We start from the raw sequence: 121,896 nt of genomic DNA, 5'->3' as shown, positions 1-121,896 counted from the left end.
AACGAGATGGATGTAAATCGATCGTATTTACTGAGCGCTGTGTGCAGAGCACTGTACTGAGTGCTTGGGAGAGTACAATATAGCAGATTTGCCTGTGGGCTTACCATCTAGAAGGGAGCTCAAATGTTACACAGGGGCAGACTGAGGATGCTTAAGAGACAAAGAAGTGCCAGAAAGGCAGTGGGGGGGAAATGAGTGGGGGAAATGAACGATTAATCAGGGACTGCCTCCTGAACCCCCCCCCCCCGCCCGCCCAGACTCTAAGCTCACTGAGGGCAGGGAATGGGACTGCCAACTCTTCTATACTGCACTCTCTCAAGTACTTCTCTTGAGTACTCCTACCTCACCATGCTTCTCTACTTCTCATACATTCAATAGTATTTATTGAGTTCTTACTATGTGCAGAGCACTGTACTAAGCACTTATCCCAGCCCGCACACTCTGCTCCTCTGGTGCCGTTAACCTTCTCACTGGGCCTCGTACTTGCCTATCCCGCTGTCGACTCCTGGCCCATGCCCTTCCTCCCCAAATCCGCCAAACCACCTCATTTCCCCCACTCAAACCCCTACTGAAGGCTCACTTCCTCTAAGAGGCCTTCCCAGACTAAGCCCCCCTTTTCCTCAGCTGCCCCTCCTCTCCCCATCACCCTGACTCACTCCCTTTGCTCTATCCCTTACCTGCCCCATAGCACTTGTATATATATGTACATACCTATAATTCTATTTATATTAATGCCTGCTTACTTGTTTTGATGTCTCATCTCCCCGCTTCTAGACTGTAAGCCCATTGTGGGCGGGGATTCTCTCTGCTGAATTGTACCTTCCAAGTGCTTAGTACAGTGCTCTGCCCACCGTAAGTGCTCAATAAATATGATTGAACGAATGAATGCTTAGTACAGTGCTCTGCACAAAGTAAGTGCTCAGTACCATTGATGATGATGAATCCCAAACCTTCAGGGCCAGCCCTGACAATCCAGAGTCATCTTGGCACAGTGCTCTGCACATAGTAAGTGCTTGGTAAGTACCATCAGTTGATTGATTGATCTTTAGGGTCCCAAGTGGTGTCAGGTTATTATTGAAGGCACGGCTCCTCCAAGAAGCCTTCCCAGACTAAGCCTCATTTTTCCTCATCTCCCACTCCCTTCTGTGTCGTCTTGACTTGCTCTCTTTGCTCTTCCCCTTTCCCAGCCCCACAGCACTTATGTACGTTTCTGTTATTTTATTTATTTGTATTGATGACTGTCTCCCCACTCCTAGGCTTAAATTCATTGTGGGTAGGAAATGTCACTTTATTGTTGTATTGCACTTTCCCAAGTGCTTACTACAGTGCTCAGCACACAGTAAGCACTCAATAAATACAACTGAATGAATGAATAATAGTAGAGAGGAACACAGAGAAGGGCTTGCTACTTTGAAACCAGCAATGTGGACACGGGATTGGCATGTCCCCACATTCCCAGAGTTTCAGGTTTTCACCCCAGAACCGTGCATATGATTTGAAAGAAGCCAAGCTCTGACTTTTGTTTATTGCAAATTTTCTGTGGCTGTTTTGCAGAGGAAGGGTGGGGGAGGCAAAAACGGTGTGGGCTTGGTCGGGGTCTCTATTTCTCTCACGGCGGTCGGGTAAGATAGGCATCAGTCGAGTGGTGGGTTTGATGGACGTCAGGTGGTCCTGGAATACCGTGGCCGACTTAGAAGACGTCTGGCCGTGGTCTTGATCGGCTGTATTGCTGAATTGTACTTTCCAAGCGCTTAGTACAGTGCTCTGCACACAGTAAGCACTCAATAAATATGATTGAATGAAGGAAGGAATGCATGAAATACAACAGACGGCGGGCATATGAAAGACGTTAGGCCCAGAGACATCGAGCAGTGATCTTAAAGCCTCCGCCCAGGGCTTTCTCCCTAAGCCTTTGTCGGTTCCAGAGACTGTCGGGCTGGGGTTAGATCTGGGGGGATGTTGGTTTGGGCAGAGGGAGAAGGACAGCAGTAACGGGCAGGTTGGGCGTCCCTTGTGAGCAACTCCAGTCTGCCCTTTCGGGTGGCTGACCCCTTGAATCCCCGAGCATTTGGGGGGGGGGGCACCCCTGACCCACCCTTTTGTTTGCATCAGAGCCCCTCCTGGGACTCTGGTTCACTTGGGTTCCAGGCTTTCCTTTTCCAACTCGGGCTAGGTGCTTTTCAATTTTGAGCTGCCCTCTGCCCCCTGAAAAATACACCAAGAAAGGGAGAAGTTGGGGCCGCAGGGGGCAGTGATCTGTGTGTGTGGGAGGTGAGGGAAGTCACTCACAGAGAAAAATCCCCCAACCAGGAGGGAAGGGGTTATTAGAGTCATCCTTGGGTGGAGGGGAGGGTACTAAGGTCAGAGAAAAGTGGGATGTAGGAAGAAGGGAAAGCTGAGGGCCACAGGATGGGGTCCAAGTAAGACCCGGGAAGAGAAAGAGTGAGGAAATGGGCCGGGGGAAGGCGGGGGTCGGGGGGGGGGGGAGCGGGGGAGGAGAAGGGGTGGCCGAGCCCAAGAGAAAGGGAGAAAAATAGGAAGATGAGAGACAGAAAGATCAACACAGACACACACGCAGCGGGAAGACTGGGGGTAGCAAAGGAAATGAAAAAAGGTGTAGGAGGAGGAGGATTCAATGGGTAGAAGGGAACAAAAATAAATGGGAGAGAGTGAGGAGGGAGAGAGGGAGGAATTGAGCTTGGCCCCTGGCCCCTTTGTGGACCCCCCTCAGCACGTCTGGCTGAAAACTGTGAGGGTGTTTTTTTTAAGGTTGTCGACCCCTGCTCTGGTCCCGTCCCCTCCTCTCCTCCCATTTATCCCAGCCCCATCCCAAACCCTCCCAAACTCTACCCCCAGGCTGGGTGGTTGCTTTTCCAAACCAGCTAGAGAGGGTTTCCTCCCAGACGGCGGGATCGTGGACCTTTTGTACACGCACTTCCCTCCACATTGCCCCCCCCCCCCCCCCAGTCCCTCACTGGGGTCCCTGGCCTCCCTCTGCTGTCCTTGTGGTCCAATCCTCTAGGGAGCCTCTTCGGGTCCCCTTCCCCCGCATCCCTCCCTCCATCTGATGTCCGGTAGGAGAGCAGTATCCTAACCAGATCCCTCCCTCACCTCCCACCCGGCCCGACCTCTTGACCCGGAGGGTGAGGATGCGGTCAAACGCCCGCCCCAAGCCGCAGGTCACTTTGGCAAAAGTCCGGCTGAAGGGAAATGCCAGCCCAGCTCCCCGGCTGTGAGGAGGGAAAACGAATTAGGGGGCAATGAGGGGTGGCAGCAGGGCTGCCGAGAGGCGTGGGGGGAAGCCATGGCTAGAACTTAGGCCGCCGATCCACTTTCCCTGGTTTCGAGTCACCCTATCTCTCGCCCCGTGCCTCAGTTTCTCCCACTTTGGCAGTCACTTTTTGGGAAGGGTCGGGTAAGAAGTGGGCCTAAAACAGGGAATACATTTTTTTACAATGACGACTGCATTTCTGCTCCTCTCCAGTCGACCCCGCGTGCCCCATCCTTCTTATCCACACCCCCACCTCACGATTCCCCTGAATCCAAATCCATTTTCCCCCCTTATCGATAAAAACCAGACCAGCCTTACAATCAAGTTTCCCAGAAGAGTTTTTCTCAGCAAAGATAAAATAAAAATTTATCTTAAACCTGAGATTTTGGAGGGAGGATCTCGGTGGGGGGGGTTCAATTTTTTTTTCCCATCTGACCCACCTCCGTTTTCATCTCTCACTAAAAGTCACCAAAGGTTTCTCCCAAATCTATCAGTGATTGAAAAGAAAAAAAAAAGGAACAAAAAAAAAAGGAACGCTCGGGAAATATGCAAACGGTTAAATGAATTTCAACTTCAACGAGGTGTGTGTGGATATATATTTTGTCTTTTTCCTTTTCAGTGCCTGAAGGAAAAGAAAAAGAAAAGAAAAAAAACCCCTTCACATCAAACCACTCCCTTCTCAAGTATTCAGAAAAAAAAAAACTGCTTTTTCTTTTGAGGAGGGGGGGTGGAGAAGAGACTAGTAGGAAAAAAAAATTTTAAAATCTAGTTGGACTAGTATCTAACTAGTTAACCTTTAACAATTTATGCTGATGTCAGACTGAGCATGAGTACTGATTAATGTCCCCCCCCGAAATATTTTTTATAGGTTGGGGAGGGGAGTGTGTGTGTGGGGGGGAGATAATTCACAGCAGCCATTTTTGTTTTATGCAGAAATCCTTCATGTGTCCCCCCCCCCACTTCAACATACACACACAAGGAAAATCTCTCTATTAATCTGTGCACTAATCAGCTATGAAAAAAGAGAATTTGTGGATTTCTGGGTAGAAGGTTTTGAGCTGGGAGGGGGAGCTGTGGGGGGAATTTTGGCGAGGGGGGGTTGAAAAATGAAATATTAAGCCAGCCATTTTGTTTTAAAAGGGGATTTTTTTCCCTCTCCCTCGCTCTCTCTCTTTCTTCATGGAGGGGGTGGCGGTGCTGTGTGTGGGGGGGTTGGTTTTAAAAATAATTTCAGGGCGGCCATCTTAGTGCCTCAGCTCTGGGAAATATTTCTCAGCGCCCCCCTCAGAATTTAAATATATTTAAAACAACAAGAGGGGGGAGAAGAGGGAAAAGAGGAGAAGAAGTCGAAAACTTTTATATATAGAGTATAGGGATCGTTTTTTGGCCCCGTTTTCGCTCTCTTGCCTCCTGCTGGGGGGGGGGCCCAGGGGAAGCTTTCTCCATAGACACACCCCCCCCCCCCCCCGATTTTTCTCCTCAGGAAATTTTTTTGGGGTTTTTTTTCCCACCCCCTCCCCCTCCCCTCCGACGGAGGGGTTGAAGGTGGGGGGGTGGGGGTGGCCCGGGTTTTTTGGGGGCTGGGGGAGGAGGTGAGGAGGACGAGAAGGAGGAGGACGACGAGGAGGAGGAGGAGGAGGAGGAGGTGGTGGTGGTGGTGGGGGAGGCGGGCGGTGGGTGGGGGGGCGGTGGGGGGGCCAGAGCCGCAGGATGGCTTCCCCTCTGAGGGACGAAGAGGAGGAGGAGGAGATGGTGGTGTCTGAGGAGGAAGAAGAGGAGGAAGAGGGCGAAGAGGAGGAGGAGGACGAAGACGAGGAGGACGACGACGAGGAGGGAGCCCGGCACGGGCACGACCGGGGCCGCCACAGCCCCCCCGGCTGCCACCTCTTCCCGCCGCCCCCTCCGCCCCCGCCGCCCCTGCCGCCGCCGCCGCCGCCGCCCCCGCCAGGTAAAGAAGCCGCCTCAGACAAACGACCGCCGCGCGCCCCCCCCCCCCCCGGCCTCCCCTTCCCGCCTTCCCAACGTTCGGAGACCGTTGGGCGCGCGAGGCCGGCGTTGGCGGGGGGGGGAGGGGAGGACGAGGCGCGAGAGCGGGGGGGGGGGGAGCGCGAGGCACCCACCGCGCCGACGGAGACGAGCCGAGTCCGGGGGCGCGCGGCCGGAGCAGCCCCCCAGCGGCCGGGCAGCGCCGGCCGACCCTCCCCCCCCCCCCCCCGCCGCCGCCGCCGCCCCCACCCCTCCCTCCCCGGCCGTCCGCCGCCGCCAGCCCCACCGGCTTCGGCCCTCTGGGCGCCAGCCGCGCGCGCGGACGGAGGCGACTCGGTCGCAGCCGTTGGGAGGGGGAAGGGTTGGTCTGGGTGGGTTCTTTTTTTTTTTTTTTTTTTCTCCCTCTCTCCTCCTCTGTCGCCGGGGAAGGAGGGAGGGAAGAGAGAAGCCTCCGCTCGGGAGGTGGGGAGAGGTGGCGGCCGGGGGGACGTGATGAGGGACCGACCGCCGCGGGGGCTTTGCGCGGGACCGCAGGGACCCCGGCGGCCGCAGAGCATCCGCCGGGGGGGGCGACGGGGAGTTCCAGCCGTTGGGTGCGAGAGGAGCGGGCGGGCCCTTTTTTTTTCTCTTTTATTTGCCCCCCCCCCCCCCCCGAGACATCCCGTCCCCGCTCGGGGGTTCCTTCCTCGCCCCCCCCCCTTCCCTTAGCCGGAGCGCTCGGACCCCTTCAGCCGGGGGAGGCACGTGGGGGGCTGTATGTGTTTTGGGGAGGGAGGGTGGCGGCCCGAGCTTTGTACACAAACCACTCCCTGGCGCGAGACACTTCCTCCCCACCCCGCGCGCCACCGGTTTGGGAGCCCCAGAAGAGGGGGGAGGGGCGCGGGCCCGAAGGGAGAGCAGACGGCCCCCCCCCCCCCCCGGCCCCCCTGCGGCGACAGGGCGCATTTCCAGGCTCCCCGTGTGGGTGACCCCGTGGCCCTCACACCCCACCGGGCGGCCGGCGGTGACACGCTGACCCCCATGTCCCCGCGTGACCCCGCTCCTCGGGGCCCCCGCGCGGCCCCGGAGTCAAGTCCCGCCTCGGCTCTCGCCGGCCACTCGCTCCTGCCCTTCTCACCGCCCCCAGCACCGGTGGGGGACGACGACAAGGGACGACGACACACCATCGGCTTCTCTCCCCCCCCCCCCCCCAGTAGCCCCTTCCCTCCCCCCGTGGTCGTTCACGACCACCAGCCGGGGAGGTGACACCCTCCCCCGGGGGGCACCGTGTAAATGAAGCATGAGGGAGAGCCATTCCACGGGTCATCTCCTCCATCCCCCTGCCTCCGGGCCGCTCTGCCCCCAGTCCTTCCCAGGGCGGATCGCCGGTCCTTTGACTCCGCTCCCCGACCCTGCCCTAAAAGCATCCGATATTCGTCCCCGTGCGCTTATCGAGAACTGCTTTTCCAACGTCGTCGTCCGCGTAGGTTGGTGTGATCAAAAGCGGACCGTCTAAATGTAATGGGGGGGGGGGGGAGAGGTGATAGAGAATTAGGGTACGCGGCGACGGAAATTTTATTTCTCTGTTGCCAGCGAACAAGGACACAGTGTAATTAGAAGAAGCCGTTCCTTTCCCCCGGGTGGGTGGGTGGGTGGAGGGGAGGAACAAAAGGGAGAAACTTCAGGAATGTCAGAGAGAAGAAAGAGGGAAACAGAGGAAGGAGGAAGGGTGAGATACGGATGAAGGGGGAGGTGGAGATTGTGACTAAATGCTCTCCTCCCCCGACCCGGAGAGTGAAAATCGATCCTTTAAAAAGCATCAGAATTTTTTAAATTTCCATTCTGGAGAAACCACCCCTCCCCCGAGAAGAGGTTTCTTAAAGACTTTTGACTTTCACAGCCTCTTCTCGAAAGAGAACAGGGACAGGGAGGGGCGGCGGGGGGGGGGGTGGTGGTAAGGGGGCAGGGACGAGAGTCCCAAAATTCCCCTTTGTTCCCCATTTTAGATAGGGTCCCAGCACTTGTTTGGCCAAGAATGAGCAGAGAAGGCTGAGGAAGTGGTACTTTTGCTTCCCAGACAGCCCATTCTACCTCTCTTTGGAGGGGTCGGTTAGTCAACTCATCTGCAACTGCCCCCTTCCCTCACCCCCATGACCTCCCCACCGGCCTCCCGCAATTTTTATTTCCCCATCTGGGCCAGCCAGATGACCCAGATACACCTCCTCAGATGACTTTCTGTGGCAAAAAAGCTCTTCAGAAAATGTATTTTTAGCACCACATGTTCCTAGGTGCGGTGCCTAGTTCGAACAGAGCCTCCCCCCCACCCCCACCCCCCAACTCGCATCGCCCCTCTGGACTCCTTGTCTGGAAGGAAAAATGGTCGGCTTTTTTCAAAAATGGCTTTTTCACTCATGATTCAAACCACCACGTTTGTCTCTGGCCCAACTTCTCGGCCCTCCCCCTCCCAACATCCGTTGTTCGGGAATTAAGACGCGTCCAGATCCCCTCCCCCTCCCCCCCCCAAAATCTGTAAGGATTGAGGGGTCGGGGGGCCTCTTAGGGAAAGAGGAAGACTTCAAAACTCTCCCTTTCTTTTCTTTTCCTTTTTTCCCCCCCTTTGGCCCCTTTCCTTCCTGTTGCAAAGAATATAGAAATATATATGGTGATTTCTGGGGAGGGAGGCGGGGGGGGGGGGGGAGGGCCGCATGGAAAATTCTAGTAGTTTCTTAGCAAAAGGAAGAAAAATACAAACCCACCCTCTCCTCCCAGCACGCATGTGCGTGTTCCTATTATGGTGGTTGGCGGTTTGGTGGGGGGGAAGGGGGGGGAAATTCGGGAAAAAAAAATATATGTGTGTGTGTGTGTCTGTATGTGTGTGTGATTGATGACAAGCTTATAAAGGGCGGGGGGGGAGGCGGGGCCAAAGGCTCCTCCCTCCACCCCCGCCCGCGGGCCAACTCCCTCCCCGCCTCAGACCCCTCCCCTCGGCTCCCCTCCCCCAAAATGAGGGGAAGGAGGCCGGGCCCCGGGCCAACAGAGTGGAGGAGTCGAAACTGGGCCCCGGCGGCGCTCATGGCCGCCTCCCGCTCCGGTGCTGAGGAAGGGCGGGGAGCCTCAGTGGGGGCGCATCCCGTCCTCTCCCCGCACCCCCAGCTCCTCACACCCTCCCCCGCCGCCGTGGAGCGGCCGTGGTGTGGTCCCGGCCCGCCGGTCTCTCTCCTCGCTCCTTCCCCCGCCTGCCCTCGGCTTCCCCCGGGCCCCCGGCCAACCGCCCTGCCCACCGGCCGCCGGAAGCGGCCGGGGTCAGGGAGCAGCGGCCGGCGAGGCCCGGCCCCAGCCTCCCTCAGCGGGGCCTCCTCCTCCTCAGCCGGGCGGCCCCGGCCAGAGGTCCCCCCTCTGGAAGCCAGTTGGGGGGCGCTGCCGACCCCGGGGGCAACTGTGGGGAACCCCGGAGTCCTGAGGGCAGGACGGAGGGGTGGCTGTACCTGTAGGGGGGAGGTCCTGGGTCCCCGAAGGGAAAGCACCATAGCCTCGGCGGTGGGTTTTGAAGAGAAAGCCAGAGGTTGGAGAGCCCGTCGAAGGGGAGCAAGGACCCCGGGTCCCTGAGAGGAACGGGGGGGTGGTGGTGGTGGCTAAGGGGGGGCCTGGGTCCTAGAGAGGGAAACCACGGCCTTGGGGCCTCTTCATTCCTTCCTAATTTCCCTTTTGTTCGGAGCAGGGTGCAGGGAGGGAGGGGAGAAAGCATGGCCCCGAGCTTTTGGGGATGGGATGGGGGGGGTGCCTCAAGGCCCGGTTGGCCTCTCCCGCCGCCTTTCTCGCTCGTGCTTCCGCTGCGGGTGGGACAGGTCCAGCTGGTTGGGGCAGTGCTGGAGGCCGGGAAGGGGAGCCCAGAGCTGGCTGTGCCTCCCACGAGCTTGGGCGTCAGCCGCGTCTGAGCCCTCGGGTGTCTGTCTGGCCCACCCTGCAGAGGACCAGACCAGACGGCAGCCTCAGGCCCAAGGAGGGGAGGCAGGGAGGAGGCTGGGGATGAGGCTTTGGGGCGGGCAACCTTCGTCATGGGCACCCAAGGAGCGAGCCGGGGCTCGGGCCCTGCCAAAGGCAGGTACAGCCCTTCTGCGTGTGTGCGCGCGTATCTTGGGTGAGGATCTTTATTGCCGTATTGCACTTTCCCAAGCACTCAGTACAGCTCTGCACACAGTAAGTGCTAAATAAATATGACTGAAGGAGTGAACGGATGAATCTCGACCTGGATGAATCTCGACCTGGACGGGAAACACGTCTTTATGTATGCCTGACCCCGGGGGCGGAGCGGGGGCTATGTGTGTGGGTGAGCGGACAGTCATGTGGACGTCTGCATTTATCCGCAAGCCATGTGTGCGTCCTTGTGTCTGGGAGCCAGGCGTTGGGAGCCCCATCATTGCGTATGTGTGGCTGTGCGTTTGCGTGGATGGCGTGTGTTGGTGTGTATTTCCGCATGTGTTGTGGGATGGGTGAGCGCGTGAGAATGTCGGGGGTGTGTGTTTGTCGGGGGTGTGTTTGTAAATGTTTCCCCCTGGATATTTGTGCTTTTGTGTCAGCACCTGGGCCTGAGACCGGCCCCGGACATCTCTGAGGGTGTCTCTGGGTCCCCCGTTGCATTTCTGGGTCTCTCTCTGTGAACGCGGATGTGGATGTCCCGCCTCTCAGCCAGTCAGGAAGGGTCATTGCCCCCGAGACCCCCTCCCCAGCCCCAGCCGACGGGCCTCTCCCCTCCTAGCTCGTCCTCTCCCTGTAGAGGCGCCCAGCAGCTACCAGGACCCTGGGTCACGGGCCATGCGGGGTCAGAGCCTGGCGTGGGGGGGCGGGGGGGCCGGACGCTGGGGTCTCTGAGAGGAACCGGGGGTGGAAAGGAGATCTGGGGTCCTGGGGACTCCCACCCTGATGGCTCTGGCTGGAGAGGAGGGGCCAGGTACGTGTAGCCGACACCCGCAACGGAAACAAGAGTTTCTCCTGTGGTGAAGGGGAGCGAGGGGCCCAGACGCTGGGGTCCCGTGGGCAGGAAGTGAAAGTGACCAGCTGAGGGCTTCCCTTCTTCTCCCACAGGGGCCAGGGCAGTTGGAGGTGCTGGGGCACGGCAGGGTCAGGGGGAGGGGAGAGGGAGGGAACCACTGGGGAAACAGAAATGGAGGCCAAGGGGCTTCCCCAGCTCCCTTCACCTCCCTCCCCTCCCCCTGCTCCGCCACCTGGCCCTCCAGCCCTCATCTGCACCTTCCCGCCATCTCCCACTCACTTCAGGAAACCAGGTGTCTGGGTCTGCCCTGCCGTGCCCTCTCTTCCCTGTCCCTCCACCCAGGGTGTGCGCCCCCCAGCCCCCGCCAGACGAACTCAGACGTCCTGCCCCTGGGGTCCCGTGTCCCCCCCCCCCCGGCACACCCACATGCACACCCCTGACGTCAGCGAGAGGCCCCACAGAGCTGTCAAGTGTGTTTTCCCTCCTTCCCCTCCCCCGCAGCCTTGGGGTCAGGCCGGGCCGGCAGCTGGGCACGGCTCTCGTGCTCGCTCTCTCTTTCTTGTCTCTCTCTCTCTCTCTCACTCCCGCAGGCCGGGCAGGGCGCCAGCTGGCTGGAGGGAGGCCGGCCTCCCCTGGCAGGGACCCCGGGGACCCGCTCCAGCCGGAGCCCGTGGCCCAAAGCCGGCTCCCCGAGCGGGAGGGGAGGCGGGATTTCCCGGTGGTGCTCCCTCGCTGACCCTTTCCAACGTGGCTTCTTCCAGGCGCGAGGCCACCTCCATCCTCACCCAGGGCAGAGGGCCCAGATCCCCGGGTCCCTGAGGGGAACTGGAGGCCCAGGAGGGGAGACGAGGGGCAGGGAGGCCTGGATCCCAAGCCATAGACGTCCTCTGTCTTCCCCACCTCCCCCGCAGATGAAGAGGACATCAGGCTCACCGCTGGTGCTCTGGGCATAAAGAAGAGGAAACGGGGGCCAAGGAAGCAGAAAGAAAACAAGCCAGGGAAACCCCGGAAGCGCAAGAAACTTGTGAGTGCAGGGCTGGGGTCGGGGAGGGCCTTGTGGGAGGGCAGGGCAGAGTTTAGTGCAGGAGGCCCCCTCTGCTACACTATACCGTCCAGTTTCCCCAGTTCAAACTCGGAAAGCGCCTCCCCTGCCCCCCCACATTCGTTGATCCGGGTGGCTTCCTACCAACCCCCTAGCTCCCCGAGGCCAGCCAGGGTGATACTTGGGGATGCAGGTATGAGGACCCATTGTCCCCACCCCAGGACAGCGAAGAGGAGTTGGGCTCAGAGCGGGATGACTACCGGGAGAAGTCAGAGAGCGGGGGCAGCGAGTATGGCACCGGGCCGGGAAGGAAGCGGCGGCGGAAACACCGTGAGAAGAAGGAGAAGAAGACCAAGCGGCGGAGAAAGGGGGAAGGGGATGGAGGCCAGAAGGTGAGCAGACCCGGAGAGGTGGGGGTGGGGCGTCCAAGGGGGTTTATGTCTGACCTTATGTCTGAGGAGACGGTGGCTGTGCCCCTTGCTGAGGGCACATGCTGGAGTGATTGATCTGGCTGAGTCGGGCCCGCTGGGGCCTTTGGCTGGGGGACTGAGAGGACTGGGGGGGTCTCTGATACCTCAGTTCCCAGAGATGGGGATTGGTTCAGCAGGATTGGGGTGTCTGGGAAAGGCCTGTTGTGGGAGGTGGAGGTTAAAGGGACCAGGAGGATAGCGAGAGTGGGTGCATTTCGGGATGGGTAGGATAATCGAGCAAATCAGGAATCAAGTTGAAGGAATTGGGGGACAGAGGTGATGGGAGGGAGGAGGTTTGGGAGATGCCAGGGTAGACGGGGACCTTGGGAGAGGCTGGGGCACCCAGACAGATACCTTCCCCGTCCCCCTCCAGGTGGAGCAGAAGTCATCGGCAACATTGTTGCTGACCTGGGGGCTGGAAGATGTGGAGCATGTGTTTTCAGAGGAAGATTACCATACACTCACCAACTACAAGGCCTTCAGTCAATTCATGAGGTAAGCCAGCCGCGGAGCCCTTACCCCCGCCGCCAGTTAACACTGGGTCCTGTCCATCTGTCCGTTCATCCATGAGAGTGGCACTCCCCAGTCGAGGGGCTGGGGAAACCAGGGCTCCCCTTGGCTCTGCAGGCCCACAGTGCGGGGGCCCACAACGTCCCGTCTCTCCTGGGGTGTGATATGTTCTATTAGAGTCAAGTTCGCCAGACCACCCAGGTCATGGCCCAGTGACTCCCATCAGCTCCACGGCTGGTACAGTAAACTGTCTTCTCCCAAGCGCTTAGTCTAGTGTTCTTAGTCCAATCAGCGCTTGATAAATATGATTGATTAAGAAGGAGCACCAAGGAACGGAAGAGCACGAGCTGAATCCCGTGAACTTGTGTACCCCCAAAGGAGGCTCCAGCTTCCATGTTTCCTGAGTTGGGTTTCCCCAACTCTGTCTCCCGCTACCCCGACACAACAGAGTTGCCCTCTGCCCCGCCGCCAGGCCCACCAGAGTCCCCATCTCCATCTGGAGCTCCCAAGACACCCTAAATCGGCTCAGGGGCTGACTGCAGGGGGAAGGCCCAGTCTTGGGACAGTTGAGGAAGCAGTAGTGGATAGAGCCTGGGCCTGGGAGACAGAGGACCTGGGTTCTAATCCCAGATCCACCCCTTGCCTGAGGTGTGACCTCTGGCAAGTCACTTCACTTCTCCTTACCTCAGTTCCCTCATCTGTAAAATTGGGATTAAGGCCATGAGCCCCACTTGGGATGTGAACTGTGTCCAACCTGATTAAGTTGGATCATCCCCAGCACTTGGAACAGTGCTTGTCTCATAAGTGTCGGTGGGAGGGGATGAGGGGATGTCCATCCATCTCTGAGGTAGTGTGGCTCAGTGGAAAGAGGCCGGGTTTGGGAGTCAGAGGTCATGGGTTTGAATTCCGACTCTGCCACTTGGCAGCTTTGTGACTGTGGGCAAGTCACTTCACTGTGCCTCAGTTACCTCATCTGTAAAATGGGGATTAACTGTGAGCCTCACGTGGGACAACCTGATTACCCTATATCTACCCCAGTGCTTAGAACAGTGCTCTGCGCATAGTAAGCGCTTAACAAATACTGACATTATTATTAAGTGTCGGTGGGAGGGGATGAGGGGATGTCCATATCTGAGGCAGTGTGGCTCAGTGGAAAGAGGCCGGGCTTGGGAGTCAGAGGTCATGGGTTCGAATTCCGGCTCTGCCACTTGGCAGCTGTGTGACTGTGGGCAAGTCACTTCACTTCTCTGTGCCTCAGTTCCCTCATCTGTAAAATGGGGATGAAGACTGTGAGCCTCACGTGGAACCACCTGATTACCCTGTATCTACCCCAGCGCTTAGAACAGTGCTCTGCACAGAGTAAGCGCTTAACAAATACCACATTATTATTATTATTATTATTAATAAGATGACCCCACAGTGCCTCCTGGTGGCTGGATTCAGGGGCACAGGGCAAGCGAGGGAGAGCCCAGATTCTGAGCTTCTGACCTGTGCCTCACCCCCACCCTGCCAGGCCCCTGATCGCCAAGAAGAACCCCAAGATCCCCATGTCGAAGATGATGACCATTCTGGGAGCCAAATGGCGGGAGTTCAGTGCCAACAACCCTTTCAAGGGCTCTGCTGCGGCCGTGGCTGCGGCTGCAGCGGCCGCGGCGGCCGCAGTGGCCGAACAGGTGTCGGCCGCCGTCTCTTCGGTCACGACCTCCGCGGCGGTGACGGCGACTTCCCCCGGGCCCCTGGCGCCCCCGCCCCCTCCCGCCCCTGACGCCCAGCCCCCACCCATCCGCAGAGCCAAAACCAAAGAGGGCAAAGGTGAGTGACTCGGCTTTCGGATTGGTCCGCCCACTTCGCACCTCCAGAGGCTGTGCCCCTCTAGGGTTCCCCAGGGCCTGAGACACCTCCTCACCCATGCCAGCTCTTTGCTCCCCTAGGGAGCATCCCTCCTCCCTCCCTGTCCCCAACGCCTCCCCCTCCCTTTGTCTCTCAGGGCCCGGCCACAAGAGACGCAGTAAGAGCCCACGGGTGCCCGATGGGCGGAAGAAGCTGCGGGGGAAGAAGATGGCGCCACTCAAGATCAAACTGGGACTGCTGGGTGGGAAGCGGAAGAAGGGCACCTCGGTGGGTGTGGTCCCCGCTCCCAGGCATGGCTTTGAGGGAGAGTTGGGAGGGGGCTGGGAGTCCAGACATCCGGGACCCATGGAGGAGTGAGGTCAGATGTGGGGAGAGAACTCTGGGGGGCTGGGAGTCCAGGCGTCTGGGTTTCATGAAGAAGTGAGGTCAGGTTTGGGAGGACTCTGAGTGTGTTGGGAGTTCAGGGGCCTGGGACTGAAGTGGGGACCCAGGACCGATGAGCGAGTAGGGGCACGGATGCCTGCATTCCTTCTTAGTTCAGTGCTTGGTACATAGTGAGCACTTAACAAGTGTCACATTTTGTGATCGCTAGATGGGGCCGAGGCATGGGGCTGGAGAGCACCAGAGCATCTCCGGAGGGTGACGGGGATCCCAGCTGGGGGAGTCGGGGTCCAAAGGAAGGGGGCTGGGCCAGGCCTGGCTGATGGTCTGGGTCCGGGGCCAGTTTGGCTTCCAGGGGGAGGAGGCCCCCGAGCCTGAGGCGGAGGAATCAGACCTGGACAGCGGCAGCGTGCACAGCGCCTCCGGTCGGCCTGACGGTCCCGGCCGCGCCAAGAAGGCCAAGCGTGGGCGGCCAGGGAGGAAGAAGAAGAAGGGTGAGGGGCGCCTGGGTTGGGATGGGGGGCGGGCAGGTGGCTGGGGGATGAGTTGGGGGGTTCGGCCACCCAGTCCACCCTCCGGCCCTTGGTGACCTCTCTGGTCTCACGCAGCGGCTGGGGAGGAGGAGGTGGATGGCTACGAGACGGATCACCAGGACTACTGCGAGGTCTGCCAGCAGGGCGGTGAGATCATCCTGTGTGACACTTGCCCCCGCGCCTACCATCTGGTCTGCCTGGACCCCGAGCTTGACCGTGCCCCCGAGGGCAAATGGAGCTGCCCTCACTGTGTGAGTAAAGGGGCCACTGCCCTCACTCCACCCCCACCCCTGCATGGATCCTGGTCCTCCCCCGCTCCCCTCTCCTTGGTCCCCTTGATCTCCTTCTCCCCCACCCCCTCTCCCTGGTCTCTCCTCCTCTCCTTTCCTTTTCCCAGACCCCCCTTTCCCCTGCACACCCCTTCTGGTTTTACTTCTTCTTCCTCTGTCCTTACTCTTTTCTCCCCACACCCTTTCCTTGGCCTCCCCATCCCATCTTCTCTTTCATTCATTCAATAGTATTTATTAAGTGCTTACTGTGGGCAGAGCACTGTACTAAGCGCTTGGGAGAGTACAACAATAAACAGACACATTTTCTGCCCACAAAGAGCTGATAGACTAGAGGGGGAGACAGATATTAACATAATTAAATAAATTAGAGATATATATGCAGTTGCTCTGGGGCTGGGAGTGGGGATGAAACAAAGGGAGCATGTTAGGGCGACACAGAAGGAGGTGGGAGAAGAGGGGATCTCCTCTCCCTGATTCTCTTTCCTCTTCCCCCATTTTCCCCATCTCCCCCCCCTTCCCCCTTCCTCCTCTTCCTGGTTCCCCTTCTCCCCCACGATCCCCCCTTCCTCCTCCTGGTTTTTCCCTGGTCCCCCTTCCTCCTCACCACCCTCTTCCTGGTCGCTCTCCTGAGGGGTCCAGCTGAGTTGGGAGGGGTCCAGGGCGGGAGGTGGTGTGGGGGGGGGGCAGTGGGATGACTTCCCCTTGCCCTTTGCCATTGGGGTCCACAGGAGAAGGAGGGTGTACAGTGGGAGGCCAAGGAGGAGGAGGACGAGGATGAGGAGGAGCTTGAGGAGGAGGGGGAGAAGGAGGAGGAGGATGACCACATGGAGTACTGCCGCGTGTGCAAGGACGGCGGGGAGCTGCTGTGCTGCGACGCCTGCATCTCCTCTTACCACATCCACTGCCTCAACCCGCCGCTGCCCGACATCCCCAACGGGGAGTGGCTCTGCCCCCGCTGCACGGTGAGACCCCCACCGACCCCCCCCCCCTTCCCCCAACCCCGCACTTCTCTCCAGCTTCCCCAGCCCAGCTTCCCTTCCCCTCCTGGGACCAGGCATCCTCTGTCCCAGCTGCCTCACTGGGACCCGGGTACCCTATTGTTTAGGCTGCCATCCTAGGACCTGGGCACCCTTTCTCCGGGTTGTCTCCCCAGGACCTAGACACCTTGTGTCCCGGCTGCCTTCCTGGGACCCGGGCACCCTCTGTCCTGGTTGCCTTCTTGGGACCCGGGCATCCTCTGTCTCAGCTGCCTTCCTGGGACCCTGACCCCCAGTGACCTTGATTCAGCTCATGTCAACCCCTCCTCTAGCCCCCCCAAGCCCCTCAGCTATTCAAGCATCGTGACCTGATGATCTTCTTTCTTTCTCTCTGATGTGCTCAATCTCTCACTATCTCCCTCTTGTCTCCGTGTCTCACAACCACAACGTGGCTGTCGGTGTGTGCCTCTTTCCCTTTTGCTACCTTTCTCAAACCCCTCTCTCTGCCTTTCTCTGCTTTTCTCTCTGTTGCTGTCTCTCTCTTTCGCTGTGCCCGGCTCTTTTGCCATCTCTCCATGCACCTGCCTCTCTGTCCCCATCTCTGCTTCACACAGTGTCCAGTGCTGAAGGGCCGGGTTCAGAAGATCCTGTACTGGCGGTGGGGGGAGCCCCCCCCGGCAGTGGCGGCCCCCCGGCTGGCCGAGGGGGACCCCGAGGCCCCGTCCCCCCGCCCGCTGCAAGGCCGCTCGGAGCGCGAGTTCTTCGTTAAGTGGGTCGGGCTGTCTTACTGGCACTGCTCGTGGGCCAAGGAGCTGCAGGTACCCGATGCTCCCCCGGTGCCCCCCGCCTCCCTTCCGCCCAGTCTCCCAACTCTAGCTCCACTCCCTTCACTGACCCCCCCCCCCCCGACTCTTCCCAGTGGTATGTCAGCCAATAACAAAAATAATTGTGGCATTTGTTAAGCACTTACTGTGTGCCAGGCACTGTACTAAGCACTGTGGAGGACACAAGCAAATCGAGTTGGACACAGTCCTTGTCTCATGTGGGGCTCAATCCCCTTTACCAGATGAGGGAACTGAAGTGTAAAAAGGGAAGTGACTTCCCCACGGACATATAAACAAGTAACAGATCCAGGATTAGAACCCATGACCTCTTGACTCCCAGGCCCATGCTCTGTCCACTATCTGTGGTATTGATTGAGCACTTACTGTGTGCAGAACATTAGACTAAGCACTTGGGAGAGGACTATAGAGTTGGTGGAAACAATCCCTATTCTCAAGGATGGTGCATTCTGTCTACAGCTGGTGCTCCTGATCCTTACCTCTCCCACCAGGGCAGGAAATTTGTCTATTTATTGTGCTACTGGACTCTCTCAGGTGCTTAGTACAGTGCTGTGCACATCGTAAGCACTCAGTAAATACTATTGCGTGAGTATTGTACTCTCCCATGGCTTAATCCAGTGCTCTGCACACAGTAAGCACTCAATATATCCCATTGATTGATTGATTGACTTCATCCCGCCTTCTGTTCCCCATCCTTGCCCCCCTCCCCGGACCCAGAAATTTCCCCCCACCCTCAAAGGCTCCTCCTGCCTCTGCCCGTCACCCCTGGCGGCCCTCCTTACTCCCTCCATCCCTCAGCCACTCCCGCTCCCCACCCCGGCCCGACAGCCCCTCTCCCACCTCTCTCACCCCCTGTCCCCCTCCCCCGGCCCCCCCAGTTGGAGATCTTCCACCTGGTGATGTACAGGAACTACCAGCGGAAGAACGATATGGATGAGCCGCCGCCGTTGGACTACGGCTCCGGGGAGGACGACGGGAAGAGCGACAAGCGCAAGAGCAAAGACCCGCAGTACGCGGACATGGAGGAGAAGTTCTACCGCTACGGCATCAAGCCCGAGTGGATGACTGTACACCGCATCATTAACCACAGGTCCAGGCCCTGGGGGCCCCGCAGGAGGGGAGCAGAGGGGGAGCCGGGGGGGGCAGGGTAGGAGGAGGGACGCACGGACCCAGACCTCTCCCAATAGTCCGTTGGCTCAAACCCCCTGCCCCCAGTAGGCAGAGGGAAGTCATGAGGTCTGAGGCAGGGAGGGGGACTTCAGAGAGGGGGCTCAGCCCCTTCCTGGAGGAGTGGCAATTTCAAGTTTCCCCCTTCCCCTCAGGATTGGTAGTGTCAAGCCTCCCCCATCCCTCCTCTGCAGGCCCAGGCCGGTCCCTTGCCTTCCCTCCTCCAGTCTGCATTCAGCCCTCTCCAGCCCTCTGTCTCCAGAGGGCTCTCCTTCACCCCTGCCCCTTGCTTCTCTCCCATAGACCCAGTGGAAAGAGCCGGGGCTTGAGAGTCAGAGGTCCTGGGTTCTAATCCCAGTTCTTCCACAAGTCTGCTGGGTGACCCTGGGCAAGTCACTTCGCATCTCTGTGCCTTAGTTTCCTCATCTGGAAGGTGGAGATTAAATACTGCATGCTCCTGCTTAAACTGCGAACTCTGTGTAGGACAGGGGCTGTGTCCAATCTGATTAACTTGTATTTACCACAGCCCTTAGTGTAGCGCCTGGCACATAGTAAACACTGAACAGGTACCGTATTTCATAACCAATCTGTGGTGTTTGTCTAGCGCTTACTGTTTGCAGAGCACTGTGCTAAGCGCTTGGGAGAGGATGGTACTACAGAGTTGGTCAACCATGATTCCTGCCCTCAAGGAGCTTACAGTCTAGACGGAGACAGACGTTAATATAAATAACTTGTCAGTTGGTACATAAGTGCTGTGGGGCTAAGGGTGGGGTGAATATCAGGTTTATTAATTGGGTTTCTGTCTTGGTGGAGACAAGACATCAAGGGAGAGATGTGAGAGAGACTCACTTTTTCTCTCCCTCTCCCTTGCTCTCTCCCTTTCCCTCATTCTCCTTTTCTCTCTCCTCCCTCTTTCTCTCCTCTTTCTCTCTTCCTCTCCCTCTCCCCCTCCCCTTTCCTCTCTACCCCGCCATCCTGCAGCATGGACAAGAAGGGCAATTACCACTACCTGGTTAAATGGCGGGACCTTCCCTACGATCAGTCGACCTGGGAGGAGGACGAGATGAGTATCCCCGACTACGACTGTCACAAGCACAGCTACTGGAGGCACCGGTCAGTTTGGGGCTGCGGGTGGGACCCGGGGGCTGAGGGTGGGCTGGTCTGGTCAGTGCAGGAGGGCAGGGCTGGATCGTGATGGCCTGTGAGGGAAGACAGGCAAGGGCCAAGGGGTGGAAGGGGCGGGCGGAGGGTAAAGGGACCAGCCAACAGAAAAGTGGGGGTGAAATGGCAGGGTGAGGGGCTCTCCCATCCCTTCCCCCTCCCCAATCAATCATTTATTGAGCGCTCACTTCCCCCCAGGGAGCTGATCATGGGAGAGGATCCAGCCCAACCACGCAAATACAAGAAGAAGAAGAAGGAGCTACAGGGGGACGGGCCGCCCACCTCCCCAACCAATGATGTGAGTTTCCCAGGAAGGGAGGCACCGCTGGGCTGCCTTCCCGGCTCCTGCACGGGGTAGGAACAGAGCAGAGTTGACTCCCAAACTGGCTTGGACCCCATTCCCACATCTTTTTTTTAATGGTATTTAAGTGTTTACTATGTGCCCGGCACTTTACAGAGCTCTGGGGTAGATAAGGTAATCACTTGGACTCAGTCCATGTCCCACTCGGGGCTCACGGTCTTAATCCCCAAGAGGTAACTGAAGCACAGAGAAGCGAGGTGACTTGCCAAAAGTCACACAGCAGTCGAGGGGCAGAGCCGGAATTAGAACCGAGATCCTTCTGACTTCCAAGCCCTTGCCCTATCCACTAGGCAATGCTGCTTCTGATCACAGGACTTGGCAGCTGGGGCCTTGTTTGAACCTGGTCCTCACATGGCCTAGCAGCCGGGGCCTTGTTTGAACCTGGTCCAAATCTATGTCAACCATTCCAGGCCAGAATCCTGACAAGGACAACTCCCACAAGCCTTTGGGGCGGCACGCTCTCCGTATCCATCTCCACCTCTTCCCTCCACACCCCCTCTTCACCATACCACTCCTCTGCCAGTTGGGAACCCATCCCAGAGGGCTGCAGAGAAATTTAATCCAGAAAAGGGGGCAATGAAACTCTAATTCTTATTGACTTGTGGGGGCGTCCACCTCTCCTGAACGATGATTGCTTCTGGTGCTGCTGGAAGCCATAGTTTTAAGAGGCTATGGAGAAGTAAGGGACAATAAAACTAAATTTCTCATATACCCCAGGTCTTCTACAAGTAAGGTCTTTGCCTCAGGAGTGATGGTGGGGCAGGAGAGATGATTAAACTACATTTTCCGTAAGCCCTGGAGCAACCACAATCCTTCTCGATGGGTTGGGGTGAGGAGAGGGGAGCTTTTCCTGGGGGCTTCTGGGAATTAGAAGACAGTAATATAATAATAGTAACTGTGGTATTTGCTAAGCGCTTAGCATGTGCCAGGTACTGTACTAAGCACTGGGGTGGATACAAGCAAATCAGGTTTGGACATAGTCCCTGTCCCACTTGGGGCTCACAGTCTCAATCCCCATTGTCCAGATGAGGTAACTGAGGTTCAGGGAAGTGAAGTGACTTGCCCAAGGTCTCACAGCAGACAAGGGGCGGAGCCAGGATTAGAACCCACGACCTGACTCATAGGCCCGGGCTCTATCCACTACGCCATTCTGCTCAGTGGCATTCACTGAGGCCATGCTGTATGCAGAGCACTGTACTAAGCTGGAGAGTACAGTAGACAGTAATATAGAGAGGTGGGGAATGGCAGCGGTTTCCCTAGACACACACCACCCCCCTCCCCCCGTCCACATACCCTGATCTTTGACCCTCTCGCCCCTCTGCCCCACAGCCCACAGTAAAGTACGAGAACCAACCGCGGTTCATCACGGCAACAGGCGGGACGCTGCACTTGTACCAGCTGGAGGGGCTCAACTGGCTGCGCTTCTCCTGGGCGCAGGGCACTGACACCATCTTGGCCGATGAGATGGGCCTGGGCAAGACCATCCAGACCATCGTCTTCCTCTACTCCCTCTACAAGGAGGTGCCCGACTCCTGGGTCCTGTTGGGGGTCGGGGTGGAGGGGAGCGCAGGGAGCTAGGCTTCCCGGAGGAAGAGTCGGGGGGCGCCCGGAGGACTGGTTACCGACTCCCGCCTCCTCCCCAACCTCCAGGGCCACACGAAAGGCCCCTTCCTGGTGAGCGCCCCGCTTTCCACCATCATCAACTGGGAGAGGGAGTTCCAGATGTGGGCGCCCAAGTTCTACGTGGTGACGTACACGGGGGACAAGGACAGCCGCTCCATCATCCGCGAGAATGAGTTCTCCTTTGAGGATAACGCCATGAAGGGGGGCAAGAAGGCGTTTAAAATGAAGGTAAATCCCTGCTCCTCTACCCAAATCCTCCACCCCCACCCCCAACTCCATCATCCCTCCCCTCCCACCTCTAATCAGGCGGTCAGCCGATGGTATTTATCGAGCGCTTATTGTGTGCAGACCACTGGGAGATTACAATACCACGGAGTCGGTAGACACGCTGTCCGCCCACAAGGACCTTCCGTTCTAGCGGGGAGAGGGACATCAAATTAAATGGCGGCTAGGGACGGATGGGTTGTGGGGCTGAGGGAGGGGTGAATAAAGGGCACAGATGCAAATGCAAGGGTGACACAGAAGGGAGAGGGAGAAGGGGAAATGAGGACTTAGTCGGGAAGGCCTCTTGGAGGAGATGGATGGGATCTGAATAAAACTTGACGCCCTAATAGTCTAGCTCCACATTCCCTCCTAATTATGTAATTGTGGTGTTTATTATTATTTTTGTTACTACTACCACTGCTAATAATAATGGTGGTATTCGTTAAGCGCTTACTATGTGTCAAGCACTGGTCTAAGCGCTGGGTAGATACAAGCTAATTAGGACACGCTAACTGTGTGCCGGAGTTCTGGGGGAAGGATGCAGGATTACAAACCCCAGCCTGAGGTGATTATCTAGGAGATATGGAGAAGGAGATATCTTATTCCCAGTGGGTACATAAATCGATCAATCAGTCAGTCCATCAGTGGTATTAATGAACTCTTGAGCAGAGTATTTAGCGCTTGGAAGAGCCCAGTACAACAGTTGGTAGATACATTCCTTGCCCACGACGAGCTCACAGTCTACAGTGGGAGATGAGGAAACTGGGGCAGTGACTTGACCAAGGTCATACGGTGGGTCAGTGGTAGCAGCTGGGCCTAGGATCCAGGTCCCATGCTCGTTCTACTAGGCCACCTTGCCTCTCTTGACACCCCCATCCTCTACAAGCTCCCATCCCTCCCCTGCCCCTAGCTCTGAGTCAGTCTATCAATCAATGGTATGTATTGAGCGCTTACTGGGTGCAGAGCTCTGTACTAAATGCTTGGGAGAGTCCAGTAGAACATAAAGACACATTCCCTGCCCACAAGAAGCTCACAGTATAGAGGGGGAGACAGACCTTCAGCTCCTCATCAGGCTTCCGACCATCCTGCTCCCAAAGCCCTGCAACATGGCTCCTTATTTCCCATTCATTCAGTCAGTCATATTTATTAAATGCTTACTGTGTGCAGGACACTGTACTAAGTGCTTGGGAAAGTACAGTATAACAATAAAGAGTGACAATCCCTGCCCACAAGGAGCTCACAGTCCGTCCCCCATCCCCCCCCGCATCATCCCTCTTCCAGCTCACCCTCTCATCCCTCCCCAGCCCCCCAGGGACCCAGCAGAAAATGTACTGATTCTCATTCTCAGGCTTGAGGCAGTGAGTTCTCATCCAGGGTCTGCCACTTTTCTGCTGTGTGACCTTGGGCAAGTCACTTCACTTCCCTGGGCTTATGGTCCCTCATCTGTAAAATGGGGATGCAGGCTCTGAGCCCTGTGAGGTACAGGGACTGTGTCCAACCTGATTTGCTTGGGTTCCCCCCAGTGCTTAGTACGGTGCCTGGTACTTAGTAAGTGCTTAACAAATACCATTATTGTTATTATTATTATGTCACTTGGAGGGAGGAAGGGATGGGGGTTGGGACAGGAAGTCCCGGGCTGACTTTTGCGCATCATCTTCAGCGGGAGGCCCAGGTGAAATTCCACGTGCTGCTGACGTCCTATGAGCTCATCACCATCGACCAGGCAGCCCTTGGCTCCATCCGCTGGGCCTGCCTTGTGGTGGACGAGGCCCACCGGCTCAAGAACAACCAGTCCAAGGTGAGAGGGGCACCTGGACCCGTGGGGACCCGCCCCCCTGGCCTGTTCACGGGCAGGTCTGTCTAGGCTCTGAGCCCCAAGAGGATGGTGGGAGCTGGGGGGAGAGGGGCTTTGGGAGCCAGGACACCGGGGTCTTGGCAGGAGAGTAGGCCCCCAGACCATTGAGTTTGGGGTTAGGTGAGGCCGGATGTGGACACCGGGTTCCTGACTCTGCCCCTGCTCTCTCCCTCCCCAGTTCTTCAGGGTCCTGAATGGCTACAAGATTGACCACAAGCTGCTGCTGACGGGGACGCCGCTTCAGAACAACCTGGAGGAGCTGTTTCATCTGCTCAACTTCCTCACCCCAGAGCGGTTCCAGTAGGTCACCTTACCCCTTCTCTCCCCACCACCCCGTCCCCTTGCCCCGTTGGGGGTGGGAATAGGGCCGCGGGAATGGGTAGGACTGGGGCCGGGGCAGATGGGAACCAGGGACTTGTCCGAGGAGGGCGAGGAACGGATTTGTGGGTGGGTACCCAGAGAACCGGGCCCTTTTCTGACTCCCGTTTCCCCCTCCCTCCCCCCAGTAACTTGGAGGGCTTCCTGGAGGAGTTTGCCGACATCTCCAAGGAGGACCAGATCAAGAAGCTGCACGATCTCCTGGGGCCCCACATGCTGCGGAGGCTGAAGGCCGACGTCTTCAAGAACATGCCGGCCAAGACCGAGCTGATCGTCCGTGTGGAGCTCAGCCCCATGCAGAAGTAAGGGTTTGCGGGAACTCCTGGGTCTCCTGAGGAGGAACGGGGTGGGCGCTGGAGCCAGGGCCTCAGCCCTCTCCCAGCCCCTGCCTCATCTATCTGCCCTCTCCCCAGGAAATACTACAAGTACATCCTGACGCGGAACTTTGAGGCGTTGAATTCGCGGGGCGGTGGCAACCAGGTGTCTCTGCTCAACATCATGATGGACCTGAAGAAGTGCTGCAACCACCCCTACCTCTTCCCCGTGGCCGCCATGGTGCGGGGGCTGGGCGGCTGAACCCTCGGGGGACAGGGTGGGGGAAGAGCGGGGCCTGGGGAGGGGGCCACCCACCTGGGATTCTGGAGGAGTGGGTGGGGATGGGGGTTCTCTCCTGTCATCCTGGTCTCACTAACTCCCCCCACCTCCCTCCATCCCGCTCTCTCCCACAATCCCCTCCTTCAGGAGTCTCCCAAGCTGCCCAGTGGGGCCTACGAGGGCGGGGCTCTCATCAAGTCATCAGGGAAGCTGATGCTGCTGCAGAAGATGCTCCGGAAGCTAAAGGAGCAGGGTCACCGAGTTCTCATCTTCTCCCAGGTGAGCATCCGCCTCCCTCCCCTCGCCTCACTGTCCTGCCCCACCCTATTCCTCAGGGCTGAGGACCACAAATCCCAGCAGCCTCCGGGACTACTGGCCCTCCTCTGGATTGTGGAGCCTCCCTCCCCACCGGCTCCTAGGGCCGCCGGGAATTGAAGTCCAATTAACAGTCTAACCCGGGAGAAGTAAAACGTGAGGGGTGACCGTATCCCGTCAGGGAGCCCAGTTTGTCTTCCCCTCTTTCCTGCCAGGCCCCAGGCACCTTCTGCCCAACCTGAGCCCCGGGTGGTCAAAGGAGGGGAGAATGGCAGATGGGGAGACATTTGGTGGGAGCTGAAAACAAGAGGGGAAGGGAGGGAATTGGGTGTTGGGGAACTGGAGAGGGGAAGGGAACCTGAGCTCCTTGGAGAAATCAGGATGGATAAGGATACGGGGTGCCAGGGAGAAGAGGCGAGCCAGGCTGGGATAAAGCCATTGGAGGGAGCTTGGGGGGGAAACAGCAATGTGAGGGGAAGAGATATGAGCCAAGGGGTTCCCTCTCTCCTCCATCCTTACCTCCTTCTCTTCCTCCCCCAACTTAGATGACCAAGATGCTGGACCTGTTAGAAGACTTCCTGGACTATGAAGGCTACAAGTATGAGAGGATCGATGGGGGCATCACAGGGGCCTTGAGGCAGGAGGCGATTGACCGCTTCAATGGTGAGAAGGAACTGGGGGTCCCTGGGAAGAGGGGTTGGTGGGTGGGGAGGACGTCATGCTTGGGTCCTGGCAGGCCTGACATCTTCCTCTGCCTCCCCCAAGCGCCCGGGGCCCAGCAGTTCTGCTTCCTCCTGTCCACTCGGGCCGGAGGCCTGGGCATTAACCTCGCCACCGCCGACACGGTCATCATCTTTGACTCGGACTGGAATCCCCACAACGATATCCAGGTGACCGATATCCTCTCCCCGCCCTTCGCCTACCACCTCGGGACCCTTCCCTCCCCACCTTCTACATGGGCCCTGGTGGCGGTGGGGTGGGATGCCTCTCCTGACATGCTCCCTCCACCTGCCCCCAGGCCTTCAGCCGGGCCCACCGGATCGGCCAGGCCAACAAGGTGATGATCTACCGGTTCGTGACGCGGGCCTCGGTGGAGGAACGGATCACCCAGGTGGCCAAGCGGAAGATGATGCTGACCCACCTGGTCGTGCGGCCCGGCCTGGGCTCCAAGGCCGGCTCCATGTCCAAGCAGGAGCTCGACGACATCCTCAAGTTCGGCACCGAGGAGCTATTCAAGGACGAGAATGAGGGTGAGCAGCCTTCCCTCGGGTCTGGGGTCTCCCCGTGCCCCCTTGGCCCTTCCTGCTGACACCCCTAATCCCCACCCCTCACAGGGGAGAACAAGGAGGAGGACAGTAGCGTGATCCACTACGACAACGAGGCCATCGCCCGGCTGCTGGACAGGAACCAGGACGCCACAGACGACACTGACGTCCAGAACATGAACGAGTACCTCAGCTCCTTCAAGGTGGCGCAGTACGTGGTCCGCGAGGAGGACAAGGTGAGGGGCCTCGCCGGTGGCCGGGCGAGGGAGTGGGGATCCGGGATCTGGGTCGGGCCTGACTTCCCCCTGCCCTCGGTCCCCCGCCAGATTGAAGAGATCGAGCGGGAGATCATCAAGCAGGAGGAGAATGTGGACCCCGACTACTGGGAGAAGCTCCTGCGCCACCACTACGAGCAGCAGCAGGAGGACCTGGCCCGCAACCTGGGCAAGGGCAAGCGTGTCCGCAAGCAGGTCAACTACAACGACGCCGCGCAGGAGGACCAAGGTGGGTGGCCCAGGGGCAGGGGGCGAGGGGTGATGGGTGATGGATGGGATGGCCGGGCGGCAGGGGAGGAAGACAAGGTGGCAAGGTGTTGGGGGTGACTGGGCGGCGCCGAGGGAAAGATGACCAGGTGGCAGCGACAGCCAGGTGGCAGGGGTGGGGGGCACCCGGGCAGTGGCAGCAGGGTGTGGGTGGTAACTAGATGTTAGCCACAGCCAGGCATGGGGCACCCAGGCTGCAGGGACGGTGTGTGGGGAGTGACGGGGGTAACTGAGAAGCAGCATGGTCTAGTGGATTGAGCCCGGGCCTGGGAGTCAGAAGGACCTGTGTTCTAATCCCGGCTCTGCCACGTGTCTACGGTGTGACCTTGGGCAAGTCACTTCACTTCTCTGGGCTTCAGTTCCCTCACCTGTAAAATGGGGTTTAAGACTGTGAGCCCCATGTGGGATGTGGACTGTGTCCAACCTGATTATGTTGTGCCTATCCCAGCGCTTAGTACAGTGTCTGTTACCTAGTAAGTGCTTAACAAATACCATAAAAGAAAAAAGGACTGAGAAGGGGCAGCTGGGCAGAGGCAGCAGGGGCTACAGGGGGGACTAGAGGAGGATGCAGGGGGACCAGGGTTGGGGGGAGCAGGGAGCGTTCAAGGGGGCTACCTCACAGGGAGGGGAGGGTAGCCTGGGGCACAGGTGGGGAGCTGGGGGAGGGGAGACGGGTCGAGGAGGAGGAGGAAGCGAGGGACTAGGGAGGCCTGGAAAGGCAACAGGAGACTTTGGAAAAGAGGTATCCAGGGGGGTGCTGGGGGAGCCACAGAGAAGCGAGGGGTCCCAGAGAGGTCGGGGGGCAGCAGAAAGGTGAGTCTGTCAAAGGTCTGGGGTATCGAGACCTAGAGGAAAGAACCTGGGCCTAGGAGTCAGAGGACCTGGGTTCTAATGCCGGCCCTACCACGTTTCTGCTGTGTGACCTTGGGAAAGTCACTTCCCTTCTCTGGGCCTGTTATCTCATCTGGAAAATGGGGATTCAATACCCATTTACCCTCCTAATTAGACTGTGAGCCCCACGTGGGGCAGGGACTGTGTCCAACCTCATATCTAGTCTAGTGTTTAGAACAGTGCTTGGCATATCGTAAATGCTTAACAAGTACAGGCCAGCCAGGCAGCTGCAGCCAAGTTGGGGGGTCTGAAAGGAGAAGGACTGGGCGAACCACCAGGATGGGAGACCAGCAGTGACCACCCCCCAACTTGTGATCTTGTGATGCCTCCACAGACAACCAGTCAGAGTACTCGGTGGGGTCGGAAGAGGAAGATGAGGACTTCGACGAAAGGCCAGAAGGTGGGGTGGGAGCCATCCTCGGCAACCCCTCTGAATTCTCTTGGGTTTTTTCCGGCTCGCTCCCTGCTTTCTTTGGGACCCTCTGAATTTTGGAGGGGAATTCGGTTCCCATAAGGAGTCAGCTTTTTCCCAGCCCACTGCCTGGTTTCTTTTAGACTTCGGGTCTGGGCCAGTGTGCTGAGGTGTGCCAGTGATGTCCAACACCCACAGTTCCTCCCCTCTCTTCCTTGTCTTGGTCCTAGGGTCTCCTCCCCTCCACCCCACCCTGCCCCTGTCCTCCTAACCCGAGCTCTCTGACCCCTCTTCCCATCCCTCCTTACAGTCCCCCGAAAATATGCCCCACTCAGCCCTCTCAGAACTAGTGGTTGTGACTGAGGTGGGAGGAGAAGGCCTGGGGACTCTCAGTCCCGCAAGGGGGATCGGGCAGGGGGTGAGGGTCAGAGGGTCCCCTGACTGTGCCTCCTCCCCCCCTTCCCCCGGCAGGGAGGCGCCAGTCCAAGCGACAGCTGAGAAACGAGAAGGACAAACCCCTCCCTCCACTGCTGGCCCGGGTTGGGGGCAACATCGAGGTGAGGCGGGGGCTGCCTGAGGGGGCAGGGAGGCGAGCCGGGGGTGGGGCAAGGCACCTGGGTCCTGACTGCCTCCCGCCCCAGGTGCTGGGCTTTAATACGCGCCAACGCAAGGCTTTCCTGAACGCCGTGATGCGCTGGGGGATGCCGCCCCAGGACGCCTTCACCTCCCAGTGGCTTGTACGGGACCTACGGGGCAAGACTGAGAAGGAGTTCAAGTAAGCGAGGACGGGTGGGCCGCGGGGGCGGGGGGGGGACAACGGGGGATGGGCCGCGGGAGCCAGGTTAGGTCCAGGGTTCAGGCCGCCCAGAATTCAGCACCAGGGCTCGCCACGGGTTCTAACTTAGGTGTATAGGGGGTACTTTTGAGCCTGCTCAGCTGGGGTTGAGGTCAGGAGGGGGCTTTGGGAGTCGGGGGGGGCCCCCAGGCGCCATATGATGTCACTCACCTTACTCATCTGACGGCCCCTCCCCTGGTCTGGTATCCTGGGGGGCCAGCCCAGCCTTCGGAGCCCCCCCTCACCCAGACCCAGAGAAGGCAGTGGGGCCCAGGCCTCGCCTCAGGGTCGTGGGGGCGGGACTTGAGGAGTGGTCCCTCCCTCACTCCGACCCCGGCACACACACATACACGCATCCTGATGGCAGGGTGGGGACAGGATGAAGAGGCTAGGCTGATGGCACCTGGGGGCCAGGGTGGGGGTTAGGCCGGGGTGGGGGTGGGGGACCCCCACTCTGCCCTAAGCCCACCTTCCCGGCTCCGCCCCAGGGCCTACGTGTCCCTGTTCATGCGCCACCTGTGTGAGCCGGGGGCTGACGGCTCCGAGACCTTCGCCGACGGCGTCCCCCGCGAGGGGCTGAGTCGCCAGCAGGTGCTCACTCGCATCGGGGTCATGTCTCTCGTCAAGAAGAAGGTACCAACCGCCCCCTGCCCCAGCTCCCCTGCTCCCCTCCCATCATCCCCTCTGTTCCTGCCCTCCCTCTCCCGCCTTCGTCAAAGTCCCATCTCCCACAAGACGTCTTCCCCGATTGAAACATCCCCCCCCCACCCCGCTCCTTCTCAGTCAGTCATTCATATTTATTGAGCACTTTGTGCAGAATGCTGTACTAAGCACCTGGGAGAGTACAATAGAACAAAAAACAGACACGTTTCCTGCCCACAGTGAGCCCTTCTGAGTCTATGCACTTGGATTTTTGGACATTTATTTGATATTCGCCCCTCCCACACTCCCAACCTCACAGCACTTAATGTCCATACCTTTAAATTGTTTATTGTAAATTATTTATTCGTATTGATGTCTTGTCTCCCCTTCTAGACTGTAAGTTCATTATGGGCAGGGAGTGTATCTTAATTCTGCTGTGTCGTCCTCTCAAGTGCTACGTTACAGTGCACTGCACATAGTAAGCGCTCGATGGTTTGATGTCCAGGGGCGGGACACCTGATCCTAAGAGGGGAATGAGGCAGAGGGCACTGCTCAGCCCGGGAGGTGGGTCTGTCGGGGGGTGGGGCCTGACCCTCCCTCCTCCCTGCTGAATCCCCCCAGGTGCAGGAGTTTGAGCACATCAATGGGCGATGGTCCATGCCCGAGCTGATGCCCGATCCCAGCGCAGAGTCCAAGCGTTCCTCCCGTGCCTCCTCACCCACCAAGACGTCCACGACCACCCCCGAGGCTTCCGCCGCCAACAGCCCCTGCACCTCTAAGCCCGGTAACGGATGGGCCCGGGGAAGGGACGCCCAAAGGAACAGAGGGACAGAGAGGGTTGCGAAAGGCCAGAGGGCAGGGAAGGGGAAGAGCAAAAGACAGAGGGAGGGAGAGGAGTGGGCCTACCCCAGCCCCAGCGCCAGACACAGTGAGATGGCAGCCAAGGGAGGGAAGAGGAAAGGACTGAAGGGAGTTGGGAGCTGGGGCCTCTGTTTCCTCACTCCCTCGCCCCCCTCCCCCGGCAGCCACCCCTGCCCCGAGCGAGAAGGACGGGACGGGGACGCCACCCGAGAAGGACGAAGCCGAGAGCCGGGAAGAGAGGTCCGAGAAAGAGGCCAAGGTGGGAGAGAAGATGGAGACGGAGGTAAGTGGCTGCTGGAGATAGCTGGTGGGGAAACCGTGCCCGGGGGTTTCCGCTTCGGGGAGGTGCCGGAGGCCTGGAGTCCCTGATGGGGATGGGGGTTGAGAACTAGAGGGGCGGGTCCCCCGAGTCTCTCCTTGTGCCCCTCACACCCTTGAAGAATACCTCACCACCTCTCCCTTCCCCCACAGGCCGATGGGTCCAGCCCCGCCCCATCCCCGAGCGACCGGCCGGACCCGAGGAAGACGCCGCTGGAGGATGAGGACCTGGGGCCCCCGGGAAGCAGGGAGGACAAGGACAGGCCAGGTGGGGGCAGGGGCAGACTGCCCTTCTGCCCAGAGCGCCCCCTGAGTCAGGTGGGGGGCACCCCTGTCCCGCCCCCTTCTCCCCACCCACCGGCCTGACCCTCCCACCCCATCTCTATTCCTCTAGGCGCCGAGGTGATGCCGGGGGACAGGGCGGAGGAGAAACTGCAGGATGGGGATGAGCGACAGCGGCCGGAGGGAGAAACAGGGGAGGCGATCAAGAGAGGTGACGGGCTGGAAGTGGAGTGCCTGGGTCCCCTGGGGGAGGGGTGGGGAGAGATGAACTGAGGCCTGGGTCCTGGGAGGGAAACGGGATTTGCGGGATTTGAGGGAAGAGACACTTGGGGTGGTGGAGGTCCTTTCTGCCCCTTCCCATCTCAAAAAGTCCCTGTTGTTCCCACAGAGGAGATCAAGGGGGAGCGGGATGGCCGGCTCGGGCCCCCCCGGGAAGATCCCCGGCCCAATGGGCGGCGGGAGGAGAAGGCGGAGAAGCCACGGTTCATGTTCAACATCGCAGATGGTGGCTTCACGGGTACGATTGGGTCGGTGGCTCCTCCCCCACCTTCCCTCAATCCCCGCACTGCTTCTCCTCAGTCCCAGACCGGTCGTGTCCCCCTCCGCCCTAAACCCTACCCAGACCTGGAGGGACCCGTCGGACACCGGTCCCAGCCCCTCCCCCCCCGACCTGACCGCAGCCCTCTGGCCCGCAGAGCTGCACACCCTGTGGCAGAACGAGGAGCGGGCGGCCATCTCCTCAGGGAAGCTCAATGACATCTGGCACCGGCGGCATGACTACTGGCTCCTGGCGGGCATCGTTCTGTATCCTCCCTCAGGCTCATTTTGCAGGGAGGGTCGGGGATCCCCGGGACTCCGGGAGGGGCTCCCGCGTCCGGTGCGATGGTCCCCTCGCCTCCCTCAGGCTCCTTGACCCCGAGCCCTCAGCCACGGCTACGCCCGGTGGCAGGACATCCAGAATGACGCCCAGTTTGCCATCATCAACGAGCCGTTCAAGACGGAGGCCAACAAGGGGAACTTCCTGGAGATGAAAAACAAGTTCCTGGCCAGGAGGTTCAAGGTAACGGGGGCGGCCCGGGGGGCGGGGGCGACGGGAAGCCCGGGACCGGGCCCCTGACGCCCCCTGTCTCCCTCCTGGCTCCCCCCCCCCCGCCAGCTCCTGGAGCAGGCGCTGGTGATCGAGGAGCAGCTGCGGCGGGCGGCCTACCTGAACCTGTCCCAGGAGCCGGCGCACCCCGCCATGGCCCTCCACGCCCGCTTCGCCGAGGCCGAGTGCCTGGCCGAGAGCCACCAGCACCTCTCCAAGGAGTCGCTGGCGGGGAACAAGCCGGCCAACGCCGTCCTGCACAAGGGTAAGGGCCGCGCCGGCCCCGCGCGGGGGAGGGCCCAGGACGCCGCGTAAGTCTGCGCCCCGCACCCCGCGGCCCCCAACCCCCACCCCTCGACTCTCCCCTTTCTCTCCCCTTAGCCCTTCCCTCCCTGACCCTCCCCTGACCACCCCGCTCACACACCTCCCCTCCCTGCCCCTCCCCAGCCCCCCCACTTCTCCCCAGTCCCCTTCCTTTCCCTCCCCGGCACCTCCCCTCACCATTCCTCCCTCACCCTGCTCTGACCCTTGGAACCAGGCCGGATCCCTTCACTCTCCAGACCCTGTTGCCCTCTGACCTTCAGAGCCCCAACCCGCTTACCTCTGACCCACTGACCGCCTGACTCCGATTTCCTGATCCTCTACCCATCCATGTCCCCACGCTGTTCCCCACCCATCTGTCCCCCCAACCTCACTCCCTGCCCCCACATTCAGGATCCCGTCCCCTCTCATCCCCCGTCAGCCCCTTATATCCACCCTCCCCTCCTTTCCTCCTCCCTCCCTCTCTCTCTGTCTCTGTCTGTCTTTTCTCTTTGTACAGTCGGTTTGGTCTGTCTCTATCTTTCCACACGTCATCTCTTCTTCCTTTTCTGCCTGTCCGTCAATCTCCCTCACTTTGCGACTCATCTCCCTCCCTTAATCTCTCTTGTGACAACCTCATTCTGTCTCTGATCTTTGTCCTCCGCCTCTATCTGACGGTCTCTGCCCCTCCATCTTTCCTTGTGCTTACCTAGTGTCAGTCTCTCTCCATCTCTGCCTCCCTGCCTCCTCCCCTCGACTGTCTCCATCTTTCTCCGTGTGATGGCTCAATGTCTCTCCTTGTCTCTGTCTCCATCTCTCCTTGTGCTGACCTGATGTCTCTCCTTGTCTCTGCCTCTCTCTCTCTCTCTCTCTCTGTCTCTCTCCCATGTCTCCGTCTCTCCCCGTGACAGCCCGGTCTCTCTCTCTCTCCCTCCCTCTCTCCCTCTCTCTCTCTCTCTCTCCGTGTCCATCTCTCTCTCTCGCCCCCGGCCCGGGTCCCAGTTCTGAACCAGCTGGAGGAGCTGCTGAGCGACATGAAGGCGGACGTGACGCGCCTGCCGGCCACGCTGTCCCGCATCCCCCCCATCGCCGCCCGGCTCCACATGTCCGAACGCAGCATCCTCAGCCGGCTGGCCAGCAAGGGCACGGAGCCCCACCCCACGCCGGTATCCCCCCACCCTCTGCGACCTCCCCGCTCTGCCGCCTGTCCTCGACCCCGCTCCATCAGTGATCCGGCCCTCGGTCCTCGGCCCTTCCCCTTAGTAGTCCCTGTGGTCTTCCCAAACCCACTCCTCCCTCAGGGTCACCCTGCATCCCATCCCCGATGCCTCTCGCTCATCCTCCCCACCCCCTCTTGGCCCCCACCGGTTCCTCCGATCCCTGTCCCTAATCTGCCTGTCTGTGTGTCTCTCCCAGGCCTTCCCCCCGGGGCCCTACGCAACGCCCCCGGGGTACGGGGCCTTCAGCGCCGCCCCGCTCGCCGGGGGCCTGCCCGCCGGCGGCGCCAACTACAGCCAGATGCCCACAGGCTCCTTCATCACAGGTGAGTTCCCCGGGTGGCATCCCGTGATCCCACCATCACCCCCGTACACACCCCCCCTCATCTCTCAGACTCTGATAATAATCGTATTTGTTAAGCGCTTACTATATGCAGAGCACTGTTCTAAGCGCTGGGGTAGATCCAGGGTAATCAGGTTGTCCCACGTGAGGCTCACAGTCTTAATCCCCATTTTACAGATGAGTGAGGCACAGAGAAGTTAAGTGACTTGCCCACAGTCACCCAGCTGACAAGTGGCAGAGCCGTGATTCGAACCCATGATCTGATTCCCAAACCCGTGCCCTTTCCACAGCCACGCTGCTTCTCATCTCAGCCATCCCCCGCTTCCCCCTCTCCCGTCCCCAGTCCCACCTGCCTTGGCCTGGAGCCTCCCCCGCCAATCAATCAATCAGTGGTATTTATCGAGTGCTTACTATGTGCAGAATACTCTTCTAAGCACTTGGGAGAGTACAGTACAAGAGAATAAGGAGATATGTTCCCTGAAGTGAAAAGAGCTAGTTGGAGGGTGTTTTTTTAAAAAGTGAAAGATGGCTGTAAGGTGAACCGTCGATAAAGGACTTAATAGAATGACAAGAAGTGAACTTCCCTTCCCCACCATCTCAGGGGTGGGAGGTGGGACACTTGGGTTCCAGGGTGGGAGGCGGCAGAGGTGATTCTGGCGTGTGTCCAGGGAGTGGAGGTGGGGATACCAGAAGTCCCCTCAGAGGGGGCAGGAGGGGGATAGAGCCTGGGCCTAGGAGTCAGAAAGACCTGGGTTCTACTCCCAGCTCCTCCACATGTCTGCTGTGTGGCCTCGGGCAAGTCACTTCTCGTCTCTGGGCCCCAGTCACCTCATCCTGAAAAATAAGAGTGAGAGCCCCTTGTGGGACAGGGACGGTGTCCAACCTGATTAGCTTGGATCTACCCCAGTGCTTAGGACAGCGATTGACCCATAGTACGTGCTTAATGATAGTAAGTACCATTATTACCATGATTAATATTAGGGAGCAGGGGGTGATGGGGAGGGAGGATGCGCGCACCCCTTCCATGTCTAACCCTCCCTCCCCCATACAGCCGCCGCCAACGGGCCTCCCGTGCTGGTGAAGAAGGAGAAGGAGGCGGCGGTGGGGGCGGCGGTGGTGGACGGGCCGGAGCGGAAGGAGCCGCGGGCCGGGGAGGTGATCTGTATAGACGACTGAGCGGGCCTCGGGCCCGCCCCTCGTCCAGGCCCCGCTCTCGGGGCCGCCCCCCGGCCCCGGGACCCGCCGTCCCCCCTTCCCCTTCCCCCGGGCCGCCCTCGAGCTAGGAGCCTCCTTCCTCCCGCCCCCCCCTTCCTTCCCCCTTCCTCCTCCCGTCCCCCTCCCCTCCCCAGCCCCCCCGCTCCTCGCCCACCCTCCGTGGTTCCTCTAGGGCTTGTGCCTTGGGGGCGGGACCCTCCTGTCCCCGCCACCCCCAGCCCCGGACTGCGGCCTCGCCCCGTCCCGCTCCTCCCAGCGGGGGGCGGCCCGGGGGAAGCTGGGGGACGAGCTCGCCGGGGGGCGGCCGCATGTCACCCCATCACCGTGGAGGGGGGCGGGGGGCGCTTCCTCTTCGGCCGCGGAATAAAGGCGCCGTTCGCCGGCTCAGTCACCCCCGACCCCCGCGCCGTGTGGCAGCTCCTTACGTCAGGGGTCAGGGCTCCCGGCCCGTCCTCCTTCCCTCCCGAGGCCCACACTCCCCCTCGGCCACCGCTGGGAGCCCCGGAGGGGCAGGGAGCTGGACGGCCTGACAAGGCGGGGAGGGGGCGTCCTGGCCCGGGGACACCCGTGGGGCAGGGCGGGGAGCCGGCCATAAAGCAGTTCTGGTGAGGGGGGATCTAGGGGATGGGTGGCTTGGGCAGTTTGCATGGCGGACCACCCTCCCCACCCCCTAGCCCCTCTGCTGTCCTGCCGTATTCTTCCTCACTCCCCCTCTGCTCCCCGCCCCCGCCTATCCTGCTCCAGGCCTGACCCTCTCCCCGTCTCTGTACCGGGCCTTTTGGTTGTACATATAAATTATACTTTCCTTTCCGTGTGCTCTGTTATTCGGGGGTGGGGGCGGGGAGGGGGCCCCTCGGGTCCGTGTGTGAATGAGCCGACTCTGCCTTACATCACTTCTCTCCCGTTCTTTTGCCCCCTGTCTCCCAGCACGAAGGGATACTGCCTCCTGCTAACCCTCTCCCCTTCCCCCTCTTACCCTGGGCCGCATGAAGTGGAGGAGGGTGGGGAAGCGGTGGGCAGGACGAGGCTCCCTGGGGAATCGAAAGAGTGGGTGAGGGTGAAGGGAAGTCAGAATTGGAGGCTGAGGGCCAGGGAAGCAGAGGGTCAGAGAATGGGGTTGGGGCAGGAGGGAGCGCCCGGATTCCGTGGAGAGGACAGCCCAGAGTATCAGGTGGGGTTGAAGAGGGATGGCGGGGGGGACGGACCCCATCGTGCCGGGATACCGGAGGCCAGAGGGGGAGGCGGGGAACTAGCATCCGAAGACCCAATGTGATCTTATTTGAGGGGGAAGAGGGTCAGGGAGTAATAATAATAATGGTGTTATTTCTTAAGCGCTTACTATGTGCAAGGCACTGTACTAAGCGCTGGGGGATACAAGATGATCAACTTGTCCCATGTGGGGCTTACAGTTTTGATCCCCATTTTATAGATGAGGTAACTGAGGCCCAGAGAAGTTAAGTGACTTGCCCAAAGTCACACAGCTGACAGACACACACACACACAGCGGAGCCAGAATTAGAACCCATGACCTCTGACTCCCAAGCCCAGGCTCTTTCCACTGAGCCACACTGTTTCATGAGTACATGTCGGGGGGTGCCGGACGACCCCCTAAAATCAGCCCTCAACCCGTAGGTCCTCACATCTTCGGTCCCTCAGTGGCCTCCGGGTCATTCCTCCCCTGCAGGGAGCAGGCCGAGGCCCGCGCCGAAGAGTGGGAAGCAGGTGGCGGCGGGCGCGGCCCCGGCCACCCCCGCGCCCGGCCTGTTTATCGTCCTTGACTCACCCCCGGCCCCTCCCAGGCGCCCTCCCCCCCACCCCGCTTCCCTCGGAGGAGCTGGCAGGACTGCGGCGGGGTGGGGGAAGAGGTCAGACGCACCGCAGGGCCAGTGGGATGCGTGAGAAACGAGACAGCTGTTTCCACTCACGTCTCGCCCGCGCTGCGGGTTTATTCGCCGGGATCTGAGCCGGCAGCTCGCAGACACGGGCATCACCCGGCATTAAAAATAGAAGGCGCTTCCCCTCCCTCCCGCTTTTTATAGTTCAAGCCATTTCACAGAAATGCTAAGGCGGGGGCGGCGAAGCCCCCGGGAGCCGGGATCCGAGCCCAAGAAGTCTGTCTCCGCTCGGGGGGGGGGGGGCCCGGCGAGCGGAAGCGGGTGAAGCCCTCCGGCTCTGCCCCGGGAAATCCGTGACGACGACCCCCACACCGTCGCTTCGCTGGTTGCACGCGGGGGAGCAGAAGAGGCTTTCACCCTGGGGTCGCACCAGGCGTCCTGTCGGGGGCTACGGCGACGGTCACGTCATATAGCAGGCCATGAGGGCGACGTTCTTCACCTCCGGGCTGTACAGTACTGCGGGGAGAGGGGACGGAGGGGAGGTGGAGCGGGTTAGAGTCGGGATGGAGAGAAGACCCGACTCCTTTCCCGAGTCCATCCTTTTGATCCCCCTAACCGCCATCCTTCGCCCAACTCGGAGCTCTGCGATTCACCGCCTCACCTTCCAGCCCAGCTACGGACCCTCAAATTTCTCCCGCCCGGGAAGGCAGCGCGTGCCGCCGTTGCCCTGGAAACCCGGGAGCGCGCGCGCGCCCCCACTCACCGTTGGTAGGCAACGGGCGGCGCGCGGGCGCCGTCGCCTTGTCCCAGAGGCGCAGGAGCGCGCGCCACAAGGCGCTCCAAGGCCCCGCCTCGGCCTCGTCTTCGTCCTCTTCGTCCCCGTCGTCTTCCCCCGCCCCTTCCCGCTCCCTCTCCTTCGCCTTCTCCTCCAGCCGCGACCACAGCTCCGGGTCCAGAGGGGCCTGCGCGGCCCCGCGGCGCGGGAGCGGCGACGGCGCGCGGCAGAAGGGGCAGGAGACGGTGCGGCGCAGGCGCACCACGCGGGGGGCCGCGCCGTCGCGCGCCGCCAGCCGGCGCAGGCAGGCCGTGCAGAGCGCGTGCCCGCAGCGGGCGCGGGCCGACCCCGGCAGGCGGCGCGGCGCGCGGCCCCGGAGGTTGTAGGGCCGGTAGCAGATGCCGCAGTCCAGCTCGCCGCGCTCCGGGAGGCTGGGGACGCGTTGCAGCGGCATCCCGAGCCCCCTCAGGGCCAGCTCCGCCTCACCGCCTGCCTTGGCAGGGAGGGCGGCGCCCCGGCCCTTCGCGCCCCTTTTATAGGTCGGCGGGTGACGTCACTTCCGGGGCCCTCCGCCTTAGCGCGCGTGGGGGCGGACGGGGTGCGAGGCCGCCTGAGGGGCGACGGCCTCGCTCGCCACCCCGCCATTTTGTGGCAATTAGAGGGGCGCACGAAGGAGCCCTTCTGCGCACAAGGTAAGGGGAGCTAGGGCCTCAGTTTACCCACAGAGTTTAAGCTGTCCCCCACATGTAGCTGGGGGGTCCCTCCCCCCCACCCCCTGAGACTTCACAGACTTTCCCACCCACCCCCTGCGCCCCCCCCATGTCCTCCTAATTCCCCGTAACAGAAACCCTTCCCGGCCGAGCCCCTCGGCCTGTCTCAGCTCCCCTGACCCTCCACCGTCGGGGCCCCGAAGGGAATTATTATTATGTTGGTATTTGTTAAGCGCTTACTATGTGTAGAGCACTGTTCTGAGCACTGTTTGTTAAGCGCTGGGGTAGATACAGGATAATCAGGTTGTCCCATGTGAGGCTCACAGTTAATCCTCATTTTACAGATGAGGTAACTGAGGCACAGAGAAGTGAGGTGACTTGCCCACAGTCACACAGCTGCCAGGTGGCAGAGCCGGGATTCGAACCCATGACCTCTGACACCCAAGCCCGGGCTCTTTCCACTGAGCCACGCTGCTATGTTGGTATTTGTTAAGCGGTTACTATGTGCAGAGCACCGTTCTTTGTGCTGGGGCAGATACAGGGTCATCAGGTTGTCCCACGTGAGGCTCCCACTTAATCCCCATTTGAAGATGAGGTCACTGAGGCACGGAGAAGTGAAGTGACTTGCCCACAGTCACACAGCTGACAAGTGGCGGAGTCGGGATTTGAACCCATGGCCAGGGAAGGACGAGTGGATTGTGGTCCCGTGGCCCCTGGCACTCGGGGAATCTCCCCGCCGAGGTGACGAGGCCCCGTCGCCCACACGCTGTCGACCGCCCGGGGCCCACGGGGCCCGTGGTGAGTCAGGAGGGCCACTCCCCCCCCAGAGATAAACAGCGCTCCTGACCTACATTCCCCTGGCAAGGCCCTGCTAGTAGGCGTAGGAGGTGCTCAGAGAGCTCCCCGCCTCTCCAGCTCCTCCACCTTGCCTCAGTCCCCATCCTTATCGGGGGTTCAGTTCCCCTGGACACCCCCTGGGCTGCAGGCCCCAGAATGGGCCCGGGAAAGGAAAGGCAGCCAAGTGGGGGCCGTCCAAACCTGGCCCGACTGAAGCGGATGGCACCCTGAGCCCCCCACCCCGCCAAACCAGACCCCTGACTGGGGCCCTAGGCTTAGCTCAGAAAGGGCGCCATCGGCCCACCTGTCGTCAGGTGAGATGGGGAGAGTAGCTCCAACCCCCACGACCCCTGGGTTGACCCAGGGTGTGACTGGTAGGGAGACAAGAGACAGACACGGTGGGGATGTGGGAAAAGGGGCCCACAAGATCAGAGTCAGAAAAGCGGAGGACACAAGGGAAAGACAGTAGGAAGCAGGGTGGTCTAGTGGAAAGAGCGGAGGACCTGGGTTTTAATCCCAGCTCCACCATTTGTCTGCAGCGTGACCTTGGACAGATCACTTCCCTGGGCCTCAGCTACCTCACCTGCAAAGATTGTAAGCCCCGTGTGGGACGTGGGCTGTATCCAAAGTGATTAACTTCTATCTACCCCAGTCCTTAGTACGGGGCCTGGTACATAGAAAGTGTTGGGCGGATACCATTTTAAATAATGTGGTTATTTGTGAAGCGCTTACATGTGTCACTGCACTAAACGCTGGGGTGGAGATGAGGTAATCAGGTCCCACCATAGGGCTCACAGTCTAAGTAGGAGGGAGAAGAGGTATTGAATCCCCATTTTGCAGACGAGGGAGCTGAGGTCTAGAACAGTGAAGCGACTTGACCAAGGTCACGCAGCAGACGAGTGGCAGAGCTGGGGTTAGAAACCAGGTCCTCTGAATCCCAAGCCTGAGCTCTTTCCTCTAGACCACGTTGCTTCGAGAGCAAGACAGACCAAGGCGGGAGGTGGCATACCATGACCCAGGGGCGAGACCCTACCAGGTAGGATGGAGTTGCCAATCCCCCACACGCCTTTCCCGTAGGTAACGGCCGTATTGCCTCTTCTAGAGAAATAAGGGATTGGTGAACATAGGCGGTAAGAACCCTGCTGAAGCACAAGGGGTAAGAGGAGAAGGAAGCCTGTGTTCCCCAACCCAAGGGCTGGATGACAGTGTCCTCTCTCCCAGCCATTCCTCCATTTAAGGCCATAAGTCAGTTTCTCCCAAGTCCCCTACCCCCATTTCTTTGCAGGATACCTGCCCCCCATCACCTCCAAAGAGGGAACAAAAGTCAGAGAGAGGAGAGGTGAGATGCCCGGGTGTTGAGTCTTCCCCGTTCCTGTACAGAGCCCACAGCCTGAGTGAGGGGGAAGCTGGGACTTTATTTACAGTTCCCTGGGATGCCCCGCGGGGGAGGGGCCATCGTTATTGCTTTAGGGTTATTGCCATGAGGAAAATGTCTGCCCTCCCCCACCGCCAGGCCGGGCAGCGTCCGGTATCCCAAGTAATACCTCCATCCACTTCCCGTGAGGTCCTGCCATGCTTCCTTGAGCCACGCTGGCTTCACCGAGCCACTTCCCGCCAGGTCCCTGAGTCCCGAACACGTCAGGATTCACTTCCTGTTAGGCAGAGGGCCATTTTCTAGGCCCCCCGACAGATTCCCATCCACTTCCTGTTTGGCCACACCACACGTAGCGTCACAAAAATAAATCCCCCAGCTAATTCTTACGTATCTGCCTCACTCTCGGTGTCCCACGCCACTGAGTGGTCACCATCTCGTAGGGTTAGGATCACTTCCTGAGTTCCCCAGTGATGTCCAAATCCCCTTCCAGGTACTCCGAGCCCCGCTCGCGGGATTCCAGCCATCCGTTTCCCATCAGGCCCATCCTTATTTCCTGCGGCGACTCCAGTTGGCGCCTTCTTGGATCTTAGTTGACAGCACTGGGCCACTTCTCACCTGTCCCATTTTCTTGTCGCCGGAGGCAGGGATGGGCAGCGAGTCAGGAGGGGTAGGGAGGGGGGTATCGGTCCCGTAGCTCATGCCCGGGAGAAGCGATGGGGCCGAGGAGGAAGGGGTGGGCATGGTAGACGGGGACTGCTTTCTCTCCCCTCAACCCCGCTGCGGCGCAATATGGCTGTTTGGTCATGCGTTAGGCAGCCGCGGAGGCCGAGGCTCCTTTGTGGGTGGGGCCAGCCCAGAGCACAGAGGGATTTGGGGGACCAGGGCAGGCGCAAGGGGGCCAGAGCAGGGGAAAGGGCCAAGTGTGACAAGGCCCCGGCTGTGGTCTTCTTACGCTGAGGACTATTTCTTGGAGTGCGGTTTGTTCCCCAGGAGCCCGTCGATTTCCAGCACCGTCTGAGGGGTCAGCTGACCCAGAACCTGGTGGGAGAAGGGATTGGAGATCGGAAGACCCCGGGCTTGAGGGAGAGGGGAGAGCTCGGGGCTCGGAGTGGAAAGAACCCAGGGCCTGGGAGTGAGAGGACCCGAGGCTTAAATCCCAGCTCTGCCTCTTGACTGCTGTGTGACCTGTGGAAAGTCACTTCATTTCTCGGGGGCCTGTAAAATGGGGATCCGATGTCTGTTCTCCCTCCACCTTAGACTGTGAGCCCCATGGAGGACAGAGATCGTGTCTGATCTGATGATCTTGTATCTACCACAGTGCATGGCACATAGTAAGCACTGAACAAATACCACAGTTATTATTAGAGTTATTATTATTATCCTTAATAATAATAAAAACACCTGGGGTCCCAAGGGGAGAAAGGCCTAGGGAACAGAGGTCCTGGGATCCAAAAGGGGATGGGGCAGAGTCTCTCGTTCCCACCTTACCTGCAAGGCTCCCAAATTCTCCAACAGTTGCTCCTCACTGGAGACCCCCAGGAGGACAGAACTCACCCCCTCACTGCGGAGACACCAGGCTAGTAAAGAGCAGAGAGGGAGAAATGAAGGGAGGGTCAGCGAGTGTTCAGACACCCCTTCCCCTCCCCAAGATCTTGCCATCTCAACCCCGCCCGGGACAGAGTGAAATTTCCTTCTGGGAAATTTCTACGTGGTGCCCTGTGGCTTTGGGGAGGGCAGCGCTAGGGTAACGGGACAACAGGGGGCAAAGGCCGAGGAGGCCTTGAGGAGGGAGCAAGTTACGCGTGGGGAGGCGATTGGAGTTAGGAAACTGTAGGGGGGCGAGCAGGGATCCTCGGAGAATAGATGAGGCGGAGAGTGGTGGTTTATAGAGATGGGAAGGTGTTGGGGGCGGGGGTGGGTGGACTGCGGGAGGGAGCGAGAGCCTCACCAATTGCCAGCTGGGCCACGGTGCAGCGGAGCCGCTGAGCGATGGGTAGCAGGTCCATGACCTTGGCCTGCTGCTTCTTCCCATCCTCACTCTGCACCTTGTCCTTCAGCCACTGGTAACCCTGAGGAGGGCGGGGGAGAGGGGAGCCCAGGGACCCCGCCGTCTGTCTCCTCAAAAATACCCAAGCACCCCACCACCCCCATCTCTCTCCCGCGGCCTCCCAGCTCCCCTCAGGAATTAGAATCCATCCTTTCCACCAGCCCTATCACCTTAATGGCGGCTCGGCAGGTTTCTGGGACTCTCCCGTCGTACTTGCTGGTGATGAGGCCACAGGCCAGAGGGGACCAGGTGACGGAGCCCACACCTGAAGGCGGGGGAGAGGACGGGGGGGGTGGGGGGATGGAAGATGGGGGTGGGGTTTGGAGAGGGGACATGAGGCGGGGCGAGAGGGAGAGAGAGGGCTGGGAGATGGAGCTGAAGGGAGGGTACGGGCTGGAGGAGAAAGAGCAGGGGGAGAGGGGTGGGGGGTAGGGGAGGGGTCAGAGCAAAAAGACAAGGACAGAAGGGTGAGGTGGGAGGGGATGTGACTTGCCTGAAGGGGGAGGGCCAAGGTGATATCAGCTAAGCGCTTCCTATGTACCAGGCACTGTACTAAGCGCTGGGGAAGATACAAGGTCATCAGATTGGACCCAGTCCCTGCCCTATACGGGACTCTCAGTCTAAGCGGGAGAGACGGAGGAGAAGAGAAAAGGAGGAGAAGAGAAGGAGAGAGAAAGAGAGAGGAAGAAGAGAAGGAGGAGGAGGGCTGAGGCTGGAGGGAAGCTCAGGAGGGACCTAAGAGATGGGTGAGGGACGGAGTGTGAGGACAGAACTGGAGGGAGGAACCTGGGGAAGGTTGGAGAGGGGTACCCAGCGGGAAAGGATTGGTGTGAGGTATGGGGAGATGGGGATCAGCGGGGTGTGTGCACAGAGCAGGATCGATGGGCACGAGGGATAGAACCGGGGAGAGATGGGGCGGGCTGCGGGGACGAGGTGTGGGGGGATGGAGCTGAAGATGGAGGTGGGGGCTGGGCCACAGTCTCACCAATCTTGTGGTAAAGTTCAGGCAGCTGGGTTTCCACCTTGTCCCTCTGGAAGAGGTGATATTCGGCCTGCTCACACACCGGTGGGATCAAGTTGAATTGCCGGGCGACAGAATAGGCTTCCTGGGGGCGAGGAAGCAGTTGTCGTAATCACGGTGGGATTTGTTAAGCGCTCACTATGGGCCAAGCACCATACGAAGCGTTCAAGGGACTGCGAGATAATCAGGTCGGATGGTCCCTGTCCCCTCCCAGGGCTCACGGTCGAAGGGGAGGCGGGAACACGGGGATTGAATCCCCATTTTACGGGGGGGAGCTGAGGCTCAGAGAAGTGAAGTGACGTGCCTGAGGACACGCAGCAGGCAGGCGGCAGAGCCGGGATTAGGACCCAGGTCCTCTGATGCCCAGGTCCAGGCTCTTTCTACTAGGCCGTACTGCTTCTCTTTGTTTCTCTTGACTCTCTGAGGGTGCTGATTCCCTCATCCTTCCCATTGCAACCCAGGGGTCCCCTAACTTTCCTGCCGCGGCCCCTCAGCCTGGTGGCACCATTATGACCAACATCCCCTGCCCCGGCTCCCAAATCTGCCCTCTCCCCAGGTTTTGACTCTTCCCACTTCCTTCAACTCAGATTTCCCTGTGACTCCCGTTCTTGCTCCTGCTTAAGACTGTGAGCCCCATGCAGGACAGGCACTGTGTCTGATCTAATTGACTCTTACCCACCCCAGCGCTTAGAGCAGTGTTTGACCCACAGTAAGAGCTTAACAATACCCTAGTTATTACTACAGGGATTCAATGCCCGTTTTCCCCCACTTAAGACCGAGAGCCTCACGATGGACAGGGAGCATATCCTACCTAATTGACTTGTACCTACCCCAGCGCTTAAAACAGTGTTTGACATATAGTAAGTGTTTAACAAGTACCACAAGACAAAAGAAACCCCAGTCGGCCCCTCCCCTGCCTCCTCTGCCCTCACCGAGCCTGCTGCTCCAACCCCCAGGTCCCGGCTCTCATCAAGGACTCGGGTGTTGGCTCCCCCGACCCCCATTCCGGCCCCAAGTCTCCCCTTACCATGATTTCCGCGGCCCCCCAACGGGACGTCCCCCAGTAGAGCGCCAGGCCCTGGTTGATGACGTAGGTCATGGCTCGGACGATCTCTGGAGAGGAGAGAGAAGGGAAAGGGTGAAGGGGCTGGTGGTCTCTAGCTGGGATCTGGAGCCAGGGGGAGATCGGGACCCCTCCCTGAGCTCCTTTTGTTTATAAGTTATTTGTTAAGCACTTATTAAGTGCCAGGCACTGCACTAAGCACTGGCGTAGAACACAGGTTGAACACAGGCCCTCCCACGTAGTGCTCACAGTCTTAATCCCCATTTTACAGATGAGGTAACCAAAGCACAGAGAAGTTAGGTGACTTGCCCAAGGCCACACAGCAGACACGTGGTAGAGCCGGGTTTAGGATCCTGGTCCTTCTGATTCCCAGGCCCAGTCTGTGTTTTTTTTTTAAATGGTTTTTTTTTGATAGGCGCTGTGTGCCAGACTCTGTACTAAGCACTGGGGTAGAGCCAACCTAATCAGGCTGAACACACTCCAAGGCTTACATGGGACTCACAGTCTTAATCCCCATTTTAAAGATGAGGAAATGGAGGCGTGGAGAAATGAAACGACTTGCCCAAAGTCACCCAGTAAACAAGTGGTAAAGTCGGGATTAGAACGCAGGTCCTTGTGACTCCCTGGGCTCTATCTATTAGGATATGGGCTCCTCTCATCAGGACCATGGGATTGGGAAGGGGTGGGCATCTCCTTGCTGATCGACTGGTGGAGTGGCCATGGCTGAGGGTTGGCAGCGTTCCTGGGGGTCTTACCCTCCATTGGGCTGTTGGGGTCAGAGCGATTGGCAAAGACAATGTCCACATAGCTGAGCTGGAGTCTCTCCAAGGAACCCCGGAGTCCTGGAGGAGAAGGGCGGTTCGGTTAATGGGGAGGGACCCAGACACCCTCCCCATACAATCAATCAGTTGTATTTATTGAGCGCTTACTGTGTACAGAAAACTGGACTAAGCACTTGGGAGGATACAGTATAACAGAGTTGGTAGATAGGTTCCCTGCCCATGACGAGCTTACAGTCTAGGGGGAGAGACATTAATATCAATAAATTAATTAGGGGTGTAAGAGCTGTTTCTCAGTCAATCAATCGATCGTATTTATGGAGAGCTTACGGTGTACTGAGCACTGGACTGAGGCCTTGGGAGAGGACATTACAGAAGAGTTGACAGACATATTTCCTGCCCACAACAAACTTACAGTCCAGAGTGAATATAAATAAATGGCGATGGACATAAGTGCTTTGGGGCTGATAGAGGGGTGAATAAAGGGAGCAAATCAGGGTGAGTCTCAAGCAGGGTCCCCCCCGCCAGCCCTCAGCCCTCGCCTCCCTCAATTCCCCCCTGGTTCCCAGACCCCTTCCCTTCTGTGGCCTCCTTCTACCCTCCCCCGCAATGTCCTCTCACCCTCGATGATGTGCTTCCGACTCAGGCCCCGCTCCGTCTCTGCCCTGCAGAGAACAGAAAACCATCAGCCTGGTCATTCCCGGGTCGGACAGCCGGGCGTTCAGTTTCTGACTGCGGCAGCAGGGCTCAGGGAGGGAAAGGGTCCTAGTTTTGGCCCTCCTTGACCTCCCTTTCCCAGTTCGGGAAGTACCCGTTCCTAACAGCCCTAACATCTCTCTGCTTCCCTGACTGTCCCTCTAGAACCCCTCTCTGGATCTCTTCGCTCTCATCCCTGAAAGTATCGAAATCTGGTCTCAGTTGGTGCAGGGAAACTGGGGTTTGTGTCGGTAGGAGAGGAGGGTAAGGGCAGAGGAGGCCAAGGAAACTCGGGGGGAAATAGGGGACTGAGCCCCTGACTTTCCACCCCCCCCACCCCCCAAAATCCCTCCATAGTCCCTCCCATCACCTGCCAAACCCAAACCTGCCATTCATTGCCCCAAAGCCCCCAGTTTGTTTGCTTGCTGGTGCTCATTATGCGCTTCTAATAATTTGTTAAGCGCTTACTATGTGCACATTACTGTTCTATGTGGTGGGGAGGATACAACATGATCAGGTTGTCCCACGTGGGGCTCCCGGTCTTAATCCCCCTTTTACAGATGAGGGAACTGAGGCCCAGAGAAGTCAAGTGAATTGCCCAAAGGCACACAGCGGACAAGCGGCGGAGCCGGAATTTGAACCCATGATCCCTCGGATGCTCTTTCCACTGAGCCACGCTGCTTTTATGTGCCGGGCACTGTACTAAGTGCCCGGGGGGATGAAAGCTAATCAGGTTGGACACAGTCCCCGCCCACATGGGGCTCACAGTCCAAGTTGGAGGGAAGGAGAATTTAATCTTCATTTTAAGGTAACAGGCCCAGAGAAGTGAAGTGACTTGTCCAAGGTCACACAACAGGCACATGGCAGAGCTGGAATTAGCACCCAAGTCCTCTGACTCCAGGGCCCCGGGCTGTTTGCTCCTCCCAATCCCCATCCATGGTGGTTCCTTCTTCCCCCAGAGCAGACACTCACTGGCCGCCCCAGAAGATCTTGGTGGTGACGATATAGCTGGATCTCCTGAAGGGGACGAGAAAATGGCATCACCTCACCGCAGCCCCCTCACCGCAATGACCTCTACCGCAGCCCCCTTGCCACAGCCCGCTCACCACAGACCTGTCCACCGCCACCCCCCTCATCCCAGCCCCTCTCGTCGCAACTCCCTCCACCACAGCCCCCTCACCACAGCTCACCTCCGCGGCAGCCCCCTCACCACGGGCCTGGCCACCGCAGCCCCCTCATCGCGACGCCCTCCACTGAAGCCCCCTCACAGCAGCTCCCTCTCCACGGGTCTGTCCACCACAGCCTCCTCAGAGCAACCCCTTCACCACAGCCCACCTCATTGCCCTCCCTCCATGGCAGCCCCCTCACCACAACTCCCTCCATCCCAGCCCCAATTCTCTCCTCGGCTCAGCGGTGCCCCGTGGTGGGGCCTGGAGGTTGATCGGGGCAACTCTTGAACCCAGGGGGCCAAGGGTTTAGGGGACGTAGGGTATTCGCTAAGCGCTTACTTTTTTAAAAAAATGGTATTTGTTAAGCGCTTTCTAAGTACCTGGTACTTTACTGAGCGCTGGGGTAGATCCAGGCTAATCAGGTTGGACACAGTCCCGGTCCCACATGGAGCTCCCAATCTCCATCCCCATTTTACAGATGAGGGAACTGAGGCAGAGAGCAGTTAAGTGACTTGCCTAAGGTCAAAGAGCAGATGGGTGGCAGAGCCAGGATTAGAACCCAGGCTCTTCTGACTCTCAGAGTGGGCTCTACCCACTAAGCCAAGCTGCTTTTGTAGCGCTGGGGTAGATACAAGATCATCAGGTCAGGCACAGTTTTTGGAGAGTAGAGTCTAAGGGGGAGGGAACATGGGTATTTAATCCTCATTTTAAAGATGAGGAAGCTGAGGCACAGTGAATGAATAATTGTGGTATTTGTTAAGCTCTTACTATGTGCCAGATCCTCAGGTCAGAAAGAGTCCCCGTCTCACTTGGAGTACAGTTTAAGTGGGAGAGGAAACTGAGATGAGGAAACAGGCACAGAAAATCAATAACTGTGGCATTTGCTAAGCGCTTAATATGTGCCAAGCACTGTACTAACTGCTGGGGTAAAGACAGGATAATCAGGTTAGACACAGTCCCTGTCCCCACGTGGGGCTCCCTGTCTAAAGAAGTTAAGTGACTTGGCCACGGTCACACTAGACTGTAAGCTCATGTCTAGTCTTGTCTTGTTGGCAGGGAATGTGTCTGTTTATTGTTATATTGTCCTCTCCCAAGTGCTTAGTATAGTGCTTTGTACACAGTAAGCACTGAAAAAATACAATTGAGTGAATGAAAATCCCACTGCAGGCAAGTGGATTAAAAGTCAGGTCCTCTGACTTCCAGGCCGGGAGCTTTTATCACTATGCCATGCCCCTCCTCTCATGGGGGGGTTTTCACTGGCCCCCAACCGTCCCCCTCCCCCAGGACCAGCCCCCTCACCTCCAGCCTTTGTTCTTCAGGATATTTCCCAGAGTCCTTTCCGCCCTAGAAAGACCGGGGGAGAGGAAGGAAGGAAAGTTGGAGAGGAGGAGAGGCCTTTGCCACCTCTGACCCTATCCCCAAGGCGAACGCGGCCCCAAGCCCCGGCCCAGCCAGATCTACAAGCTGACTCCGGTCACTAGAGGGTGAGTTGCCCCAGGAGCTGCCGGGCAATAGGATACCGCCTGCGGGAGGCCTGTGTGTGGAGAATTGGGGTGAAGGGGCCAGGGAAGGGAATGGGGAGCCCGATGGACTCTTGGAATCCCACAGCTGGCAAGGGCAGCATCCCCCCAAGGGCATCTGAGTCCTGTTGACACTCTGAGGGGGCTTCCCCTAGCCCGCCGATCCTTCCCCACGGGCAGCCCCAGGGAGTCCCGTACTTCCCTGCCGCGTACACCTCGGCCGTGTCGAACAGATTCACCCCGTTCTCATAAGCAACGGTCATCACGTTCTCGGCCATCTGCCCCACGGGGAAGAGATGGAGGAAGGAGAGGGAGAAGGAAGAGGACGGGGTTAGCGGCATGTCTGTTTGTAATGGTTTTCATGGTATTGGTTAAGCGCTCACTATGTGCCATGTACTGTACTAAGTGCTGGAGTAGATACAGGCTGATCAGGTTGGACCCGATCCCTGTCCCACATAGTGATCACAAGCCTTCATCCCCATTTTACAGATAAGGGAACCAAGGCAGGGTCTCGGTTCCAACCCCATCCCTTTTCCCAATCCCCTCCAGAGATGACCTCTCACTTCTCCAAGGGGTGTGGCCTAGTGAATAGAGTTTGGGCCCGGGAGTCAGAAAGACCTAGGTTCTAATCCCGGCTCTGCCACCTGTCTGCTGGGTGACCTTAGGCAAGTCACTGCACTTCCCTGGGCCTCAGGTACCTCATCTGTAAAATGGGGATGGAGACCGTGAGCCCCTTGGGGACAGGAACTGTGTCTAAACTGATTAACTTGTACTTATCCCAGCACTATTACAGTAGTGCCTGACATATAGTAAGTGCCTAACAGATACCAAAATCATCATCTCCAACTGACCCAAACCAGCCCCAGCACCCTCAGGCCCAAAGCAGCCCCTCCTTATCTCCCACTTTTCCTTCAGGCCCTGCCCACCCCTCTCCTCACAACCAACACTCCTCCTAGCAGAACCCACCACGGCCAGACCCTCCCCATGTCAGTCCCTCTGCCACCGCCCTCCAGGACCTGACTCCCCGGCCCCAGCCTGTCTCCCGGAGCTTTTTACCTCATCGGAGATTTGGGAACCAAAGGTGACCCAGGTGCCTGCAGAAACAAGCCAGGAGTGAGGCCCAGGTCCATTTGGAAAATGGTATTTGTTAAGCGCCTACTATGTACCAGGAGTCCAGACCCTCCTCTCCCCAAGGGGGTAGGATCCCCCTTAGAGCACCTGCTCCTTGGTACCCCAAGAACCTCCCCTCATTGCTCCCCTTAAACTCACCAAGGCCGAGGCAGGAGACCCGGAGACCAGATTTTCCCAAGTTCCTGTGTGGCACAAAGCTGAGAAGTCAGAGAAGGGTGGGGGGCGGTAGGGGAGGCTTTGCATTTTTTCTTCCTTTCCCCAGGATCACCCTCTTCCCCCTCCTCCCTCCCTCAATCACTGGTATTTATTGAGCGTTTACTGTGTGCAGAGCACTGTGCTAATCACTTGGGAGAGTACAGTAGTGTTTGGTAAACACATTCCCTGCCCGCAAGGAGCTTGCAGTGTAGAGAAGCATGGCCTAGTGGAAAGAGCACAAGGCCTGGGAGTCAAAGGACCTAGGTTCTAATTCCAGCTCCACCACTTGTCTGCTCTGTGACCTTGGGCAAGTCACTTCACTTCTCTGGGCCTCAGTTCCCTCATCTGCAAAATGGGGATTCAGTACCTGTTCTCCCACCTACTTAGACTGAGTGTCCCATGTGGGTCCTGATTATCTTGTACTGATCCTGGTGCTTAGTACAGTGCTTGGCATATAGTAAGTCCTTATTATTAGTATTATTATAATCAATTACTGTTATTATTATTTTAGAGGGGGAGACACATTGAAATAAATTATGGATATAATTTATATATCCCTCCCTCAGCTTAAAGTTTCCCCCAGGCAGCGAGATCCATGGAAATCCAACCTGGAGAAGAGAAACCAAAAGTAGGGTCGCTACCTGATTTCAATTAATCCTCCAGCCTGATTTCCGGTAGCACTGCCTCTTCAATCAATCGATAGAATTTTTTAAGAGGCTACTGAGAGGAGAGCATTGTACTAAGAATTTGGGGAGTTTACAATCTAATAGGGAGCTCACTTGAGGAGTTTTCACACCTGCCAAATGTTTATTTCCCTCCTTAACGCAGGTCTTGGCTTGGGTTAAAACCTGGGGCGGGGTTGGGCGGGGTGGCGGTGTCTCTGTCTCTTTCAATCAATCATTCATATTTATTGTGCATTTACTGTGTGCAGGGCGTGGGCAAGGAATGTGTCTACCAACTCTGTTGTCAGAAAGTGCTCTGCACACAGTCATCACTCGATCAATACCATGATTGATTGATTTGACTGAAAGGGATAAGGCATAGGCAGCTTGGGAACGAGGGTCAGAATTTCCCATAATAATATTGTTGGGATTTGTTAAGTGCTTACTATGTGCAGAGCACTGTTCTAAGCCCTGGGGTAGATACAGAGTAATCAGGTTGTCCCCCGTGAGGCTCACAGTTAATCCCCATTTTACAGATGAGGTAACTGAGGCACAGAGAAGTTAAGTGACTTGCCCACGGTCACACAGCCGACAAGTGGCAGAACCGGAAGTCGAACCCATGACCTCCGACTCCCAAGCCCAGGCTCTTTCCACTGAGCCATGCTGCTTCTCTAAGCCTTCATTCCTACCCTAGGATGGCAGAAAGAAAGGTTGGGAGAGGCTTTTTCCACTGTTCAAAGAGGAATCAGTCGATCAATCTTATTTAATGAGGACTTACTGCGTGCAGAGCACTGTTCTAACTGTTTGGGAGAGTCCACTATAACAACAGAGTTGGTAGTCACGTTTCCTGCCCACAATAAGATTACAGTCTAGAAGGGGAGACAGATAATAATATAAAGAAATCAGTGATGGATATGGCCATAAATTCCACTCTACAAGTTCTAGGTGATATCGCTTCTCCTTTCCTGCCCCCTACCCACTCGACACAGGGCTCCCCGCTGCTCCCTATCAATCGTTCGATTGTATTTAGTGAGTGCTTACTGTGTGCAGACCACTGGACTAAGTGCTTGGGAGAGGACAACACAATGTCTGTTGTCGAATTGTACTTGCCAAGTGCTTAGTCTTATGCTCTGCACACAGTAAGTGCTCAATAAATATGATTAAATGAATGAATGAACAATCAACCAATGCATTCCCTGCCCAAACTGGGCTTACGAGGGGGAGAGTTAAGCTTATTACATGTACTGTCCCCTGAGGCACCTGCTGCTTAGGGGTAGCTGGCACCCCCAGGGGCTGATGTGGCACTGGGGCCTAGGCCAGTAAGTCATTATTAAAACATGGGAACCAGTTGGGGAATGGCCCCCCGGCGGGGCGGGGGAACAATGGAGGAGAGAGGCCCGGCAATTAATTCCATAGTCAAGCTACCAGTTGGCAGAAGTTCGGGGCTCCAGCTGGCATCTCTCTTCCCAGAGGAGAGGGGGGCCCCCCAAGAGTGTATCGGGTTAACCACAGGGGCGGGAGGGGGCCGTTAAAGTTAAAGCAATTCAAACTGGAACGGGTTGGGGCGGGGCTAGAGCACCGTGAAGTGCCTGGGAGAAGCAGAGTGGCCTAGTGGATAGAGCACGGGGCTGGGAGGCAGAAGGACCTGCGTTCTAATTCCAGCTCGCCGCTTGTGTGCTGCGTGACCTCAGGGAAGTCACTTCACTCCTCTGGACCTCAGTCACCTAAAATAAAATGGGGATGAGGGCTATGAGCCCCATGTGGGGCAGGGACTACGTCCAATCAGATTTGCCTATATCCACCCCAGTGCTTAGTACAGTGTTGGGCACATAGTAAGCACTTATTATTATCTGGATAAGATCAGGCACTGTGAGGGGGTGAGATGAGGCACCGGTGATGGCCGTATCAGTGAGGTTGGACTCTTCTTGCAGCCAGAGGTGAAGACATGTCTCTTCCAAGAAGCTTACCCTGACTCATTTCCCTCATTTCCTCTTCTCTCACCCGCTTCTCACCGTGATTAGCTCCCGTTATCCACCATTCCCACAGCCCCAAAGCACATATGTCCATGCCTGTCATTTATTTATTTATATTCACATCTGTGCACTCTAGACTGTGCACTCGTTGTGGGAAGGGAATGTGTCTGATTATATTGTTGTATTGGGCTCTCCCAATTGCTCAGTATAATGCTCTGCACACAGTAAGGACTCAATAAATATGATTGATCGGGCCGCTCTCCCCATCTTCAAAGCTTTTCTCTACCAGGAAGCTTTCCCAGACTAAGCTCTGCCCTCTGTGCCCCATTTCCCACCCCATAAGCACTTAGGTGCCCCACCATCACCTCCACCCCCACTAAACTTTTTCAATTCGATCATATTTATTGAGTACTTACTGTTTGCAAAGTGCTATACTAAGCACTTGGGAGAGGATGATTCAACAATAAACAGAGCCATTCCCTGCCCATGAGCTTACAGTGTAGAGAATGCCATATACTCAGTTGCAGCTCCTCTCTATAATTGACTGTAATGTTTATCTCTCCCAACAGCTCCTTGTGGGCAGGGATCACGTCACTGTCATCTCTCAAACGCTTAACACAGTGCTTGTATCCACCCCAGTGCTTAGTACAGTACCTGGCACACAGTAAGCACTTAACAAGTACCACAATTAGTATTATCTGCACAGAGTGCGCAATAGATACCACTGATTGATTGAGCGGTCCCCCACAGGCCCCCAGAGCTGAGCAGCAGGAGTGCGGGCTGATGTTTCCCTGACCCTACTGTGGAATGTCCCCTTCCCCCACCATCCTTCCCACCCAACATCCCTCTTACCCCCGACCTGCTTGGGGCTGAGTGTCCAGTACACTGCAGCCCGGACAGAATCTGGAGTGGCTTGGGGAATGTGTTCGGTTCATGGCACACGCCAGTGAGGGACAGTCCAACCCCTCCTCCACCAGGGGATCCCCGATCCAGGCAGCTCAACTCCCCCCCCCCCCCCCCCACCAAAAGCATCCACTTTGCAAGAATTCCAACTGGAATGGGCCATCTGCCACTTATTCTTTTACGTCTGCCGCCTTACATCCTCCCCTAATGTTAATCTGGGGGGGGGGGGAGTTGGATTGGATAGGACTCCCACCCCCCTCCAATCAAACCCCCATCTTCTGGTCTCCCTTTCTCCCGCATCCCGAGGCTGGGAGCCAATCCCCTGCAAGGCTCTCTCTCTCACATCAGGATTTCAGGAAGAGCTCCAGGCACCGGGACCCTCCATCTCGGAACCCAGGTGTCTCACCTCAGTGCACTGATCGGAGAGGACAGCTGGGGACGTTTGGCTGGATGCCCAGAGGTTTCAGGGGCTGACGGTGGGTTTATCCCTCCCCCCTCAGTCTCTGGGGACATTAGTGGCTGTGAGCCCCAAATCCACTTTTAATTCTTGCTCCTTCTCCTTTGCCCCTCATCTGCCGAAGGTGCAGAAACTTCTAGGGGGGGATTGCAGGAAGCTTCAGAAGAGATTTCCCCCTCAGCCCTACCTCACCCATTAATAATTATGGTATTTCAGCTCCAAGGCCATATCTAGGTCAGACCTGTTTGGTAGTCATGGCAATGGCCAGGAACCCGGGGTCGACCCCCCGTCCCCCCATCCCTTCCAAAGTGGTATTCGTTAAGTGCTTATTATGTGTCAGGCACTGTACCAAGCGCTGGGGTAGACGCAAGCGACTCAGGTTGGACACATCAGTGTCCCACAAGGGGCTCATGGTCCCGTTCTACCGATGAGGGAACTGAGGCCCGGGGAAGCGAAGTGACTTGCCCAAGGTCACCCGGCAGACAAGTGGCTGAGCCGGGATGAGAACCCAGGTCCTTCGGACTCCCAGGCCCGGGCAGTAGCCACTAGGCTGGGCCTCTCCTCTCAGTGAGGGAGCCCTTCTTGGGCTTTGGGGTAGGGGGTAAGGATCCGGGGATGGATCCTTCGGAGATCTGAATTGGACTGAAGCCCCGCATCCACTGTCAGGGTCCGGCTGAGGTTTCCCAGGGCCCCCGCATGCGACCTGCATCCCCTCCCCCCGACCCACCCCCGTCCCTTCGATGCCGAACTGTGCTGATTTCCCTCCCAGGAGACAGGCAGAGCCCAGAGGAGAGAAGAGAAAAAAACGCCGAGGGACAGAAACGCAATTTACAGGTGGGACGGACTGAAGGAGCGGGCCAGGGGGCCGTGGGTACGAGGTTACCGGGGGGAGGGGGGTCGGCTTAGGGAAGATGAGGGCTGAAATGAAAAGGGGGAGGGGGCCCCGTGTGTCTTTGCATGTGTGTGTATGTGTGCATACTTGTCCTCCGGGAGTTATGGAGGAGTTGGGTGGTTTAGGAGGGGAACATCCCCCGTTTAGACTGTAAGCCCGTCACTGGGCAGGGACTGTCTCTATCTGTGGCCGAATTGTGCATTCCAAGCGCTTAGTCCAGTGCTCTGCACGTAGTAAGCGCTCAAAAAATACGATTGAATGAATGAATGAACAGCGGGCCGTTGGGTCCGCAGAGCCGGGGAGGGCCGGGGAGGAGGCGGACGGTGCAGCGCCGGTCCCCCCGACAGACAGAGACACAGAGAGTGGCTGTCCCACCGCCTCTGGTGCTGCTGCAGGAGGAAGAGGAGGGCTGTCCGTACCTGTACTTCATGCCGGTGGCGCGCCCCGTGGTCTCCCGCAGGGGTCCGGAGGCGGGGGGGCCGGGCGAGCGGCCGGACGCCGGGGCGCCCCGGGCCTTGGGGGCGGGGGGCGGCCCGGCGGGGTTGGCGTGGCCCCCGCCCCCGTTGGGGCCCCCCGGGCCGGGCCGCCCCCCGCACAGCCGGTCCTCGCTGCTCCGGCTGCGGAGGTTCTGCTCCGTGCAGGCGATGGACACCTGCATGGCGGCGGGGGGCCGGGGGGCAGCAGGGGCCGCGGGGATGGGCAGGGGAGGGGGCGCCGCCGCAGCCCGATCCGCAGCCCGATCCCCGCCGCCGCGCCAGCCGACTCAGCCTCATCTGCATAGACCCCGCCCCTCATCTGCATAGACCCCGCCCCCTCCCTGGGGTCGCGATCGGGGACCCCCCCCTCCACCCCCCAGCCACCAAGACGAGCGGCCCTGTTGACTCCATTGTTTTTGTCCGTCCGTCTCCCCCCATTAGACCGTAAGCCCGTCAGTGGGCAGGGATGGTCTCTATCTGTTGCCGAATTTTCCATTCCAAGCGCTTAGTACAGTGCTCTGCACACAGTAAGCGCTCTATCAATACGATTGAATGAATCAAAGGGGAGTGTTTCTTGAGCACTCACTGTCTCTCTAGTAATGATGGATGTGTTAAGCGTGTGCTACGGGCCCCAGTCTTGAGCACTCACAGTGTCTAATGATAATGATGTATGCATGAATAATGTTGGTATTAGTTAAGCGCTTACTATGTGCAGAGCACTGTTCTAAGCGCTGGGGGAGATACAGGGTCATCAGGTTGTCCCACGTGAGGCTCTCAGTCTTCATCCCCATTTTCCAGATGAGGGAACTGAGGCCCAGAGAAGTGACTTGCCCACAGTTACACAGCTGACAGGCGGCAGAGCCAGGATTCGGACCTATGACCTCTGATTCCCAAGCCCAGGCTCGTTCCACTGAGCGAAGCGTTTACTACCACATGGGGCCCCGGTCTCAATACCCGTTTAGACTGTGAGCCCATCGCCAGGCAGGGATTGTCTCTATCTGTTGCCGAATCATACATTCCAAGCGCTCAGTCCAGTGCTCTGCACATAGTAAGCACTCAATAAATACTGATGAATAAATACCCACTTTATCGATGAGGTCACCGAGGCCCAGAGTGAAATGACTTGCCCAAGTTTACACAGCAGACAAGTGGAGAAGGCGGAATTAGAACCCGAGACCTTCTGACTCCCGGGCTCTATCCATCACTTGCACACATCGTGCCAATGAGGTACACCGAGGAGGGTCCCTCCATGTAATTTACAGTCCTCTAGACTGTATATGTACTTATCTATAGTTCTATTTCTTTATATTGATGCCTGCTTACTTGTTTTGATGCATATATATCTGTAATTCTATTTATTTACATTGATGCCTGTTTACTTGTTTTGATGTCTGTCTCCCCCCTTCTAGACTGTAAGTCCAGTGTGGGCAGGGATCGTCTCTCTTTATTGGTGAATTGTACTCTCCAAGCGCTTAGTACGGTGCTCTGCACATAGTAAGTACTCAATAAATACAATTGAATGATCAATTAGTGAATGGTATTTATTAAGTTCTTACTATGTGCAGAGCACTGTACTAAGTGCTTGGAGGGTAAAATTTAAAAGAATTAGTGGATATAGTCTCTGCCGAGCTTACAGTCTAGAGAGACACCAATATTAAATTATAGGCATTGGGAAGCCAGAGTGTAAGGATGCACATAAGTGGTGGTAGGATGGAAATGAAAACCTAGTGCTCATGAGGTCCAAACTCTAACACAGAGCAGTATGGCCTAGTGGATAGAAGCTGGACCTGCGAGTCAGGACCTGGGTTCTAATCCTGACTCCACCACTTCTCTATGTGACCTTGGGCAAGTCACTTCACGTCTCCGTGCCTCAGTTCCCTCATCTGTAAAATGGGGATTTTCTACCTGTTCTCCCTCTTACTTAGACTGTGAACACCATGTGGGACCTGATTATCCTGTATTGATCCCAGCGCTTAGTACAGTATGTGGCATATAGTAAGTGCTTAACTACCACAATTATTATTATAGGTGATGCAGTAGGAATGGGAAAATAAAGTGTGTGTGGGGGGGGGAATGATATAAAGACCAAGGACACGGTGGGGTGAGTAGCAGTTTATTCTCTGCTTCTTTAAGTACAGGTCATCTCTGCTCCCCCTGCCTATCCCACACCTTTCCCCTCTTTCCCGCTCCAGCCGGGAAAGGGGACCGTGGTCCGCAGAATCGCGGGGGAGGATGGGGGCTGCAGTCTGATATCGTTAGAGCCAGGACAGGGGTTTCAGTCCGGTGGAAGATGAGGACAAGCCAGGGGGAAGCTGACTCCAGAGAAGGGCAGACAGGCCGGCGGGGGGACGGGGAGGTCACTGGGCCCAAGGGCGGTGCCAGGCAGCACTGGCAGAGAAGGGCCAGACCATACCACGGTGTGGTGAGACCGGGGGGCAGGGAGATCACAGGTGCCCGGGGGCGGTGGCAGAGAGGGCAGGCCACTGGAAGTCCTTTGGAGCGGCGGGGTCGGGGGGTGATTAGGCGGCTCGGGCTGAGAAGAAAGGGAGTCCACGGACGTACGCATCCAGCCGGGTACGGAACAACTCACTTTGCACAGCTTCGCCCAGGGGGCAGAGCGGATTCTTTACTACAAACTCCACGTAGATCTGGGGGCAAAGAAGGGGAGAAAGCTGAGGGGATGTATGGTATTCAAGTACTTACTGGGTTCCAGGCACTGTACTAAGCGCTAAGGTAGATATCAATCATATTTATTGAGCGCTTACTGTGTGCAGAGCACTGTACTAAACTCTCAGGAAAGTAATAGTTGTGATATTTGTTAAGCACTTACTATGTGCCAGGCACCGTTCTAAGCACTGAAGTAGATCCAAGTACAATATCACAATATTACAGACACATTCCTTGCCCACAGTGAACTTACAGTCTACAGGGGAGGCAGACGTCAAAATAAATTAGATATATGTGCGTAAGTGCTGGGTGAGATAATCAGGTTGGACACAGTCCATGTCCCACAAACCACGCTTCTTAATGTAAATTAATGTAAATAAATGAATTACAGATATGGACGGAAATGCTGTGGGGCTAGTGAATAAAGGAAATAAATCAGGGTGACACAGAAGGGAGTGGGAGAAAAGGAAATGGGGGTTTAGTCAGGGAAGGCCTCTTAGAGGAGATGTGCCCTCAGTAAGGCTCTGAAGGGCCGGGGAGAGTAATTGTCTGTCAGACATGAAGAGAGAGGGAGGGCATTCAGGCCAGAGGCAGGATGTGGGCAAGAGGTCGGCGGTGAGAAGGGCGAGAGGTCGGCGGTGAGACAGACGAGATGGAGGTAGAGTGAGTTTGTTGGAATTCGAGGAGTGAAGTGTGCGGCTGGGTTGGTGTATGAGAGCAGCGAGGTGAGGTAGGAGGGGGCAAGATGACTGAGTGCTTTAAAGCGGATGGTGAGGAGTTTCTGTTTGTTGCGGAGGTGGATGAGCAGCCACCGGAGGTTCTTGAGGGGCGGGAAAACACGGACTGAACATTTTTGTAGAAAAACGATCCAGGAAGCAGAGCACAGTATGGACTGGAGCAGAGTGAACTAGAGAGATGCCTCACCCTCAGCCCCGATGTCCATATCTGTAATTTCATTTATATTAATGTCTCTCCCTCTAGACTGTATGCTTCTGGTGGGCAGGGAACGTGTCTACCGACTGTTACACCATCCTCTCCCAAACGCTTAATCCAGTGCTCGGCATACGGTGATCGCTCAGTCAATGTCACTGATTGGTTGATTGATGGCTGGCTAGCGGGGCGGGGGTGGGTTGGGGTGGAACTGACCCCACTGTAAATGTGGTGCAGGACGTCTCGGATGGACCCCACGCCCAGGTCTGTGTTCATGACCACCTTGAGGCCGGTGGGCGTCTCGTAATAGTGCAACTTGTAGCGGCTGGTTTGGAAGGCCAAGAACCCCTCCTTCCTGGAGTGGGGCGCTAAGGAAATCACATGGGGGTGCGGAGGCTCGAGTATTACCCCCCACCCTCCCCCTCGCACTCTAGAACTCAATCAGTGGTATTTATTGAACACCTATTGTGTGTGCTTGGGAGAGTACAATCAGTGGTATTTATTAAGGACTTATTGTGTGTGCTTGGGAGAGTACAATCAATGGTATTTATTGAGCATTCAGGGTGTGTGCTTGGAAGAGTACAACCAATCAATGGAATTTGAGTGCTTACTATGGGCAGAGCACTGTACTAAATGCTTGGGAGACTCCAATGGAACTGAATTAGCAGACACGTTCTCTGCCCAAAACGTGCTTACAGTCTAGATGGGGAGATAAGCACTGATATAAATACATCATTATATAAAATGTAACTTGAGGATGTGGGCATAAAAGCTGTGGGGCGAAAATGAAATGTTCACAGGTCACTGATCCAAGGGCACGGACAATGGGGAAGGTAGAGTGAGCCAACAGAACTGGTGGACTGTAAGCTCGTGGTGGGCAGGGACCCTGTCTACCACCTCTGTTATATTGTCCTCTCCCAAGTAGTTAGTACAGTGTTCTGCACACAGATAGGGCTCAGTAAACACCAATTGTATTTATTGACCACTGTCTGGGTGCAGAGCACCGTGGGGAGGGAATGGGTCTCCCAACTCTGTTACACTGTACTCTCCCAAGCGTTAAGTCTAGTGCTCTGCACACCGTAGTGCTCAATGAAGACGATTGATTGTGCACAGTGAGTTCACAATCTATTAACAGACACATTCTCTGCCCACTCAGAGCTTAAAATGTAGACTCGTTTTGTCACCATGCACCTTCTCCCTCAGATTCTACCCCACCTCACCACCCCCGCCCCCGGCCACACCCCCAGCCAAGTCCGAACCACAGGGAGGATACATGTCCAGGGGGGACATCTTGCTGACGAAGGAGCGGATGGAGAAGAGCATCCCGTACATCAGCTTGTATTCCTGGGGAGGGGAGAAGGATAATAATAATTATGATACTTAAGTGCTTACTTTGTGCCAAGCACTGTTCTAAGTGCTACGGTCGGTACAGGGTAATCAGGTTGGACACAATCCCTGTCCCACATGGGGCTCACACTCTTAACTTCATCTTACAGATGAGGGAACTAAGGCCCAGAGAAGCAAAGTGACTTGCCCAAGGTCACACAGCAAGCACGTGGCAGAGCCGGGGTCAGAACTCAGGTCCTTCTGACTCCCAGGCCCCGGCTCTAGCCACTTAGCCATGCTGCTTCTTGATTTGATCATCCCCCGGTCCCCTACCCCTTCCCAACCCTGCACGATCCCCGATGGCCCTGGAGGGGTGGATTAGGGGTTACAGAGATCAGTTTGGGGTTCAGTGCGCCAAGTTAATGGAGGGAGAGTTAGCGGGTCTTGGGCCCCGCTCCCGTTACCTCTTCCTTGGGGATGCCCGCATGTTTCTTGCGATGCCACTCGCTGTAATGCAGACACACGCCATTCCGGTCAAACAGGTACAGGTTGTGGACCGTCATCCTGTTTGCAGGGGAAGGAGGAAGGCAGGATTTCTTAAGCACTGTACTAAGTGCAGGGATAGATACAAGATAATCAGGCTGGACACTGTCCCTGTCCCACAGGAGGCTCAGAGTCAAAGTAGCAGGGAGAATTGCTTTGGAATCCTCACTTTTACAGTTGAGGAAACGGAGGCACAGAAGCAAAGTGAACTGCTCAAGGTCACACAGCAGGCAGGGTGGCAGAGCCAGGATGAGGACCCAGGTCTTCAGGATGATAACTCAGAAGCAGCACACCTAGTGAAAAGATCCCCGACCTGGGATTCCGGAGGACCAGGGTTCTAATCTCAGCTCAGCCTGCTGCATGACCCTGGGCAAGTCACTTCTCCGGGCCTCAGTTCTTTCACCTATAAAAGGGTGATTAAGACCGTGTACCCCATGTGGGACAGGATTGTGCCCAACCTGCTTAGCTTGGATCTATCCTAACGTTTAGTACAGTGCCTGGCATACGGTAAGCATTTACTCTGCGCATAAGTGCTCAAAAAATACCACTGTTTAATACACTGTTTATATAAAAAAGGTCCTCTAACTCCTGGGCTCTTTCCCCTAAGCTACGCTGCTTCTCGTTGGGTGGAGAGGATGAGACCCATTCGCCCTCCCCTAGAAGTGGATAGAACACGGACCTGGGAATCTGGAGGTCATGGGTTCTAATCCCGACTTCGCCACTTGTCTGCCCTGGGACCTCGGGCAAGTCACTTGATTCTCTGGGCCTCAGTTCCCTCCTCTGTAAAATGGGGACTGAGCCTGTGAGCTCTACATGGGACAGGGACTGTGTCCAAGCCAATCTGTTTATACCCACCCCAGCGCTTAGTACAGTGCCTGGCACACAGTAAGTGCCTAATACCATTCATTCATTCAATAGTATTTATTGAGCGCTTATTATGTGCAGAGCACTGTACAAACACCACGTTTATTTCGCGGGGAACCCCGACAACTCCCCCCCCATATTTCCCCAACCTTGCGCTTAGTATAGTGCCTGGCACAGAGTGAGCGCTTAACAAATACCATCATTATCGTGACTATTGTGGGCAAGTCCCTTAACTTCTCTATGCCTCAGTGACCTCATCTGTAAAATGGGGATGAAGACTGTGAGCCTCATGTGGGACAACCTGATGACCTGCCTCTCCCCCAGCGCTTAGAACAGTGCTCTGCACATAGTAAGCGCTTAACAAATACCAACGTTATTAGTTATTGACCTGCCGCTCACCCCCTCCTCAGGAGCTACACGGGGGGCTGCCGCTCGCTGGCCACTTCCGCTTCCCGCCACGCCCAGCGGAGGCCTCCAAACCCCGCCTCTAACGGCTCCCGCGCCGCTGCCCTCTTCCAAAATGGCGGCCCCGGCCTCGCGGCAGGGTGGCGGCTGAGGGGAGGCAAGGGCAGGCGCGCGCGAGACAGAGCCGAGGCGCGGTGGGCATGCGCGAGCGAGCGCGCGGCCCCGGCGGGGGGGCGGGGCGTTGGCGCGCGCGAGGCCGGGAGGCGGCGCGGGGGGGGCAGGCGCGCGCGCGCGAGGCGGCCAGGCGGCGCGCGCCCTTCCAACGGTCTTGGCAGGCAGGAGGAGGAGGAGGGAGGAGCGGTCCTTCTTACGCCCCAACATCGGGGCTCGGGGACGGAAAGCTGCTGAGGAGCAACTCTGGGGGCGTCAGGGAGGAAGGGGCAGGAGAGTTGGGACGGAGGGGAGAATCTGAGGTGCTGGTTGCCCTCCCACCCTAGATATTGGCCCAGTTTGGGGCCCCCAAGTGGGGCTGGGTAAAGAGCCCATCGCAACCAAGGTGATCCCGGGCACGGCAACCGAATCAGGACGGGCAAGCGCTGGCTCCCCGCCGTCCTCCCCCCCGCCGGGCCGCCCAAGCCGCAGGTAAGATTTCCCTCCAACCTTTCCGCGGCCCCAGCACGGCCGGAGAGGTTGGCATCTGCAGAGGAGGCATCTCTGGATTCCGCCCAGTATCACCGAGGCCCCTTGGCACAGGCCTTGGCAACGCTACTGATGGTGGTATTTGTTAATAATAATAATGTTGGTATTTGTTAAGCGCTTACTATGTGCAGAGCACCGTTCAAAGCGCAGGGGCAGATACAGCGTCATCAGGTTGCCCCCCATGAGGCTCCCAGTCTTCATCCCCATTTTCCAATGAGGTCACTGAGGCCCAGAGAAGTGAAGTGACTTGCCCACAGTCACACAGCTAAGTGGCAGAGCCGGGATTTGAACCCATGACCTCTGACACCCCAGCCCCGGCTCTTTCCACTGAGCCGTAGTATGGGCCAAGCACCCAGGGCTCCCAATCTAAAGGGGAGGGAGAACGGGGATTCAATCCCCACGTTGCCCGGGAGGAAACTGAGGCCCAGAGCAGTGAAGTGATATGCCCAAGGTCACACAGCGGGCAAGTGGCAGAGCTGGGATTAGAACCCAGGTCTTAACACAGCTGTGTGACTGTGGGCAAGTCACTTAACTTCTCTGGGCCCCAGTGACCTCATCTGTAAAATGGGGATTAAGACTGGGAGCCTCACGTGGGACAACCTGATGACCTTGGATCTACCCCAGCGCTTAGAACAGTGCTCTGCACATAGTAAGTGCTTAACAAATACGAACAGTATTATTATTATTATCCCAGACCTGTGTTCTTTCCACTGAGCCACGATGCTTCCCTGGGGTCTCCCCAATGACTCCTACCAGTCAGTGCTCTGATGTCAGAAACTCCGAACTTATTTGAACTCCAAGAGGGCCCCTCTTTTCAGTTCCGGGAACTTATTGGTCTCCCCAGATCCCCTCCCCACCCCCAACCTCGTCATCCCTATCATCATGATCATCAATGGCATTTATTGAGTGTTTACTGTGTGCAGAGCACTGTACTAAGCACTTGGGAGCGTACAGTATCATCAGTGGTATTCGTTGAGTGCTTACTATGTGCAAAGCACAGTGCTAAGCACTTAGGAAAGTATAATACCAGTGGTATTGGGTGCTTACTATGTGCACATTGTGATACTGAGCACTCAGTAGATTACAATATCATCAGTGGTATTCATTGAGTGCTTACTATCTGCAGAGCACTCTACTAAACTCTTAGGAGAGTAATAATAATTATGGTATTTGTTAAGCGCTTACTATGTGCAGAGCACTGTTCTAAGCGCTGGGATGGATACAGGGTAATCAGATTGTCCCCCATGGGGCTCACATTTTTTTAATCCCCATTTTTCCAGATGAGGTAACTGAGGCCCAGAGAAGTGAAGTGACTTGCCCAAGGTCACATAGCAGACAAGTGGCGGAGTCAGGATTAGAACCCACGACCTTCTGACTCCCAAGCCCAGACTCTTGCCACTGAGCCACGCTGCTTCTCCTAGTACAATATCAGTGATGTTCACTGAGTGCTTACTATGCAGAGCACGATCCTAAGCACTCAGTAGAGTACATCATCATCAATGGTATTCGAGTGCTCACTGTGTGCAGGGCACTGTACTAAGCACTTAGGAGAGAACAGTACCCCAGAGATTCTTTTGGGAATAGCCACGAGTTCTGTATCTCTCCAGGCCGTGGCTAAGATGAAGGTACCTCTTGGGTCCAGCAGCGGAATCCTGTTTCCCCTACTCTGGCCGTCGTTCCCACACCGGGACCAGATCTGGGCCCTGTTGTCCCTCTCGCCCTTAAGCCGCTTTAAGGAGCCTAGTTCTCGTGTACTGACCCTGCCCCTCTCCCCCGACAGGCTCCCATGGCCCCCCCGAGCTCCCGGCCTGGCTCGCCCCTTCGGACGGAGGACCTCCTGAGCGAGGCCAAGTGGCCTCCCCTCTCCGGGCGTGAGGCCTCCCTCCTGGTCACCTCGCAGCTCTACACGTCCTTGCACCGCAGCCGCCAGGCCGAGGCCGAGGCCCGGGCCCAGCTCGAAGGACCCCTGGGCTCCCCGACGCCCCCACCCTCCTGTGCCCCCGAGCCCCGGGAGGAGCTGGAGACCCTGGCCCGGGAGCTGAGTCGGAGTCTGACGGTGGGGGTGGAGACGAGCGCGCAGAGGAAGGTGGGGATGAGGGGCAGGGAGAGTGGGTGGCGCTGAGGGTTGGGAAAGAACAACTGAGGTGGGGGCGGGGGGCAGTGGATGACGAGGCCCAGGATCGGGTTGGATGCTCAACAGGGAGGGAAGAGAACAGGGGAGCGGCCGTGAAGGGCGGGAGGATCCAGAGGAGGGAGGGCCGGGCATCTGAGCGGAAGCAAATAAGTTCTACTGAGATTTGAACTCGAATCGCGGGATTTAAAGTCCAGAGCGCTAACCATTACACTGTAGAATGAGCAGCACCGGTATTTACAGATGGGAGTTGGAGTAGGTGGAGGGGCGGGGAGAGAGGGACAGAGAGACTCCACTAATGTGACTATTGGTTGGAAGGCCTCCCCTCGTCTGAGAACTGGGATGCGGGGGACTCAGAACTCCACGCCCAATCGGCTCATCTATTGCTAATAGTAATAATAATAATAATTGCAGGATTTGTTAAGCACTTACTGTTTGCCATGCACCGTTCTAAACGCTGGGCTACATACAAGGTAATCAGGTTGGATCGGTTCCCCGTCCCACATGGGGCTCACAGTCTTCACCCCCATATTACAGATGTCATTGAAGTGCAGAAAAGTAAAAGTGACTTGCCCAAGGTCACACAGCAGACTTGTGACAGACTTGGCATTAGAACCCACATCCTCTGACTCCCAGGCCCGGGTTCTTCCCACTAGGCCGCTCTGCTTCAGTTCTCCTCCCTGTTCTGTCCCTCTTGTTCTCCCTTCCGCCTGGGGAGGGGCCCCAAGGCGGCAAAGTGCCCCGTCTTGGATGGGGAGAGAGAAACCGCGTCGTGGGAAGGGGTCGGTTTTCCCCAGGGGCCGGGGTGGATCAATCAGTCAATCACCAATATTTATCGAGTGCTTACCGTGCAAAACACTGCACTGAGCGCTTGGGAGAGGACAGCGTAACAGAGCTGGTGGACGCGTTCTTCTCTGCCCACAAGGAGCTTCCAGTCTAGCAGTAGGGCACCAGTTGCTTCTCTCTCCAGGCGGGCTCCCAGCACATCTCAGCGATGGAGAGCGTCCGCAGCCACCTCCAGAGCATGCTGCAGGCATCCCGAGAGACAGCCCACCGTGAGTGCCCCCTGCCCCCCGGCCCTCCCCAGGGCCTAATAACAACAATTATCAGGGGTGGAGGGGGGAGTTATTAAGTGCTTACTACAGGCCACGACAGGATAGATGCGAGGTCGTCAGGCCAGGCACAGTCCCCATCCGCCACGGGGCTCCCGGACTAATGGGGAAGGAGAACAGGGATCAGATCCTTATTTTAGAGATGAGGAAACAGAGGTCCTGGGAAGTGAATAATAATAATAATAATGTTGGTATTTGTTAAGCGCTTCCTATGTGCAGAGCACTGTTCTAAGCGCTGGGGTAGATACAGGCTAATCAGGTTGTCCCACTTGAGGCTCACAGTCTTAATCCCCATTTTACAGCTGAGGTAACTGAGGCACAGAGAAGTTAAGTGACTTGCCCACGTTCACATAGCTGACAAGTGGCAGAGCCAGGATTCGAACCCATGACCTCTGACTCCCAAGCCCGTGCTCTTTCCACTGAGCCACGCTGCTTCTCTAAGTGAAGTGACCTGCCCAACGTCAGCCAGCAGCCAAATGGCAGTGCTGGGATTATTATTATTATTAACAATAATAGCATTTGTTAAGTGCTTCCTATGTTGCCAGGCACTGTGCTAAGTGCTGGGGTAGACAGTCGAGTTGGCCACAGTCCCTGTCCCACAGGGGGCTCACAGTCTTCATCCCCGTTTTACGGATGAGGGAACTGAGTCACAGGGAAGTTAAATGACTTGCCCAAGGTCACCCAGCAGACAAGTGGTGCCGAGATTAGAACCCAGGTCCTCTGACTCCCAGGCCCGGGCTCTTTCCGCTAGGCCACACTGCTTTCCCTCCGAGAGGAGACCCTGCTCAGCCTGAGGGCCGGACGGGGAGGTGCCACCACTCTCCCCGTCCCGGGAGAGGGGGCTGAGAACAGGTGCCCCCCGCCGAAGGAGGACAGAGTGGGTGGGGAGGAGGCTGTGGCATTTGGGGTCACGACCCCAGCTGACCACGGCTCCGATGGGTCCCCGCGGCCCCCAGGCCACCCCCTCGCCCCACCCGGTGGCCCCGAGCGGCGGGAGGAGGACTCCTTCGACAGTGACAGCACCGGTACCCTGCTCAAGTGAGTCTCCCCACTGCCCGCCTGCTGCCGCTGCCTCCGTGCAGTCCCCCAACCTCCCGCCCCTCAGCTCCCACCTCCGCCCTCTTGAGGTCCAGGAGGCTGTTTTGTACTGTAATGACATTTGTTAAGTGCTTAGACTATGTGCCGGGAGGTACCGTAGTAGGCGCTGGGTTAGATAGACAAGCTAGTCAGGTCGGACACAGTCCGTGACCCGCGTGGGGCTCACGGTCTCAATCCCCCTTTTGCAGATGAGATCACTGAGGCCCAGAAAAGTGAAGTGTCTCACCCAAGGTCACCCAGCAGACAAGTGGTGTAGCTGGGATTAGAACCCAGGTCCGTCTGACTCCACTGCTTCTGCGCCCCCCCCCCCCCATCTCCCAGGTTTTCCCCACCTCCCTCTCGGGCCCTGTTGCCCCCAGGACTCCCAGGCTTGGGATGGCGGTGCCCCGTGACCCCCCTTCTCCCCTTCTCCCCTCCAGCGCCCGGCCCCTGCAAGAGTTGTCCCCGCCCAGCTCCGCAGCGGGGCTGGATGGGCTCTTCCCCCGCTGCAGCAGCCTCTGGCCTGGGTCCTCCCGGGACCAGCCCGAGCTCCAGGGCCTCAAGGACGCACTGGACACGGAGCACACGCGCCGCAGGGTGAGCTATCTGCCGGCATGGGGGCGGGGCACGTGGGTCTGGGGGCCCTGAGAGTAGGGGGTGGGGAGCCTAAGGGAGGGGCCCTGGGGTCCCCGGTGAGAAGCGCGAGCTCAGAAACTGGACGCTTGGGTCTCGGGAAGACACGAATCGGGACTCGGCCAAGAACGGTTCGGCCGGACCCTTGCTCGATAGCCCCCCAGGTGACCTACCCTTTGTCTTTGGGGCCTGTTTGGCCTGACTGGGTCCTAAGCTTCCGGAGCTGCTGGCGGTGAGGTGTGTGAAACTCTCTTCCTCAGATGCCCCAGCCCTTTGGGGCCAACCTGTCCACTTCTTACTGCAAGACATAGTAAGAGGAGGAGGAAAAGCAATACTGGCCCTTTCCCTCCCCCTAGTCATTCCCCCCATCCCCAGCTGGTCCCCACCAACCTCCAACTGTTTCCCTTCCCCTACCTGTTTCCCCTCCCCGGATGCTTGGGCCCTGGGAGAAGGTCGGGGCTAGGGGAGGAAGGGGCAGAAGGCCAGCGTTCTTTCTTTCTATAACCTTCCATCTGTGGGTGGGCTCCTCAATTCCTTCTTAACCTCGGGATCTCCTTTTCGGTGCAGGGGTCTCTGACGCTTTGGCGTATCAGTGGAGATGGGCCCATATTGCCCCTGGGGACTCCGTCACCCCTTCCGGGATCGATTTTCGATGTTAATCAGTCAGCGATAGATTTTGAAGCCCACAGCGCCCCTCTCCGGATCTACTGTGTATTGCTCGATCAATCGATCGGCGGTATTTTTTGAGCGCTGACTGCCCGGAGAGCACTGTGCTACACGTTGGGGAGAGTCCAATACAGCAGAGTTAGTAGACCGGTTCCTTGCCCACAAGGAACTTCCAGTCTAGATGCCCACCCTAATCAATCAGTGGCATTTCTTGAGTGCTTATTTTGTGCAGCGCACTTAACTAAGTGCTTGGAACAGCACAAAACCAGAGTTGGTAGATGGGTTCCGTGGTCACAAGAAGCTTACTCCCCTTGATTCTATTTATTGCTATCGTTCTTGTCTGTCCGTCTCCCCCGATTAGACCGTAAGCCCGTCAAAGGGCAGGGACTGTATCTGTTACCGATTTGTACATTCCAAGCGCTTAGTACAGTGCTCTGCACATAGTAAGCGCTCAATAAATACTGTTGAATGAATGAACGAATAGATGTTCTCCCCTAATCAATCAGTGGTATTTACTGAGCGCTTATTTTGTGCACAGCACTGTACTACACATTTGGGAGAGTCCAGTACGGCAGAGTTGGTAGACAAGTTCCCTGCCCATCAAGAGCTTCCAGTCTAGATTCATTCATTGAGTCAGTCATATTACTGAGTGCTTCCGATGTGCAGAGCGTTGTACTAAACACTTGGGAGAGTACAGTACAACAATAACCTGACACGTTCCCTGCCCACAATAAGTTTACAGTCTTGAAGGTTCTAATCAACTAATCAATGAGTGGCATTTATTGAACACTTGCTTTGTGCAGAGCACTGTACTAAGTGCTTGGGAGAGGGCAGGACAGTCCCGCCTTCCCTTCCTATCTCCCTGACTGCGTCTCCCTGTCTCCTCAGCACTGCGAGCGGCACATCCAGAGCCTGCAGACGCGGGTGCTGGAGTTGCAGCAGCAGCTGGCCGTGGCCCTGTCTGCTGACCGCAAGAAGGATCTCATGATCGAGCAGCTGGACAAGGTGCATGAGGCCGGGGCCGGGGGACGCTAGGGCCGAGGCAGAGCCGGGCAGGGGGTCGCAGAAGCTAACAGGGATGTAGAGACTAGGGCAGGAGCTGGGGAGGTGGCCTCAGTCTAAAAGGAGGATCTGACGTCAATGCTGGAAGGTTTTGAGAAGCATAGCGGATAGCGCACGGGCCTGGGAGTCAGAAGGTCGTGGGTTCTAATCCCAGCCCTGCCACTTGTCTGCTGGGTGACTTTGGGTAAGTCACTTCACCTCTCTGGGCCTCAGTGACCTCATTTGTAAAATGGGGATTGAGACTGTGAGCCCAGGTGGGACAGGGACTGTGTTCAACCTGATTAACTTTTATCTACCCCAGCACTTAGAACAGTGCCTGGCACATGGTAAGCACTTAATGAGTACCATAATTATTATAATCGTGATTTTGATCTCCTGGAAGTCAGTCAGTTATACTTATTGAGCGCTTCCTGAGGGCAGAGCGCTGTCCTAAGTGCTTGGGAGAGAACTATATAGCAGACACATTCCCTGGCCACAGTGAGTTTACAGCCTAGATGGGAAGGCAGACATTAATAGAGATAAGTACATTTTGGATATGGACATAAGCGCCGTGGGGCTGAGCGGGGAGGGGGAGGAGAATAAAGGGAGCAAATCAGGGTGACGCAGAAGGGAGTGGGAGAAGAGGAAAGGAGGGCTTAGTCTGGGAAGGCCTCTTGGAGGAGATGGGCCTTCGATAAGGCTTTGACGGCGGGGAGAGTCTGATGTTGCATGTTAGGAGCAGTAGTCTCTCTCTTATGGCTTTTGTTAAGCGTTTAGTATGTGCCAGACACCGTACTAAGAACTGGGCTAGATACCAGATAATCAGGTTGGACACAGTCCCTGTCCCACATTGCTCTCCCAGTCTTAATCCCCCTTTTACGGATGAGGGAACTGGGGTGCAGAGAAGTGAAGTGACTTGCCCGAGGTCACACAGCAGAGAAGTGGCGGACCTGGGTTTGGAACCCAGGTTCTCCGACTCCCAGACTTGTGCTTTCTCCATTAGGCCACACTGCTCCACTGTCTCTTGGCAGGGTCCCATTGCTTCCTGGGAGCTGTAGTCTCTTGGCAGTAGCCCCCCAAAGCCACGTACCCCCCATTGGGGCAGCTGCTCTGGGCTAACAGTGCTAGCAGGGAGGGGGCGGTGGTGGAGATGCCCCTCTGTGTGCCCTCCCAGACCCTGGCCCGGGTGGTGGAGGGCTGGAACCGGCATGAAGCCGAGCGGGCGGAAGTCCTGCGGGGACTGCAGGAGGAGCGCCAGGCTGCGGAGCTGACCCGCGGTCAGCAGCAGGAGGTCAGTGCCCCGTGGAGGACGTCGGAGTCGGGCAGTGGTCCACATACACACATACGCGCACCCCACAGGTGGAGGTGTTGTGTGCCGGTAGCGCAGGCCTCAAGCATGGCACAGCCCAAACCCAGCCCGAGTTGACCGGCCCCTCACACGGCCTCACTTCTGGGCCAGGAGCCTAAGCTCACCGTCCCTGTATCTGCCATTGTGGTGGGGTGGATGAAGCTGCCCTTGGGGGTGCCCGCTGTGCCCAAGAGGTGCCCGGCGATGCCACTATGCACAAGTGGCATGGTTATAGGTGTGCAGCAGCACTGCCTCTCTGGCTCCCTAAGTCCACGGCAGCTGGGACCCGGGGGTGGGTGGGCGGCGGTCCCGAGCCTCGCTGCGTTCCACCATCTGGGCCTCGACCTTGGCCCACAGCCCGCTGGGCCCTCCGATCGCGGTCTGCTGTGTCCCCACAGACGGTAGCCCGCCTGGAGCAGAGCCTGTCCCAGGCCATGGAGGCACTGAGTCTGGAGCAGAAGGGGGCAAGCCAGCAGCAGCGGGAGCGGGAGGTGCTGGTGAGAGCGGGTTGGCACCTGGGCCCCTGGAGGATCCCAATTCCCAGCTGGCTGGGCCGTGGGGCTGTCAGAGAACCTGCCCCGCGATACTCCCTACCCCCGGGGCCACTTTCGTCCATGAGGAGATGAGCCAGGAGGTGGGGACACCATTCCCCTCCAGCCCACCCTGAGGCTGGGGTGCCCCCAGGGAGTTTTTCGGGGTCAGCCTTTCTATCCTTCAAGACCAAGGGTGTTGGAGGAGTCAGAAGGGACAGCGGGAATGGGGAGGAGGGCAAATTTATGGCTGTTGGGGAAGATCACACTTGAGCTCTGTGGTGGGCCTCAAGGAGGGCGCTGTTGCGTGCCGGGACTTGTCGCCCCATGGCAGGCGGGAAGGGAGGGCGGCCCCCCTCGGACGGGCAGCGGGGAGAAGCATGGCCCTGGCGCCCGAAGACTCAGACCCGCTTCCGGGTGGGGCTTGGGTACCCCGCAGGAGGAGGCCCGGATGGCGTTGACGCGGAGCCTGGAGCGGGAGCAGCAGAGGAGCCGGAGCCTCCAGGCAGAACGGGACGAGGCGCTGGCTGGGCGGCTGGACGAGCGGCGGCAGCTGGAGAACCTCCGGGCGGCCCTGGAGGAGCAGGCCCAGGCCCAGGCCCAGCGCGAACGGCAGCAGCAGGACCAGTGCCAGGCCTTACGCGAAGAGGCCCGGGCCCAGCTGGAGCGGGAGCGGGTGAGGCGGGGGGACCCGGGCCGAGCGGGTGGGGACGGGGGAGGGGAACGTGGTGAGGGGTGGCCGGCACAGAAGGGATGGGGCCGGGGGGAGGACGGGGCCGGTCGGGGGACCCCGACCGGGCAGGAAAAAGGAGGAGGGATGAGGAGATTGGGGTGAGGTGGGAATTGGGCACAGGGCTAGGGGAGGGCTCGAGGAAGTGAGGTACCGGTGTTCCCTGTCAGGCCAACGGGCAGCGGGAGGCTCAGGCGGCCCTGGAGGCCCGGCAGCAGCTGAGCTCGGCTCAGGCGGAGGTGCGGAGGCTGGAGGGGGAGCTGGACACGGCCCGCAGGGAGAGGGACGCACTGCAGCTGGAGAACAACTTGATTCAGGTCGGGGCTCCCAGCCTGACACCTGGGGCCTGCAGGGAGGCGCAGGGGGAGGCCAGTCTGGGGTGGAGGTGGAAGGTGCTTTGAGGTGAAGGCCGCTCTGAGGCAGAGGTGGAGCCCTCTCAGGGGGCAGAGGTGGAAGCCTCTCTGGGGTGGAGCTGGAGGCCAGTATGGGGCAGAGGGGAGGCCGCTGTGAAGTTAGAGTGGAGGCTGAGCCGGGGTCCTCCCAACCTCCTGAGCAGGCCCGCTGTGAGGCCCAGCGAGTACAGATGGAGTCCAAACTGGCAGTGCAGCTGGAGCAGCAGATGACGGAGCGCCTGGCCCAGGTGCACGAGGGAAGCCTGCGCCAGGTGACGTCCCTGCGGGAGCAACACAGGTACCCGGGCCCCACATCCCTCCCCCTCCCCCTCCCCCGCCCCCCGCCCCTCGCCCCGTTCTCGGCTTTCCGGGTCGCGTCTCCGTCTGCGACCGAGTCTGGCTACGGGTTCCTCCTGCTCTTCCCATCTTTTCCTTTTGTGCCTTGCCACCATCCCCCAGGCAGGGTTGTAGTATTCATTCATTCAATAGTATTTATTGAGCGCTTACTATGTGCAGAGCACTGTACTAAGCGCTTGGGATGAACAAGTCGGCAACAGATAGAGACAGTCCCTGCCGTTTGACGGGCTTACAGTCTAATCGGGGGTAGATGGACAGACAAGAACAATGGCAATAAATAGAATCTGGGGGATTCGACAAGTCGGTAGTAGGAGAGCAGAGAGGTGGGGCGGGAGGGGCAAGGGGATTGAAGGCCTTAAAGCGGATGGTGAGGAGTTTTCGTTTGATGCGGAGGTGGATGGGCAACCCCTGTAGGTTCTTGAGGAGTGAGGAAACTCAGACTGAACATTTCTGTAGAAAAATGATCTGGCTGGGCAGCAGAGTGAAGTATGGACTGGAGTCGGGGAAGGCAGGAGGCAGGGAGTGGAGGCTGACACGGTAATCAAGACGGGCTAGGAGAAGTGCTTGGAGTGAGTCTCGCTCCCATTGTCGCCCTCGGCCCCGGATCTCTCCCCTCCCCCCGGCCCCTCGCTCCCCACTCTCCCGCAGGAAACATGTGCAGGAGCTGACCGGGCAGCACCAGGAGGAGATGGCCGCCCAGCTGGCCCAGTTCAAGGCGGAGCTTGCAGAACAGGAGGCGCAGCGGCAGCACGTGGCCCAGGACTACGAACTCAGGTATCGGCTTCCGGGACGGAGAGACGGACGAGGGGCAAGGGGACGAGGCCGTGGGGACTGGCTTCCATCCCCCAGGTCCTCGCCCCCTTCCATCCCCTGCCCCCTGCCAGGCCGAGCCCCGGCAAGACTGGGTCGGGTGGGCCCTGGCGGGGTCCAGACGGTACCACTCAGGGGGCCAGTTACCCCTAGATCGGCTTGGTTGGGGGGGTGGAGTGATGAATCCGACTGCCCTCTCTGCGTTCCCCACGGTGAGCCCCCCCGGCCCCGGGCTCCTTCCCCACAGGCCCCTGGGGCTCCTTGCCCGTGTGTCGGCAGGCTGGCCCGGGAGCAGGCGCGGGTGCGGGAGCTGCGGAGCGGGCACCAGCGGCTGGAGGCGCAGCGGGAGGAGACGGTGGGGCGGCTGCAGGCCATGCTGCGGACGCACTGGGAAGAGGCTCACCGGCTGCTCAGTGGCTCTGCCCCGCCCGGGGTCCCACCGGTCAGCCCCTCTCCCCGCCAAAGGGTCATCCCATCTGCCCAGATCCCGCCATCCCTGAGGCCCCCTCCCTCCACCCCCAACTCTGAGAACCAAGAATCCTCTCCCTCCCTCTTCCTTTTCCCCTCCCTCTCCTCTAGACTCTGATTATTATTGTTATCACCATCATTATTATTATAGAATCTGTTAAGTGTCCAGCAGCACTCTAAGCACTGGGTAATAATAATAATTGTGGTATCTGTTAAACACTTACTATGTGTCAAGCACTATTCGAAGCGCTGGTGGAGATACAAGGTGATTAGGTTGGACACGGTCCCTGTCTCCCTTGGGTTCACAATCTTAATCCCCATTTTACAGATGAGGGAACAGAGGCCCAGAGAAGTGAAGTGACTTGCCCAAGGTGACCCAGCAGATACGTGGCAGAGCCGGGAATAGAACCCAGGTCCTTCTGACTCCCAGGCCCGTGCCTTATCCCCTAGGCCACGCTGCTTCCCAATAGGTACAAGTTGATACTTGTAGATACTACAAGTTAATCAGATCAGAAACAGTCCCTGTCCCTACATGGGACTCCCAGTGTGAGTAGGCGGAAGACTGGATATCGAATCCCCATTCAAAAAATGAATCCCCGAGGCCCGGAGATGTGAAGGTCACCTGGCAGTTAACTGGCAGAGCTGGGATGAGACTCCAGATCCCCTGACTCCCACACCCATACTCTTTCCACTAGGCCACAATGCTCGGCTGATGGATGTTTCTCCGGTCCCCCCGTCCCCACAGGCCCCTCTCTCCAATTCCCCCGGTTCGGCAGCCCTGGGGACGGAAGAGGAGGAGGAGGAGGAAGGCCGGCCCTGGAGCGCCCCACCGCCGGCCACGGCCCTGAAGCCGGTGCTGCAGCAGACCAGAGGCCCAGAGGAGGCCGGGTCACTCACCCTCGGCCGGTGCCCCTCCCCAGACCTCAGCTCCTTGCTGGGCCCCAGCTTTCTCAGCCAGCAGAACTTCCAGCCCTTGGAACCCCAGCCAGACGTCACCCCGCCCCCAGGTAAGTCCCCTCCCACCGACCCTGCCCGGCCTGATCCGACCCCAGACCCCCTGAGATGCCTCTCGACCCAGCTTACGGCCTCCCCCGCGTTCCGCTCTAAGACCCCAGCTCCTCCTTCCGACCTCTCACGCTACCCACTGCGCGTCCTACACCTCTGCCCATCTCTCCTGGGCCTGGCCGTCCTCCCCGAGGTGACGGGCGAGTGGGAGGGAGCCGCGGTCGGGGAGTGACTGCCCCCTTCCCCTTCCCCGCCCCCCTTTGAAGCCGGGAGCATCCCAGCGGCCCAGCAGGCGGAGCGGCCCTTCCCCGAGGAGCAAGGTGGAGCTGTGGAGCCATCCAGCCTGTCCCCTGCCTCCCTGGATGAGCTGAAGCAGTATCTGAACTTGGTAGGTCCCCGGCCTCCTCCCCGCCTCCATCCCATCCTACTCCCTGCTCTCCTTTCCCTCCCTCCATCCCCACCCTCCATCCCGCTCTCTCTCTCCTGGCCTCCTGTGCAAGGAGCTCCCCTCGTGGCTCCTTCCCAGGCCCCCGTGCGTGCGGTTCTCCTGCCCAACCCTTGCTCCCCTTGGGACCCATATCCCCTCCTCACTGTTGTCCTGTTCCTGCCCTGAGCAGAGCCCCAGGCAAGGCACCTGGGGTGATGAAAATGGATGGTCTTAGGACTCTCCCCTGCCCACTGGCCACTCCTCTTAAAGCTCCCTGTGGGGCCTCGCTGTCTGTTCTACAGCTCCTGGACCCTTTTCCGGGGAAACTGGCACCCCCAGAACAGGACACCCCCCCTGTGGCACAGCTGCTACCTCAGCCCGGTGAGACCTTCAGATGGCCGGGGGAGACTTGCCTTGGCCTGGGGTGTGGGCCCTGCAGTGAGGGTGGGGGGATGGGGGCAGGTTGGAGTTGAAGACCTTTTGGCTTCACCCCCTTTCCTGGCCCCTTCTACCCTGAGCAGCTGCTCCATCTCCTCCTTCTAGGCCCCCCAGGATCTCTACAGTGGGAGGATGCCCGCCCCGTTCCCCGCCCCCCACCCCCTGTCCACAAGACCAAGGTCCCTTTGGCCAAGACCACCAGCCTGTTCCGGGGCCCCGAAGCCCCACGCAGCCCCACCCAAGGCCGAGGCGGCAGGGGTGGCCGAACCGGGGACCCGCCGGGATCCCCCGAGAAGGGTGAGTTAGCTGGGGGGAGAGGTGAGACAGAGCAGAGGGGGACACAGGGACGGGGGAGAGAGAGGGGAGAGAGGAGGGAGAGGAGTCGGCAGGGTCAGTAGTGTGGCAAGTGGGGAGGAAGGGCCCGGGAGAGTTCCCGGGGACCCCAGGGTGAAGGCTGGCTGCTCCCCCAGGCAGGGAGGGCGACCCGCTGAACTCCCAACAACTTTCGGAGGCATCGCGGCTGCTGAGGCTGTGCCAGGCCCGGGGTCAGGCCGGGCTGACGGAGGAGTTGCTGGCATACCTGCGGGGCCTGGAGCGTGGCGGGTAAGGGTCACCCTCATCTCCGGAGCCCTCCGCCCTTCCTCCCCTATTCTTCCTCTCCTTCCCTCCCGTCACATTGGTAGCTCTTCCCGGGAGCCAGGACTCTTTTCCTCCTGAGATCTCCTCCCCATGAATACCCCGCCTGAGCTTGGCAACTCTTTTGGCCGCCTTCCAGAGTGCCCCCTTGCTCCTAGCCCGCCTCACTCTTCCAGAACAATCCCGCCTGGATCCCGGTCTGGTCCTTGCTCCAGGTCCTGGGCGTGTCCCCGGGCGGGCATCTGGAGAGCTGAAATGGTCTCTTCCTCTTCGGCCCCTGGGAAGCACCTGGCCTTGGGAGCCGGGTCAGTCCTGGGCTTGCCGGAAGAATCTGCTCCCAGAACTAAGTGCTCCCCGTGGCGTCTTACCGGCCTTCAGTCCCCTCTCACCCCCGCCAAGTCCGTCCCCCTCATGAGCCCCTGCCAGCACCCGCTCCAGGGCTGCCCCCTGGGCGGCTCCCGCTGGGGTCCGGAGGACTTGGGTCGTTTCGTCAGCCCTGGGGTGTCTGGGTTTCAGGACCGAGGGCCAGGGGACCGCGGGCCCCCGCAGAAGTACGGACTTCCGGCTGGGCGAGGCCCCCAGGAGAGAGGTGAGAGCAGTTCCTCCCTGCCCGTGCCTCCCTGCAGCTCTGCCTCCCCATTGGCCGCATCGCCCCCGGTTCCCCCCGATTCTCTTTGATGGCTCCCCCGGCCCCTACTGGTTTATCCCCCTCTAGGCCTTCTTAGTCCCAGCCACAGCCGCCCTGGGCTCGACCTTTCTCCGGGCCCACCGGCCTCCCCCAACCCAACCGGCCCTCGGACTCTTCTCCTTGGCCATTAACTCTGGGTTGGCGCCCCAGATTCCTCTCCCCTTCGGCCCCCCACTCTCTCCCTCCCCCAGCTGTATCCCCTTCTGCCCCAATTCCCAAGCTCTGGGCACTGGGTGACCGGTCCCCCCGGTCCCTCCAAACACACCTGGGCCTGATTTCCGGTCTGGTTCCTCCCCAGCCTGTCCCCCGGCGCCCCACCCACAAGGTCGAGAAGCCCCCAGGCAGGAAGAAGGCCGGTCCTCCCGTCCCAGGCAGCACCAGGAACAGAGGGGGGATCTGGAGGTGACCCCACCCTCCCCCCACTTCCCCCCGCCACTATGCAAGGACGTCCAGAGCGGAGTTCTCCCCCTCCTCAGTCTTATCCTCGGTGGTTAGGCTGCAGCCACCGAGTTTTTATGTATTTTTTAAATAAAGGCGTTGATTTGTAACCGAGGTTCAGAGTGTATGAGACGAGAAGGGAGAGCCCAGCCGGATGCTGGCCCGTGGTCTCCTGTGGAAAGCTGAGCTGGGGTCAGCTGGGGGTATCCCGACAACTCTCTTGACTCCCTCTCTGAGCCCACCCCAAACCCCTACTCTTCTGGCCCCTCTCCCCAACCTCCTCGTGGAGCCCTTCTGGGCCCCCACCTTCGAACTTGCCTGCATCTCCTCTCCCGGCCCATAACCCTCACATCTAATCTTCACTACCGGGTTGGCCTCTGGTCTCTAATCAGCTTACAGGGGAGGATTACGGGGGGGCGGCACTAGGCCCAGGGCCCCCCCAACCCGTCCACCGCCCGACCCTCCGGGGCCTTCGGCTGGAGGACACCGGCAAGCCACTGGAGGGTCGGGAGCCCCCACCCACCACCGGACCCGACTCCCCAGGACTGTCCGGGAATGGGTGAGCAGAGAGGACGGGGCATGGCGGGGAGGGAGGCGCGGAGGGGGGATCTTCCCCCCCGGGGGTCAGGGAGCCAAAGTCGTGGGTGAGGAGCGCGAGGTTGACTAGGCACTGCTGAAGGGCAGGAAGGGCAGTTGTCTGGAGGTGGAGAAGACTTAGGGGCAGAACCTCAGGGTCAGAGGGGCGACCTGAGGGTCAGGAGAGGATGAGGAGGAAGGACGGCGGACTTGGCAGAGAGACAACCTCTTTCCTCCTCTCCCTTCCCAACCCAACACCGCCTCCTCCTGTTCTGTCCCCTTAGTATCCCTCTCCCTGGGCCTCACCTCTCTCAATAATTGTGATATTTATTAAGCGCTTACTGTGTGCCAAGCACTGTACCAACCGCTGGGGTAGTTACAGGGTGATCAGATTGGACACAGTCCCTGCTCCAAATGGAGCTCACGGTCAAAGTAGGAGGGAGAACCGGTATTGCATCTTCCCTTTACAGATGAGGGAACTGAGGCCCAGAGAAGTTTAAGTGACTTGTTCAATGTCATTCATTCAGTCGTATTTATTGAGGGCTTACTGTGTGCAGAGCACTATACTAAGCTCTAGGAAACTACAATTCGGCAACAGACGATCCCTACCAAACAACGGGCTCACAGTCTAGCAGGGGGGAGTCAGACAACAAAACAGAATAAGTAGACAGGCATCAATAGCATTAATATAAATAAATAGAATTATAGATATATACACACCACTAATAAAATAAATAGAAAAATAAATATGTACAAAGATACACAAGTGCTGTGAGGAGGGGAGGGGGGTAGAGCAGAGGGAGGGAGGTGGGGCATTGGGGAGGGGAGAAGGAGCAGAGGAAAAGGTCACGCAGCAGGCAAGTGAGGGAGCTGGGATTAGAATCCAAGTCCCCTGACTCCTGGGCCCGGTTCTTTCCAGTAGGCCTCACTGTCGTGTTCCAGATCGTGACCCTTCTCCCCCCTTCCCTGCTCTTATTCCTTCTCCTTTTATCCCACCCCACCTACTCCACCCAGTCTTTCTAACCCTTCGTCATCCCTTCCTCCTCATCTCCTTCCCTGCCCAGGCCCCGGTGCCTCCTTTCTCTCCCTCCCCGACAAACCCCCTCAGATCTCCCACATCCCAGGCAGAGGTGCAAACAGAGAGAACCCAGGCCCACCTGAAGGATTGGCCTTGCTAGGGACAAAGGGTTAATCCGGCCTTAACTGCAGCCAGGGATTAGGGGGGGAACGAGGGGAGGGAAGAGGGAGCCCCCCCGACCCTTGTCCCTTCTGCTTCCCCCTTGCTCCTCCCTGTCTCTTTTCCCTCTTTCTCACTCTGCCCGTCTCCTCTCCTGCCCTTCTGCCCTCCCCCTCCTCTCCCTATGTCTCCACCAACTTCCTCACTCTTTCCCTCTCATGGTCTGTCCCTCTCTCCCTCCAGGTGTCCCCTGCTCGCCGCATCCCACCCTTCCCCGCCCCTCCCTCTGACCCCTCTGCCCTGTCCTCCCCGCCCCCCAGCATGCCAGGTTTCTCCCTCCGGGCCCGGCGGGGTGCCCCTACCCCTCGGGCCTTTCTCCTGCCCCTGCTCCTCTCCCGCCTGGTCCCTGCCCTCACGGCCACCTTCACGGTGGGCGTGCTGGGGCCCTGGGCCTGCGACCCCATCTTCGGGCGGGCCCGGCCCGAACTGGCCGCCCGTCTGGCCGTGGCCCGCATCAACCGCGACCCCGCGCTCTCGGCCGGCTACCGATTCGACTACGCGGTCCTGCCCGAGCCCTGCCGCACGGCCCGGGCCCTGGAGGCCGCGGCCTCCGCCCTGAGCCGGGTCTCGGGCCTGGTGGGACCCGTCAACCCGGCCGCCTGCCGGCCCGCAGCCCTCGTGGCCCAGCTGGAGGACAAGCCGCTCTTCCCCTGGGGCTGCCCGGGTGCGGCCGGGGGTCCGACGCTGGCTCCGGTCCTCCCCACGGCCGCCTCCGCCCTTTACGCCCTCCTGCGGGTCTTCCGCTGGGCCCGCGTGGCCATCCTCACCGCCCCTCAGGACCTGTGGGTGGAGGCCGGACGTGAGCTGGCGGGGGCCCTGCGGGCGCGGGGCCTGCCCGTCGCTCTGGTAGCCGCCGTGGAAGCCGACTACCCAGGGGCCCGAGCCACCCTGCGGAGGGTCCTGGACGGACCCGCCGTCCGAGGTAGGAGCGCCTTGTGGGGAGCAGCTGGGGATTGGGCTCGGGAGAGTCGGGTTGGGAGAGCCGAGGGTGGAGAAGTCGAGGCAGGGAGGACCCGGGGGGACAGGGATGGGGCAGGGTCGGAAGAGCCACGGTGGGCAGTGATAATGATGGTGTTTAAGCGCTTACTATGTGCCAAGCACCATTCTAAGCGCTGAGGGGAACCCGGGGTGGGGCAGGGTGAGCGGGCGCTAGGCCGAGGTGGGCCCGGAAGGGCAGAGCTGGGGCGGAGAGGACCAGAGAGCTGGGGGGAAGGTGGACCGGGAGATCGGAAGCCGGGGCGGAGAGCAGGAGTGGGATCTGGAATTGCCGGAGCAGGAGGAGCAGCGTCCCACTCTTTGACCGCCCCTCGCCCTCCATCTCTCCTTCCTTCGGCCCCGATCCCGTCCTCTCTGGCCCCTTCCCACCTCCGTCCGGCCCCGTCCGGGGGTCCGCGCGCCCAGCGGTGATCATGGTGATGCACTCGCTTCTGCTGGGCGGGGAGGAGCAGCGGCTGCTGCTGGAGGCAGCGGAGGAGCTGGGCCTGGCCGACGGCTCGCTGGTCTTCCTGCCCTTCGACACGCTGCACTTCGCACTGCCCCCCGGGCCCGCGGCCGTCCTGGCTAACAGCTCCCGCCTGCGCCGGGCGCACGACGCCGTCCTCACCCTCACCCTCCGCTGCCCCCCGGACCGGTCCGTCCCCGAGGCTCTCCGACGGGCCGTGGCCCGCCACGAGCTGCCCCGAGACCTGGATCCCAGCCAGGTGTGACCCCCGGTGGGGGGATTCCTGGGCTAGAGGACATAGTCCGGGGCTCGGCCCAACGGAAGCGCTCGATAAGTACCACCGATTGACGAAGGGGGACGAGAGGGGGTGGGAGGAGAAGTTGGAGGGATGCCGGAGTTAATAGTAATAACGGGGGTATTTTAGCACTTACTATGTGCTGAGTACTGTGCTAAGTGCTGGGGGAGGTGCAGTATGAGCCAATCAGACACTGTCCCTGGCCCACACGGGGATCCCAGTGCAGGGGAGTAAGGTGGCCAGAAATCTCAGGGTTGAATCCCGCAACCTGATTACTTTTTATTCCAGCCTGATTACCTTGTATCTACCCCTGCACTTAGCAACATTGTCTGGCCTGGCACATAGTAAACACTTAACAGTTAAAACAAAATAATAATAATAATGTTGGTATTTGTTAAGCGCTTACTATGTGCCGAGCACTGTTCTAGGGCCCTGGAGTAGATACAGGGTAATCAGGCTGACCCACCTGAGGCTCACAGTCTTCATCCCCATTTTAGAGATGAGGTAACTGAGGCACCGAGAAGTTAAGCGACTCGCCCAAAGTCACACAGCTGACAGGTGGCAGAGCCGGGATTAGAACGCATGACCTCTGACTCCTAAACCCGTGCTCTTTCCACTGCTTCTCCAAAGCAGTTTTCTTCTCCAAAACAGTGGCAGGGGAGGGGAAAGGAGGGGGTGAATGAGCTGGAGTCAGGGGGGTGTCCTGCTGCACCTGCCCTAGCTTTGATGTTTATGCCCCACCACTGTCCACCGACACATTCTGGTCCAAACATTCGTCCAAACTGGGCGACTGTGGGTGGTGGAGGCGGTGAGCAGATCCACCGGGCCGACGGCCGCTGGGTGAGAACTTCCAGTGCAGGTAGATGATGTGGGTTTTTTTCCTCCCGCCCCAGAAGCTCCCATCTGTGGCCTGGAAGGCTCTGCCACATTGGTCAGAGCAGCTGATCCGGCCACCATCACCAATGTTGCCCCCCTCCCCCGGCCCAAATTGGCACCTTGATTTTTGTTTAACGGTCTTTAAGCGCTTACTGTGTGCCAAACACTGCACAGAGTGCTGGTGGAGAAGCAGTTCCCTCATCGGTAAAATGGGGGTGAAGACCGTGAGCCCTACGTGGGACAACCTGATTACCTTGTAGAGAAGCAGCGTGGCTCAGTGGAAAGAGCACGGGCTTTGGAGTCAGGGGTCATGGGTTTGAATCCCGTCTGTGCCACGTGTCAGCTGTGTGACTGTGGGAAAGTCATTAACTTCTCTGTGCCTGTTACCTCATCTGTAAAATGGGGATTAAGACTGTGAGCCCCACATGGGACAACTTGATTCCCCTGTGTCTACCCCAGCGCTTAGAACAGTGCTCTGCACATAGTAAGCGCTTAACAAATACCAACATTATTATTGTATCTACCCCAGCGCTTAGAACGGTGCTTGGCACATAGTAAGCGCTTAACAAATATCAACATTATTATTATTATCCAAGCTAATCAGATTGAACACAGTTGGGGAAGGGGTGAATTTCTCTCCAAAGGGAATCAATCAATCAATGGTATTTATTGAGTGCTTACTATGTGCAGAGCACTGGACTAAGCGCTTGGGAGAGGACAGTACAGCGGAATCAGCAGACCCGTTCACTGCCCGTAAAGAGCTTACTTCATTACTTCAATCGAAGTAATTACAGTGTGCAGAGCACTGTTCTAAGCACTTGGGAGAGTACAATATAACAATAAACGGGCACATTCCCTGCCCACAACGAGTTTACAGTCTAGGCAGGGAGACAGACATAATATAAATAAATAAATGATGGAGGTGGATGGAAGTGCTGTGGAGCCGGGACGGGGGGAGCAAGTCGGGACATCGCAGAAGGGACAGGGAGAAGAGGAAAGGGGGGCTTAGTCAGAGAAGACCTCTTGGACGAGATGGGCCTTCAATAAGGCTTGGAAGGCGAGGAGAATCATTGTCCGTCGGATTTGAGGCCAGAGATGGGACGTGGGCAAGGTAGATGAGAGGGAGGTCCAGTGAGAAGGTTAGCTTTTGGCCTAGAGGAGACAGAGCAAGGGGAATGTCGACTGAGGGGAACTGATCTGGTCCTCCCCCGCCCAGGTGTCCCCGCTCTTCGGCACCATTTATGACGCCGTCTATCTGCTGGCCGGGGCTGTGGCGGGGGCCTCCCGCCAGGGAGGCCGATGGGTGACGGGGGCCAGCGTGGCCAGGCACGCCCCAGCACGGCCTCCCCTGGCCTTCTGTGGCGGCACGGAGCCCGCCTACGTGCTCCTGGACACGGACGGGGTCGGGGCTGACTTGCACCCCACCTACACCTTGGACATCGCCACCGGCCTCCTGGGCCCCGCCGGACGGGCCATTCACTTCCCCGGCCCCACCGGGCCCGGCACCGACCCCGCCTGCTGGTTCGACCCCAAGGTCATATGCGCAGGAGGTGAGGCCCGCTCCCCAACTCCCCCTTCTTCCCGCTGCCTTCTCTTCAGGCCTCACCCTAGCCCCCCGCCCCCCAAACCGGGCTCCTCCCTTCTCCCGGCACCCTGTTCTCCTCCCCTAGGATTCATTCAATCGTATCTATTGAGTGCTTACTGTGTGCGAAGCACTGAACTAAACGCTTGGGAGAGTCTGATGCAACATTAAACCGATCCATTCCCTGCCCACAACGAGCTTACGGTCTAGATGAGAAGCAGCGTGGCTCAGTGGAAAGAACCCGGGCTTGGGAGTCAGAGGTCAGGGGTTCGAATTCCGGCTCTGCCACTTGTCAGCTGTGTGACTGTGGGCAAGCCATTTCACTTCTCTGTGCCTCAGTTACCTCATCTGTAAAATGGGGATTAACTGTGAGCCTCATGTGGCACAACCTGATTACCCTGTATCTCCCCCAGTGCTTAGAAAAGCGCTTTGCACATAGTAAGCGCTTAACAAAAACCAACATTATTATTATTACTATTATGATTCGTTATCGAGCTTCTTCCAGCCATCTCGCCCCCCCCTCTATAAAATAATAATAATAATAATAATGATGATGTGTCTTAAGCGCTTACTATGTGCCAGGCACTGTACTAAGCGTTCTCCCTTCCAGGCTGCCAATTGGTCCCAGCTCTTCCCTGGTTCCTAGCTCTCTACCCACTGCTCTCTTCCACCTTCCTTCCCACAGCTGACACCTCTCCATCACCTCTCTTGGTTGGTCACCTCATCCCTCCCTCTCCACTGGTCTTAGCCTTCATCTTGTCCCTCTAGCAGATTCATTCAGTCATTCATTCATTAGTATTTATTGAGCGCTTACTATGTGCAGAGCACTGTACTAAGCGCTTGGAATGTACAAATCGGCAACAGCTAGAGACAGTCCCTGCCCATTGACGGGCTTACAGTCTAATCAGGGGAGACAGGCAAAAATAATAGCAATAAATAGAATCAAGGGGATGTACATCTCATTAACAAAATAAATAGAGTAATAAAAATATATACAAATGAGAAAAATATATACAAATGAGAAGAATATATACAGATGTTTTCGCTACCTCCCTGATGGTTACAATCGCGATCGCAATCGAATACAGTCGACTGATCGATTCCGCTCCTTCCCTCTGCCCCAGGGTTGAGCCGCCCCAGTTCTCCAAGGCCCCAGACTCCCCATCTCCTATTGCCTGTCTTGGTAGAATAATAATAATAATGTTGGCATTTGTTAAGCGCTTATTATGTGTAAAGCACTGTTCTACGCGCTGGGGAGGATACAAGGTGATCACGCTGAGAAGCAACGTGGCTCAGTGGAAAGAGCAGGGGCTTTGGAGTCAGAGGTCATGAGTTTGAATCCCAGCTCTGCCACTTGTCAGCTGTGTGACTGTGGGCAAGACATTTAACTTCTCTGTGCCTCAGTTCCCTCATCTGTAAAATGGGGATGAAGACTGTGAGCCTCACGTGGGACAACCTGATTTCCCTGTGTCTACCCCAGCGCTTAGAACAGTGCGCTGCACATAGTAAGCGCTTAACAAATACCAACATTATTATTATTATTAGGTTGTCCCACGAGGGGCTCACAGTCTTCATCCCCATTTTACAGATGAGGTAGCTGAGGCCCAGAGAAGTGAATAGACTTGCTCAAAGTCACACAGCTGACAAGTGGCCTAGCCGGGGTTTGAACCCATGACCTCTGACTCCCCAGCCCGGGCTCTTTCCCCTGAGCCACGCTGCTTCTCTATCCATCCCGGCCCCGGGCACCTCCCACCCACCCAGACTTTCTTTGGGTCTGCTCCCCCGTGCCACCCTCATCCCTGGGTCTGCTCCTCCGTGCCACCCCCTTCCTCTTCCTTCCTCTCTGCCTCAGGGGTGGAGACCAGCGTGCTCCTCCTCATCCTCCTGGTGGTGACAGGGGTCGGACTCCTAGCTGCCGTGCTGTTCTTTCACATCCGGTGAGCCCCCAGCCGGGGGTGTATCATAATATTGGCATCTGTGAAGCGCTTACTATGTGTCTAGCACTGTTCTAAGCACTGGGTGTGTGTGTTTGTGTGTAGGGGGTAAGCATCAGGGTTGGGGGACTGCAGAGCCTAGTCTATCCCAGACCTGGAGGGAAGGTGTCTCCCCAAATAGAGGGGAGGGGAGGCTGTCCTCCACCTTGAATGGGGAATGTGTTGTGGGGGCGGGGAGGGCGTCCCTCAGATCCTATCAACACTTCATTTAGGGAAGGAGCTCTTGGAGGTGCGGCGAGGTTGGGGAAGGGGGAAACAGAGGGAGGAGGTGCTGGGGAAAGAGCAGGGGAGGGGGTCCCGACTCGCCCAGGGCTACAGGGTGGGCTTCAATAAGGGATACTCTGGGGGACAAGTGACTTACCCAGACAGAACCTGTCTTCCCAGCACCTAGTATAGTGCCCGCCGAGAGTAGGCACACAATCAGTAGTCCTAATGGAGGTCAGCAGGAGGGGGAGGATGTCCTAATGGGGGTCCCCTTCTGGCTCCACGCCCCCAGGCGCCGTCTCCTCCATGCTCAGATGATGCGAGGGCCCAACAAGATCGTGCTGACCACAGAGGACCTCACCTTTGTCAACATACAAAGCAGCTGCAAGGTTGGGGGGCAGGGGGTGGAGGGCATCCCTTCCTCTCCCCTGCTGTCCTTTGCCCCATCTCCCCATCCCCACCCTAATAATAATAATGATGATATTTGTTAAGCCCTAACTGTGTGCCGGGCACTGTACTAAGAGCTGGGGTGGATACAAGCAAATTGGGTTGGACGCAGTCCCTGTCCCATGGGGGGCTCACAGTGTCAATCCCCATTTTCCAGAAGAGGGAACTGAGGCTCGGAGAAATGAAGTGACTTGACCAAGGTCACACAGCAGACAAGTGGCGGAGTCAGGATTAGAACTCCTGACCTTCTGACTCCCATGCTTTATCCATTACCTCATGCGACTTCCCACTGAGTGAAAATGAGCATCCATTGAGTGAAACAATAATCACATTTGTGGAGCGCTTACTCCCGAGTCACGTCACTTCTCTGTTCCTCAGTTACCTCATCTGTAAAAAGGGGATTCCCACTGTGAGCCCCACGTGGGACATGGACTGTGTCCAACCCCGCTGCCTTGTATCAGCCCCACTGGCACATAGTAAGCGCTTAACAAATACCATTTAAAAAAATGTGCCAAGCACTGTACTAAGCACTAGGGTGGAGAGACAAGTTAATCAGGTGGGCCATGATCCTTGTCACATATGTGCCATCCTAAGCGATTGAGCCTTTAGGATGAGACCTTTTGTTTATTCACAAGGCTCTGACACTCTTAATTAGAGGAAGACAGGCATAAAGATATTTTAGCTGGGTTTAGCGGAAGGAACGGGGATTGGTTGTCAGGAGACCCTGCTCTGAGTCCCCGCCACCAGCCTGCCGTGTGACCTCGGGTAAGTCACTACACCTGCAAACCACAGAGTCACATAAATATCTCAAACACGCATATCAATCGGTCCTATTTATTTGGGCGCTTACTGGGTGAAGAACACTTTTCTAAGCATGGGGGAGATGCTTGAAGAGAAGAGTCGTTCCCTGTCCACAAGGAATGTACAGTCTAGAAGACGAGCTTGCGTCTTTGGGCCTCAGTTTCCTCGTTTTTACCAAGAAAACTCTATGGATCCACTACCAGAATGATTGCAGATGGAGAGCGGGGCGTTCTAGGAGAGACGTGTCTATGGCGTCGCTATGGGTCGGAAACAACTCGATGGCATAAGGCAAGACAAAAATGGGGCTGAGAGAGGCAGAGTCCCATCCAGGGCAGGGGCTGTGTCTGATCTCATAACCTCATATCCACCCCAGCGCTTAGCACATAGTGAGCGCTGACTGTTCAACAGCTACACCGGTTCAGTATGATCGTTCGCAAAGAGGAATCCGAATAAGATCAGTGAGATTAACATATACACGTCCTCAGAAGAGCAGAAGAAGGGACTGAGATAAAGAGGGTGGGGGTGGAGGTTGGGGGCTGTGAGCCAGACCCCGGCGGGGAGCCGCCCCCTCTCTCACAGATTCCCCCCGACTCCCACCCCTCCGGCCTTCGGCCGGGCAGGTGATGGAGGGCAGCCGTTCCAGTCTGATGGGCCGCAGCAGCGTGTCGGAGATGCGCAGCCTTCGCGGTGCGCAGACGCCCGGAGTCGACAACAGCAGCGTGGCCGTCTTCGAGGTGGGGGGGGGTGTCTTTGTGTGTGTGCTGGGGGCGAGGGGGCCTGCAGGAGACTCTCCCCTGGCTTCCCTTCTCTCCGCACTTCCTCTCTCTTCTCAACTCTCCTTTCTCTCTTATGGCCCCATTCCCCTCTCTTCCTCTCTCCTTTTCCCCTTCTTTCCTTTTCCCCTCCTCTCCTTCTTACCACCCCTCTTCTCCTCAACTCTCCTTTTAGCTTATCTCTCCATTCACCTTATTGCTCCTTTTCCCCTTCTTTCCTTCTCCCCTTTCCTCTCCCCCATCTTCCCCTCTTTACCTTCCACTTTCTTCCCTCTTTCCTTTTCCCCTTCTTCTTTCCTTCTTCCCATTTCCTCTCCCCCTTCTTTCCCTCTTTACCTTCCACTCTCTTTCCCCTTTCTTCTTCCCCTTCTTCCCCTCTCCTCCGTCTTCCTTCTTTCCTTCTCCTCTTCCCCCATCTCCTTCTCGTCCCTTCTTCCCCCACTCCTTCTTACCTTCCTCTCTTTTCTCCCCTCTCCCTCTCCCCTCTCTGTCCCGTCCCCCTCCTCTCCCTCTCTCCCACTGTCACGGCACTCTGCCCGCAGGACTCAGGGCCGGGAGACAGCCTGGTGTTTGGGGAGGGATTGGCGAGGTCCTGGCCATGCCTGGGGGGCTCCAGTGCCCGGGACAGTGGCCCCGAGGCCCAGACTGGGCAGGCAAGCCCCCCGGCTGGCGGTGCGATGGGATTGGGGAGGAGGGGTCCCAGTCTGATCTCACCCCCAGGACCGTTAGGTGTTTTTCTCCTTTGGGGGAGTGGTGGGGGGCTGGCTGCCCATGCCACCCGGAGTCGAGGGGGACGGGGGTGGCCAGGCGAGCCCCCTCTCCCCTTGGCCCTGCAGGGAGATTGGGTGTGGTTGAAGAAGTTCCCGGGGGAGCACGCGGAGATCAGGCCCTCCACCAAGACGGCCTTCAGCAAGGTGAGGAGGGGGCCTGGGGGGTCACGGGGGAAGGCACTGGGTGGTGGGTGCTGGTTGGGGGGGGGACCCTGGCTGCTCCCTCTCGGGTGAGAGTCTGGCATTTACCCTCCGACATCAGGCCTGTTCTCATGTCACAAAACCCCGCCCTGGCTCCCAGTGCTCCGTGTACATTAGACACTGAATAAGTACGATTCTTACTACCACCTCATCCGCCCCCGGCTTCAGAGACCTGGGGCAGGGTCTTTTCTGCCTGCAACCCAGCTGACACCACTTGCCACCCGTCCCTCTCCCCCCAAACACACCCTCTCTCTGTCTGTCTCTGTCCCGGCCTCCCTGGTTCCCCCAGGGCCAAGCTGGCTCAACGTTTAAGGCATCCTTTCCCTTCCTCTTCCGTGTCCCCTACCCCTCAAGCCCACACCCCTCCTGGCCGCCCTCTTCCTCCCGTGCCTCACCCCCGATTGCCTCTTTATTTTCCCACAGTTCCTCCTCCTTCATCTCTCCATCTTCCTCCCATCTCTCTTCCCCTTTTTTCTTTCCGACCTCCCTTCTCCCTTCTGGACAAGTCAAGTGGCCTAGTGGAAGGAGCCCGATCAGGGCATCAGGGCACTTGGGTTCAAATCCCAGCTACTCCACTCGCCTGCTGTATGATCTTGGTCAAGTCACTTCACTTCTCAGCCTCTTTGACTGTAAAATGGGGAGGAAATGCCTGCTTGACCTCGGCCCCACTGTAGACTCCGACTCTCTTGTAACTGTGGAACAGGGATTGTCCCAATCGCATAATCTTCTATTTCCTTAGCGCAGCATTTGCTGCATACTAAATGCTTAACAAATACCAGTTATTATTTTCCCTCCACACCCCCCACCTCTCTCCTTGCCTCTCCGCCTCCCTGCCTCTGGATCCATCAGTGGTATTTATTAGGCGCCGACTGAGAAGCAGCATGGTCTAGAGGGTAGAGCCGGGTTTGAGAGTCAGAAGAAGGGATTAAAACTGGGAGGCCCACATGGGACGTGGACTGGGTCCAACCTGATTAACTCGTGCCTACCCCAGCGTGTAGTACAATGCCTGGTACATAGTAAGTGCTTAAAAAATACCATCGTCATCATCATCATTAACAATACCATTGAAAAACAACTGCGGAGCGCTTGCGGGAGAGGCAGCGTGGCCTAGTGGATAGAGCCCGGGCCTGGGAGTCAGAAGGTCATGGGTTCTAATCCCTGCTCCGCCACTTGTCTGCTGTGTGACCTTGGACAAGTCACTTAACTTCTCAGGGCCGCAGTTACCTCATCTGTAAAATGGGGATGGAGATTGTGAGCCCCACGTGGGACAGGGACTGTGTCCAACCCAATTTGCTTATATCCACCCCGGTGCTTAGGACAGTGCCTGGCACATAGTAAGCACTTAACAGATATCATCATTATGATTATTATTACAAATAGAAGCAAGCCCCTTGCCCTCAAGGTGCTTGCACTCTGGGGCGGGGGGAGTTCAGTGACATCCTCTCCCCGCCTTCTTCTCCCCTCTCCCCCACTCAGCTCCGGGACCTGCGGCATGAGAACGTGACCCTGTACGTGGGTCTGTTCCACGAGACTGGGGTGCTGGCGGCCGTGATGGAGCACTGCTCCCGAGGCAGCCTGCGGGACCTCATCCACAACCGCGACATGAAGCTCGACTGGATGTTCAAGTCTTCGCTGCTGCTCGACCTCATCAAGGTAGGGGACGGAAGGGGGCGCAGCCCATCGGCTTCATCCCCCCACCCCAAATACCCACACCTCCCTCATCCCTTCACCCCTTCCTGGCTACCCAGAGTTTTCATTTTGAGTCTGAAATAAAGAGGGAGCAGGGGGAGTGGGGGAGAGCCCACTCCCACCCTGCAGGTTGGGGTTTGAGAGAGGCCCGAAGAGCTTCATGGCCAGAGAACCCCTACTTTGGTGGTGGGGGGAGGAGGGGTCGGGCCCGGCGTCCACCCGCACCCCCCGTCCGGTGCTCTCGCCACCCCCCAGACCGGCTGTGGACGGCCCCGGAGCTGCTGCGGGACGAAGCTCTTGGCAGGTCATGTGGGACACGGACCGTGTCCAGTTTGATGATCTCGTATCTACCCCAGCGCTTAGCACAGTGCCTGGTACCTCATAAGCGCTTAGCAGCGTGTCCTAGTAGACACAGCTAGGGCCTGGGAGTCAGAAGGACCTGGGTTCTAATCCCGGATCTGCCATTTGTCTGCTGGGAGATCTCGGGCGAGTCACCTCACTTCTCCGGGCCTCAGTTCCTTCTCCTATAAAATGGGGATTAAGACTCTGAGCCCCATGTGGGACAGGGCCTGTGTCCAACCTGATCAGCTTGTATCTACCCCAGCACTTAGAACAGTGCCTAGTACATAGTAAGTGTTTAACCAATACTGTAAAAAAAAACAAACATGGAAAAAACAACAACAGTCGGTGGGTCGGCCGGTGGTATTCCTGGAGACAGGGAATGAGTGAGGCAGGGAGTCGAGCACATAAAGCCACGAGGTCAATGTCTCCCCCCCCCCAGCCCCCACGGAGGGTGCCCGATCCTCTCCCCAAACTGTCCCCTTGGCTCTGCCTTCCGTCAGTGCTCCCTCTCCCTTCCTCTTTTTCATTCATTTATTCATTCAATAGTATTTATTGAGCGCTTACTATGTGCAGAGCACTGTACTAAGCGCTTGAAATGGACAATTCCGCAACAGATAGAGACAATTCCTGCCCAGTGACGGGCTCACAGCCTAATCGGGGGAGACAGACAAAAACAAGACAACATAACCACGATAAATAGAATCAAGGGGATGTACACCTCATTAACAAAATAAATAGGGTAATAAAAACATATACAAATGAGCACAGTGCTGGGGGGAGGGGAAGGGATAGGGGAAGGAGCAGAGGGAAAGGTGGCTTCCATCTCATAGCCCTTTTAGATTCTCAGATGGTGAGCCCCAGTGAGGGACAGGGATGGGGTTTAATTCCCACCTCTCCCGATGTTTAGTACAGTGCTGTACGCTCACTAAGCTAGTAATAAAGCAGCATGTCTCAATGGAAAGAGCCCGGGAGTCAGAGGTCATGGGTTTGAATCCCGACTCTGCCCCTTGTCAGCTGTGTGACTGTGGACAAGTCACTTCACTTCTCCGGGCCTCAGTTCCCTCATCTGGAAAATGGGGATGAAGACCGGGAGCCTCATGTGGGACAACCTGATTACCCTGTATCTCCCCCAGCGCAGTAAGCGATTAACAAATACCAGTATTATTATTATTATTGTTATAAAGTATGACTGCTCTCCTGCCTTGCTGTCCCTTCGCAGTCACTCAGATGGCGGTATGTATTGAGCGCTCTTGGTATTAAGCGCTTGGGAGACTCCCGTAGGGGAGTGGGCATAATAATATTGGTATTTGTTAAGCGCTTACTATGTGCAGAGCACTGTCCTAAGCGCTGGGGGAGATACAGGGTCATCAGGTTGTCCCACGTGAGGCTCCCAGTCTTAATCCCATTTTCCAGATGAGGGAACTGAGGTCCAGAGAGGTTTAGTGACTTGCCCACAGTTACCCATCTGGCAAGTGGCAGAGCCGGGATTCGAACCCCTCACCTCTGACTCCCAAGCCCGGGCTCTTTCCACCGAGCCACGCTGCTTCTCTTCTCACGCCTTGTGGGCATGATCTCGGCCCACGAGGAGCCTCCAGGGTAGGGGTCCTCCCCTCGCCCGCAATTGAGGGGTCCCTCCCCGGGGCTCGGTGGCCGACCGGTGCCCTTGGCAGGGGATGAAATACCTCCACCACCGCGACCTGGTCCACGGGCGGCTCAAGTCTCGGAACTGCGTGGTGGACGGGCGCTTCGTGCTCAAGGTCACCGACCACGGCCAGACACGGCTGGATGAGGCCCAGCGAGCGGCCCGAGGCCCACCCAGCGCACAGGGTACGGAGGCAGGGGGCGAGCTGGGGAAGGAGAGGGCAGGGGGAGCCGGGGGCGGGGGGCAAAGGAGGGGTCGGGCCCGGCGACCCCCCGCACCCCCTGTCCCTTGCTGTCACCCCGTCCCAGACCGGCTGTGGACGGCCCCGGAGCTGCTGCGGGACGAAGAGCTGGAGCGTCGCGGCTCCCGCGCCGGGGACGTGTTCAGCCTGGCCATCATCATGCAAGAGGTCGTCTGTCGCAGCGAGCCCTATGCCATGCTCCACCTGGAGCCCCACGGTACCCCCGCCACCCTCCTTTCCTTCCTTCCTTCCTTCGGTCGGATTTCTTGAACGCTTACCGTGTGCAGAGCACTGGACTGAGCGCTGGGGAGAGACGACAGAAAGAGCCCGGCCTTGGGACGCAGAGGTTCGAATTCCGTCTCTGCCGCTTGGCAGCTGGGTGACTGTGGACAAGTCACTTCTCTGGGCCTCAGTTCCCTTATCTGGAAAATGGGGATGAAGACTGGGAGCCCCACATGGGACAACCTGATTACCCTGTATCTACCCCAGCGCTCAGAACGGTGCTCTGCACATTGTAAGCGCTTAACAAATACCAACATTATTCCCTGCCCGCTACCAGCTTACAGGCTAGAGGAAAAATGATGGGTTTTGCTGAGCGCTAACAAAGTGCCAAGCACTGTTCTAAGCACTAGGGAAGATACAAGGTAATCAGGAAGGACCCAATCCTCACAATAATAATTATGGTATTTGTTAAGCGTTTACTATATGCAGAGCACTGTTCTAAGCGCTGGGGGAGATACAGGTTGTCCCACATGAGGCTCACAGTTTTCATCCCCGTTTTACAGGTGAGGTAACTGAGGCACAGAGAAGTGAAGTGACTTGCTCAGAGTCACCCTGCTGACAAGTGGCAGAGCCGGCATTCGAACCCACGCCCTCTGACTCCCAAGCCCGGGTTCTTTCCACTGAGCCATGCTGCTTCTCTAATCTCTGTCTAGTCACTGTTCTAAATCCCTGTCCCACATGGGGCTCCCAGGCTTAATCCCCATTTTACAGATGAGGGAACGGAGGCACAGAGAGCTCAAGTGACTTGCCCAAGATCACATAGCAGACGTGGTGGAGCCAGGATTAGAACCCACGTCCTCCAGCTCCCACACCCGTGCTCTTGCCACTCTGCCCTCCGATCCCACACCCCCATCCCGACACCCTGCCTCTCCCCCCATCCCTCACACCCGATCCCGATGCTCCATCCCCATTTTCCAGATCCCGACCCCCCCCACACCCCGATCCCGCACCCCCGATCCCACGCTTGAGTCCCCCGGGAGTGTCCCCCCCATCCCCCCCCAGTCACTCCCGGAGGTCACCCCAGGACCGGGCCAGGCGCATCGTCATCAGTGGTGCTGACAGTGCTTACTGGGCACGGAGCACTGTATTAAGCGCTGGGGAAAGTAGGAGGCAAGAGTTGGTAGGCGCCATCCCGCTCCACGTCGAGCTTCCAGGCTAGCAGGGGAAACTGAGGCTAGGATTAATGGTATCGCAGGGAGGGGCAGCGGAGAAGGAGGAGACGGACGTAAGAGCTGCCGGGGGGCTGGTGCTAGTCCCCTCTCCCCGCCTAATAATAATAATGTTGGTATTTGTTAAGCGCTTACTATGTGCAGAGCACTGTTCTGAGCGCTGGGGGAGATACAGGGTAATCAGGTTGTCCCACGTGAGGCTCCTAGTCTTCATCCCCATTTGAAAGATGAGGTAACTGAGGCCCAGAGAAGTGAAGTGACTTGCCCACAGTTACCCAGCTGACAAGTGGCAGAGCCGGGATTCGAACCCATGACCTTCTACTCCCAAGCCCGTGCTCTTTCCACTGAGCCACGCTGCTGCCTAGGGTTCGGCCCTGGGGGCAGACAGCTCGGGACAGGGTTGAAGGGAGGGGGCTCGCTGAAGGGTCTCTCCGTCCGGCGCAGAGATCGTACAGAAGGTGCGCGGCCCCCCGCCCCTGTGCCGGCCGTCGGTGTCGCTGGACCAGGCCCCGGTGGAGTGCATCCAGCTCATGAGGCAGAGCTGGGGCGAGCACCCGGACCGACGCCCCGACATGGACTCCATCTTCTCCCAGGTCCCACCGGCAGGGACGGGGCGGGGGGCGTCCACGGGGGATGAGGCCTCCGCTCCTCCCCCTCCATCCCCGCACCATCCCGTTCTACCTCCACGGCTCCAGCCCCGGCCTACCCCGGCCCACCCGGTTTAACCCTATTCTATCCTCGCCCCTCCCGGTCCCCGTCCCTCCCACCGCCCCCCAGTTCAAGACCATCAACAAGGGTCGCAAGACGAACATCATCGACTCGATGCTGCGCATGTTGGAGCAGTATTCCAGCAACCTGGAGGACCTCATCCGCGAACGCACCGAGGAGCTCGAGCTGGAGAAGCAGAAGACCGACCAGCTGCTCACCCAGATGCTCCCGCCGTGAGCCGGGGGTCGGGGGCCGCCCAGGGGACAGCAGGACACCTCCACAGCCCCGGTGGGAATGGAGAGTGGAGGAGTCGGGGGGCTCAGAGAAGACCTTGGGGAAACGAGGATGAGAGAGAGCAGGGGGGAGCGCGATGGGGGGACGGACTCGAGCTACTATATGGACAAGTCGCACGGCCTGGAGGCCCGGGAGTCAGAAAGACCTGGGTCCCAGCTCTGCCACTTGTCTGCTGTGTGACCTTGGGCAAGTTATTGCACTCCTCAGTTTCCTCATCTGTAAAATGGAGATGAAGACTTTGAGCCCCATCTGGGACGGGGACAGTGTCCCTACTGAGCTTGGATCTACCTCAGTGCTCAGTATAGTGCCTGGCCGCTCGTAAGCGCTTAACAAGTACCACAAAAAAAAAAAAGAGAGCTGACTGAGCACTTATGGAGTGGCATGCCCCGGACCTCAAATGAGACAACCCAAGGGGACTCGGTGCTTGCCCCAACCAAGGCCCTGATTGATCTTATTTGTCGGGGGGGGAGGAAGTCTTATTCCCATTTTAAAGAAGAGGAAACTGAGGCCCGGAGAGGTCCACAATGAGTAGGGTCACCCTGCGGGGCCCCGGAGTCCCCCTGGCAGCTCCTCCAGTCCTAAAACTCACCGGGGAGCGCGCTAGCCACCAGCCCTGGCCCCCGCCCCCCTCCCTGGCTGACCCTCTCCCCCCGTTGTCCCCGGCAGGTCTGTGGCAGAAGCTCTGAAGATGGGGACCCCCGTAGAGCCCGAGTACTTCGAGGAAGTGACCCTGTATTTCAGCGACATCGTCGGCTTCACCACCATCTCGGCCATGAGCGAGCCCATCGAGGTGGTGGACCTCCTCAACGACCTGTACACCCTCTTCGACGCCATCATCGGCTCCCACGACGTGTACAAGGTGCGGGAGTGGAGGCGGGGGCCGGGGCCGGTGGGGGCGGGGCGGGGCTCCGGCCGCTGTGATGGTGCCCCCCACCTCCACCCCCGCCACAGGTAGAGACCATCGGGGACGCGTACATGGTGGCGTCGGGGCTGCCCAAGCGGAACGGGCAGCGGCACGCGGGTGAGATCGCCAACATGTCCCTGGACATCCTCAGCTCCGTAGGCTCCTTCCGCATGCGCCACATGCCCGAGGTGCCCGTCCGCATCCGCATCGGCCTCCATTCGGGTACTCGGCGCACCCCTCTCCATCCTCGGCACCCTCGGCACCCCCAACGTCCCCCTGCTCCATCCCCGGGACCCCCCGCAGCACCAGCATCCCTCACGATCACCAGCACCCCCGGCACTACCTGCATTTCTCAGCACCCCCAGCATCCCCTGCTCTGCCCCCAGCACCCCATCCCTCAGCAGCCCTCAGCGCCCCCAGAGTTCCCCTGCACCACCTCTATCCCCCAGCATCCCTCACTGCCCCCCAGCACCCCCCTGCGTCACCCCCACCTCCTCCTGGTGCCCCCCACCCCCTCAGGATCCCCCCAGTACTGTCCCAGAAACCCTAGTACCTGCCCAGAGCTCCCCCCAGCACATCCCGGGGACCACCAGCAATCCCACAGTGCTCCCCAGAGCCCCCACCATCTGCCCATCGTCACCCATGGCCTCCCAGAACCACCTGTGAACCCCAGCAGCCCCAGAATCCCCTCAGTTCTGCACCCCCAGCTGCCCCATCACCATCTGAGCTTTCCTACACTCGAGCAGCCTCCATGGCACTTCAGAACCATGTCCCTCAGGGGCTTCCTTCCCCCCCCCCGCCCCCCACCCCCATCTCCTGCCTGGGTCTGATGCCAGTCCTTCAGTCATCCGTCTGTCTATCTCAGGCCCATGTGTGGCGGGTGTGGTGGGCCTCACCATGCCCCGCTACTGCCTCTTTGGGGACACGGTCAACACGGCCTCACGCATGGAGTCCACGGGGCTGCGTGAGTGTGGGGCCGGGGGTAGGGAAGGGCAGGGGCAGGGCACTGGTAGGGTGGGCACTGGTAGGGTGGGGAAGGTTGGAGGCCAAGGTCAGGGAGGTTTCGGGGCTGGGGCGGCTGGAAGTGGGGAAGCGGGATGTCTCTGGTGGGTTGGGGGAGGTGAGGTGGGTTTCTCTTCTCTCCTGGGTCAAAAGCAGGGCAGGCGGGGGGAGGTCTGTGCTGGTTTGGGGGTGGGGAGATGCCCTTCTTCCCCCCCCCCCCCGCCCCGTGGCTCACTCTTTTCCCTCAGCGTACCGCATCCACGTGAACGTAAGCACGGTGCGGATCCTGCGGGGGCTTCCTGAGGGCTATAAGGTGGACGTGCGTGGCAAGACGGAACTCAAGGTGCCACTCAGCTCTCCTGTTCCCCTCCACCTGGCCCGGCTCCTTCTTCCTCCTCCACCACACCCCTGCCTCCTCCGCTCCCCTCCACTACACTCCCCCGGTTCTCCCGTTCCCCTCTGCCGCAACCCTGGCTCCCCCGTTCCCTTCCACCTGGCCCAGTTCCCCCACTTGCCACTCCCCGTTCCCCTCCCTATCTCCTGCCCCGGCCGGGCCCTTCGCCTTGCTTCACGTTGAGCAGCTCTGCCTGTCTCGGCGACAGCACGCTTCAACCCCCCACCAGCGGTCTAAGCCTCCCTCACTTCCTCAGCCCGGCCCTGGCCCATCTGTCCCCCACTGACTCCTCTGTCTCCCCCAGGGGAAGGGCATCGAGGACACGTACTGGCTGGTGGGGCGGGAAGGGTTCACCAAGCCCATTCCCACACCCCCCGACCTGCTGCCCGGGTAAGGGAGGGGCCGGGAATCTGTGGGAGGGGGACCCCGGGCCTCTCGTCGTGGGAGGGGGGCCCACCTGGTACCCCTCCCTAGGGCTTCCTCACCGCTCCCTCCTCGGCCCCACCTCCAGGGCCAGTAACCATGGAATCAGCCTCCACGAGATTCCCGAGGAACGACGCAGGAAGCTGGAGAAGGCTCGGCCGGGGCAGCTAGGCAAATGAGGGGGATTCCCCTCCTCGAGTCCCCCACCAGGTACCTCCCTCTCCTCCTCTAGCTGCAGGCTCGCCCGTCCTGAGCCATCTCTTCATCTGCGACATCAGGCGCCATTCGCACTGGGGTAGATACGAGATAATCAGGTTGGAAACGGTCCCTGTCCCACATAGGGCTCACGGTCTTCATCCCCATTTTCCGGATGAGGGAACCGAGGCCCAGAGAAATGAAGTGACCCACCCAAGGTCACCCAGCAGACAGGAGGCAGAGCCAGGATCAGAGCCCAGGTCCTTCTGACTCCGCTATCCACTAAGCCAAGCTGCTTCCTGTTTCTCCCTGCCCTCCTACCTGCATTTCCCCCCAAACCCCATCCCTCCTTTTTCTGTTAACCCACTCCCTCTCTTCCTTAGGGAAAAGGAAATCCCCTCAGATACAAATCCCACACCACACCCCCACCGGAGAAGCTGACGGAGAAAAGCGTGGCCCCAACGGCCACCTCCATGAAGCAGAGCGCATGGGCTCTCTCGTCCAACGCTGTCTACAGGGCATTCTGGGACTCGGAGAGTTTGGCCCCGGAGGAGTCTGGGACACAGAATTGTCTAGACCCAGAGGGTTCTGGGAAGGCCCCACAACTGATCCTAAAGGATCCTGGACCAGAAGAGCATCCAACCTCAGAGAATCCTGGGATGGCATCACCTAACCCAAAGGGACACTTGAGCATCACAGCGTTCCTTCCCAGAGGATCCTGGATCATCAGCGGGCTAATTTCAAGGAATTCTGGCCCCTCGGATTGCCGGATCATCGAAGCGTCTGACCTCAAATGTTCTGGAATGTCAGGTAGCCCCGCCTCAGGTGAAACTGTGGTCTTCAGCAGACCAAATGGCCTCAGAGAGGTCTCCGGTGAGATTGGCAGACTTCCATTTTGCAAATACAGGCTCTTGACAGCAATTGAGCTTCACCCTGTGATTCTTCACGGTGTAACTCTGGAGGGGTGAGGCCCTTGTCAATTAAGCATGGGGCAATTGTGCTTCCCTTTCCGACAGATCTTTGAAGGAATACATGTCCCATAGACCAGGGATATCTGCTGGCCCTTTCCTGGAGAATTAAAATATCTAGTCCCGTGAGGATAGTGTGAAACAGAACATTTGTACCCCAAAGATTCTGTGACATCAGAGCGTGCTCGCAGAAAGGGTTCTATCATGTCAGGGTGTCCAGCCTCCTGGGTTTCTGGGAGGGTAGAGTGTCCAGTCCTGAAGGATTCAGGGAGGGCAGAAGTGTCCAGGCCTGAAGGATTCTGGGAGAGGCAGAGTGTTCAGCCCTGAAGGATTCTGGGATGACTGAGTGTCCACCCTCAAAGGATTCTTCAGCACCTGATCAATCAATCCTGGAGAATAAGGGGACTCGGATTGCTACAGGGCTCTACAGGATTCTGGGATTTGACCACCCCCCGCAAAAAAATCTAAAGGATCATTTGCCCTTTGTCTCTGTCTCTCTTCCCTGACTGCCAGAAATCTCCCCACCCCTGGCACCCCCGTCCCGTATCAGGAAGGTGAGGTTGTCCCATCCTGCTAGACTCTGGTCCTCCTCTCCCCCAGGCCCCTCAAACATCCTTCTACAGGGTTGTTTCATTTTTTTAATGGTATTTAAAGGCTTAATATGTCCACGGTTGGGTAGATCTACAGGTTAATCAGGTCGGACACAGTCCGTGTCCCACATGGAGTTCCCAGGCTTAATCCCCATTTTACAGACAGGGAATTTCGGCGTGAAGTGAAATGACTCACCCGTGGTCACCCAGCAGACGAACGGGAAGCCGAAATTAGAACCCAGTTCCTTCCGACACCCAGTCCCAGGGCTCTATCCACTAGACCACACCGCTTCTCAGGTGCTGGGGTTTAGGGGATCGAGAGGGCTTCCACTCCTCACCACCGGTTATTCAATGCTCTCTGCTCGGCCCCTTCCCGCTCCTGGAGAGATGTAAACCAAGCATCCACAGCCGCTCCAGAGCAGATGAACAACAGAGGGCTCAGCATCCCAGAAGCCGGGCAGGCCTCGGCCTGCGGGTGACTCACCTGTACCAGTCAGAGCCCCTGGGATGGGGAGGGGAGAGGCCTGGGCTCGGGAGACAGGCGAAGCTTAGCTCCAGGAAGCCAACATGGGGACAACTTGATGGAGGGAGGACTATAAAAAGGGAACAGGACTGCCTTCCAGAGACATGGAGACAGAAGTGGTACTTGTTAAGCCCTTACCGTGTTCCGGGCACTGTACTAAGCGCTGGGGTGGATACAAGCTCTTCGGGTCAGACCCAGTCCCTGTCCCACGTGGGGCTCACAATCTCCATCCCCATTTTACAGATGAGGGAACTGAGGCACAGAGAAGAATAGTGACGGTATTTGTTAAGCCCTTACTATGTGCCAAGCATTGTTCTAAGCGCTGGGGGAGATACAAGGCAATCAGGTTGTCCCACGTGGGATTCCCAGTCTTAATCCCCTTTTGTCAGATGGGGTAACTGAGGCAAGGAGAAGTGAAGTGACTTGTCCAAGGTCAGGCAGCAGTCAAGTGGCAGAGCTGAGATTAGAACCCATGACCTTCTGACTTCCAGGCCCATGCTTTATCCACTAGACACACACCGAGGGAGAGAGACTGCCAGCCTGAAACCCCAAATCAGTCAGTCACAGAGGTGGAGGCAGGGAAAGAGACAAAGCGAGAGCTGTCGAGAAATGGAACAATCCATCAGTGGTATTTATTGAGCACGTACTCCGTGCAGAGCACTGGACTAAGCGCTTGGGAGCTGACAAGACAAAAGAATTGGGCAGACATTTCACGGCCAAAAAGAGGTAACAGCCTAGAAAATGGATCCCAGAGAGAGATCTAGGGTGGCTAGGGATCGAGCCTAGGAGGTGTCATCGGAGGACCTCCAGTCCACAGCTGGCCATTTCACCACCTTTTGAGTTGGACTCCCATATTTGTTCATCTCAGGGCTCATTCTGGGCTTAGAAGGACCAAAGTGGTGGTCTAACCTTGGATCTACCCTAGTGCTTAGAACAGTGTTCCACACATAGTAGGCGCTTAACAAATACCATAATTATTAGCTCTTTGAATCCTGTTCCCTAATAATAATAATGATAGTGATAATGACTGTGGCGTTTGTTAAGTGCTTACTGAGTACCAAGCAACACAGTAAACACTGGGTTAGATATATTTTATATTTATAGTATTTATTGAGCGCTTACTATGTGCAGAGCACTGTACTAAGCACTTGGAATGTACAAATCGGTAACAGATAGAGACAGTCCCTGCCCTTTGACGGGCTTACAGTCTAATCGGGGGAGATGGACAGACAAGAACAATAGCAATAAATAGAATCAAGGGGATGAACATCTCATTAAAACAATAGCAAATAAATAGAATCAAAGCAATGTACATCTCATTAACAAAATAAATAGGGTAATGAAAAACAAGTTCATCTACTCAGATACAGTCCCCTAAAATCCCTGGCCCCTTTACAGCCCCACACTGAGAATGCATAGAAACAATGTGGTCTAGTGGATAGAACATGGGGTTGAGAGTTAGAAGGACCAGGGTTCTAATCCCACCTCCACCTCCTGTCTGCTGTGTGACCTTGGGCAAGACACTTCGTTTCTTTGGGTCTCGGTTACCTCATCTGTAAAATGGGGATTAATACCGTAAGCCCCATTTGGGATACGAACTGTGTCCAACCTGACTAGCTTGTGTCTACCTCAGCGCTTACTACAGTGTCTGGCACTTGGTAAGTGCTTAACAAATACCATTTAAAAAAAAAAATCTTGGGCCTCTTTAGACTCTCGAGTCAGGGAAGAGAAGGAGCTGGAAAGGCACGATTCAAGTCTACCATTTCCTCCCCTACCAACCTCCTAAGCAAGCTGGTTCCCTTTGTCCATTTTCCAAACTTCTCCCCCAAGGTCCTTCTTGCCCCAAAACTGTCCACTATATAATGTCTCCAGTTCCACAACCTCTATGGAACTTGGGTTTTTTAATTCTACTTTTTTTTTAAATTGGTATTTCTTAAGCGCTTATTATGCGTCATTCACCATTCTAAGTGTTGGGATAGATACAAGTTAATTAGCTTGGGGCCAGAAAGGAGTTTAAAGAGCATTTTGCAGGAGTGCCAAGCAATGAAAAGAAATTTCTCCAACCTATCCGATGATGACTTGGAATTTGGAGCTTGCTCTGTGAAGCCACCTAGCTACTGGTAGATGGTGTCCTTAGGGATGAAGAGGTTTGGCCTAGAGCCGTGGTGAATCCTGCAAACTTTATGGACGGACATGCTAAAGGGATTTCTGCATTCAAATTTTTGGGGGAGAAGGGGAGGGAATCAGGGGGATGTAGCAGTCGGATACAATCATGGGCCCACCAAGGAGGCTTTAGAGCAAATGAATCAAACAGCCGCAGCAACTCACCGGGGTCCAAAGGCTGAGGGAATGACGAAAGACAGATTTCTCGACCTGAGTGCAACCTATCATTACTAATGGCAATAGGGCCAGATTGCCTGTGTGACTCCCAAGCTGTAAAGAGATGATTCTGGAAATTGTAGACTGACAAGTCTAGCTATTTTCCCTGGCAAATTAGGAAAGTCACTTATTAGGTTTACAGTCAGGGAGCACTTGGAAAACCCCAGCTCAATGAGGAACAGGCAGTGCAGTTTGACGGAAGGGAAAATTGGGCCTCATTAACATAGGGCAAGGGAGCCAGAGAACCCATAAAAGGTTTTCAAAGACTTTGGTGTGGTTCTGTAAGAGCAGACGGGAGGTGGAAGTTCTAAACCTGGTTCTTCCACTTTTCTGCCTTGTGACCTGGAGCAAGTCACTTCACTTCTTTGGGCCTCGGTTTTTTCATCTGTAAAATGGAGATTAAATCCTCCTCCCTCCGATTTAGACTGTGAATCCCAGTGTGGGACAGGGACTGTGTCCAACCTGATTAACTTGTATCTACCCTACTACATAAAATAGTGCTTGACACATAGTGTGTAACAAATACCGTTTTAAAAAAACCAAAAAAACAAAAAACAGTGCTTGACACCCTGGAATGCCACAGTCTCTGCCATGAGCAACTGGGCACATTTTTTCCAATGGGACGTTGAGGCCACTTACTGAACCCCCATCTTTTTTCTTTTGTGGTATTTGTTAAGCGTTTAGTATGTGCCAGGTACTGTACTAAACGCTGGGGTAGATACAAGCTAATGGGGTTAGACACAGTCCATGTTCCACGTGGGGCTCTCAGTCCTCTTAGTCCCCATTTTACAGATGAGGTAACTGAGGCAGAGAGAAATGAAGTGACTTACCCAAGGTCACAGAGCAGATAAGTGGAGGAGCTGGGATTAGAACTCAGGTCCCTCCGACTCTGAGGCCCGGGCTCTATCCCCTGGGCACGCTGCTTCCCTTGCGACCGGCCTGGGTGAGAAACCCTTAGAGTCTTCAACCCCCTCCAAATCGAGTCGACCCCCTCACCCCACCCTGAAGCCAGGTTCGTCAGGGTGAGACAGCAGGGCAGGCCGGGTGTCAGCCAAGTCCTGCCCCCATCCGTCAAGCTCCGTTCTGCTGCGATCCATCCCTTCCCCTGCCACTCAACTTCTCCTGGGAGGCCTCTCCATGATCTTCCCTCTCCCACTCACTCCCCCCCACTGACCAGGTCGGGAAGAGAGGTCAGGAGCAGGGGGAGGAGAAGAGGAGAAGGACAAGGGCAGGTCAGGGATAAGGTGATGGAGTGGAGGGAGGGCAGGGGTCATGTCTCACAGGTGTGCTGGTGGTGCACTGTGCTCTTCCAACTGCTTAGTAAAGTGCTCTGTGCATGAGAAGCAGCATGACCTAGTAGAAAAAGCCCAGGCCTTGAAGTCAGAGGACCTGGGTTCTAATCCTGACTCCACCACCTGTCTGCTGTATGACCTTGGACAAGTCGCCTCATTTCTCTGGGACTCAGTTTCATCCTCTGAAAAATGGGGATTCAATACCAGCTCTCCCTCCTACTTAGACTGTGAGCCCCATGCAGGTCAGGGACTGCGTCCAGCCTGATTATCTTTGTATCTACCCCAGTGCTCAGTACAGTATCTGGCACCGAGTAAGTGCTTAACAAATACCATAAAAAGACAAATAAAAATCATCCAGAATTTTTGAGGGCTGGTGATCATCCTCTGGAGCTGGACTCAGGGAAGAGGGGAGGGCTGGGGGAGCAAAGGCAGGCAATCCATCAGTCAGGAGTATTTATTGAGCACTTCCTGTCGGTCGGTCAGTCGATTGTATTTATTGAGCGCTTACTGTGTGCAGAGCACTGTACTAAGTGCTTGGGAGAGTATAATACGTAATAACAATCGAGGTACACTTACTATGTGCCAGGCACTGAACTAAGTGCTGGGGTACATAGAAGATAGGTTGGACACAGTCCCTGCCCCACATAGGGCAAACAGACTTTTTCCCTGCCCATGATGAGCTTAGTCTAAATGGGGAGACAGTCATGACTATACTAAGCGCTTGGGAGAGCAAAGTAGTAGATACAATCCCAGCCCTCAGGGAGCTTGCAATTCAACAGGGGATGGAGGAGGGGAAAGGAGGGAAAGAAAGGCAGGAAGTCAGAGCGGGAGATAGGGAGGGGGCATCTGGGGAGTTTGGAGGGGGGAGAGATGGAGGGGTGCCCAGCCAGGCTTCGGGCAAGACCTGTGGGGACCCCAGCTCTCCCTTTCGATCTCCTTCTCCTCCCTGTCCTCCGGGGTTGCTTAATCCATCCGATCCTCCTCAGCTGGTTCTGCCAGTCAGGTAGCGTTGCCCCCAAAGTGCTCCCCCTTGCCAAGCCCCACTCGCAACCCACACACCTGATGCCCAGAGGGCCAAGGCAGGATGATGAGGTCCCGTCCCAGGGAGGTTCAGAGAGAGATGGACAGATGAACCCGCCACCCTCCATCACCATCCGCAAAACCTCTCGGGCCGTTCCCGCCCACCCCACCCCCAGCATGTACCCCCACCCTTTATGAAACTGGACCAGAAGCCAGGAGCCGATTGGTCTCCTCCCCCCTAGGCTGTAATGTATCTGTTTATCATTGTATCGTCCTCTCCCACATGCTTAGTACAGTGCTCTGCACACAGTAAGCACTCCATAAATATGATTGACTGACTCCTCACCAGTCTGTCCCTGGGTCTGGGATGGAGGGTCCTGGGCCTGGAGGTGGGGGGTTCCGGTCCCATCCTGTCTGGGTCTCCCCCGAGGATTTGTCCAGAAGCGGTGTGGCCCAGTGGAAAGGGCCCAGGTTTAGGAGTCACGGGTTCTAATCTCCATTACTCCCCTTGTCGGCTGGGTGACCTTGGGCCAGTCACTTCACTGCTCTAGGCTTCAGTTCTCCATTTGTAAAATGGGGGTTCAATACCTGTTCCCTCTCCACCTTAGACTGGGAGCCCAGGGTGGGACAGGGACTGTTTCCATGATTATCAGCGTGGCTCAGTGATAATAATAATAATAATAATAATGTTGGTATTTGTTAAGCGCTTACTATGTGCAGAGCACTGTTCTAAGCACTGGGGTAAACACAGGGGAATCAGGTTGTCCCACGTGGGGCTCACAGTCTTAATCCCCATTTTACAGATGAGGGAACTGAGGCACAGAGAAGTTAAGTGACTTGCCCACAGTCACACAGCTGACAAGTGGCAGAGCTGGGATTTGAACTCATGAGCCCTGACTCCAAAGCCCGTGCTCTTTCCACTGTACCACGCTGCTCCTCTAAGGAGCTCTAGTGGAAAGAGCCTGGGCTCCGGAGTCAGAGGTCATGGGTTTGACTCCCGGCTCTGCCACTTGGCAGCTGTGTGACTGTGGGCAAGTCATTTAACTTCTCTGTGCCTCAGTTATCTCATCTGTAAAATGGGGATTAACCGTGAGCATCATGTGGGACAACCTGATTACCCTGTATCTACCCCAGCGCTTAGAACAGCGCTCTGCACATAGTAAGCGCTTAACAAATACCAACATTATTATTATCTTTCCTGGCAGTTAGCAGAGTGCACAAGGAAAGAGCTTAATGAACACCACAATGATTGCAACCATTTCCCATCAATTCTTCCTTGAATCTAACCACCCATTTCCCCCTTGGAAATCCCTCATAGAGCCACTGTTCCTCTCTCTGGGGACAAACCCAGGGATTTGCCAGCCTCTGCGTCCACAGAAAAGCATCATGGTCTAGTGAATGAATGAATGAATGAATGGTGGGAATCAGAATGCCCTGGGTTCTAATCCTGGCTCCGCCACTTGTCTGCTGGGAGACCTTGGGCAAGTCATTCACTTCTCTGGGCCACAGTTCCCTCATCTGTGAAGACTGTGAGCCCAATGTGGGACAGGGACTATGTCTAACCCGATTCTCTTGTATCTACCTCAGTGCTTAGAACATACCTGGCACATAGTAAACGCTTAAAAAATCCACAATTATTCTTCTTATTCTTCTTATTGTTATTATTAGTATTAGTAACTCTGTTGTACTGTCCTCTCCCACACTTTTAGTCCAGTGCTCCACACACAGTCACCGTGCTATAAATAACATTGATCGATTGATTGAACGGAGAGCTTAAACCACTCCCGATTCTGGCTCACCCTCCTGCACTATTTTCTCTCCCTGATCCCTTGTCCCTCCGTCTCCTTCTTCCCTCCCACCCCCTACCGACCCATTTCTCCTTCTTTCTGCTCCCCTCCCTGACCTGTGCATGCCACCCCCCCCACCCCAGCCCCGGGGGCACACATTTTCTGCCAACTCTTAATCTCCTCCCCCAGCTGCCCACGCTGCCCCTGAGGAGTGGCCCAGGTGAAGTCCGGGCCAGGGCAGGCACCGACCCAAGCCCCGGGGCCTCCTTCCTCCTGTCTCTCCGGAACTCATGTCTCTCCTCCTCAGTTCCTCTCTGTCCATCCCCGGGCCAGGAGCCAATGGGTGTGTAGGCCTCTCCCTGGGGCCCTGGGCGGCCCGGGAATGGATAAGTCAGAGGGAGAAGGCGAGAGGGGTTCAGCCTCCGGAAGGTTCCAGTGCCGGACGGTCTTCGTCTCTGGAGCGCCATGGCCGTTTATCGGGTCCGCGTCATCACGGGGGGCTTCATGGGGGCGGGGACCTGGGACCACATTTCCATCAGCCTCGTGGGGAGCGAGGGGAAGAGCCCCCCCCTCTACCTGGATGCCTGCGGGAAGGATTTCTCCCGGGGAGCGGTGAGTGTCTGACCTTTGATCCCAGCCCCATCCCTCCAAGCGGCCGGATGTGCACCCCAGACCACCCTTCCTAACCCGACTTGGGGGCTCACAAGTAGCTTAGTGGCTAGAGCCTGAGCCTGGGAGTCAGAAGGACCTGGGTTCTAATCTTGGCTCCGTCAGTTGTCTGCTGTGCGAACTTAGGAAAGTCACTTCACTTCTCTGGGCCTCAGTTCCCTCATCCGTAAACTGGAGATTCATTTGTTCAATCAGATTTATTGAGCGCTTACTGTGTGCAGAGCACTGTGCTAAGCGCTTGGAAAGTACAATTCAGCAATAAATAGTGACGATCCCTACCCAGCAACAGGCTCACAGTCTAGAGATGAAGATGAAGAGTATAAGCCTGAAGTGGGATGGGGACTGTGTCCAACGTGATTAACTTATAGAACAGTGCTTGGCACAAAGTAAGTGCTTAACAAATACCATTATTATTAATAATTTAATAATAATAATAACAATAACCCAGAAAACAGCCCTTCTCCCCTCTCCCCGGCCTCCACCCCATCCCTGGCCTCCAACCTTAGTCGGGCTTGGAAGGGGTTTCCTAGGGTCTTCGGAGGGAAGGACAGGAGGATGTGGGCCTGGGTTGCAGCCAGAGAGAATCGGGGCAGACACGAGGAAATGGAGGTGGAGTCTCCATCCCTGGAGACCTTTAAGAAGACCACACAGCACTGACCTCTAGACTGGAAACGCCTCCAGGGCAGGGAACGGGTCTACTGACTCTGCCGATTGGAAGTTCCCAAGCGCTTAGTACGGTGCTCTGCATTCAGTAAGTGCTCAAGAAATACCATGGATTGATTAACCTGTCCAGAGGTGGGGGGTTGGACCAAGTGACCTACTAATTATGGTACTCGTTAAGTGCTTAGTATGCGCCAAACACTGTTCTAAGCACTGGGGCGGATACAGGTTAATCGGGTTGACCTCTTGAGTTCTTTCTCAGTCCCAGGATCTTCCAAATTGTACATCCTCTTCCAGGAGTCAAAGAGGAAGCAGCGTGGCCCAGTGGATAGGACATAGGCTTCAGAGGACCTGGGTTCTAATCTCAGGTCTGCCACTTGTCTGCTCTTTGACCTCAGGCAAGTCACGTCACTTCTCTGTGCCTCAGTTCCCTCAGCTGCAAAATGGGGATTCAATACCTGTCCTCCTCCTACTTAGACTTAGAGGAGCAGCGTGGCGCAGTGGAAAGAGCACGGGCTTTGGAGTCAGGGCTCATGAGTTCAAATCCCAGCTCTGCCACTTGTCAGCTGTGTGACTCTGGGCAAGTCACTTAACTTCTCTGTGCCTCAGTTCCCTCATCTGTAAATGGGGATTAAGACTGTGAGCCCCACGTGGGACAACCTGATTCCCCTGTGTTTACCCCAGCGCTTAGAACAGTGCTCTGCACATAGTAAGCGCTTAACAAATACCATTATTATTATTATTAGACTGTGAACTTTGTGTGGGACCTTTTTATCTTGTATCTGCCCCAGTGCTTAATACAGTGTTCAGCACACAGTAAGAGCTTATTATTATTATTAGGTGAACCTTAATGTCCTTAAAGCCTCTGAGATTGTCCCATGTTACTGAATGGTGACCCAGAAATGCTGGGACCCATGATGTCTTGATCTCCCAACTCCTGGGGCCTCCCTCATCTGATTCCCACCTGCCCCAGCAGCCCCCCATCCTTCAAACCCCATCCTCCCACCCTTTCCTTTCCAATGTAGTAACAGTAATAATAATAACTGTCCTATTTGTTAAGCTCTTACTATGTGTCAAGCACTGTACTGAGCGCTGGGATAGAACCAAGATCCCACATGGGACTCATAGTCTAAGGAAGAGGGAGAGAGTGGGTGTTGAATCCCCATTTTGCAGACGAGATAACTGGGACATGGAAAAGTGAAGTGACTTGTCCAAGGTCACACAGCAGACAAGTGGTGAAGCTGGGATTAGAATCCAGGTCTTCTGAGTCCCGTCACCTTCCTGACACTTACTAGCCTGAACTTTCCCAACCCCTTAGAGAAAGAGGGAGATGTAGGCCCCAAGAGCAGATTGAATGGGCCAATTGGCGGCAAGCCTCCACCCCAAACCCAGCAAGTCAGGTAGAGAGAGGCATGAGGAGTGCAAGAGGAGAGAGAGAGAGAGAAGAGAGAGAGAGTTACAGGAAGAGATCAATAGCCAAAAAAAGAGAGACAGGAAGAGACTGATAAAGACAGATAAACTGGAGGAGGGAGTGAGAGACTGGAAGACACAGGAAGAGAGCAATAGGTTGAAACAGAAGGAGAGAGAGGAAAGAGAGAGACTGAGAGACTGGAAGAGATTGATAAAGACAGAGAAAGGAAAAAAGCCAGAGGAAACAGAGACTGAAAGAGAGAAATAGGAGGCGAGACAGAAGAAAGAAAGAATGAGTCACAGGAAGAGACTGTTGAGAGACATAAGAGAGACTGAGGAAGAAGAGAGATTGAAAAAGAAAGACACGGGAAGAGATCAATAAATACAGACCCAGAGGGTAGAAAGAGACTGAGAGACACAGGAAGAGATTGAGAAAAACAGAGAGAACCAGAAGAGAAAAAGACAGAGATAAGAAAGACAGGGAGATGTTAATAATAATGTTGGTATTTGTTAAGCGCTTACTATGTGCCAAGCACTGTTCTAAGCGCTGGGGAAGATACAGGGTAATCAGGTTGTCCCACGTGAGGCTCACAGTCTTAATCCCCATTTTCCAGATGAGGTAACTGAGGCACAGAGAAGTGAAGTGACTTGCCCACAGTCACACAGGTGACAAGTGGCAGAGCCGGGAGTCGAACCCATGATCTCTGACTCCGAAGCCCAAGCTCTTTCCACTGAGCCACGCTGCTTCCCCTGTTCTGTTCTTAGGGACAGAAATATGGGAGAGGTAGGCTAAGCATAGGTATGACTTGTGGCCATTCTTCCTATGTCTCTACCCCAGTACTTAACACAGTGCTTGGTCCATGGCGAGTGCTTAACAAAGCCCACAAACACCACCTAGATGGCAGCGATAAAGGCAGGGAGTTGGACAGAAACAGAAATCCAAACTGCCAAGGCACAATTCCGAAACACACAAGAGTAGGAGCAACAGTGGGAGTATTCATTAAGCACTTACAGTGTGCAGAGCAGTGTACTAAACCCCAGGAGAGACTACACAGGAGTGGCATCAGGGGTGGGGAGAGGGGGAAAGGGAGTTGGGAAGGCCTCCTGGAGGAAGTGGAAAAGTCCTGGGCAGTGAGCCCAAACCAGGGAGGCCCTAACACTCTCCTGCTCACCGCCCCCCTCAGGAAGAAGAGTTCACCATCCTCTGCTCGGAGCCCGTGGGTTCGCTCCTGTTCCTGCATCTGCACAAGGCGCCCCTGGCGTTCCCCCCACCTCTGCCCCTGCCTCTGCCCCCCGACGCCTGGTTCTGTTGTTCCGTGCACCTCACACCCCCGGAGGGTCCCCCCATGAACTTCCCCTGCTACCAGTGGCTGGAAGGGGCCTGCACCCTGGCCCTGAGAGAGGGCACTGGTAAGCTCACGGCACCGCCCTCGCCCACCCTCCCTGGGCGCGGTGGGCCGGAGAGGACATGGTGGGGGGCAGGGGAGGAATGACCTATGTTTGTGGCTGGGACCTGGGGTTTCTGTCTCCGTCCCCCCCAACTCCTGGTTCCTTTGGCAGCCAAGCTGGTCTCCAGCGACACAGTCCCCCTCCTCCTGGAGCAGCGAAGTGGTGAACTGCAGAAGAGGCAGGGGACCTACAGGTCTGTGGACGGAACCCCGGCCCACCCTGGGCGGAGAGGGGTTGGGGAGTGGAGGGTGGCCGGAGGGGCAGGGGACCCTCGGGTCTGTGGCCTGAGAGGGGATCCACTGAGGGTGGAGGGGGTGGGGGGGGGGGGAGGAGGTGCAGGGGCCTTTTGGGTCTGCAGCCTGAGCCGGGGTCCACAGAGAGCAGAGGGGGGTGGGGGACTGGGGCCGGAGTCAAGGAGCCCCCCGGGTCAGAGGGGAAAGAGTGAGTTTGGGGAGGTGGGGGGAAAGTACATCAGTGTCCCATCCCCACCCCATCCCCTCCAGGTGGAAGACCTACACCCCAGGCTGGCCCCGCTGTGTGGACGTGGAGACGGTGGAGGAGCTGAGCCCGGATGTTCACTACTCTCTGGGCAAGAGCATCAACTTCTACCTCAAGGCCAGCTCTGCGTGAGAACTCCTGCCTCCACCCCCCTCTCCCCAGCTTCCCCCGCTCCCACCTCTTCCCTGCCTATCTCCCCATCCCTGCTCCCCCCCACTCCCACCTCTTCCCTTCTGGGTCTCCTGCTTCCTGCTTTCCCCACTCCCACCTCTTCCCTGCCTCCTCTCCCTGCTCCCCCCACTCCTCCATCTTCCCTTCCCAGGCCCCCCCCCGCTCCCTCCACTCCCACCTTTTCTCTTCCCAGTTCCCAACTCCCTGCTTCCCCTACTCTTCCTGCTGCCGGCCATAATTTCTCTACCTCAGTTCCCTCTCTAGGCTTCCCCAACCTCTTTCCCCCCAACTTCTCCAGGAGCTTTGTCCCTCTAATTTCACCCTTTCCATATCTTTCATCCCTCCTGGCTTCCCTGACTAGAAAGTGCCATAATTGCTCCCTATTATTATACCAACTCCATGACTCTGCTTAGAGAGCCCCATTAAACATCTCATTTTCTGGTGCTTTGTTCTGGGGTGAGTTTCTCGGGGTCCTAAACCTCAGGGTGTTTGAAATCTGACAAAAGGGCAATCAGTGACCAAGGAACCAAAGCAACTGCCCAATAATTGGTCTTCTCCCCCCTTATTTCACCTAAGGCTGTCCTACAGTGATAGTGATAATAAAAATAGTGATTGTGGTAGTTGTTAAGCACTTACTATGTGCCAAGCACTGTTCTAAGTGCTGGGCAAGCTATAAGATAATCAGGTTGGACACAGTCCCTATCCCACATGGGGCTCATAGTCTTCATCCCCATTTTACCGACGAGGTAACTGAAACACAGAGAAGTGATCTGACTTGCTCAGGGTCACACAGCAGACATGTGGTGGAGCTGGGATTAGAACCCTCAACCTCTGACTCCCAGGCCTGTTCTCTTTCCGCTAGACTATGCTGCTTCTCACAGTAGCTTCATGGTTCTTGGTTTCCATATTGCATTTTACCAGGTTCCCAATGGAAAGACATGGGCAGACTCTCAATGCAAGGGGGAAACTATCAGAGAAAATCCAGCAACTACCTGAGAATTAGAATCTCTCTCACACACACAAATATACACACACACCCCTTTCCTTCCCTACAACCCCATCTCCCGGCACCACTTTCCTGGTTTGAAGGGAAGCAGGCTCAGATTCCCCCATCTTTCCCTCCTGGCTCTCCCTGCCACCCTTCTCTCAGGTTCATAAAGCTCAAGATGAAGGGATTGTTGGAAGAGGCTTCTCCCTGGAAGGACCTGAAGGATTTGAAGCAGATTTTCAGTATCCAGAAGACTCCGGTGTATGGTGAGGGGACAGAGCCTCAGGCCTTATTCCCCTTTCTTCTTCAAACTCTTCTTTCCTTAGGAAGCCAGGAGTCCCGGCTCTCCCCACCCCAATCCCTGACTCTCTCCTATAACCCCTGCTCCCCTCGGACCCCCAAGATTCTCCCCCAGAGGCCCTCTAACCTCCTGGGACCCAGATGCCCAGTTTTCCCTTTTAGACTGTAAGTTCATGGAGGGTAGGGAATGTGTCTCATATTATTCTATTGTCCTCTTCCAAGTGCTTAGTACAGTGCTCTGCATACAGTAAGTGCTCAATAAATACGACTGACTGTCCCCTCAGAGTACGTGGTTGAGCACTGGAAGGAAGACGAGCTCTTCGCCTCTCAGTTCCTGAACGGCCTAAATCCCGTCCTGATCCGGAGATGCAGCCAGCTCCCACCCCACTTCCCCGTCACCAATGCCATGGTGGCCCCGTTGCTGGGTGGGAGGACCAGCCTGGATGCCGAGCTGAAGGTGAGACAGTCTCCTTGGCCTCTGGCCTCTCCTCTCCAGTTCCCAGCTCTCCCCGATTCCACCCCTTGTCTCTTCACACCCTTTCCGTTGCCCTGCCTGCCAAGGTGACTGATGTTTGGCCAAGACCACCCCTTCCATTGGGCCCCACGGTTGGCCTCCTCTCGGCCGAGGCTCTCCCTTACCCCGTTCCCCAAAGTTGGCATCCGATTGGCCGACACTGCACCTTACACTGGTTCTGTCGGCCCCCCCGCCCTCCATCCCCGCCCTTCGACCTGGTTGTCAGGGTGACAGGTGTCCCCCGTAGGTGGTGGGATGAGGGTCTTTCATTCATTCAGTCATATTTAGTGAGCGCTTACTGTTTGCAAAACACTGTATTAAGCTCTTGGGAGAGGACACTACAACAACAAACAGACACATTCCCTGCCCACAAAGAGGGTGTGGATTCCCCGAGCCCCCTGGCTCTTCTGCTCTGCTCTCTCCCAGCGGGGGACCATGTTCCTGGTGGATTACAAGCTGCTGGACGGAATCCCGGCAGGGCAGATCAACGGGAAGCAGCAGCACGTGGCGGCCCCGCTCTGCCTCCTTCACCAGCCCCTGGGCCGGCCGCTACGACCCATTGCCATCCAGGTACCAGGCCTGGGTCAGGGGACGGGGAGGGGAGGACCGGGGCAAGAGATTCCCCCTCGTGCCTTCCTCTAGGCTTCTCCTTTTTTGAATGGTATTTGTTAAGTGCTTATTGTATGCACTTAACAACAGTGCTTATGTATGCCTGTATGCACAGGCTCTGTTCTAAGCACTGGGCTAGATACAACGTAATCAGGTTGGACACAGACCCTGTCCCAAGTGGGAATCATCTCTTAATCCCCATTTTACAGATGTGGGGACTGAGGCACAGAGAAATGAAGTGACTTGCCCAAGGTCACGCGGCAGACAAGTGGTGGAACCGAGATCAGAATCCACAGTCGTTCTGACTCCCAGACCCGGGCTCTATCCATCAAGTTATGCTGCTTGTCCCCATACCGTTCCTTCCTACTCCTGCTCCCCTCGGGACCCCTAAGATTCTCCCCCCGAGGCCCTCTCCCCTCCTGGGACCCGACACCCTGCCTGGGGATGGGGGAGGAATAAAGGGAGCAAGTCAGGGAGACACAGAAAGGAATAGGAGAGGAGGAAAGGAGGGCTTAATCAGGGAAGGCCTCTTGGAAGAGATGGGCCTTCAAGTGGAAAGACCATGAGCCTGGATGTCAGACCACCTGGTTTCTAATTCTGGCTCTAATCCGTTGCCTGCTCCCTGACCTTGGACAAATCACTTCACTTCTCTGGGCCTCAGTTTCCTCTTCTGTAAAGTGAGGATTCAACACCTGTTCTCTCTCCTTCTTAGACTGTGAGCCTCATGCGGGGACAGGGACTGATGTCTGACCTGATGAATTTGTATCTATCCCAGAGCTTAGAACATTGCTCAGCACACAGTAAGCACAGAACAGATACAGCGATAATAATAATAGGATGATGATAATGAGGTGATGATAATGTCACCTGCCTCCCAGACCTGGGCTCTTTCCACTAGGCACACTGCCTCCCAGCGCTGACTGTCCGTGTCATCTGTGTCTCCCTGTTCCCCGGTGGCCCCCTCTCCCTCTGTCCCTCACCCCCGCGCCCCCAGCTCAGCCAGACCCCCGGGCCGGACAGCCCCATCTTCCTGCCCAGCGACTCCGAGTGGGACTGGCTCACGGCCAAGACGTGGGTCCGCAGTGCCGAGTTCGCCATCCACGAAGCCGTCACCCACCTGGGCCATGCCCACCTCCTGCCCGAGGTCTTCTCCCTCGCCACCCTGCGCCAGCTGCCCCTCTGCCACCCGGTCTACAAGGTCAGGGGGGAAGCGGGGGGATCGGAGGACCTGGGGGAACCTGAACCCCAATCGATTAACCAGTCAGTGGTGTTTATTGAGCGCTGACTGCAGGCAGAGCACTGGTCTGAACGGTTGAGAGAGGACAGTATAATTGTTAGACAGGATCCCTGACCTCGAGGAGTTTAGAATCTAGTCAATCAGTCACATCTATTGAGAGCTTTCTGCAGACAGAATACCGGACTAAATGTTTGGGAGAGGACAATAAGGCAATAAACAGACACATTCCCTGCCCACAACGAGCTGACAGTCTAAAGGGAGAGATAGACATTAATAGAAATAAAGAAATGACGGATAGGGACGTAAGTGCTGAGGGGCTGGGAGGGGAGATGAAGGAAGGGAGTGAGTGAGGGTGAAGCAGAAGGGAGTAGGAGAAATGGAAAAGAGGGCTTAGTCAGGGAAGACCTCTTGGAGGAGATGGTCTTCAATAAGGTTTTGAAGCAGCGGAGAGTGATGGATTGTCAGATATGAGGAGGGAGGGCATTCCAGGCTGGAGACAAGACACGGGCAAGAGGTTGGCAGCAAAAGAGACAAGGTACAGCAGCCTACTAGGTGAAGACCACTGTACTGAGCGCTTTCCTGCCCTCAAGGAGCTTACAGTCTACTGTGGGCAGAACACTGTACTGAACGCTTGGGAGACAGGCTCCTTGCCTCCAAGGTGCCTACAGTATACTGGGAGCAGAGCACTGTAGTGAGTGCTTGGGAGTTGGGAGTTGGTAGACACCATCCCTGCCCTCAAGGAGCTGACAGTCTTTTGGATGTACGGCACTGTACTGAGCAGGTGGGAGAGTACAGATATTTGATAGACACAATCCCTGCCCTTGAGGAGCTTCCAGACTACTGTGTGCAGAGCACTACACTGAACACTTGGAAGACTACAGTACAATCAGCAAGCAATCTATCAATGGTACTTACTGACTGCAGATCACCTTTCTAAACCCTTGAGGAAGTACAACATAGCAGAGTTGGTAGATGCAGTCTCTGCCCACCAGGAGCTTACAATGCAGAGGGGGAGACAGACATTAAAATAAAGTTTAAATTATTCATTTATATTACTCTCTGCCTTGGCCAATCACCAGGCTACCAACTCTGTTCTCTTTACTCTGTCAAACTCTCCCAAGTGCTTAATACAATGCTCTTCACTCTTATCTTCCTCCCTCCTCACCTCCCCTCTTTCTCCTCCCCTCCCCTCCTTCCTCCTCACTTCCCTTCCTTCCTCCTCACTCCTTTCTTCTTCCTTCCCTCCTCTCCTTTTTCCTCCCTCCCCCCTTTCTCCTCCCCTTCCCCTTTCTCCTCCCCTCCTCCCTTTTCTCCTCCCCTCCTCCCTTTTCTCCTTCCCTCCTCCCTTTTCTCCTCCCCTCCTCCCTCCTCTCCTCCCTCTTTCCACCTCATCTCCCTTTTTCCCTCATCCTCTCCCCTCTTCCTTCCTCCCTCCCTTCCTTCCTCACCACCCTCTTCTCACCTCATCTTCCTTCCTCCCTCCTCCCCTCTTCCCTCCATCTTCACTGCTTCTGATGATGCTGATATATTTCCATAAGTGTGCTGTGGGGCTGTGGTGAGTGTCAAAATGCTTAAGGGATTGCAACCAAGTAGCCAACCTCCTGATGCGGACCCCTCAGCTAATCCCCAAACCACACCAGATAATCCACGGGCTGGGGTCCCAAACCCTCGGCTATCTCCTCCTCCTGCTCCTTTGCTTTTGGCCTCTCTTCAACTCAGTATTCCTGGGAGAAGGGGGTAGGGGCAGGAAGGAACCAACTGGAAAACTCATTTGTAAATGGGATAGCAGTGGGGAGGCAAGGAGCAGGGAGATAGAACCTTAACCAGGCCTTTCCCCTGGTCTTCCCCCAGATGCTGATCCCCCACACCCGTTACACCCTGCATATCAACGTCCTGGCCCGGCAGCTGCTCATCTCCCTTGACGGGGTGGTCCAGAGGGTGAGGGATGGAAGGCCCCGGCCGGGAGACCCCGGAGGGATGAATAGCCTTGGAGATGGGGACTGAGGAGACTGGAGAAGGAGACGAGGTTGGAGGAGAGGAGTGGGAGGTGAAAGGAGGAAGAAGGATGGAGGGGAGGAGGGAGTAAGAGAGGTGAGGAAGGAGGAGGGGAGGGGAGGAGAGAGAAGGAGAGATGAGCAGGGAGGAGGGGAGATGAGGGAGGAAGGGAGATGAGGCAGGAGGGGCGGCAAGGAGGGAGGAGTGAGAAGGGAGAGGAGGAGGAAGGACAGGGAGGGCAGAAACAGTTCCCAGGGGCTGGCCAGGAGGTGGGGGTGGGAGTGAGGGGGCCTCCAGCCGCCCGGGCCTCTCAGTCCACAGCGGTGGGTGTGAGCGGCTTCTCTGAACTGGTGCGGCGAGACCTGGAGCAGCTGACCTACTCGACCCTCTGCCTCCCCGAAGACGTGCAGACCCGAGGGGTCTCCGACTTGCCGGGATATCACTACCGAGATGACGGGCTTAAGATCTGGGGTGCCATAGAGAGGTGAGACCCAGCAGGCTGGCTGCCCAGGGTGGACTTCCTGCATGGTAGAGGTGAGGCCTGGCAGGGAGTGGGAAAGGTGAGGCCCAGCAGGGGATGGTGGAGGTGAGGCCCAACACGAGGCTGGAGAGGTGAGGGTAGCTGGGGCAGTAGAAATGCCTCCACCACTTGTCTGCTGCGTGACCTGGGGCAAGCCACTTCACTTCTCTGTGCCTCAGTTTCCTCATCCATAAAATGGGAATTGAGTTTGTGAGCCCCACGTGGGGCAGGGACTGTGTCCAACCCGATTTGCTTGTACTTACCCCAGCCCTTATACAGTACTTGGCACATAGTAAGCGCTTAACAAATACCATCATCATCATCATCTTCATCAGAAGTGTGAAGCTGATGGGAGGGGGGCGCGGTAGAGAGATGAGGCCGAGGGCGAGGTGGTGGGGTGGTGAGAGGTGTAGAAAGGTGAGGCCGTAGAGGGGTGGGAACGTTGGTTCTACTCTCAGGTGTGGAAGAGTGAGAGATTTGGTTTCTTTCATAGTATTTGTTAAATGCTTACTATGTGCCAGGCACTGTTTTAAGCACTGGGGTAGATACAAGCTGATCAGGTCGGACACAGTCCATATCCCACATGGGGCTCAAAGTCTTAATCCCCATTTTACATATGAGGGAACCGAGGCACAGATAACTTAAGTGACTTACCCAAGGTCACACAGCAGATAAGTGGCGGTGTCTGGTTTGGAATCCAGGTCCTTCGGATTCCGCGGCCCTGACTCCATCCACTACTTCTCTAAGGGGTTGGAGGCAGAGTGACGTAGGGAGGGTGGTAGGGCTGAGGGGTATGGGGGGAGGGGGCACCCCTGAGTCCTCATCCAACCCTCTCAGCTACGTGTCGGAAATCGTCGGCTTCTACTACCTCAGCGACGCGGCCGTGAAGGGGGACCTGGAGCTGCAGGCCTGGGTGTGGGAGATCTTCACGGAAGGCTTCCTGGGCCGGGAGACCTCAGGTACTGGGAGGGACCCAGGCGTTCCCGCGCCAACCCCCCCCCAGCCCCTTATTGTCCCCCGGACCCAGACGCCCACCCCGATCTCTCTCCATCCTCCCTGCAGGGATCCCCTCCTCGCTGGAGAGCCGGGCCACCCTGATCCGCTACCTCACGATGGTGATCTTCACCTGCTCTGCCCAGCACGCCGCCTTCAGCACCGGGCAGGTAAGAGAGCTGGGCCAGGCCGGGCTGGGGGCGTGGGGGCCAGGGACACCTGGGATCCCAGACCCTCACTCCGGCCTGGGGTCAGTTTGACTTTAGCGCCTGGATGCCCAACTTCCCGCCATCCATGCAGCTGCCCCCGCCCAAAGCCAAGGGCCTGGCCGACCCCCAGAGCTTCCTGGCCACCCTGCCTGACGTCAACACCACCTGTGACATCATCATAGTGCTCTGGCTCCTCAGCAAGGAGCCCGGTGACCAGGTGAGGAGCCGCCACCGTATTAGGATGATTATTATAATTATGGTACTTGTTAAATGCTTGCTCTATGGGAAGCACTGTTCTAAGTGCTGAGTAGATACAATTTAATCAGGTTGGACACAGTTCCCTGTCCCACGTGGGGCTCACCTTCTTAATCCCCATTTTACCGATGAGGAAACCGAGACACAGGGAAGTGAAGTTCATTCATTCACTCAATTGTATTTATGAAGTGCTTACTGTGTGCGGAGCAGTGTACTAAGTGCCTGAGAAAGCACAGTACAAAAATAAACAGTGACGTTCCCTGCTCACAACGAGCTCACAGTCTAGAGCGGGGGAGAGTTACTTGCCCAAGGTCACACAAGGCAAATGGCCAAGCTGGGATTAGAACGCAGGACCTCTGGCTCCCAGGCCCAGACTTGTGCGACTAGGCCACGTTGCTTAACGAAACAATAAAAAATGAACTTAAAAAAACAACCAAAAAAAATTCCCTACCCACAAGGAGTTTCCACTCTAAAGAAGCAATGTGGCCTAGTGGAAAGAACATGGACCTGGGAGTTGAAAGCAGCTGGATTCTAATCCTAGTTCCCCCACTTGTCTGCTCTGTGACCTTAGGCCAATTACTTCACTTCTCTGGGCCTCTGTTCCCTCACGTGTTCATCCAACCTGATTCTCTTGTATCTACCGAAGTGCTTAGTTCAGTACCTGGCACACAATAAGCACTTAAAAAGTACCGCAATTATTTTTTCATGATTATTGTTAGAAGAGAGTTTACAATCCAGAGGGGACGACAGACATGAATAGAAATCCATATTTTGGGGGGGGGTCTCATCCCCTTCTGCCCTCCCAGAGGCCCCTTGGCAGCTTCCCGGATGCACATTTCACGGAGGAGGCCCCTCGGCGGAGCCAGGAGGCGTTCGCGGCACGGCTGGGGGAGATCTCCCAGCAGATCCAGGAGCGCAACGCCCACCTACCCCTGCCCTACACTTACCTCGACCCCCCCAACATCGAAAACAGTGTCGCCATCTGACTCTCCCCCCACCCTCATTTACCTTCCATTTGCACGTCCCACCCCCTCGATCGGTCCATGTGTTCCTACCTTGCAGAGGTGGGATGAAGTCAGGGGGCCTGGTGCCGGGGGATAGGGGGCGGATATTTTTCCAGCTCTGATGAAAGCAGGGGTCGGCACAACACTGTCCTGGGCACTCATTGATATTTCTGTGGGCGCTAGGTGCCCAGTCTGGGCAAGATCAGGAGCAGACTTGCCCCCCAACCTTGAGGAGCTTCTAATCCACTAGGGCAAATAAATGATCAGTCAATCAATGATTTTTATTATTGTTATCATTAATAATGGTAATAATGGGATTTGGTAAGCGCTCAATGTGTGTCAGGTTATGTACTAAGCACTGGGGTAGAGACGAGATAATCAGGTTGGATGCAATCCCTGTCCCACATGGGGCTCAAAGTCTTCATCCCCATTTTACAGATGAAGTAACTGAGGAACAGATAAGTAAAGTAACTTGACCGAGGTCACACGGCAGACGGTTGGCGGAACAAGATTAGAACCCAGGTCCCCTGGCTCTAAGAGCCAGACTCTTTCCAGCAGGCCACGCTACAAGCTCGTTCAATCAATCCATCAATCATATTCACTGAGCGCTTACTGTGTATAGGCCACTGTACTAAACGCTTGAGAGAGGACAACATAGAGTTGGCGGGCACGTTCCCCGCCCACAGTGAGCTTACAGAATGGAGGGGGAGACAGAAACTAATATAAAAAAAATTATAGATGTGGACATTAGTGCGGTGGGGCTGAGGGAGGGGTCAATCAGTCAGGAAGGGGTGAATGAAAGGAGCAAATCCAAGAGCAAGGACAACACGGCAGGAAGTGGGAGAAGAGGAAAGGAGGGCTTAGTTGGGAAAGGCCTCTTGAAGGAGATATGCCTTCACTAAAGCTTTGAAGGCAGGGGAGAGCCGTTTTCTGTCAGATTCGAGGAGGGAGGGTGCTCTAGGCCAGAGGCAGAACGTGGGCGAGGGGTCATGGAAAGATAGATGAGTTCGAGGCACAGCGAGGAGGTTGGCATTAGAGGAGCAAAGTGTGCGGGCTGGGTTGTAAAAGGAGAGTAGCCAGGCGAGGTAGGAGAGGGCAAGGTGATCGACGGGTGTAAAGACAGAGCAAGGCACAGCCAGGCTGAGAGGCTGCTGGGAAGGGTGCGGGGGCCAGGGGCGAGCTGGCCCCGGGGGGAGGGATGGGCTGTTTTTGGCTGTTCTTGGGAGTTAGGAGTTGAGCAGTCACGAATTTGAGGTGATCAGGAGTTCAGCAGCTTGGTTTGAATGTGCTTGCCTGGCTGGCTTTGGGGGTGATTGACAGCCCATTCTCATCCTTGAAAAAGGGCCAGGAGAGCTCCTCCCCCGACCTTGAGCCCTTCACCTGTTTGCACCCCGTTTTCTCCTCGCCCATGAGGTTCTCTGCACATAGCAAGCGCTCGGCTGAGTAC

At 57.2% G+C, this 121,896-nt stretch overlaps 6 protein-coding genes across 13 annotated transcripts; 3 read left to right on the top strand and 3 right to left on the bottom strand.

Annotated features, from left to right (window-relative positions):
• Positions 1–4,962: 4,962 nt before the first annotated feature.
• On the top strand, positions 4,963–35,079 carry CHD3 (chromodomain helicase DNA binding protein 3). Of its 2 annotated transcripts, none has more exons than XM_029055674.2 (40): positions 4,963–5,219; positions 11,138–11,250; positions 11,490–11,660; positions 12,112–12,233; positions 13,762–14,060; positions 14,236–14,366; positions 14,824–14,974; positions 15,089–15,264; positions 16,032–16,265; positions 16,895–17,098; positions 18,001–18,212; positions 19,271–19,402; positions 19,649–19,748; positions 21,141–21,332; positions 21,462–21,662; positions 23,359–23,496; positions 23,732–23,853; positions 24,060–24,233; positions 24,345–24,486; positions 24,673–24,804; positions 25,386–25,503; positions 25,606–25,730; positions 25,859–26,090; positions 26,175–26,341; positions 26,432–26,609; positions 27,873–27,938; positions 28,422–28,507; positions 28,592–28,725; positions 29,274–29,418; positions 30,049–30,211; positions 30,453–30,571; positions 30,760–30,874; positions 31,001–31,099; positions 31,277–31,405; positions 31,584–31,692; positions 31,816–31,948; positions 32,045–32,240; positions 33,278–33,441; positions 33,692–33,818; positions 34,887–35,079. In XM_029055674.2, exons 1-40 carry the CDS (start codon positions 4,982–4,984, stop codon positions 35,009–35,011), a joined length of 6,114 nt encoding a protein of 2,037 aa, XP_028911507.1. In that variant the 5' UTR covers positions 4,963–4,981; the 3' UTR covers positions 35,012–35,079. The 2 variants fall into 2 exon arrangements, with proteins under 2 accessions (XP_028911507.1, XP_028911506.1); XM_029055673.2 differs by lacking the exon at positions 4,963–5,219 and adding an exon at positions 9,117–9,338.
• Positions 35,080–36,964: 1,885 nt separating this feature from the next.
• RNF227 (ring finger protein 227) lies at positions 36,965–38,185 on the bottom strand. 2 transcript variants are annotated; one of them, XR_003756010.2, is made up of 2 exons: positions 37,547–37,635; positions 36,965–37,401 (listed from the first exon to the last, which is right to left on the bottom strand). XR_003756010.2 is itself a non-coding variant. In XM_029055681.2 (2 exons), exons 1-2 carry the CDS (start codon positions 38,112–38,114, stop codon positions 37,346–37,348), a joined length of 522 nt encoding a protein of 173 aa, XP_028911514.1. In that variant the 5' UTR covers positions 38,115–38,185; the 3' UTR covers positions 36,965–37,345. The 2 variants fall into 2 exon arrangements, 1 of the variants encoding a protein (XP_028911514.1); XM_029055681.2 differs by lacking the exon at positions 37,547–37,635 and adding an exon at positions 37,649–38,185.
• A 2,417-nt stretch (positions 38,186–40,602) lies between these two features.
• On the bottom strand, positions 40,603–55,775 carry KCNAB3 (potassium voltage-gated channel subfamily A regulatory beta subunit 3). Its single transcript, XM_029055678.1, has 14 exons — positions 55,510–55,775; positions 50,147–50,190; positions 49,934–49,971; positions 49,076–49,155; positions 48,657–48,701; positions 47,161–47,205; positions 46,114–46,157; positions 45,469–45,555; positions 44,678–44,763; positions 43,615–43,735; positions 42,800–42,894; positions 42,531–42,651; positions 42,071–42,159; positions 40,603–41,620 (listed from the first exon to the last, which is right to left on the bottom strand). The coding sequence occupies exons 1-14, from the start codon at positions 55,746–55,748 to the stop codon at positions 41,543–41,545; spliced, it is 1,212 nt and encodes a 403-aa protein (XP_028911511.1). The 5' UTR covers positions 55,749–55,775; the 3' UTR covers positions 40,603–41,542.
• Positions 55,776–57,658: 1,883 nt separating this feature from the next.
• On the bottom strand, positions 57,659–62,383 carry TRAPPC1 (trafficking protein particle complex subunit 1). 2 transcript variants are annotated; one of them, XM_007657050.3, is made up of 5 exons: positions 62,285–62,383; positions 60,954–61,053; positions 60,437–60,507; positions 59,380–59,518; positions 57,659–58,214 (listed from the first exon to the last, which is right to left on the bottom strand). In XM_007657050.3, the coding sequence occupies exons 2-5, from the start codon at positions 61,050–61,052 to the stop codon at positions 58,086–58,088; spliced, it is 438 nt and encodes a 145-aa protein (XP_007655240.2). In that variant the 5' UTR covers position 61,053; positions 62,285–62,383; the 3' UTR covers positions 57,659–58,085. The 2 variants fall into 2 exon arrangements, with proteins under 2 accessions (XP_007655240.2, XP_001508283.2); XM_001508233.5 differs by having other exon boundaries at positions 62,296–62,380.
• A 234-nt stretch (positions 62,384–62,617) lies between these two features.
• LOC100091155 (retinal guanylyl cyclase 1) lies at positions 62,618–98,412 on the top strand. Of its 3 annotated transcripts, XM_039910904.1 has the most exons (31): positions 62,618–62,943; positions 64,781–65,086; positions 66,102–66,186; positions 67,200–67,281; positions 67,761–67,917; positions 69,508–69,624; positions 70,835–70,951; positions 71,407–71,505; positions 71,978–72,214; positions 72,439–72,585; positions 72,825–72,958; positions 73,666–73,791; positions 74,107–74,301; positions 80,043–80,662; positions 81,142–81,440; positions 83,569–83,902; positions 85,787–85,871; positions 86,425–86,521; positions 88,001–88,114; positions 88,990–89,067; positions 90,601–90,777; positions 92,826–92,982; positions 93,106–93,255; positions 94,934–95,082; positions 95,267–95,430; positions 96,158–96,350; positions 96,443–96,617; positions 97,261–97,359; positions 97,646–97,740; positions 98,096–98,181; positions 98,303–98,412. In XM_039910904.1, exons 2-31 carry the CDS (start codon positions 64,787–64,789, stop codon positions 98,391–98,393), a joined length of 4,959 nt encoding a protein of 1,652 aa, XP_039766838.1. In that variant the 5' UTR covers positions 62,618–62,943; positions 64,781–64,786; the 3' UTR covers positions 98,394–98,412. The 3 variants fall into 3 exon arrangements, with proteins under 3 accessions (XP_039766838.1, XP_028911509.1, XP_028911510.1); XM_029055676.1 differs by lacking the exons at positions 80,043–80,662; positions 81,142–81,440; positions 83,569–83,902; ... (13 more) ...; positions 98,096–98,181; positions 98,303–98,412 and adding exons at positions 75,041–75,302; positions 75,567–75,688; positions 76,030–76,108; ... (2 more) ...; positions 77,318–77,390; positions 77,788–78,037 and having other exon boundaries at positions 74,107–74,269; XM_029055677.1 differs by lacking the exons at positions 80,043–80,662; positions 81,142–81,440; positions 83,569–83,902; ... (13 more) ...; positions 98,096–98,181; positions 98,303–98,412 and adding exons at positions 75,041–75,302; positions 75,567–75,688; positions 76,030–76,108; ... (1 more) ...; positions 77,318–77,390; positions 77,788–78,037 and having other exon boundaries at positions 74,107–74,269.
• Positions 98,413–107,433: 9,021 nt separating this feature from the next.
• Positions 107,434–120,724, top strand: LOC100078105 (polyunsaturated fatty acid lipoxygenase ALOX15B-like). Of its 3 annotated transcripts, XM_029055557.2 has the most exons (14): positions 107,434–107,580; positions 110,892–111,117; positions 111,268–111,349; positions 111,660–111,782; positions 112,976–113,079; positions 113,398–113,570; positions 114,054–114,197; positions 115,231–115,434; positions 117,325–117,411; positions 117,783–117,952; positions 118,826–118,947; positions 119,051–119,151; positions 119,237–119,407; positions 120,252–120,724. In XM_029055557.2, the coding sequence occupies exons 1-14, from the start codon at positions 107,434–107,436 to the stop codon at positions 120,429–120,431; spliced, it is 2,034 nt and encodes a 677-aa protein (XP_028911390.1). In that variant the 3' UTR covers positions 120,432–120,724. The 3 variants fall into 3 exon arrangements, with proteins under 3 accessions (XP_028911390.1, XP_039766803.1, XP_039766804.1); XM_039910869.1 differs by lacking the exon at positions 117,325–117,411; XM_039910870.1 differs by lacking the exons at positions 117,325–117,411; positions 118,826–118,947 and having other exon boundaries at positions 117,783–117,939.
• Positions 120,725–121,896: the final 1,172 nt, after the last annotated feature.

The sequence above is a fragment of the Ornithorhynchus anatinus genome, chromosome X5 (genome assembly GCF_004115215.2).
Source record: "Ornithorhynchus anatinus isolate Pmale09 chromosome X5, mOrnAna1.pri.v4, whole genome shotgun sequence".
Taxonomy (NCBI): Eukaryota; Metazoa; Chordata; class Mammalia; order Monotremata; family Ornithorhynchidae; genus Ornithorhynchus; species Ornithorhynchus anatinus.
The sequence above is the reverse complement of the archived record's forward strand: the minus strand, read 5'-3'. Positions and strand labels throughout refer to the sequence as shown.

What these genes read in the sequence shown, in the direction of transcription:
- CHD3 (XM_029055674.2), top strand. Translation starts at nt 4,982, where the DNA reads ATGGCTTCCCCTCTGAGGGACGAAGAGGAGGAGGAGGAGATGGTGGTG. An exon ending in CTCACCCCAGAGCGGTTCCA is followed by an intron (nt 23,854 to 24,059) that starts GTAGGTCACCTT and finishes CCCTCCCCCCAG; the next exon opens with TAACTTGGAGGGCTTCCTGG. An exon ending in GGAGGACAAGGACAGGCCAG is followed by an intron (nt 30,875 to 31,000) that starts GTGGGGGCAGGG and finishes CTATTCCTCTAG; the next exon opens with GCGCCGAGGTGATGCCGGGG.
- RNF227 (XM_029055681.2), bottom strand. Translation starts at nt 38,114, where the DNA reads ATGCCGCTGCAACGCGTCCCCAGCCTCCCGGAGCGCGGCGAGCTGGAC. An exon ending in CCGCCCGTTGCCTACCAACG is followed by an intron (nt 37,402 to 37,648) that starts GTGAGTGGGGGC and finishes CTCTCCCCGCAG; the next exon opens with TACTGTACAGCCCGGAGGTG.
- KCNAB3 (XM_029055678.1), bottom strand. Translation starts at nt 55,748, where the DNA reads ATGCAGGTGTCCATCGCCTGCACGGAGCAGAACCTCCGCAGCCGGAGC. An exon ending in GCCACCGGCATGAAGTACAG is followed by an intron (nt 50,191 to 55,509) that starts GTACGGACAGCC and finishes TGTGCCACACAG; the next exon opens with GAACTTGGGAAAATCTGGTC. An exon ending in CCTGCCGAGCCGCCATTAAG is followed by an intron (nt 42,652 to 42,799) that starts GTGATAGGGCTG and finishes CGCCCTCCTCAG; the next exon opens with GGTTACCAGTGGCTGAAGGA.
- TRAPPC1 (XM_007657050.3), bottom strand. Translation starts at nt 61,052, where the DNA reads ATGACGGTCCACAACCTGTACCTGTTTGACCGGAATGGCGTGTGTCTG. An exon ending in CGGGCATCCCCAAGGAAGAG is followed by an intron (nt 60,508 to 60,953) that starts GTAACGGGAGCG and finishes TCCCCTCCCCAG; the next exon opens with GAATACAAGCTGATGTACGG. An exon ending in AAGATGTCCCCCCTGGACAT is followed by an intron (nt 59,519 to 60,436) that starts GTATCCTCCCTG and finishes GCCCCACTCCAG; the next exon opens with GAAGGAGGGGTTCTTGGCCT.
- LOC100091155 (XM_039910904.1), top strand. Translation starts at nt 64,787, where the DNA reads ATGGCCCCCCCGAGCTCCCGGCCTGGCTCGCCCCTTCGGACGGAGGAC. An exon ending in GTGCTGTTCTTTCACATCCG is followed by an intron (nt 85,872 to 86,424) that starts GTGAGCCCCCAG and finishes CCACGCCCCCAG; the next exon opens with GCGCCGTCTCCTCCATGCTC. An exon ending in TGCTGCTCGACCTCATCAAG is followed by an intron (nt 90,778 to 92,825) that starts GTAGGGGACGGA and finishes TGCCCTTGGCAG; the next exon opens with GGGATGAAATACCTCCACCA.
- LOC100078105 (XM_029055557.2), top strand. Translation starts at nt 107,434, where the DNA reads ATGGCCGTTTATCGGGTCCGCGTCATCACGGGGGGCTTCATGGGGGCG. An exon ending in TACGACCCATTGCCATCCAG is followed by an intron (nt 114,198 to 115,230) that starts GTACCAGGCCTG and finishes CCGCGCCCCCAG; the next exon opens with CTCAGCCAGACCCCCGGGCC. An exon ending in CCGCCTTCAGCACCGGGCAG is followed by an intron (nt 119,152 to 119,236) that starts GTAAGAGAGCTG and finishes GCCTGGGGTCAG; the next exon opens with TTTGACTTTAGCGCCTGGAT.